At 37.7% G+C, this 142,199-nt stretch overlaps 9 protein-coding genes and 2 pseudogenes across 11 annotated transcripts in view; 3 read left to right on the top strand and 8 right to left on the bottom strand.

The window, feature by feature from the left end:
- Positions 1-47,658, bottom strand: part of LOC131771850 (dystonin-like) — a 97,640-nt gene extending 49,982 nt beyond the window's left edge. Inside the window, exons 1-44 of the mRNA XM_066162162.1 lie at positions 47,538-47,658; positions 47,144-47,255; positions 46,854-46,973; positions 46,047-46,142; positions 44,996-45,064; positions 44,243-44,307; positions 43,422-43,464; positions 42,206-42,256; positions 41,356-41,430; positions 41,052-41,140; positions 40,500-40,804; positions 39,871-39,998; positions 38,141-38,269; positions 37,792-37,854; positions 37,528-37,689; positions 37,130-37,234; positions 36,518-36,613; positions 36,054-36,179; positions 29,831-29,977; positions 29,554-29,616; positions 28,901-28,992; positions 28,461-28,587; positions 27,443-27,628; positions 26,887-27,012; positions 26,171-26,325; positions 25,504-25,642; positions 24,649-24,951; positions 23,795-23,878; positions 23,164-23,388; positions 21,962-22,102; positions 18,555-18,800; positions 17,606-17,698; positions 16,539-16,622; positions 15,771-15,916; positions 14,875-15,064; positions 14,084-14,398; positions 13,393-13,671; positions 12,311-12,637; positions 11,552-11,890; positions 11,035-11,145; positions 10,423-10,629; positions 9,742-9,936; positions 2,488-6,357; positions 645-971 (exon numbers count right to left, since the gene is read on the bottom strand). Coding sequence (XP_066018259.1) covers positions 645-971; positions 2,488-6,357; positions 9,742-9,936; positions 10,423-10,629; positions 11,035-11,145; positions 11,552-11,890; positions 12,311-12,637; positions 13,393-13,671; positions 14,084-14,398; positions 14,875-15,064; positions 15,771-15,916; positions 16,539-16,622; positions 17,606-17,698; positions 18,555-18,800; positions 21,962-22,102; positions 23,164-23,388; positions 23,795-23,878; positions 24,649-24,951; positions 25,504-25,642; positions 26,171-26,325; positions 26,887-27,012; positions 27,443-27,628; positions 28,461-28,587; positions 28,901-28,992; positions 29,554-29,616; positions 29,831-29,977; positions 36,054-36,179; positions 36,518-36,613; positions 37,130-37,234; positions 37,528-37,689; positions 37,792-37,854; positions 38,141-38,269; positions 39,871-39,998; positions 40,500-40,804; positions 41,052-41,140; positions 41,356-41,430; positions 42,206-42,256; positions 43,422-43,464; positions 44,243-44,307; positions 44,996-45,064; positions 46,047-46,142; positions 46,854-46,973; positions 47,144-47,230 — 10,326 coding nt within the window. The 5' untranslated portion in view covers positions 47,231-47,255; positions 47,538-47,658. The remainder of the gene's footprint in view (positions 1-644; positions 972-2,487; positions 6,358-9,741; positions 9,937-10,422; positions 10,630-11,034; positions 11,146-11,551; positions 11,891-12,310; positions 12,638-13,392; positions 13,672-14,083; positions 14,399-14,874; positions 15,065-15,770; positions 15,917-16,538; positions 16,623-17,605; positions 17,699-18,554; positions 18,801-21,961; positions 22,103-23,163; positions 23,389-23,794; positions 23,879-24,648; positions 24,952-25,503; positions 25,643-26,170; positions 26,326-26,886; positions 27,013-27,442; positions 27,629-28,460; positions 28,588-28,900; positions 28,993-29,553; positions 29,617-29,830; positions 29,978-36,053; positions 36,180-36,517; positions 36,614-37,129; positions 37,235-37,527; positions 37,690-37,791; positions 37,855-38,140; positions 38,270-39,870; positions 39,999-40,499; positions 40,805-41,051; positions 41,141-41,355; positions 41,431-42,205; positions 42,257-43,421; positions 43,465-44,242; positions 44,308-44,995; positions 45,065-46,046; positions 46,143-46,853; positions 46,974-47,143; positions 47,256-47,537) is intronic.
- Positions 47,659-47,789: 131 nt separating this feature from the next.
- On the bottom strand, positions 47,790-55,781 carry LOC136279232 (alpha-actinin-4-like; annotated as a pseudogene).
- Positions 55,782-57,540: 1,759 nt separating this feature from the next.
- LOC131771844 (huntingtin-interacting protein 1) lies at positions 57,541-85,859 on the bottom strand. The gene is made up of 44 exons (XM_059087707.2): positions 85,655-85,859; positions 84,278-84,339; positions 83,663-83,807; positions 83,093-83,149; positions 82,320-82,403; positions 81,667-81,743; positions 80,874-80,935; positions 80,008-80,093; positions 79,820-79,874; positions 79,069-79,126; positions 78,564-78,639; positions 77,745-77,915; positions 77,118-77,176; positions 76,547-76,619; positions 75,492-75,533; positions 75,319-75,369; positions 75,171-75,222; positions 74,929-75,017; positions 73,584-73,631; positions 73,292-73,339; positions 72,585-72,641; positions 71,053-71,100; positions 70,406-70,522; positions 69,737-69,853; positions 68,491-68,607; positions 68,291-68,407; positions 67,683-67,743; positions 67,070-67,159; positions 66,671-66,757; positions 66,315-66,422; positions 65,765-65,839; positions 65,222-65,292; positions 64,929-65,006; positions 64,500-64,529; positions 64,011-64,069; positions 63,813-63,843; positions 63,180-63,242; positions 62,741-62,841; positions 61,986-62,076; positions 61,465-61,537; positions 60,840-60,905; positions 59,723-59,787; positions 58,427-58,544; positions 57,541-58,343 (listed from the first exon to the last, which is right to left on the bottom strand). The coding sequence occupies exons 1-43, from the start codon at positions 85,727-85,729 to the stop codon at positions 58,431-58,433; spliced, it is 3,306 nt and encodes a 1,101-aa protein (XP_058943690.2). The 5' UTR covers positions 85,730-85,859; the 3' UTR covers positions 57,541-58,343; positions 58,427-58,430.
- A 3,776-nt stretch (positions 85,860-89,635) lies between these two features.
- On the top strand, positions 89,636-96,747 carry LOC131771840 (transmembrane protein 120B). Its single transcript, XM_059087700.2, has 12 exons — positions 89,636-89,856; positions 90,433-90,554; positions 91,072-91,191; positions 91,694-91,747; positions 91,868-91,963; positions 92,904-92,993; positions 93,371-93,436; positions 93,552-93,613; positions 93,801-93,893; positions 94,140-94,204; positions 94,999-95,067; positions 95,438-96,747. The coding sequence occupies exons 1-12, from the start codon at positions 89,773-89,775 to the stop codon at positions 95,555-95,557; spliced, it is 1,041 nt and encodes a 346-aa protein (XP_058943683.1). The 5' UTR covers positions 89,636-89,772; the 3' UTR covers positions 95,558-96,747.
- An 880-nt stretch (positions 96,748-97,627) lies between these two features.
- On the bottom strand, positions 97,628-102,877 carry LOC131771843 (mitochondrial fission process protein 1). The gene is made up of 3 exons (XM_059087705.2): positions 102,727-102,877; positions 98,508-98,877; positions 97,628-98,014 (listed from the first exon to the last, which is right to left on the bottom strand). Exons 1-3 carry the CDS (start codon positions 102,809-102,811, stop codon positions 97,927-97,929), a joined length of 543 nt encoding a protein of 180 aa, XP_058943688.2. The 5' UTR covers positions 102,812-102,877; the 3' UTR covers positions 97,628-97,926.
- Positions 100,642-106,928, top strand: LOC131771842 (uncharacterized). 2 transcript variants are annotated; one of them, XM_059087704.2, is made up of 4 exons: positions 100,642-100,848; positions 104,748-105,047; positions 105,459-105,944; positions 106,294-106,928. In XM_059087704.2, the coding sequence occupies exons 1-4, from the start codon at positions 100,843-100,845 to the stop codon at positions 106,558-106,560; spliced, it is 1,059 nt and encodes a 352-aa protein (XP_058943687.2). In that variant the 5' UTR covers positions 100,642-100,842; the 3' UTR covers positions 106,561-106,928. The 2 variants fall into 2 exon arrangements, with proteins under 2 accessions (XP_058943687.2, XP_058943685.2); XM_059087702.2 differs by lacking the exon at positions 100,642-100,848 and adding an exon at positions 102,980-103,155.
- Positions 106,929-108,172: 1,244 nt separating this feature from the next.
- On the bottom strand, positions 108,173-111,270 carry LOC131771841 (G patch domain-containing protein 3). The gene is made up of 3 exons (XM_059087701.2): positions 110,850-111,270; positions 109,525-110,244; positions 108,173-108,707 (listed from the first exon to the last, which is right to left on the bottom strand). Exons 1-3 carry the CDS (start codon positions 111,220-111,222, stop codon positions 108,316-108,318), a joined length of 1,485 nt encoding a protein of 494 aa, XP_058943684.2. The 5' UTR covers positions 111,223-111,270; the 3' UTR covers positions 108,173-108,315.
- Positions 111,271-111,342: 72 nt separating this feature from the next.
- On the top strand, positions 111,343-115,029 carry LOC131771846 (MORN repeat-containing protein 3-like). The gene is made up of 5 exons (XM_059087709.2): positions 111,343-111,534; positions 112,221-112,372; positions 112,956-113,115; positions 113,681-113,865; positions 114,890-115,029. Exons 1-5 carry the CDS (start codon positions 111,390-111,392, stop codon positions 114,959-114,961), a joined length of 714 nt encoding a protein of 237 aa, XP_058943692.1. The 5' UTR covers positions 111,343-111,389; the 3' UTR covers positions 114,962-115,029.
- Positions 115,030-115,651: 622 nt separating this feature from the next.
- On the bottom strand, positions 115,652-118,884 carry LOC131771847 (calcium release-activated calcium channel protein 1-like). 2 transcript variants are annotated; one of them, XM_059087711.2, is made up of 3 exons: positions 118,661-118,785; positions 117,879-117,962; positions 115,652-117,157 (listed from the first exon to the last, which is right to left on the bottom strand). In XM_059087711.2, the coding sequence occupies exon 3, from the start codon at positions 117,149-117,151 to the stop codon at positions 116,633-116,635; it is 519 nt and encodes a 172-aa protein (XP_058943694.2). In that variant the 5' UTR covers positions 117,152-117,157; positions 117,879-117,962; positions 118,661-118,785; the 3' UTR covers positions 115,652-116,632. The 2 variants fall into 2 exon arrangements, with proteins under 2 accessions (XP_058943694.2, XP_058943693.2); XM_059087710.2 differs by lacking the exon at positions 117,879-117,962 and having other exon boundaries at positions 118,661-118,884.
- Positions 118,885-121,439: 2,555 nt separating this feature from the next.
- On the bottom strand, positions 121,440-125,661 carry LOC131771845 (E3 ubiquitin-protein ligase TRIM71-like). The gene has a single exon (XM_059087708.2). It carries the CDS (start codon positions 125,628-125,630, stop codon positions 123,384-123,386), a length of 2,247 nt encoding a protein of 748 aa, XP_058943691.2. The 5' UTR covers positions 125,631-125,661; the 3' UTR covers positions 121,440-123,383.
- A 7,512-nt stretch (positions 125,662-133,173) lies between these two features.
- LOC131779190 (uncharacterized) lies at positions 133,174-140,989 on the bottom strand (annotated as a pseudogene).
- Between the last annotated feature and the right edge of the window lie 1,210 nt (positions 140,990-142,199).

Raw genomic sequence — 142,199 nt, 5'->3', positions numbered from 1 at the left:
TGTAATGATGATAATGATAATGAAAATAAGAACAATAATAATAATGGCAATAATAATAATAATAATAATAATAATGATAATATCTCTCCTCTCCTCTCCACACTTTAATATACTATTTATTGTATAATTTCTTTTTATTTCTCATAATACAACTGACGATGGATGATATTTCATCCGAAACATGTTTTGTTTTCATTAAAAAATTTTAAAAATGAACTTCAAAAGCGTCGTGTGGTTCATCAAAGCATTAATAATAATAATAATAAAATAATAATAATAATAATAATAATAATAAAATAATAATAATAATGATACTAATGACTATGATATAATGAAGTTGCAAAGTTTCACGCGGAAATGGAGTAATAACGTGAAAGAATATTTTAAAGGCACTACATTACAGTTTGTTTATCCTTAAAATTCAGCTTAGCTTATTTTCACGCTCGTCAATTTCCATTTGCAATCCGTTTCAATCTTCTCCATCTTCAGCTTACCTACTTCTTTCATGGTGTACTGCTGTCTCTTCTTTGATCCTTATCTAACTGAACTAATACTTTGAAGTCAATGTAACGGCGCAAAAAATGTCCCATAGAATCTTACTTACAGAGGCCCCTTAGACTTCTAACTTTCTGTGAAAGCCTCACCTTTATCTTCTCAATCTCCTCCTGGATCTTTTCAGGCTCCGCTCCGAATGCACGCTGGGTATTCAGTTTGTCTTCGATTTTAGAAATCACTTCTGACAGGTTTTGTAAGGCATCATGGAAATCGTCCGCCAGAGGCGCAACATTTTCCAAGCTTCTCCGTCGGTCCGCGGTCCTATCCACGATGCTGCTCAAGGCTTCGGTCACGTGATTCACCTCTCTGGAAAGTTCCTCTTTGTCGCCAGGTTGCGCAGTTTCAACCAGGACCTCGCTGACTTTGGTGAAGTTTTCAATGATTGGTGCTCGATCAGCGATTTCGTTTTCAATGTCCTACGAGAAAAAGGGAGGGATCTTTTTAAAAACTTGTGGTGTTTTTCTCACCTTAAAAATGTTAGAAATTTTACATATGGAAATAAAAGGAATGAAAGTATTTTATGCAGTTATCATTTCCCACGTAAGTGATTTAAGGATTCAGTGAAGTTAGACGCTAACAGGTAGAATTTTTATGAACAGATTAGAATCAAATGATCAATAACTGTGCATTTTGTTATTGCTCGTCCTAAAAGTTGTTTGTAATGAAAATATCAGATTGTAATCCTCATACTCGAAAAGGAATCCCGTTTTATGAACTTTTAAAAAGTTTAATTTTATCGTTGGTTATGTCTGTTACCCTCGTGAACGCGTTTAAAAATAAACACTCAGCCGAGTATCAGTCATTTAAACGCTGCTATTAGATTCTCTCGTTAACAACGACTGTATTTAATTCAGCTGCAAACAAATGAGGAAAGAAGTCGAAAAATAAATGAAATCTTGAAAATCACAGGTTCATATGAGATTTACAAAACTTTTACGAGTATGAGTTGGCTCAATAAGAAGATCAAGAAATGAATGATATTAGCTACGGTTAAAGCATATATGTAAAAAGGAAACTGATATAAACATGACAAACAAAATGTAACAGTAATAGAAAGGGATGTAAAGTGAAAATAATTTGTGATGTGAGAACAAAGTAAAAGATGAAGGTTGCACGAATACAAGCTGAAATCAAGTAAAAGAAATAATTAGCTGCAAGGAAAAAAGTAAACATAGACGAAGCGAATACATGAAATGAGTAACTGAATTGAAAGTACGTGTAGCAGCAAGATCATAAACACGACTGCTAGAATTGGCCAGAAGTACGCGAGTAAGATGTGGAGGCTTCCTTAGAAGTGCACAGTGGAGGTATGATTCATCAGAAAACAATCACTACATAGCCGACATACACTGATAACGGACAAAACAACAAGGTTATTCCATATACATAAAACACCAGTATTAGATATGTGGTGCTAACATAACATGCAAATTGTGTAGTACATTAATCAATTTTTGATCATCAATGGAATAGGACGCGTCAAATCACATTGCAGATGCCTCAGAGTGAACTTTGAACTAACGCAACTACAGTGATAGATGGTGCGATAAGCAAAAGGCATAGATGAACCAAGATAGCTTCAAATGAAGCCACAATTTACTTGCTACTAATTTCATTTTTATCAAACGTCCATGCAAATTTTATTTTATTAGCAATAAATAGGTTTTTATTACAGTCTATCTTGTTTACAGATTATCACATTTAGGATCGCATCTCAGTGTAGTTCCAAGTTTTTCCAAGGTTGACTTTCTCGTTACGCATGCAAGCAATGACAACAAATCTTGTTTAAAGAGGTTTAGCAGAGGTAGAGAGAAAAGAGCCAGAAATGGCCTCATGGCCGATATCCACAAGCACCGTGCAAATTACTCGGCATACAATGTTCATGCAATTCCCATCATGCAAATCAACAAATATTCTGCGTGAGAGGAATACCTTGATTTCTTGCAATTGCGTCTTGATTTCATCCACTTTCCACGAAACGGCCCTCATCCAGCTCAACTTTTTCAAAGTTGTGAGCATCCACTGCAGGAAATTCTCCAGAACAAAATTAAACCGCATGTGTCTTGAGCTGTAGATGAAGATCAACGATTTGTGCTCCAATACATATTGATAAAGTGTTTCAATAACGACAAGGTAACGTTGTACGACGGTTGTTTGGTATGGAATGGACACTCGCCGGGAAGATGTAAGCTCAGCTTGATTAAAGACAGCGGATTCAGGTGTGATTGTTTCCACAGTTTCAGTTTCCTCATATGGAACCACTTCCTCTACTGGCCTTTGCATTCCGATCGTCCCTTCAACACTTCCATGATGCACAGTTCTTGTTACTGTTCGTGTCACTACTCTTCTGATCCGTACACCGTGTTCGTCAACATACTCTTCAAATTCTTCTGGCGCGTCATGTTCTGTGTGGGATACAGGTAGCTCTATTGTTGTTGGTGCAACATCTTCTGTCTCGAGATAAACAGGTGCCGCCGACTCAAATACCTTTGTACCCAGATCTTTTTTCTGTTCGTCGCCAGATTTACGTATTATACTTGTGGTTGTGACGGTGCGTCTCACACGAACACCATTTTCATCAACATATTCTTCCACTTCTTCTGGTGATTCACCTCCTGTTTGCGGTAAAGTAAATCCAACCTCTATAGGTTCAATCTGTTGGCCTTCTCTTTTTATACTGGTTGTAGTGACAACACGTCTCACACTTCTCCTTACACGAACTCCATTTTCATCAATATACTCTTCAACTTCTTCTGGTGATTCATCTCCTGTTTGCGGTAAAGTAAGTCCAACCTCTTCAGGTTTAATCTGCTGGCCTTCTCTTTTTATACTGGTTGTAGTGACAACACGTCTCACACTTCTCCTTACACGAACTCCATTTTCATCAATATACTCTTCAACTTCTTCTGGTGATTCATCTCCTGTTTGCGGTAAAGTAAGTCCAACCTCTTCAGGTTCAATCTGCTGGCCTTCTCTTTTTATACTGGTTGTAGTGACAACACGTCTCACACTTCTCCTTACACGAACTCCATTTTCATTGATATACTCTTCAACTTCTTCTGGTGATTCATCTCCTGTTTGCGGTAAAGTAAGTCCAACCTCTTCAGGTTCAATCTGCTGGCCTTCTCTTTTTATACTGGTTGTAGTGACAACACGTCTCACACTTCTCCTTACACGAACTCCATTTTCATCGATATACTCTTCCACTTCTTCTGGTGATTCATCTCCTGTTTGCGGTAAAGTAAGTCCAACCTCTTCAGGTTCAATCTGCTGGCCTTCTCTTTTTATACTGGTTGTAGTGACAACACGTCTCATACTTCTCCTTACGCGAACTCCATTTTCATCGATATACTCTTCAACTTCTTCTGGTGATTCATCTCCTGTTTGCGGTAAAGTAAGTCCAACCTCTTCAGGTTCAATCTGCTGGCCTTCTCTTTTTATACTGGTTGTAGTGACAACACGTCTCACACTTTTCCTTACACGAACTCCATTTTCATCGATATACTCTTCCACTTCTTCTGGTGATTCATCTCCTGTTTGCGGTAAAGTAAGTCCAACCTCTTCAGGTTCAATCTGCTGGCCTTCTCTTTTTATACCGGTTGTAGTGACAACACGTCTCATACTTCTCCTTACGCGAACTCCACTTTCATCGATATACTCTTCCACTTCTTCTGGTGATTCATCTCCTGTTTGCGGTAAAGTAAGTCCAACCTCTTCAGGTTCAATCTGCTGGCCTTCTCTTTTTATACTGGTTGTAGTGACAACACGTCTCACACTTTTCCTTACACGAACTCCATTTTCATCGATATATTCTTCGACTTGTTCCGGTGATCCATCTCCTGTTTGCGCTACAGAAAACTCAACTTTCTCTGGTTCAATTTGCTGTCTCCTAATACTGGTCGTGGTGACATCACGTCTCACAGTTCTCCTTACACGAACTCCATTTTCATCGATATGTTCTTCGACTTGTTCCGGTGATCCATCTCCTGTTTGTGCTATAGAAAACTCGACTTTCTCTGGTTCCGTCTTCTGTTTCCTAATACTGGTTGTGGTGACATCACGTCTCACAGTTCTCCTTACACGAACTCCATTTTCATCGATATATTCTTCGACTTGTTCCGGTGATCCATCTCCTGTTTGCGCTACAGAAAACTCAACTTTCTCTGGTTCAATTTGCTGTCTCCTAATACTGGTCGTGGTGACATCACGTCTCACAGTTCTCCTTACACGAACTCCATTTTCATCGATATGTTCTTCGACTTGTTCCGGTGAACCATCTCCTGTTTGTGCTATAGAAAACTCGACTTTCTCTGGTTCCATCTTCTGTTTCATAATACTGGTTGTAGTGACATCACGTCTCACAGTTCTCCTTACACGAACTCCATTTTCATCGATATATTCTTCGACTTGTTCCGGTGATCCATCTCCTGTTTGCGCTATAGAAAACTCAACTTTCTCTGGTTCAATCTGCTGTCTCCTTATACCAGTTGTAGTAACATAACGTCTCACAATTCTCCTAACACGAACACCATTTTCATCGAGATATTCTTCAACCTCCTCTGGTGACTCTTCCTCCGTTCTATCATCTGGTGAAGGGACCAAATCGTGATAGACAGGTGCCGCTGATTCAAACACTTGGGGTCCTCTGTCATCTTTATTTTCGTCAATCGCCTTTGGTGACTGGTCATCTGTTTTCGTTGGCAGTAAATTGGATTGTGGAATCTCCTCAAACGATGAACTCAACTCAGGAATTATCACTTTTTTCTCGAAGTGCACAGAAAACACGTTTTCTTTAACTTCTGGCCTTTCTTCTGGCTCGCCTCTTTCATCCTCGTCTCCAACTTCCATTCCAGACTCCGCAGGTAGTTTGGGTGACGGCATATCGGATTCTTCTTCCGACGGGAACGCAACGGTAACAGGTTGTAATGTTCCTTTCAACTGAGTCGTGAAAACTGATTTTCTGAGCTTCTGTGTGCGACGACCAGCATCGGAGGCAATCATCACTATCTGTTCTCCTTCCTCGGGATCTTCTCTAAGCTTGGAATCATCGACATCATCAGGTTTCAGGACAACCTTCATTGATCCATCTCGCAGCACTGTTTTCATTGTAGTGGTATGAGAAGTGCGCATTACTCTTGTTATCCGTTGTCCGTGCTCGTCTGTGTACTCCTGTACCTCTTCTTTTGGCTCAGGAGGGATATCGACATCCATTTCCAAGTCGGGCATCTGACGTTCTACTCGTAGTATTGTCTTGGTGGTCGTTAATTTAGCAATTCTCTTTACCTGACGTCCGTCTTCATCAACGTATTCCTCGATGACTTCTTCATCAGGATCATCACTTTTATCTACCGAACTCTGCAATGAAATACTTACCTCGCCTGGTTCCTCTTCCAAGTAAACAGGTTGTGCTGATTCAAACACGACCGTCTCCCCATCGTTGTCCTCGTAATCTTCTTCGTCAGAAGAGGCGCCAAGAAGGGGCCTTCCCCATTCAAATTCTTCCTGTTTAGTCTCTGGTCTAGATTTACTTGGGACTTCAAAGTTTAAACTTTCAACGGTGCCCATTTCGACGGCTGTTACTCCAAAGGGAGACTTATCTTCCACTCTCCCATCACTATCAGAACTTTTTGCCACTGGTTTCCCTAATTCAAACGGTCTGGGTGAAAGGAGTACGTTAGTTCTTTCAGCAGCACGTTCCGTTTTCCCAGATTTGGGAACTTCAAATGTATCAAGGAGATTCTTTTTGACTGTGGTGACCTTAAAGGGACGGGAAGAATCGCTGTCTGTTGGAGATTCATCATCCTAAAGATACAATGAAATACCGCGCGGGTCAATTAACTCCAAAGATGATAAAGCTACTTCGCTCAACTGATGGAGATATCTCTTTAATGACCGGCTAGTCAGGTGACCTAATGGTCACATCCAATTAATTGATGATGGTGTAAATTCTCACTGCCTGGCTGTTTGACAAACTATCAAACTTGTGAAGAGAATTTATGCCTCACTGATCACTTCAAGTCGTGAAAAGTCGATAAATTGTGAAGAAACTCTTCTACATCCAATATTTTTATACTTTTTCCAATGTATCCTTTAATTTCCGTCGCGATAGGTAAATAAAATTGCCTCTTCAGATTTAATTTGCATACAAAACTGAATACAAATTAGCCCCACCACAACCTAGAAAAATTTCGCAAAGTTTAATAATAGGCCATTCAAATATGTGGATAAGCTGTTGATTGCTAAAAATTAAGTCTCATTAAGGTTTCAATTGTCCTCAAATACTGCATCTCAGATCAGTCCTCACAAGCAATTAGAATACAGCCGCGGGGCCAAAGCGGCGCGTAGCAAACACATGGAAGTGATAATTGTCCACATCTTTTCGCAGTTTTTCATGGGCAATACAGACGGAGTTGATTTGATGCTGTACATAAATTACCTAACTATCAATATTACACTACAAAATATTACTACCATCAACATATTAAAAATTGGAAGTTCTCAGATATGTATCGCTTCTAAAAGACCGAACAATATAGTTTTTCGAACAGTCTACTCGCAACTACAGAGGTGATGGTAAATCAGTCGTAATAAATAGAATACTGGCAATTAAGAGACAGAAACTAGTACACTTTTCCTGAATACGACATCACCTGATCCCTGCCGCACTATAATTTGTGCATTGTTTGGGTTAGTGATGTTAGCATTCGCACATACAAATTTCATTAACTCGCGTGTTCAAAATACAAACCAAGAATTCAACCCACAAAACATCTTCTAAAAACAGGCCGAAAAACTAACCAGCCCCCTGATTTTCATCAGTCGATGTGCCAAGACACTAACTACATTTATGCTAAACATTCCAAGATAAACCATCCGTGTCTCAGGGTGTTAACATATCTGTCTCTTTAGGAATAAGTTTAGAGATCAACTCACATCTTGTTTGCGCCGTCTAAACAAGCCAAAAACTCGTCCCACAGCAGTCACAACGGGATTCATTTGGACTGTGGCTAAGAAGCTGAATTCAGCGACCGATCATGCTTGTCAATAACGAATAATTACCCCAAGAGATTCGTGCTAAATTGTTCAACCAGAACTGTTCCCGCACAATATTGCGGAGCGAGTGTTTACCGACACAAAGTGATTGGGCGTTTAAAAAAACAACAGAAATAAAATATTCGTCAATGTTCAGAAAAGTGTTCAAGGAAACGGACGATAAATGAACAAGCAGCTGACGGGCCTTAAATAACTTTACAGTAACCTCGTAACACAAATTTATGCATTCCTTCTACACGTTCTTAAGACACCTTAAGAACAATAACAGCCAAAAAAACATTGTCAATTGTACTTTCTAATCACGTTCATCTTTTCTCTCAATGACTAAAAATAGTCTAGATCCTTCCTTTTCGCGGAATACACGCAGAATACTAAGCAACCATGATCCTTTCCAGGCTCGTACCTAAGGGTTACTTCCCACCTTCAGAGGCCGAAAAAATCGATTTTTCTTCTATTTGACTAAACTGAAATTCAAACATTCAACCTAACGTTCCCGTAAAAAAAGTATCTGAAATCTATCTGAAAGCACCCAAGTTATTTATAAAAACGTATTTTCAAATCAGTTAATAAATCAGGAAGATGTCATAACCTGGGCGAGTGCCCTGGGGGAATTTTCGCGGCAACCGCTCATGTTGGGGCTCGATTTTCATCTTATTTCCATATATTGTTTACATCACGCACTTTACAAAATTCATACGTGGAAGCTCTTTGTTTATGGGAAAATCTTTGCTCGTGGAAAAATAAAAATCGGAAGAAAGTCCTTGGGAAAAAAAGAGAAAAAAAACAGGCCCCAAGAAGAAAGAAAGGGTACCATTCTGTCAAGAAAAGAAAAAAAATCCTTTGTTAAAGTGACTGGGGGAACATCACGCTAGCGTCCAGATTTCGAACAAAGAAGTCGCCGCCAAACCAAAATTTGCCTTACATGAGGGTCATTATTGTGTCGTCCTCCTCAACGCTTCCCTGAGCGATCGAGAAAAAAAAAGGGGGGCTTGAATGGGTTACTTTTCCCACGAAATCTTTATCATCGTCATTGACGCCAGGAGGTCTCGTTGTCCTATTAGTTTGCGGTTTCAGGAGGCGAGATAATCTCCTAGCGTGGCGCGAGTTGTTGGCGAACCTTTAAAAGCTAAAATCTCGTATATGATGTTGGGAGGATAACAACCACTTTAAGCAAATTTATAGGGTATATAGATTTGACCCATTCTCGTAAAATTTCGCCGAAACATCCTAGGAGTAATGACAAACGAAAGAGTGTCGGAAAATTTTGATATTTGAAATATTTGTCCCGTAGCTTCCATTTACGCAAAACGAGTCGCATATTTTTAGCTACTCCAACTTTAGATGCCGATATCTACACAACCAATCAGAATATCGAAAAAGCCTGACACACTTTGTTGGTTGATGCCTTGTGAATGAGACTATGTAGCCATTTTGCTCGTGCTGCAACATCCGATACCCAATAAATTCAATAGAACCTTCGGTCGTTTCACGCCTTACCGGCTCCTAACGCTTCCTTAAGAGAAAAGTCGCTTAAATTATATTTTTATGGTAAACTGTTTTATTAAGCTTTCTCCTGATATATAGTTTGCTAGGATTTTAGTAAAACTAGCGTGCGTACGAATTTTTTCCCGAAGGACACCCGCGAAGGTGGGAAGTAACCCTAAACTTTTACCCAGTGCTTTTCGATTTCAGAGAGACAAATCTTTATTTATTCCTAGAACAAGAATACCATTCTCAAATTCCACTCGATCAGCTGATGCTACACACTAAGCACTATCAAATAGTGATCATACAGATCTGGGTAATGACACGATAAACTTAAGGGAGACACTCCTCCCTGGCACTTGGAAAGGAAGCTCACCTATGCCCGGCTCCACAAATTGGCATCAAACGTGACATTTCCAGCGTGACGTCCACTTCTCTTGGGCATCATTTCACTTCTCTATACGTTAATATGACAACTGCACTTACCTCGGCACGGTTGTTTTCGCTACAGGAACAAGTTTACGTGAAAACGATAGTGTGAAATGTGAGACGTGGAGCATGAAACGTGAATAGAATGAAACGCGATGCGTGAACTGTGATGTGTGAACCGTGACGAGCGACGCGCAAGGAATTTCTTTCCGGACTTACCTTGAATTCAAAACGATTTTTTAGCTCCAGCAACTGAGTTTGGAGTTGATCCCACTGGTTGTTAACTCCGGTCACCTTATCGACGACACTCCTTGGGTCCTGTTCTGTATCCTCCAGATGTCTTATCACTTCCTGCCCAGACTCATTGGTGTTGGCCAGCTGGTATTTCAGACTGGATATTTCGTGATTTAAGGCCTATTTAAACAAAACAAAACAAACAAAAATTGAGTTAAACAATTTTAAAATATGTTTGGGATAATAAAAAACAGTAAAATAATGAAAAGGTGCATAGGTGCATAGGTGCTTTAGACTGCGGAAAATGAGGAAAGATTTCTTTGAACACATCAGTCGAAAAGCTCTCAAAAGGACTAAGTCGATGACACAGATTACCATGAATGAGGTAGTTACAAATGTACTAGCCAATTAATCAGTTCTTAAAGCTAGTAACATAACGACGGCTAAGAAACTGTTTAAAGTTTAACCACGTTTCCCCGGGAATTCAAGTGCTCGCCACGTTTTTCACTTCCTTTGAGAAATAGTTCTTGAACCAATCTTGCTACTTCAAACCCTTCTTTTTGACCCTTTTTTACATAGTTCCATATTTCTTTTTTTTTTTTTAATTTTGATGACGAACGACTCGTTTAAACGGTTTAAAGACATCACAACATGCACGGGAGTTACCTTGACCCGTCTGCTAGGATTCTTGGGATCGTCTTCACTCAAGAGGGCCTCGATCTCCGAGCGGCGCTGTTTAATCTGAACCGTGAGAGACTGGACTGATTCGTCCAGGTTCTTGACCGTACTCCAGGTGCTTTCCAGCTCTTTTTGTCGATCATTTGAAGCTACCACGATGAACTCCATGCGGCTCCTCACGTTGGCAATTTCTTCCTGTAACGAACAGAGTAAGTCGTGTTGTTCATGGTCATGGTAACTCATCGAATACCTTTCTGCAAAGCACCATTTCTCGCCGGGGGGGGGGGGGGGGGTATAAGAAAGGGAGGATCACACGGTTATAGAGACCGGACCTCTAACAGTCAAAGGTAATAGTAACTCGTTTTCACTCACCCCATACGGTGAACTGAGACTTTCCACAATCAAAATTAATCATTTATATCCCAAGATCCGTTGCAAGTTTATAGGATGCTCTTTCAACCCCCTTCCCACCCCTCCTCGCGCGCAGTGCAAGGTTTACTCGTTTTGGGGCTGAAAATTTATCTGCCCACATTTACCCTACAGTTGCAGTAAACGACTGCGAGGAACCGCAGTAAAGAAACTTTAGCAGCTAAGTTTTACCTGGATTTCTTCACTTCCAGCAGCACCTTCTCGGTCCTCTAACAAATCATTTCCGGCTTTCAAGAGCAGTTCAACATCTCCTTTGTTCTGGGCAATCTCTTTTTGTAGATTCTGGCGAGGAAATCCAAAGCAAATCTGTCATGAACATATATTACAACGCTTTTCCAATGGCTGTTGTAAAATCAAAATTGAAGTGAACACCTCAGTTTATTAAAACAGCCTAGAATGCTAAATAAAGAGCCATGATCAGTTCATTGTGATACACATATTTTCACTACCTTCGATTTGCTGAGCGTGTTCTTTCTCACCAACTTTGAAGTCTTCATATCACGTCAATTAGCTTATTATGTGATAAAAAAAAGCGCTATGTCTTCGAATTGTGGTCAAACTTTCAGCACATTGACAAGAAAAGCGTGACAAACAGAGAGTAATTCTACTTCGGGCTTTCTTAGGTGTCCAAAAAGTCACGCAATATTAAGGTCATGCACATAGCGTGACAGGGGTCTTCAGATCTTACCTTGTGATCAGATATTTGACGTCTAATGGTATCAGTGTCTCCCGCCACGGGTTCTAGTTTGCCTAACCTCTTCTCCGTCCTTCCCAGAAAAATTGTAATATTCCGCACCAGTCTCCTGTATTTTTCCATCTGCAACACGGTCGTCTCCAACGTGACATTTCTCGTTTCCAGTTGTTTCCACACGTCATCGTAACGCGTGCGCACTGATGTCAAGTCCCCCTCAAGCGGAGTCTGAGGTGTTTCACCAGGGTGCTGAGATGTAATACTGATGATAACTTTCCCCAGGCCAACCAACAGATCGATTTGAGCCTTGTAATTCACGGCTTCGTTTTGCAATGCCTACAAAATGAATTCAAAAGAGATTTGATAACTCCATAACGTCCTGAAAACCCTTGGAGTGACCAGCATCTTATTTCTCCTTACATCAATACCGCCGAATTATTTATGAAGATCGTAATAATTAAAGAAATGATCGCCAGCGTAAGGAGCTTTGATTGTCATTCTTTTTCTCCTTGTTAATGCCAAAGGAAATGTAAAGAGAACAGTATGGAGATTATCAAAACTGATGTTAGGGTACGAAGGACTTACGAACCATATTTGCCAGAGAACATAACTTTTTCTTTACTTAATAAGATGATAGCAGACAGGTGTCTTAAGGAGGAAAATTCGGCGGCTTCATTCAGTTTTATTCAGTCCTTTTTGCTTCCTGGAGCCTTATCTACAAGTCAGATTTTCATTTTCTCTTCTAACCCAAATTACCTTCTGTTCTTTCATCTGCGCACTGAGTACATCTGGGTCCAGACCCACGGGAGGTATGGAGACAAGCCTCACTTCTATGGTGTCCAACCACACAGTGACGGTTTTGTACACAGTGTAAAACTTTTCAGACTGTTCCTGTAACTCGTCAAACTTTGCCGTGGTATTGAGCAGTTTAATCGCAAGAGTCTGCCAGTTCTTGTTCACGCGGTCCAGTGTTTCTAGGATGATGGACTGTTGCTTATTTTTTTCCAGATTAATCAGTTCGTGTCCTCCCTGGTTCACGGATTGGAAGGCAGGCCGCATCTTTTCGACTTCGTCTTGGAAATGCTAAAAAACGAAAACAGGTGAAGTTGAGTATATATGAATAGAGTGAAAATCGTTGATTGCCCATTCTTATCTGAGGCGAAAGTAGGGGTATTTGTACAAGATCAGCAGCAAAGCCATCTTACCTTCCCGGAGTATCTGGTAAATTCAAATTAGGATTTCGAGCTGCTAAGATGTAGATTTCATTTATCGTAAAAATAAAAGTTTCGAGTAGAACAGCATAGCGTGTATCCAGGAGTTTCACCAAGTTTTTCCACAAGCGGCTACTAAAGGTGTAACAGGAGGGGGCTGTGCCCGGAAAATGGCCACAAGCAAAACCCATGCATGAGAACCTAATAGCAAGCTCAACAGACGGCGGTAGACCGCTTTTAACGAAGCCTCTGGTGTACCACTCTGTCTTTAAATAAGGATTACAGCGTAAAAACAGATCATACGACAGTGAGAGGCACACCAGTCAGGGTTGTCGAAAAGCTTTAGGGCAACCGGAATGTGATAAAAAGTATTTTGGTTTTATCAATTGAGTTGAAAGTGTAAATCAGCAAGCGCTGGGAGTTTCCAAAGCTGACATTTCGCTCAGACAAAGGGTTAACTCTTGAAATGTCAGCTTTAAAATTCTTGAACGATGGCAAATTTACATCATTGACTAATTTGATAAAACCAAATTACCTTGTAGTACCTAAGCCGACGTAGTGCCACAGTTTCTTAAGCAACTTAGCCCAATTGTTCATTTGTGTTACAAAGTATCACACGTATCCCACCTGTAACTTCTCCTCAAACACCAGGATATCACTAGTCACCAGTTCGCCGGCGTCGAGCCTCTTGATCATACCAAGTTCCCAGCGTTCAAAGTCTTTTGCGATCATGATAAACACACTCTTGAGTTCTTCCTTACGATTGTCAGATCTTTCCAACACTTCAACCCAGAGTTTGTTGAGCTGTTTCAATTTGGATTCTTTCTGCTTCTTCTTCTGCGAGTTAAACATTTCGTTCAGAGCTTCCACAGAGGTTCCGTTTCGGTTGACTTCCACTTGAAGAATCTGCAAAAAATTAAAGTTTAGGGTTAATGTTAGGTTAGGGTGAGGGTAGATGCGCTGTTGCTCATATACTGACATTAATCCGTTTATAACACGACGTTTGCGGCTAAGATTCAAAACATTACCTCTTGAATTCTCAACTAAGTTTCAGAGTTAACAAAAATAAACAAACTCATCTGCTATAAAACCAAGTTTTCTAACTCAACCTACATAGCTATGTAAAGTAGATATAATTAAGAGTTTCTTATTATATCTTGTGGGTTCATGGATTAAGAGGCAAAGTCGTAACGGCATGTATACGTTGTTTCTCGAATTGGATTCTTCAAACCTTAGAAACAATGCTAAAAGAATGAAAATTGTGTCCAGCAAAAGTATTTTCTGGAAGCATAAGTTCTTGTTCTGTTAGTCGCGTTACCTTAAACCGCTGCGCCTGGTTCCTGAGTTCAATCAGATTGCGTGACACGGGTGTAACTTTGTCAAGTTGTTTCTTAAGTTCAGTCAGAGCCTTGATCGCAACATCTAATCCATCCTTGAAGTTCTGTGAGGTGGTGAGCGCTGCCTGCAACTTTTCCTGGTAGACACTGATGTTCGCACACAGCTCGTCATATCGTTGGCTTATCGTCTTCCCTCGCTCAAACTCGGGCGTTCGAATCAATCCTTGGACACTGTGGCCAAGTACCCCAACAGCTACGATCTCCGCCTGATGTAAATTCACCTCTGTCTGCAGAACCTGACGAAAGACAAATCAGAACGAGGAAAACAACCTGTGAGGCGTGCTAACACTTCAATTACCCCACCCACTTCGTTATCCACGTGGTCGAGAGGTTTTTAAAAGCTTGACGCGCAAAGAATATGTCTGGAAATGTGGCGTTGAGATTGGTCTGACTCGAGACACTCTCCGAGCCAGTGGGATGGAAATAGTATGCGGGGACACAGCCAATCAAAAAAAATCAAATCGCCATCTTCGCGATTCATATGCAAAGCCGGACATATGATTGGTTTATTTTTACTACGTGGTACAAAATAGTCTTCTCTGATTGGCTATGTTCTATAGCGCCCCTTCTACCACGGAGCGACTTTGTTCCTTGCGTTATCCCGCGCTTAAGATAGCATCTTTATACTGTACGCTCCCATTGAGTCGTATTGGTATTTCATCTTTGTTCTGATAGCTGCATTGCAACGCTTTCTGTAATCATTTCCAGTTACCTTCAGTTCAGTGATTTGCTGTTTAATAGCTGTTGGATCTGACTTCACAGGCTGCGCCATGTACCGGGCTAATGTGTCCTCTGCTTTGTTCAACCAGGGTAACACCTGTGTGGCTTGACTGTCATACTCACGCAATTGCCGCCATGATCGGTCTAAGATAGTTCCTTGTTCACTAATCAGCAAAAGAAGCCTGCGAAGGGGAGAAAATGTCTTAGTCGCAAAATATTCATCTTTTTACCCCTAAGAGTGCTAGCATCTAATTTTTCCTGACAATTTCACCACTGAATCAAATCGTCTGGACACGAGAATGAAGGAAATGATCATTAACTAAAGAAGCTATTGGTTTTTTAAAAAATTCTCCTTATCAGCATCTTGGGAATGTATAGAGAACAGTATGGAGAATTTGCGTACTGATGATGGGGTGTAAAGGGCGAACTGTTTCGAGCCTGGTGGGTCGTAACTTCCGGGGTTATCCTAGCCTCACTGGCATGTGGTGACAGAGAGAATTGCCTCCTTCGGTACATTAGACTATCGAATGTAATCACCGCAGTTTCTCAAGTTCCCCCTGGGGCAGAAGGCTAGGGTGTTACAAAAGAACACAACGCAGGGGACCGGCCCAATATTGAACTGTCATACCGATTCAAGCGTCAACAACTGGGCCGTAAAATGACTCTACTTACTGCGAAATGCGACATGAAATGCAACACGTGGAATTGTAAAGAGATCTTGCAATCAGTAATGCCTCAAAAGCAATCAAGATTTGACTTGCGTAAATTTCTAAAAGGTTGTGCGATTTGTAATATTTTTTTTTATAGAGGATAAACTGAGATGCCAAAAAAAAAAACACCAAAGAAATCAAAAGAAAACAAAAAAATGTGAAAGGAATTACTCTTTACCTGCTGTAGCGCTCGTTAATATCAGCAAGCTTGTTCTCTAGTACCCAGGACTTTTCATTAGGGACCGCTATACTAACTTGCGCCGGCGATGCAACATCTGTGGATTCTAATGTGGCAACAGAACGCTCGAGCTCTGCGTGGAAAACCTAAAACAAATAAAACAGAGCTAACACGTTGAAACCGGCTCACACATTTCTTACAACTGCAAATGCATGAGGACGACAAGTAGGCCCCTTCATTAACTGCTATGAAAATATAATCCCACAAAGTACATTCCCAATGAGTGTCCATAGGCAAACTTTAGTCAAACGCGCTCATCCAAGAGACTGCAGACGTTCATTTAGGTACTGAAAAGTTGGGGTGTACAGAATGAACAGAATCCTCCACGAATCCTTCTAACTCAACAATTCCGACTTTGAATAATGTCATGAATAGTTATTATCGGATGGGAAGTGCAATGAACACAATGCAATAAAAAACTATAATACCGTTGCCAAGTCATGAACATTAAACTGGGTTGACAAATACTGGTGGCTAGGCTTGATAAAGACTCACATCTAAAAAGGTTAAGACCGATGCCACCCTTAAAAACTCTTAAACACCACCGAAGATAGTACTCAAATAACGCATAAATTTAAATGTTTGGGTTTCTAAGTCAATTTCACTCACGGCAAACCGGCCAATGAGTCACTGTAACACACAGGTCTGCAATCAATGGTCACACTTCCTAGCAGTCAATTGTTACAAAATATAAAGAAAAATGGTCACCTTTGCTTCGTGTAGGAAGTCCTCCCCACTTTGGTTTACCTCCTTTAAGTCTTTCTCGTGATCCTTCACGTCGTCGACAAAATGCTACATTGAAACGAAAGCATTTTTAAAAACATGATTGTATTGCGAATATTAAGTTACCTTTTTCCAAGGTCAGCCTATTGTTCACTGTAATTTAGTTTGGCCTTTAAGAAACGTGGATCAAACGATAAAAAGATACAAACCCAAATTAATCCCTTTATGTGTGACTCGTCCAAAAAAAGCTTTCTTCGGTAAATATTTGCATTATAAAAATGTCAAACGCGCCAAAACGCATACAAAAATTATCAATTCAAAAGAAAATAAAAAAAGATGGAAAAATTCCTTATTCAAAACTTTCAAGTGTCGCTTTGAACGTCAGTCAAGAGGGAAAATGAAGAATTACTCTTCGCCCTAGTTTTATTGGTAGCGAAAATATTGGCGGGTGAAAAACACCTCGTGAAAGATGCATCTCTATGCGGAATATCTGAAAGCGGAAAAACGGCTGTAATATTTCTGATGAATTTTTGAATTAATCTTTAAATCCGCGTGAAAATCTCTAAATTCCACCCGAGTGAGGCATTCTTTTCTGAGAATAATCCTTATGAAAATAAAAATTGTTTGACCTCTTACGCATCAATAGTTATTGGTGCGGTACTGAGGAAGTACTTTCTTCTTAATTTTGAAATGACTTTTTTACCTCATCCATTAAGAAGAATGAATAGGTTCTTAATATTTGATTGAACATTTACGTGTTTCACGCCGCTTGGTTGAAGGAAAATATCGAAACACATATTTGATACAATGTTTTACTGGTGTTGCGTGACTAAGAAAATTGTTACGTGACATACCCAGCGGAATGAAGAGAGGACAAACTCTTATCTCTCATTTACGGGTAAAGATCGAAGGTTACAATCACAAAGTATAGACAATGAATCCGGAAACTGGATAAAATGGAAAATGAAGCTTAACATTATTTCATTGTTCCGTTATCTTGATGGAAAGCCATGTTCAATGAACTAAATCTCTTTACATAGGAGCACACAAACCTTGTGAATGAGAAGTTTGTCCTGGGCTCTTTGGATATTTTTGGCATCCAGGAGAATCGCACTGGCCTGATCCTCTGCTTTCTTGAGCCACGCCTGAAAACAGATTACGAAATTCACTCAAATGAACAAATACAGCAAGAACTGAAACTGTGAGAGGATCGCCCTTAACGCCCAAATCTTGTTCCGGGTTTTGTTTTACTGCAGCCAGATCATGATGCTTTAAATCAATTTTTGCCGCATTGCAGCTATCATACACTATAAGTAATTCGCTTGATAAGAAAGGAATATCACCAAAAAAGACAACGATAAACCAAAAGTAAACACAAATGGAAATATTTAATAAGGATTAAAGTTGACAGCCCTGAGAAATATCTGCGAAATGGTTTAAGATACACAAAATGGTGACGGGGCATACATTCACATTTTAAACCTAAATTTTCAAAATACTATAGAGCTATTATCATCAAAAGGGCATCTTTTAAAGATCTCTACTTTCTTTGCTTTACAAGCAAAGGGATGTGTGTGATAAAGCAAGAAAAAGCATGCACGAAATTCCATTTTGCGACTGAAGAACAAAGAGTACGATTGCAAAGAGGCTGATAAGTCATCCCGCTGTCCTCTTTGTTTTCCATGCGTTAGGTGTCAAATGTTATCTCAAATCCATTTATCTTTGGCTCCACCATGCAAATTTTGTCTCCTTCTTTAGTGCCCTACTTGGTAAGGAGCCAACATCACTGGCTGATTGCAAAAAAATCTAAAATCATTGAAGCCAAAGCTTAGGCACTCGCCGACCACAAACGGATTAAAACATTGAGGACCGTTCGTGAGGTAAAAAAATAAGTTGAAAACATTTTTTGGAAATATTCCATTTTTTGATGCAATTTTTTAAATAAAAATAAAAATAATAAATAATAATAATAATAATTTTAAAAAATAACACAAACCATACCAAGAAAGGATGCAACAGTTCTTCAAAATTCGTTAGCTTTTCGTGGATCCTCACAAGTCTCATGTACCGATTGTCGAGCTCAGCTTGCAGTCGTCCCCACCTCGCTTCCAATATGCTCATCTTCGAGTCAAGTTCGGCTTTCTTCGTGGGCGATAGAAGCTGACCGCTGCCTTTCAAGAACTGCTTGCTCTGCTCGAGCATAACTTCCACCGGTTTCTTCCTCTCATAGACTGCTTTGGTAAATCGCTGGATGAGGAAAAGAACAATATTTAATTAATTTCACTCTCTAACTCCTCAGGTCTCAAGATCTCATAAGTAATTCTCCTGACTGTCTGCATTACCATTCGTATGATGTTAGTTTGGAGAATTTGGTATTGGATCAACTAAAAATCCCCTTATTCTCATTGCTTGTCTGCTCTATATTGTACTGATATTGTAAAGAGAAATTTTGTCTGGTCATGGGAGTTGAAGGTTAAGAACTGACTAAATCACCGCCTCTGAACGCTTAAGTGCCAAAGAAAACTTTTATCTTAGGAGCTCCTTCGGTAGTGAATTGTAAAGTAGGTTTTGAATGATTTTGGTAGTTAGTTATTTCGCTTGTTGCACAATTAGGTCTTCAAGTACTTATTAAAGCGGTTAGCACGAAGATGTTGGCATGACGTGCTGCTCAATAAATTCGAGAAAAAATAAAGGTCTTACGTGTTGGTATGTTCACGATATCGTTAAGTAATGTTTCCTGACGTGCAAAATAACTTTAAACTTGAAGGAAACTAGAAAATATTAGCTCTGAAGTACAGGAAAATACAAAAGGAGACAGTAAATACTATGACAGTACAGGAATGACTACGGATGAAAAAGATTGAAAGGGATTTAAGTAAGGAACTGCGAAATTTGGCGGATTTTTTCAAGATCCACACAACAAATGATAAACATCTTTAACAATAACAATCTAACCCTCGGAAGTGATCGATAGTGCTCAAAAGTAATTGGATTATCTAATTAGTACTAATGGAATGTGGATACGGGATGAAAAACGTAATAAAAATAATAGCCAATTTCTCAAGGCCCCTCTTACGTCAATGCACTGTTCTGAAGGACTAGTTAAAAGGCACCCTAGAGGCAAAAGGTCGCTAGATCAAAAATTGTGTCAATGCTACTGTTCTTATTTCATTGATATGCAAATAAATTTCAAAACTTCAAGTTAATTCATAGTGGATTTAGCGTGAAATTGCAGCGATTTAGAGATTAAATACGATGCTCAAAGGGAACTTATCGAAGTTAATGTCTAATGTAGACATAAGTCTCGCGAAAAGTTAAACAAAGTTTTTTGCAGTTCAAGAGTAAAGCAAGCAGCACCCTAATGACGTGAAACAGCCCTTGAGTTCTCCTGTAATGCAAACAAGCGTCTGATGAACATATTTTAACTTGATTTGCTTGCGCATTTACGCTACTGTTCGAAAGAAGAGTGCGACCTCACCATGTCACACAAAGAGACGGCTTAGATAATAAATTCATCAACTTCGCTGATCTGAATTTCGTACTCAGCGATGTACTAAACAGACCAGTGTAGAGAACGTCTCCGAACAATCGAGCAAGTACACTTAGGCTGAACGAGGTCTATTCCGCGGTTGCAGCGATCAAAATTACCAATTACGGAACAATTCACACCAACTTAGAGCCGTTAAATAGGAAGGAACACAGAAGTTGTCGAACCTGGGTTTCAAGTTACAAAACATCGCGTCCTTCTCTCCACTGGAATCTTCAACACCAACGAATCGAATAATCGACGTTGTTTAAAATCCTGAAGAACATTTCTCGACGTAATTTCTGTGGTTGAGAGCTGACTAAACGAGTTCAGTCTTCACAACCGCGTTTTCGCGTCTGTTCACTAGCTCTCTGAGAACAAGGAACCTTCCTTGTGCTAAACTTCAATCATGATTACGACAGGCGACGTGTTTGTTTTCCGTGATTATTAAAATCACCAGAAACGACTGTTTGCTGATTACATGCAGATTAGTGCGAAAACGTTTGGCTTTCTTAAGGAACTGGTCTCAAGGGACCATTGACCGAAAATAAATTTATTTTAAAAACTTCCTTGGATGTAAGATTCCAACCTATGAATGAACTGTGGCAGAAAGAATAATTACAAAAAGCCTTCTCGTCAAAAGAACTAAAAAAAATTCACAAAACAAACGGTTAGTTAAGACTCTTACTAATTAATTCCTCAGCCTTTATTCCAGACTCAAATCTCTAAGAATGTAAAGTAAATCTCAGTTTTCAGCCTATGGATTACACCCCACTGAGCGACTGGACGGTTCTTCTAATTTTGTTTATTCCGTCGATCCACTTCGTAATTCTCCATTCTGGTTGCTAACTTCTGGAAACTAACTTCTCTATCAAGATCCCGCTTCTCGCTGACAAACCATGGAGAAGTCACATGTTGTCAAAGAGTCGAGTAATACATGCACTGCCATGCGGAAAGATGGGTATACCTTAAATTGTCACTCTAACTCTGTGGTTGATAATGAAAAGTAGGATATGCGATGATTCTTAGGAGACTTTTTCAACCAAAACCTTTCACGTAGGCAAGAACTCTCACATTGTTGTGCAGCCAATCAAATGAAAGCAAGCCAAGTACAATGCGCAGTGTAGCACTATGGGACCAGTCCATTTACCGCCAAATTCGACTCTGACCTTCGGCCCAGTGGCTCTCAAAACAGGGGCAAAGTCCCACGCCAAAGGTGCAAATAAATCTGTAAGACTTCCACTGTTCAAAAGCTGATGGCGAAAATCTAAGAGCACTTGAGTTTTGGCGTAATTACCCTTTCATCTAGCGAGAGTATTTTGAAAATGAGATCTTCCCCGTTAAAAATTGATTCTATAATTTACGTCGTTTAAGAAACTATTCTCAAAAGAGACACTCATTAAGCGCTGGGGTAAAAAACCCGTCATCACGTCACTGTCACTAGATGCTAGAACTTGTCCTGGACCTCGCTATTACGCAAATCAAGTGACAGTCCTTCGCGTAAATTGTTCAGTGTAGTACTATGCCAAGGCGGTCTTTCCGAAGTCCAAAATCCAGGATTTTTCCATTAAACAAGAGCGCTATTCAACGTTTTACACTCAGACTGTTAGCTCTTTCATAAGCCTTTTCATACCCCATCAAATTCAATCACTAAGTAAGTAAGACAGGAAAACAAAGGAAAGGCAATGATAAACCAATTGGAACAAGGAGAGTCAAACTAGCGACGGACACATATTGACCAGAGCCGAGGATCATAACCAAGAGACTTCTCTCTATCTTACACTTACGAGAGTTAACTTAAGAAAGTTTTAAATTTATTGCCACTTATCCTCTTTAAAGGACACGATTTCCCTGTGATCTATCATTATCATGTTGATCTTACCTTCTGTTCTTCAATTTGCTCTTCTAATTGTTTGACATCTGCGGGGGAGGCTGATTGCGTCAGCAGGATTTTCTCTGTGTCGGATAGCCAGTCAAGTAAGTGCTGTATCGAGGTGCACCACTGTAAGCAGGCCTCTTCAACCTGAACAAGTACAAAGCGAACGTCACAAAAAGGTATGACTGAACGTCACGCCAATGTTGGGTGACCTTCGCACAGTGAACCTAACAATGCCAGTTGTCACGACAATGTGCGATTTTGATTTAATCCAAAACGCCATTCACATTAAAACAATACGAAAAATAAATGAGATTAATGCGCGCACAATGGTTAACCAGTATAGCAACGAAAAAATTTATAATCGCATTAAAAATTACCCTAATCATTTAAAAGGGTGATCACATGTCCAGGTTTATGTCATGTTTCGAATGACTAACTTTGTAAAATTCTGGATACCAATATGTTATTTAACAACGACGCTTTCTTTCAAGAAACTAAATACAGATGTACAGATATGTAACACTTACAAATGTGTTTCCCTTGTAAAAGATTACTTTTTGTTACCGAATATTTCAAAAACTGGAACGCATGGTGAGCTTATCCCATTACGATAATGGAAGAAGAGGAGACAGACAAAAAAAAAAAGTTCTAATACAAAAAAATCAGCAAAAGCTTGGACAAAGCAGAAAACGAAGGGTCTTTTTTAGATTCTTGGCAGCTCGAGCTTTCGTGAACCGCTCACAGTTAAGGCTAAATGTCGTATCCGATTTTTTGTGCGAGTCGACTTCTGCCACAAGTAGAGTGTCAAACAATGCCATAACTTTTAGAGAAAGAAACCTGCAATTTGGAGAAAAATTACAACTATGAAAGACCGCCTAAGGCTCTCGTTAGGCTAATCATAGCAAACCAAAGGTGTCGCCATGGATTAATCCAAACGCGGCATTTTAAACGCAGTCAAGCCGCATTTAAGAGAGGCGTTAAAAGAAACAAGTGGTTATGAACCATTAGCGGCGCAGTCTGTTGAGGTGTCAAAGATAAATACCTCCTGAAGAACAACCTCAACTTGTCACAATCTACTGACAGTACAGAGTTAGAGTAAATAAAGTAAATATTCGTTAAGATAATCGGGCAATAAAAGTCGTGCATTTTGTAAGGTCAATTGTGAGGTAAAGAGTAGGATTAATTTGCGAAAGGCACCGACTCACTTCTTTGTGTTCTTTTCCGTGTCTTTTCAAGGTCTCCACAAGGTTCTCCATGGCAAGCTGCACTTCATTCAAGAGTTTTTCGTATCGGGCGTTCATACTCATCAGGGATGATATTATTTCCTCTCGGCCCTTCTGCGCACTTTCCAGGAGGGGGTTGACAGCTTCTCGGGACTCTGGCAGGTGATGCAGGCTGTGACGATAGTCCTCAAGGTTCTTTTCCCACATCTAGCAAAAAACACCAAAAAGAGTTCAGTACTAAGCTATACTCCTCTAATTCTCACAAGTGATTAACATGTAATTTCTCCCTTTCACATCTATACATTAACGAGCAAACAGGCGATGAGAATATTCAAACTTATCAGGTGGAAGTTCTTATCTTGACCTAACACCAAATTCTTGTGACTAATTTACAAGGAAATGTGTAGCAACCAGAGGGGAGAATTAACAATCAGATCATAGGAATTAAAGAATTAAAGTAACTAGGAAGTAAAACTCCCTCTACAAACTTGTAATATTGAATTGAATTCGTGTTCAGATTTGATCATAGAGTGAAGACGGGCTTCGTATAATTCAAGCTAAATGAAAGAGGACTAGCCAGTCTCCTACTAATCTGACCCAAGTCCCCGCTCACCTGTGATTCATCTGTGTATTCATGTCCAACAGTACAGAGAGTTTTGATTGGTACTTGCTGGCTTCGGATATCCGTGTAGAGAGACTAAAACAACAAATTTGAAAATCTCGATTCAGTTTTCTGCTTTGTTTCCAGCCATAGCTTTGTAAGCAAAAAGAATTGCATCATGAACAAAAATTGCAAAGCCATTCATCCCTCAACAAAGATCTCCTAATTGACGGATATTGTGTTCATCTAACTTTTTTACACCAGGAATTGATAAAATGTAAATTCTCCTCGATAGTCCGATAGATCATCCAGCAAACAAGCGATGTTAAAACGAACTGCTATCAGCTAGGGGTGTTATTTTGATGATCACCTACAAAGGAGAATTACTTGTCTGATCAGATCTTGGAAGGTTAAGTGTTGAAAAGTTACTCAGTTGCTGGAATATATGGCGACAAGTCTTCTTGCAAATCGTACGAAGGAAGATTGAAAGTTTTTCAAAACGATAATGAATTCTTCATATGAACTAAAAGACAATTGCAATTGAGTGTCGAAAGTGTTCCAGGATTGCTATGATTTTACTTCCCTTCACTCTGTGATTGGTTCAGAAAGAAACTCGCACTACTCTCTCGACCAATCAGATGGAAAACTAAAACCAATCCCACCGTTGCTTAGGGTTTTCCCGCGCTTCAAGCAGGTTGCCTGTGTTTACTTTGAGTTCCCATTGGTTAATGAAGATGTTAACCCTTTTTATTGATTGGTAGTGACAACTTTGGTTTTGGCTCTTCGAAGCTCAATTGAAATCTGCTCTACCTTGTAACTTAATTATTTTCATGCCTTCAGGCGCATAATAAGCATTTTAGACTCACTGTGAATTCCTCCATAACACTTTCAGCATTACTAGGGTCGGTATTCCAGCCCCGGTCTTGGACTTTTTCCTCGACTCTCTTCAACCAGTCCAATTCATTTTGCAACCCAGCTTGAAACTGCTCCAGTTTGTGTTCAGCTTTCACCAGGCCCCCAAGACGATTATCAATCTCGTTCCGAGCTGCTTCCCATCTCTCGAGAACAGCCTGGACTCTAGCCTTATCAAATTCCTTGAGGTCGGGCAGCGATCTTCGAATGTCGTCCGTTTTGTCCTTCCTCGGTTCTATTTCGGTCTGGAGTATTTCCTATAGATCAAGAAATAAAAAAGGAAAAGAAGAGTTTAAACATTTATCAATTTATTAATTAATTAATTAATTTATTCATTCATTCATTCACTTTTCAGTAAACGAACCTGCGAGCCGCACTGGCGCACTGGGGAATATTGGCGCGAAGTCGTGGTAGTGCATACCAGGCGCAGCAAAGTGCGAGCAGAAACAACTGAGGGCCGATATTCCTCAGTACAACTCAAGCAAGCAAGGTTAGTTGGTAGTTTATTGTATGGCACTCGGACCAAACTGGTTATGTTGGATTTTCCAGCTTTCGAGAAAAAAAATAGGCGGCTTATGACCGTTTCCGTGGATACGCTTCGTATGACAAAATTTTGACGAAGTAAAAACCAATCAGAATGACTGGATTTACCTAAAGACTACCTTGCCACGAAATAATTGAAGTTACGTTAAGTTTTCTTAACTCCTTTTTCTCAAAAAAAAAAAAAAAAAGAAAGAAAAGAGGGAGAGAGAAAAAAACAAAAATGAAAATAAAAAGCTAGAAATTACAGTCTAGTTATTTCTGGTTACCTGTATCACTTTTGTCTGATGCTGAATGTCTTTCAAGTTAGCAGTAAGTCCCGGCTGTTGAATGAGGATCACTTCAACACGTCGCAAACTGTTTTCAAGATCTGTTACCAGTTCAGCAATGTTCAGCAAAAACACAAGCCTATCGATTGGAAAAGAGTGCGATCGCACAAATAGGTAATATAAGTTCTACTAGGGCAACTCGACGGCTAAGCTCGTTCAGTGGAGGCTTAGGAGAGCTCAGACGTGACAATTTAGTTTTGCATCTGATTGGTTGAGAGAGAGGCGCGGGTTCTCTGGACTAATCACGGACCAAATTATAGAAAAAAAAAAAAAAAAAAAAAGAAGCAATCCTGAATTACTTTCGACACTATTGAGAATTGCCCCAAGGATGAACGTTATTACGGGATTGACAGAACTCGAGAGATCCAAAGTAAAAGAACACCAGGCAACAGGAAGGCCATGGTATGGATTCACAGAAGTACTTATTTTTCTGTATAGAAATCCCTCATCAATATGTTATCGTTATTTTGGAGTCAACCCTGAATTAGTGTCAATAGGATTTTGAGCAACTCGTTTCAGGGTCCAAACGCTTCCTGGAACATGCATTAGCATAAAGGAATTTCGCCAGAAGAGTACGCGTTTAAGAATTGATTCAGCCTCAACTCACATTTTGTGCCAACCGTTAGCTTCTTTCTTAACATTTCTCCATTTTTCTGACAGTAAACCTAATTTGCTCTGTAGTTGAGGATCCATCTGAGTCACCACGGATTGTGTGAGGGAGTCGTACTGCGGTGTTCTCTGTTTCTGCTCCTCTTGCAATTTCTAAAATGCAACAAAGTACACCATGATTGTCAGGGAGCGAAAAAAAATTACGTGTTGTAAAAGATGTCACATGATGAATAAACGTTCTAAAGTTTGCTTATCGATACAGACAATGAGGTTGAATGTCTTCGAGCTCATATACGTGCAGCTCATTGGTTCAGTGTGATTGATTGTAATTGATGCGTTTTGAAATCCATTACTTGTATTTATGATAATCAAAACGCACCAATGAATGTATACGGAAAAAAAAGTAGTGATAGTTTGCCGCTGCTCACATCTAACCATAAAAATTGTGAAACCTCATCTCACAGCAAATTATACCACGCAGGTTTTCTATAGAAAATTTTGGGATGTAGGGAGAACACTCCAAAAGTTTGAAAATCACGAGCCAGATTCACAAACTTTTCTCAAATTCTCTCAACATCCCGTGTGGGTTATTACACCAGTAAATCGATAGGAAGAGCGGTCTATTGCTTCAATAACTGGTAGATGATTTCGTGCATTTTCATCACATGTTTGCGTAACAATATATCCACACTGTACAAGTAAAGACTAAATCACCTCAACTTGCTGAAGTGTGCTGGAAAGGCTTCTTTGGTTTAGTGTCTCAAGTGACTTTGTTTTCAAGACCTCTTCAGATCTGTTCACCCACGCGAGAAGATCATTTAGTGTGCTCTGAGCACTTTGCTGAAAGGTAAAAAAATCCAAAATTTAAATAACTTTAATAAGTTGTGTGTAGTGTGTGTTTTTTTTGGTGAGTGATTTATGTGTTTTACTTGTTCAAAAGAAGTTTAGAGTGCTTTTCGATTGAGTGTCGTAAAACGAAGAGCAAAGTAATCTAAAAGGCCAATCACAAGAAGGAAATTACCCTGAAAAACCTATGCCAACTCAAAGTAAAACTGACCAAATTGCCTAAGGCGCGGGAAAACGCGACCAAGTCGTGATTGGTTTTAGTTTTGCATCTGATTGGTTGAGAGAGTGGAGCGAATTCTGTTGACCAATCACAGAACGAAAAAAAGCCAATCGAAAGACAATCTCGGATTTCTCTCCACATAGTATTGAAATTGCTCCAAGAAGAACTTCTGAAAGTGAAAAATTATTGTTTCATTCACTTCACCTTGTCAAGCGTTGGCACCGTTTGTGTTTCAAACATGGTCTCGGGTTCTATAGCATGTTCATTCAATGACACAGAAGCTGGTTCTAGCCGTTCTGTGATGCCAGCTATTTCCTGGTCATCAGGCATTTGGATTTCTTTCCATAGTTGTTCCACATCTTTTGATCCAGTCAGAAGTGGTATCTTACCCTGAAAAGAATGAAATGATCACTGATTTTTACGCAAACACTTTTATCGAACACCTTCATATTCTGGTATCTGTTTGAAACCTGAGTTTTCAAGAAAATCTGACAAGACCCAAGTCATGTAGCACTTAGAAACAAAAGGTTCAGAACATACTTATAGTAAAAAGTGGAATCATCATGGGGAAAAAAACTGATGGCCAAGTAGTGCACCCAAAAAAAAAACATAATGATACTAACCCCGATTGTGTTACCAGCTCAGGTACAAACTTTATTTTTCAGTGCAATGAAAGGGAACCCAGCGTGATAGGCAAGCTAAACACCTAAATTTTTAACAAGCGATCTATGAATATTATCCATTCACACTGTAGCCGGAGTTTTACAAAATTTGATCAGCTTTGATACACGTTTTACTACCAAGGCAAGATTAAATTTTTGCGTGCAATTAACCCAGGATTGGTGTCAGTCCTTTAATTCCTAAAAGTGACCAGCATCTAATTTCTCCCTACAATATCAGCCCTGAATCAAACAATAGGGTCATGAGAATAAAGGAACTGATCACCGACTAAACAAGCTCTTGATTGTTAAACAAATTCTCTTTGTCATCACCTTCGCAAATGTACAGAGAACAATATGGAGAATATGCATATTGATGTGACTATGTAAAGGGGCTAATAGGGAAAATGTCAACTCAGCCCTAAGTAGGGTGAAGTTCCATGAGAGTGGATCATCGCTACCCATCATCCTTAGAGCCTAGGTCCCAGTCTCCTATCCTTCACTGCTCATGATACCTGCACCAACTTTGTTATCCCTTCTAGCAAGAAACTGTACCAACTAACCTTCTCAGGAGAAGTGGATTTTATGATCTTCACTTGCGTAAAAACTTGTTCTTTGCTTAGGGCTTGCTTTAAATTCCAGTGTCTTGTTCTCCACAATGTCAGTAAATGTTTATACTGAATTTCTAACCTGGTGAAATAGAAAAAAAATAATACTGTAACAATACTGGAGAAAAACCTATCTTTAAAGGTTGCCAAAAGTGATAAATGAGATTGAATTATTGATATCTTATTTGTCTGTTTTAATTAAATTGTGATATATTTTTTTATAATTTCTTTTCAGACGATATTTCTTTCTACAGGTCAAATGCTTGGTTAGTCAGAAGGTAATATTTTCTGATCTGACACAAAGAGTCCACTCACAAGACGTTCTTCCTTACCAAAAAGAGCACATGCAAAATCCAAGTTTTTTTATGTTGAAGGTTAAAATATGTGACCATTACCTGGTGGAAAATTCTGTAGCTTCCACATCTGGAGCAGGAATAACAAAACATACGGATGGAACTTCACACTGTCTACTGCTGGCATTTGTAATCTGTCAAAGAGTACAACAATTTTCATTAAAAAAAGAACAGATATGGTGATCCATCTGTTTTTATCTACATGCCTTATTTTTTCTTGTCTGTCTGTCTGTTCAGGGTAGTCATTAGAAAATGTAAAAGATGCACAATCTGAACTTAGTAGACAGCTGAATTGAATTCTGCTTGCCAAGCATTTGCAGTGCACCTTTCTTTGAGGGGTTGAGGGGCATGCTCCACATTTTTTAGCCAGACAGTGATGTTGCAATCAGTTAAATTTACTTCTTTTCTGTTTTGAGCAAAATTCACAAGGTAGACAGCAGGTTTTTGCCTCTGACCGCCTTCTAATGACAATCCTGCTGCCTGTACATCTGTCTGTGAACAATGTGTCCTTCTTGTTTATTTACCTGTTGATCATTGATTGTTTGTTGGTTTCTCTTTCTGTCTACGTACTTTGATTGTTGATTAGTCAGCCACACAGCTTGTCTGTGTTTTACTGTTTGTATGTTGGTTCTCAGAACATCTTGATCACTGCTTTAGATTTAACTCAAAGTAGTTATTTCAGCAATAATACATACTTTCCAAGAATGATGTTCAGAATTATCCAGGAGTAGACATTCTTCACCTTTGTTGACAACATTCTGAAAAGCAAATTAAATAGCACACCATGTGTTTATAATAGGCCATCTAATGGCACAAGAAATCCCAAATTTCTGACAAAATCAAGTTTATCACCAAATAGTAAGTGTTTGAGAAAAATTCTTAATAACTCAGCTGTGTAGAACTTAGGTTAGGAACTTCAAACAGAAGTCACAAATTCCAATCACTGCATCAAAAAGTGCCCACCATTCTTACCTGCATATTCTTGTAACTGCACACTGGATCAACCAAAACTTTGCCCTTCAATTTGGATTTTCTTTGTGGCAGGGGAACTACCTTTTTACTCAGAAGTTGCAATGAGCTAACGACATCTTTGAAGTCAACAAGTTCTTGCTTCATTTCCTACAAGAAATTTTAAAAATACATCAAAAAATTAACAAAATGTTTCTCAACATCCTGAAAGAACAGATTGAGATTGTGTAACCTCTTCCAATAACTGTATATTTAATAAAGACCTAAGGAAACCCTGAAGAAAATAAAAAAAATTGAAGGATCTTAGCCCAATCAATTTGCATGGTAACTTGTTGCATAAAACATGACAATACTGTCACATTTTGGAACATGCTATAGAATCCTGTGATCAATGAGTTGTCAAAGTTGACTGAAGAGGTATACCACTGCTTTGAGTAGGATTTTCCAGTTGAGACACCTGTTTTAAATTAACACCTTACATTTAAGGGCACACCAGGTTATTTTGTCATTAAGATTGTCACTATGTCTGGACAACTGAGAAGGTTACAGACTTAGAACCCTCTTAGCAGGACCCCTTCGCGAGTAGTAGTAGTAGCTTGTCAAAATACAACCAACATGTAAAATATTCTGCAATACCATACACCAAAATGTCTAATGAGTTTTTCTTTTTTAATCATTCAATTAATTTACTTTGTATGCATTTCTCCTAAGATAGGAAGAGCAAAGCAATAGAGAAGTGATTTGTAGTCCGGATATTTGTACTTGATTTGCACATTCTTTGTACTCTTAATTAAACAGTTGGCTAATAAAAGCTTATCGTAAAAATAGGCTAAACAGTGTAGATATCTTTAGGTGGAATTTAATTCTCAGAACCAGCATTACAAGTGAAAAGATGAAAGGTAAAATCACTCAGGATCAGATAAAACTGCAAGGAAAAATACTAACTAAGAAATACTGAGATGAATGTGCAAGATTAAGGCAAGAAAAGCAATAAATCAGTTCTTGACAGACAACAAACTAGGGCCAGTAATAAGGGGACTGGATTATATTGCTGATTGTCATCTATGGCACTCCACCCCCTCAGTCATTAATCTGACATGATCAAATATACTTATATGATCAAACATTCTTGTATGATCAAATATTCTGGAGTGATCAAATACTCTGGTATGATCAAATATTCTGATGAAATCTAACATGTGGAAAGAAATCTGATAAAACTTGGTTGTGTTAAAAGTGCAAAAGGAAAAGCTGTTCTTCTACTTATAAGATAACATAACATTCTTTAAGGAATTATCTTCAAAATGACAATAGGTAATATAATAATTGAGCAGAACTTTCTTATTGCAGAACTTTCTTGTTGCAGAACTTTCCTACCACAGAACTTTCCTTTTGAAGTCATGCCTGATTAACTTTTGATATACAGAGGAAACATATGCCTGATGAAACATGAACAGAAGGTAGGAGGAGGGAATGACTGAGATGCTGACACTCTTGTTCAAGTCTGACACCATCTGTAATCCACTATTATCATAATTGTCAGTGATCATGCATATTGTGCACAGTTAACCCTTTAAGAGTGACTAGTATTTAATTTAGCCCCACAATATTTTTCTGCATCACACGTTAAAGTCAAAAGAGTAAACAAGATGATCAACACTGGAGGAAGCTCTTCATTGTTGAACAAACTCTCCTAAACAGCACCTCAGGAAATGCTAAGAGAAAAGTTCCTGAGGAGAAGTATATTGATGTAAGGATGTAAAGGGTCAAATGGCTGAGTGATTGCCATTAAAGGCTCTATCTGTAAGTATATGGTCTAAAGCATCATTAAAGAACCAGTAATATTATGTGCAGAATTCATTGTCTAAAGAAATGATTCAGAATCAACCTAACAGTAGTCTACACAAATTGTTGGCGAGAAATTATAAAAAAAATGTAAATTTGTGTGTTAACTATCACAGTTTGATTAAAACAAACAAATAAGATATCAATACCAACCCTCTCCATTATGTTGATTTTCAAAAAGATATGCTATAAAAATATCAAATGCATAGCAGTGCACTTTGAAAGAAAGATTTACTAACAGTGTCCACCTTAGGAAAACTTAGGCAGTAATTTTAGTGGATGACAGTGAAGTATTGAGACCATCATATTCAAAAATATCACCTGGGCTTGTGTTTCCTTATCATTATGAATAGAAATTTTGTTGTGGTTAAACCTAGTATTAGCTTGGTAAATTTCCAAACCAGTTATATTTATAATACTTCCACAACTTTGTAATAGTAATATATTTAACTCATGCTGACATCTGATGCAAAACTTTTATGTGATGTGTACAAAAAAGTCAACAGCTACAGCATAGTAAACAGATGATAGCACAAGCCATGCCAAAACAACTCTTTAAAAAGTTTCCTTGTGAATTTGAAGTTTACTTTGTTTTCATCTATATTTTCAATTTATTTTGATACAGCAAACAAGGGAAATTTTATTCATACTGGTGGCATGTCTAAACATTTCACACCAGAAATATGCATTTAAACTGAAATATATTTATTCCTTGGAAATTTCTTTAACCAACTGTAAACATTCAGGAAAGAAGAGGCATGATATTTATAACAAAATTTTTGCTTACCAACAGCACAAGTTTTGAGCTTAATTTTATTTTGCCATAATTAAATAATTTGAATAGACATACACTATAATCCTCTGTGAAGGTCAAATTTTCTCAAAGAATATAGCTGTAAGTTAATCGGAGAGTGAAATAACGAAAGAAATAAAACTTAAAGATCTGTAAACAAGACAGAGAAGTGAAGCGCATGATTCTCCCTTGAACTAGGCTTAAAAAAATGAAAGCTTCTTCGTGAGTATGACTCTTGCCAAATATTGACACAAATTCAACGTTTATTTGACTTGTAACTTAATACCGCTTGCGGCTCTAGTAACGTCGACCTCGATCCCCTGAAGCTTCACCGTATGAAATTAACAACAGGCGAAAATTGATCACGCGAGACACGTCGGGGTTTTTTTTGTTTAAAAATAACCAGCTGTGGAAAACTACCAAACACAACTCCATAAATTTGTCTTGCAAATGGGCCAATTTACTTTCAGAACACTTCGTCCGACCGATATCAAGTATTTAAAAATTCCACTCGAACAACATTTTCGAGTTAAAAGATCGAGAGATAAAAAAGAAAAAAAAAAAAAGCTGTCGGAAACTGGAGTCAGACATAAGCACACTATTCTAGAATGCAAATTAAGCACAGTGTTTGTCGCTAATATTAGTTCATTCGCCACGTTTCGACCTGTTCAAAACACTTAAAACAGTCTTTTTGGATGAACATCTTGGAAAACTGTTTACCTGCTTAAGTTGAAGCATGTCCGTAACGACGTCTTTAAACTTTGGCTCTAGATCCTTCTCACTTTCCGTCTTTGGTCCGCGCAGAAGCAACAAATAACGTTCTCTGGGTGCAGAAACACTTCTTTCTTCGATCTTTCGATCGAAAATATCGCGAATATATTCCAAAGAGTATGCGATAATCGTTCCCATTTGTGACTGTCTGACAACCGGGAAGTTTTCCAATGGAATTCCCGCCTGGACTGCCTGCTCCGAGGCAGGGAGAACTCTTTCTCTTAAAAACCTTTGCCAGCGAGAGTCGTGAATTAATTGATCGTGATCGAAGATCGGCTGCTGTGAAGTTCGCCATCTCACTACAGTAGCCGCGCTGTGTAATGCTCGTCTGAATGCAAAATAAACACGAGTGCAAGGGCCCTTTATCATTTGAGTTACGAAAGAGACTGGATGAAGAAGATTATGGAAAGATGCTCGCGACAAGCGCGCTGTTCTTATGGGAACCGCTGCAGATCTTCGTCCATGTAATTTGTTTTCGTTCCTTGATCGGTAAATGAAGTACAAAAGTGAAATTAACGCCACGAAAGCGACAGCCGCCGATGTAAATAAAATGAACAGGAGAAGTGGTATGGGATTCCAATGCAAAACTACGCACATTTCTTAACTTTCGCGAAGGCTAGCTTGCCAGGACTGTTTTGATAAAGAAATTAAGCCGTCTAGCACTTTCGGCATCTGTTTCGTCTAAAGCTTCGTCGTTGTCGTTTGCATATAAGTCATTGTTCGGAAAGACGGCTGGATCTGACGTTTGAGAAGTGTGCCTTTGCACGTGTAAACTGAACCTGCGTGGATCCAATTCATCAGTCACGAGTTCTCACTCCACAAATCAATCCGTCAGTTGCACTAATTAACTTTAAAAAAATCAGTGAACAAGTGTTCCCAGTGATAGACGTCAATTCCCTCTGTACAATCAATACGCTTCCTGTTCTGGTTATGCAAGTGGACCTTGGAGCAATAACTTCCAAACAACTATTTCCACACTCGACAGGAAATCCGATACGCGCGCGTAAAGTTCGAAACCAGACACTCACAAAGAGAGGCAAATTTTGAATTTTAATTATCGAAATTAAATATTAATAACTTTAATGCTAAACTACTCGCAATTTGTTTTTAATATCAGATTTCAATAATAGAGACCGGAAAGGGTGTAAATAAACACCGAGAGCATTTTAAAATACCGCGAAGTAACGTCAGAGTAAGCAAGAATTACCGTGATATTGCGTGAAAATCATCTGGTCGACTTGCAAAAGTTTTTGGAAATAAAATATATTTTCTAAAAAGCCTATTATGCAATTTCTCGTAAATCGAATATACATGAGCAGCAAACAGCTAAGAAATGCACCACAGTTAAAATGGAAAAAGATAAAGGCTTTGTTTATCATGCAAATAGATAGTTCACAGTAGTTACTAAGAATACTAACCAACAATCAAATTTCGTAAGTCACTTGTTTAAACACCAGTGGACCTTTACGAAGACAAAAGCTATTCTAATGCAACAGTTTTGTCCTTCTGTTACCGCCACGTAAGATGTGACCAACAGCACTTAAGCTAGAGACTTCTAGGTATTGTTAACCACCTGTCAACTTATAAATTCCAGACCAGCAAATCATCTTTTTCCAATAATAGAGTGTATTCTAGAGGGTTTTTGTTTTTCCATCTATGCCCACGTTCTTCGCGGGATATACTATTCTTTCAACTGGTGCCGGAAATTATATGCAAATACTACGATATCAAAAATATAACCAATGAGTTCCCTTTTACGATCATTTTGTGATTACAGATACTATAAGCATTCGCACAGAGCATGCTGGATGCAAGATACTACGATAGCGGTTTTAACGTGCGCGCTCTCTTTGGTGGATATGCGTGTTTGAAAGAAAGTAGTTGAGCACGGTTTACCGCTGTCACAGGTTCTCCCAGCCCACCTCGTGTTTAGATGGCGCTATATAAACACGGGAAAAATCCCCTTTACTCTGATAATTCGCTTGCTAAAGAAATCAGAGGAAGGTTTATAAAACCAACTATAGAAAATAATTAATGCAAAATGCAATCTGCATAATTGTCTGTGAAGATGGGTGGAAGGCGGACTCAGGGTGTAATAATTTTAATTGCCGTCTTGGAACAAAAAGTTGCGGTTGACCATCGTGATGAACACATTTATTAGTGAAGTATGATCGTTTTTCTCACGAGCCACTCATTTTGATTCTATGAACTTTTTACTGGTAACAGAAAATCAACTGACCATTTTATTTCCTCACTGATTCTTTGCACACCCCACGATTGTCAAGATCCCATTCAGACAATCAATTTCCTTATCAACTTGATTATTTTACCCCTCCATAGCTTCTTTAACAATTTTAAAAAAACCTGAAGGTCTCCTGTTTTCGTAGCTTCCAGATTGTAACTAGAGTACGGGAGAGTATTACAGGATTTATTTCTTGATGAATCGTCAGTCAGGACTAAGTTGTAAGACAGATGGAGCGTCTCCCGTCAAGCGAGACTACACCCCAGTTGCTTTAGTCGCTGCTCGCGGTTAGAATGCCCAGAAAAAGAGACGAACGCAAATCGAATTGTTGTTTCTTTTTCTCGCCTAGCATGCCAGGTAAGAGAAAATTCGAGTCAGGAACGCGGAGGAAAGATACAGGCCGAATCCAAATGCAACATTTTTTTGATGTAGATATAGCTGACTCCGCCTCTGGGCATAGAGAGAATTACGTGTTCTGATTAGCTACCCAAGCGAGGCATGCGAATATCTTGCTATATTCACCACACGCCGAGTCAATAACACATAGAAACCTGGGCTGTTTATTAACAACTCACCGTCAGATTATTCAGAGCTTGCTCGGCTGCGTCACGTGACGATATGTTTTGTACGTCATATTCACTGTTCAGTCGATCGATCAACTGAATCATCTTTTTCTCTGTGGTATGTGCGTCTTGGAAATACTAAACGCAATCAAGTAAAAGGAAAAGCAGGAAACTTAAGATGCATTTAAACCGTTTCAAAACTGATCCATGTCAGTATCTGATTAACTGCGCACCTACCGCTCCCTTATTCCCAAAATAATCAACTGATAACAAGTCAGGGTTCTTGTTGGGTTAGGGGAGGGGTAGGTGCGCAGTTGCAGAGATACTGAACCGAAAGAATATAGATCAAGCAAAACGTGAGGAAAAGTAACGGAATGTTGTCAGTTTACTCTCGATAAGAATGCAAGATCTCACAAGGCTGGAAGAAACTAACATCAGAGGTTGAACAGATTATTATGGTACAGAATAAACCACACCTGTTGGTACATCTCTGCATTTCTCACGTGCTGCTGGAAGGCGACGAGAAGTTGAGTAAGCCACCACCACTGACTGCGCATGGCATTCAGGTACGCCTGCATGGAAAAGATATCAGCCGAACACTCTCGTTACTAGACTTTTAAGCCGTTGTTTAGTTCTCGTGATTAATTTCCTCTGAATTGAAAACAACACAATGGCGAACGTGCTGGATTCCGGATCGAGAGGTCTGGGTGTACGAAATAGTCGGGTCACTGCCTTATGTTCTTAGGCAAGACCCTTTGCATCCAAAGCAGGGAGCTCCTTCCGGGAATATGAGGTGTCTACGAATAAACTCAGAGAAAGCTGACGAAATTTTTGGGGGTAACCAGGGAAAAGACCATCATTCCATTCGGGGAAGAAGCAAACTCCGGCAGGGATAAGTAGCTCCGTTCATGTTCGAACCTTCTCACAAAGATTTGCCCTCACACCTCTCCACCTCATCACCCTAAAACGCTGAATTGTAAATTGCTAAACATTCAATTCTCTAGAAAAAAGTACGCTAATCACCGCTATTCTTTCACGTCACAGGGCCACCAGTGACGATCCCCGTCTTTTCTCTTAATGAATCTCACCTCTATTGGTTCTGGCGCAGGGTGCCCACTCTGCACCAGGTTCTCTCCTTTAGTAAGCAGCATATTGTAGTGAGGTTCTCTGTCTCGAACATCAAATTCAAGATTCTAAGGGCATGAAAAATTTTACAAGTTTAACCCTTGAACTCCCAAGATCTGATTATTTTCATCCCCTCTAGCTGTTACACATTTCCTGGTAAATTAGTTAGGAGAATTTGGCATTAGATCAAGATAAGAACCTCTCAGTGATAAGTTTGAGTATTCTCATTACTTTTTTGCTGGATGATGCATGATTACTATAAGGAGAAGTTACAAGTTAATCACTTCCGGGAGTTAAAGGGTTAAGCAACAGCGTCATTCCCTACTCTGCCCCAATCCCGCTCCTCTCATAATTACAATACCTCTCCGTGTGCTTGAAGATCTTCAATGTCGTGATCTGTGATGGACCAGTCACGAGAGACCTCGGGCTCTTCCCGTTGGTTCATCCAGATCAATTCTTTGGTGGCTTCGCTCATAAACTCCACAAGACTCTTTAGATAATTAATGCGATTCACAGAACTTTTCTGTAAGATAAGAGTTCATAATGTATCAATACACAATTCGAATTTGGACGCACTGATCAACAACAAAAGAGAAAGAAGACATGTAAGATCAAAGTGTCGCACCACAAGAGCGGCGTATTCTTCGTGGATTTCAATGATCTTCTCACTAAGACTTCTGTCTTCAGCCTGCGTCAAAACAGAATGATATGTCAATAGATATCTACTGGATACACATGAGACATTTCATCCTCTCATCATCTAATCATCATATCAATACTCCTTGACCAAGACAACGCTCAAAGGCACTCCTCGACCCCAGATCCCTTCCGACCTAGCTCCTTCAGGTATCGGAACTACAAGTGCACTGGTTTTCCACGACACGTAACGATTTTCCTCATAGTTACGACGCCCTTAATTTATCAGTATTCTTACAACATTTTCCGCCCGGTTAGTAACACAAAACAAATCTCACCTCCAGTTGTTTAAGTTTATCCAGTTCGTCTTTAAAGGCAAGCACAGCATCGTGTTGAGCATGGTGGTTTTGTTGGTGTCTCTGTGCAGATGGTAAATCCAGACCAAAGTCTTCCTTTTCGATGGTGTCCTGTGCAAAAAAAGACATCGAGATTGGAGGTCAATGGCTATCTACGTATAGGCTGTAAAAACAAGGGATGTGTAACTTAATATCTGTAGCAGAAGCCACTAGCAACGTTAATACTATTATTGAAAGTATTGTTTCAGTTTCTGACTCTTCCATCAGAGTCCACAGTGGAAAGTCGAACAGAAAGAAGATTGTAATGACAAGAACACTACACTTTCAAACTACAAGCGCGTTTGACTCAGAGCCTCCTAATTCAAGAGAAAAAGACATAGTTTGAAACATGGGTGCGAATTCACAGTTTCTAGACCTGCAAGTCAGAGGTAAATAATAACGAGCATAAATTGGCAAAAACAGCCAGAATTGAGTGCAGGTCCACAAGAACATTAATGCAACGTCTTCTTGGATGAAGTTAAAGACCTGTCATAAATCATTCAAGCAACTAGAAGGAAAGTCCTTGACATTTTGACATCTAATTTACCTAATTTTAAGAAGACAGCAGAGAGCTCAATGTAAAGAAATGATCTTCTAGAAAACATTGCTCGTATTTTTGGAAAATATTATTATGGGGGAGGTTAAATAACACCAAAAAATGTCTTTCTGACATTTTACATGAGGGAGAACATTTTGAAAACGCAATATTTTAAATACCTGATATTTACGAAACAACATTTTTCTATCCAATCGAGCCATATTTTAGGAGCGTTGTTCCACGTATCAGTTTTCTGACGAAGTTAATTTTTTGTCGCAAAAAAAGACAACTGCGTAACGCTTCATATCAGCGAGAGCTTATTGCAAAAATTTATGCCTGCCTCTGAATGTGCCAGAACGGCAAATAAACATCAACAAATAAATGCAAAACGGAAAAATAATGTGAAGTTTCTGGTTACCACCTGCTAGATACGTGTTATTTAATGAAGATAAACAACCTACTGAGGGTTACCACAAAGAGGTGAAATATCTATTTCTACTTTGCTCGAGTTTATCAATAAATTATGCCATGTCTCATTTTGAAATTTTGCCCATATGATGACAAAAACAAGAAACACTTCTCACAATCACAAAACTATGAAAACAAAAACATTTTCTCACAGTTTAAGTTATGATCGGGGAAGAAACAAAGTTTCTAAATTTATCACTGAATTCTATTCCTGGTTTGTTCCAATCGAATCTATGGCAGTCTGCTAAAACTCAAAATGAGTTTTATACCTAAGTCAACGAAAACCCTCTCCTTAAGTTTTGCTTTTGGTCTATACATGATGGTGAAACTGATTCACAATAAATTCCACGACAATTTAAACTTAGACAAGATGTCTAAAAATAACAGTGCATAGGGAAGTCGAAACTCAATACCGGTAATGAAAACATGGTGCAAGAGGCAGGATTCCACACGCTAAGAACTGATTGAGCCTGTGTTTAAAATTCTTTGGCCAGCAGTCGGACTGCATAAATCACAATGACGTCACGCTAAAAATGATATATGATTAAAATAGCCGAGGAGATATGAACTTCATTTAAAACCAAAACTCAAAAGTAACGTTATTATCAATTGCTTGCTAATCCTGTTCACGATTCAGTTTTCGACCAAAGTTAGTTTTTGAACGAACCTTTGTTTCTCTTATCCAAGTTAACATTGCATCCAATCGCTGTGATTTATCCCCAGCTCCATCCAGTTCTGCAAACTTCATTCTCATTCGTGTGCGGCCCTGGGTCGAGGTTGTACTGTCGCTTCCGTCTGGGATAAATTAAAATTTATAGGTAGAATCAAACTCAAAACAAATATTTACTCCATAGCTTAGGCGCCAAAAGACCACTTCTTTGCGCTGATAATCAATTGCAAGGAGATTTTTTAATTGACTGTTGTCATGCCAGATCAAAAGTAAACCCAACGGTCGATTAACCCAATTTGCACCCTGCTATCAGTATGCATATTCTCCATACTTTTATCAATACATTCCATGTGGAACTAACAAGGAGAATTTTTCAAACAATCAAGAGCTTCTTAAGCTAGCGATCATTTCCCTTATTCTCTTGACTTTGACGTTTGATTCGGGGGCGATACCGGAAGGAGAAATAAAATGGCAGTCACTCTTTGGCGTCCAAGGGTATAAATCGAGAAGAATCAATCAGAATCAAAAGAAATGGAAATAATTTTAAGTGTGGAAAACATCTGATTGAAAAATCAGGACAGCAAAAGTTTTTAAAGACAAACCACATAGTTCTGTTTCTTTCTTACCGTCACTCAAACCCTCTGCGGACATGATCCGAGCAACAGTTGTCCTTGTTTCTGTGGGGGTGCCCCCTGAGGAACGGTAGGTCCTCTTTGTGATGGTTATGACCTTTCTTCTTGTCGTGACCTCTTCCAAGTCTTCTAGGCCGGGCGTTGTTTCCTCCGTTGACACCACAGTTTTCTCCACAGGTAATTCCAGTTTCATTTTCTTGCCGTCAGTCGTGCTATAAGTCTGGTAAGTGAGTACTTTTGTGGAACGAGCTTCCAATCGATCCTTCATCTCAGACCAGCGCCTTTCAATGGACAGAACTCTAAAAAGGAAGGAAAAACATGTTCGTGAAGTGGCCTACACGGCTGGAGCCTTTTTAACCGGTTTCTTCAGCATCAAAAGCCAGGAATGCTGCCACTTCTGTGGTCAGCTTGTATCCGTGAAAATATTTTAACATTAATTGAGGTAAAAGTTGGCCATAATTTGTATAATTTCCTCTTAACAAACTGTAGGTAATTAATCTTCTTATGAATGTGCGAATCGCTCAGTAAAAAGTCTCCCAGACTCACTTAATTCTTATTTCATCCGCTCTGGAGTAGCGGCCGGCGACAAGAATGTCCACGCCAGATAACATGTGCTTGATACTCGTCTCAAACATCTGCAGGAATGAAAAAAATATTATCAATCCAGACTATATCAAAATAATGCAGGGAAATTGCAAATTATTTTATATTAAATACATCAAAATCTCTTCCTCCTGGAACAATTATGACCCCGCTATCCAAACGTCCACCCTCTGTTTCCTAAAATTAGCCAAATGCAGCCTGTGTGAGTGCCTGTGTGGCAAAAAGACAACTTAAGGATGGCGCTTACCACAAGAGACTTTTCAATTTGGTAGAAGTGCTTTCGGCGTGTCTCGCTATCAATGGTATTACCGACTTCCTCTTCCTGCAAGGGACAAAATAAACATGATACACGTTTCAATTAATAAAATATTCTTATAGCCCGCCAACCAGTCATGTGAAGGAGAACAAAAACTTGGAGTGAACTATTTAAGTAATAGTCCGCCTTTTTTGCCAGTTTACCACCGGCGTAATAACCAATACGGATGTTAGGAGAACGCAAGAAAAGTTTGTAAATCACGTGACGAAGGCTATAGGTTTACCAGTGCACTAAATGATAGGTTTTGGACCAATCAGGACGCTCCTAGTATCTCAATTATTTCATATTTGTAAAAGTAATAGGACCGAGTGGAGTCCAGTTCGGTCTGTAATCAGACGGGTGATGAACAAAAATCGGACTACCGCGATACGCGAGTCCGATTTGTTAATCACGAATATGATTACAGACCGAATTGGACGACATGATATCCTGTTACCAATTCATCAAATCTATGACAGAATTTGAGAACGAAACTTAACATCAGATATACGTTTTCATAAAAAAACCAGTTAACTCGGCGAAATGCGAGGCAACAGCGCGCGCAAATGACGCGTTCTGTCCACTTACACCGGCATGACGTGTTAACTGTCCCTTTAACTGTCCTGTTATACTGTCCAATTACATACATGACGCGTAAACTGTCCTGTTACACAATCCAATTACAAGCATGACGCGTACACTGTCCTATCAGTGTTCAAATCGGGCTGGTGATAACCAATCACGTTCGAGAATTTTGTTGTAGTTTTGATTAAACATAGATAGCTGTTACTTCTGTACTTACTGATTTGATTCTTTCTTCAATGTCATCGAGTGAAGCGTCGACAAGAGTTGCCTGGTGATAGAGAGGAACACGTAAAATATTGATTTCTATATTTTAAATTTTAAAATTGATCCTATGATTCAGAAAGCAAAGGAAGCATAAAAATGCATGTTTTCAAATATAATAGTTCAGAACGCGAAGTTAACAAACACGCCATCAGAGTAGCTTACCACGACTCCGTAATCTCCTTTTATTGAACCTGTTCATTGAACCCAGGGGTAACATGCGATAGTGCAGTCTGATTGTCCAGGCGAGTGTAGTCCTGAGAAGTACTGTTGTTGGTAGTGGTGACTGAGCGAAAGTCATCATCAGAGTCACTTGACTATGATGAGGACTTCCGCTCAGGTTGTCGAAGCGTCAGTCACCACTATCGACAACAGTCTTTCTTAGGACTATACTCACCCGGATGATCAGACTTCACCATCTCCTTTTATAATCACCTAAAATTGCTTGGATTTCTTGAAAATTCAACAGGTAAAAGGATTGCGCTACCGTTTGAAAATTGATTTTTACCTGTCGTGTTTAAAATAAGGGAGAACGATGAATTTGCTCTTCGATCAGTCGATAGTCGCGTATAATCGCTCAAATAAAGTTTTCAACACGTTGTTTACAAACATAACAGACAGTTCCAATCTGTATGGAGTTGCAAAGAAACTTAACCCTTTAATGCCGAGAGCGACATTACATAATAAATATTTAATCACTTATTCTGAAATTTTCATCACCAAAACGCCAGTAAAAGATCTGCATATTGAAGACATAAAATCATGGCCCCCTCCAATATAACTTGATTTACCACCCCTACAACTTTTGGAACTTTTTGTCTTTGTACATATACTGTTTTGGTCCAGGTGATATCTCACCACAATCAACGTTCTGAGAGCTGCAATTTACGCTATAGTTTAGTGGTATACCCTTGATTAAGGAGGCAAACGAAAAATTTCAACGTTTTTCCTTTTTCACTTTGGACTCGTTTCAGTCCTTTCAGTTAGCTCCTCACACTTTTTGGTGTCATTTATATCATACCCCAGAAAACACTTTTAAAATTAAATATTAGACGTAGTCTGATGATTCATCGTTCTAATTTTTGAAAAAATTTGGCATTTCCTTCGGGCAGTCAAAGGTTAAGGGCAGCTTTTCCTTTATAAAGAAAGTATCTGCTATGTTTGATACCGACCTCCTTCTGGATTTTTTCTGCCACTTGATGCATCTGTTCAAGCCTGTAAAATATTTGGATTCAAGCAGAGGCATAAGATCCTAAATTAAACCAGGTATTCGAGACTCGATCTTTTGACTTTCACACGTAATCAGCGACTACCTTCTCCCAATAATTTACATACATTATCATGCAGACAGGTGATAAGTTCAAAGTGGATTATCAGTTAGCGCGTGTTATCTTGATGTCAGCCCAAATTCCTTTGTCTGGGGGATTAGGCGGGATTAATGGTGAAATTTATATATGGGAACATTTCATCTGTCGATTTAGATCCTCTGAGATTGAACTGAAAACTTTCTACACGGATTTCATAGTTTGCCCAGAAGCTGTCTGTGATTGGTGGAGGCATTTGGAAAGAATATATGACAGCTGATCACAAGCACTTTCGTGGAGATGCGTATCAAGAGACTTTGTAATCCTCTTAATCGTAAACTTTACCCTTTGATTCTCAAGGCCCCGCTAATGAAAAAGACAACACGATGGTCGTTCAAGACAGATTTAAATCATTCTGGATTCTTGTGGGCGACATCTTCTTTTCAAATCATCACATTTTGCACTTTCATGAATACGATTTACAGAGTATCGCTTGAGCTGTGCTCTAGAAGAGCCCGAGTGCCACTGGCGACCAATTTTTGAACTTTGGCCCTTGTCTTTCAAAAGTTGGCACCAAAACAACGCCTTCAGTGACCTGTTGATTGTTCTAAGAGCACTGCTTTGGACGCATATCATCTTAACTAAATTCAGTCAGATTAACAGCTGAAGAGTGAAAACACATATCTAACCTGGTAAGCTCAATTCTTAGTGACTTGTTGTAGTTGTCTTGGGTCTCTACAAGCTTTGTCCATGACTGTAAGGAAAATGATGTAAGTCGCGACTTTGAATTTTGAGAAGAAACACTCCCCACCCACCGCCCTGTACAAGCGAGAGTCCGAAATAGTGACAGTCCCCTTCGCATCCGTTTAAAATAGAGAGAGAGCACGTTGCGTGACGAGACCAAACAAAAGCTGCGAAGGAAATCTTCAATACCGAGAGATGATTAAAATGACCCAGGTTTTAATTAAATAAAAAATAAAAATATTTAGCGCACAAAGAACACTGAGAGACTCTTTCAAGATGTTCAGTTTCTTTTCATAAGTAGAAAACACGTAAACATACTGAATGGTCGAAATATCGTAAAAATGCAAACATTCCGCAACAACAGAAGACAACTTTGTAATTGAATACGCCCAATTAATTCGTTGGAAAAAAATAGAACAATAAAAATGTTAGTTTAGAACCAGATGAAGTGTAGACGATTCCGAAATAGCATGAGCTGTTTCATGGCATTTCCCCGTGGTTTTACCCGTCATTCAGCGCGGCTTGACTCTAAATATTTCTTATAGGAAGGCGAATTTAACTAGTTACTATTCAAGGGGTTTTCAATGAGAAAAACGCACAAGTTGCGTTATTAACCGCTGAGAATCATGTCACATTTAATCTGTGTAAGCAACAGAGAAATCTCTATCAGTTAACGTTACAAAATAAACATTTCTTACCACTTCTAATTCCCTGGGACTACATTCATAAGGAAACTCCAACCAGGTTGCCATAGGGCCATACAGTGCCTGGAAGATAAATAACAAAGTTACTTAGCTCTTTAGTTGGCTTATTGCAAGTTTTCATAATTTTAAAGCTCAAAACTATCTTAGTTTGAGGCCAGCAGATTTTAGCAGCAGGTAAACAACTTTCTCACGTAAATTTTTTTTTTTAAAGAACGTCGCGATCTCATTTTGAGGCTGAAGCCGAACGCCCTTATTTCGTCTCGCGATTGACGCCAGGAAACGTTCTTAAAATGCTCTTATAGTTATGTAGTACAGTATTCCAATGATTACCTCTGACGTGATATAATTGTCCTGCTAGACAACATTTTTACATTTATTTTACCATTATTTACTCTTCGCAGAAAAAAAAAAAACGAGCGAAGTGACTCTCTCTGACTCTCAGTCTGAGTATGTTCTTCGTACGTTCTTAAAATTTTTGTTAATCTCAGCCTAAACGTTCTTATAAAAAAAGGTTACTATAAAAGAAAGAAGAATTCTTGCCAATTTGTCAAAGTTCAAGACAAGCCCGAGGTCACTTTCCTTCCAAAGAAGATTCCAGATTTTTCCCTTGCTTTAGTTAAATTGTCTGAATTTCTTTCAAGCTGCATGCTATTTTCATCTTTCTAAGATTCTCCGTAATGTTTGCCATATACTCCTATGATTCTAGCTGTCAGAATTTTAAAGCCACATGAAACAATGTGGCTCTGTCTTTCTTCTCCGCATCTTTCTGCTTGACAACATGTTGATATCGTAAGGAGACAAATTACTTCTTGGTGATAGAACCTGTGAAAACTCTGCCAGTGACAAAAATTACTTCCGGTGATAGAAGTTGTGCAAACTCTGACAGTAGGCGCCCATGGGAGTTTGGTACTGACTTTACTTTTTCATTACCTGTTTTGATTTGTGTGACTGACAACACTCTACAACGGGGATTGCCTGTAATCTAATCCAATATTTACAGAAAGAACTATTCTCCATAAAAATTCAGAAACACATTTAACTGTACCTGTAGTTCACGAAACACCATTTTTAAGGAATGTCTTGAGGCTTCCATCTCAGGAAATTCACTTATACGGTAGCGGTTATACTCAACAATGAGCTCCTGAAAGTTAAAGAATAAATTCAAGATGTGTTCATTTTCAAAGGATTATTTCAAGCAGAGGTGCTGCAGAATACATAAATCCATCGAATTTGTAAATCAAAATTTGGATCAATTACTGATAATTTCCTAGGACACTCTTCATAATCATACCCGTATCCCTTCCCCCCTTTGCACCCTCTATCCTTGCCAAAACAACCAACAACTTTACGCATTTTGTTAACTTTACCATTCAACTTTAGGGACGCTTTAGGAAATTAATGTTCACACAATTTTTGTCACCGGTTGTAGCAGGTGTAAGCCTCTCGTGGCTTGCTCTATATCAAGGGAAAAATCTAGGAAGTTTGGAATAACAGGATTCCTATGTTGAAGGGGTGTCAATATTGTACTACGGAGGTAAAGCCACAGAGCGAGAGGAATTGTATTCAAGCTGGCAGACAGTTTAACTATTGAACGTGAATTTAAACATTTGTCTAAGCAAAATCTGGGGGGAAACATTTCATTCTCCTAAACTCCTACTACTTTGCTGCACATCATAACAAAAAAAAATGTCTCTTCAGCAAAGTCGTGAACAAAAACATACAAATGCTGAGTTTTGTTCTCCTCTATTTCCTTTGTGTTATTATTTACCTTTTTCCGCTAACATAAATGGTTGTAAATAAAAGGAAAGATGCTTAGTTGATAGTAAATGCACAAATTAACTTTTCCTCCAACCTTTATTCCATGGATAGTCTTTGGGAATCTCTGTTTCTCCATTTTTTGCTCCACTTTGTTGATCTCCACAACTAGAGCTTTTGCCAAGTTACAATATTCTTCAAACTTGAAAAGCTTTTCCTGAATATGGAGAAATCACAGGAAATTAAATTTGATTCAAATAAAGAATAGATTAAAGCAAAAATACTTAACTGGTCAGCTTCGTTCATTTTTTTGGTTTCAAATCCCATTAAAAAAAATTAATAAGAAATTGATAGAGAACTCGACATCTTATTAACAAGGATGCTTACATTATCCTGCAATGACTCTTGCACTGTTGGCTCTTTTGGAAATACTTCATACAAGGAAGATACATATGTCCATGATAGATTTTTCATCTGGTTTGTTCGGTATTTGCGAGATCTAGAACAGAAATCATAACAGGTTCAAGGTCATGCATACAGAAATTTACTTACAATGCATTCATATCCATATTGAACGTAAAAGTTTAAGTAATTCCCTTGCCCAGGAAAATACCCATTTGCTGATCACTAGTTACCACAATCCATTCTGACGATTTGACAAGCAATTGCCACCAATTCATCCAACAAATTTCTCCAGAAACTGGTGCATAACAAAACCAACCCTGAGTGGTTGACTGTCCTGATAGCAAATTGAACCTGTAAATTTAGTGATTTATTTTACCTTCCACATCTAAGAGTCTCGGAACACCAAGTTCTTTCTCAGCCACATGAAATGAATACTCCAGGTTTTGATCAGGGCTTGCTTTATTCAACTTGGAGAAGTCCCACAAGATCTGGCCTGTTGTTGGAAAAAACAATCACAAGTCCATGATATTTCAATTAAAGACCAGAAATTCACAAATCACATTATGACTGAAATATATGTGCCAGACAAAAATCAAACTTAACCCTCTTTGTTACACAAATTAAACATTTAAGATACCTGTATCTGTTGAATAATTGCATTGAAAGCCAGCCCGTCTCTCCATGAAGTTGTAAAGTTTCCAACATCAACTGAAGGATAACTGAAAACAGAAAGAAACACAATATGTTCTTTTCACTTTGCCTCAGTTAACAGCATGTTAAGCTCAGCATCAGAGAAAATGTTTTAGGGAAAGTTACATGTTTTATAACTTCTGGGAGTTAAAGGATTAAGTAAAAGCAAGCAATTTGTATGATGCACAGAATCACAATGGAAACTGAATGGCAGTTGCTCTTTTTTTCAGCTCATGATAACTAACTAGTTGGAAAAGGAATTCGTGTTTTAAGGAACAATAATGGAGCATAGTAAAGCCAAATCAGTCTGTGAAATCCCACTTTGGACACTTAACCCTTTAACTCCCAGAAGTGATTCACATGCAATTTCTCCCTTCAATATCCATCCACTATTCAGGAAACAAGTAATGAGAGTAATCAAATGTATCAGATAGAAGTTGTTATCTTGATCTAACACCAAATTCTTGCAACTAATTGACAATGAAACAGGAAGCAGCTAGAGGGGAGAATTAATAATCAGATCTTGGGAGTTAAAGGGTTAATTGCAAACTGCTCTTATCATCTCAGCACTTACCCCTGAGTTACTTTCTTTGCCCATAGAAGACAGAGCATCTTTAGCTGTCATCTGCTCCTGTTTTCCCACAACTTCCACCTCTGAAATCTGTAATTATAACCATTACATAACAATAATTGTAAGAAACATGGACATACATGCATTTAGTCTGGAACTGGACTAAAATATAATTTTCTGCTAAGATGTTCAAAAGAATCCTACAAGCTATCAACAAAGTAAGGGAAGCTTACTTTTCAAGAGGCAGTGGAACAGTTTTTATTTTGAAACTAGTCAGAATTATTCAGCAGTAAATTTATTTACCTATTAGAGAATCAACAGACATAAAATGAATACATGGTTATTGTCTGACCTGGTAGTGTAAGATAATTGTCCATATCAGACCCAGGGTAAGCTTGGGATTACCATCCACTATGTCCTCACTACGAATGTTTACCAGTTTCACCTGAAAAAAATATTCATTAGCTTAAGCTTTTTAGGACATGAGGGGTAACATTGGGTAAAGAATCTTTCAAACCTGTTACTCCCTAACATCAGTATGCATATTCTCTATACTGTTTCTCTATCAATTCCTAAGGTTCTGACAAGGAGAATTTGTTTAACTATCACAAGCTTCTTTTTTCCGGGTGATCATTCCCTTTATTCTAATGAACTTGATGTGCGATTCAGGGGTGATATTATAAAGAGAACCTACAATAGATTCTTGCTACTCTTCAGGATCAAAGGGTTAGGAAACTTGCAGGAAATTGACGTGTTCAAGAAAACTGTGGTTTAGTTGGAGCTCAGTTTCAAACTAAGCAGGCAGATGCAGATCCATGCAATGTAGTTGAACAAACACACATCTTGTTTTAAGGATACATAGGCTGATTTACAGGGAGAAAATCATCCTCAAGACTTATGATTATAATTAATCCTCAAGACCTATAAATACAATTTATCATTTCATGTGCTTTAAATTGGTAATTCAGTTCAGTACAACACAGATCCTAACATTTCTCTATCAAATACACCCTTGAGTGTCCCATGGTTTTTAATTTCTACACTATGTGATTGAAACTTAGGATACCTGCTGTGACTGAAGAAATTCTAAAGCAGTCTGAACATTCTGAAGTCTGTGAAATCTTAACTGTCCTCTTTCTCTTGGCTAAATAGTAAATATCAAAAAAAATAATGAGAAAATTATGAAAGATCATCTCATTACAAAAAACATTAAGTTTACATTCATGTAAAACTTGCAGTTTAGGAAAAGAAGAAATCCCATAAAAACTTTACAAGACAAAAACATCTACAGTTGCAGAGAGATGGTAACAACTACAGATATGCGAAACTAACTCGCATATCTGCCATAGCTCATCCTCACTAAATAATATGAAGTAACCAAGATTATTATCAATTCATCCGGATGCCATGCTACATTTAGTCAATAATGGGTTTACAACTGCATTAGAGAAAGTTTCTTGGACAATTTTCTGAAACTTAGTTTACACTTTCCTGTGAAAGATGACTCCGTAAAAGTCGTGCACTATCCCTAACCAGACCTTTCCACCATCAGTTTAGCTTGCTAAGTATGTAGGCTACTAAATTAGCCACAAAGAAATTCAAAATGTTACTTCAGTTACTATTTGTTTCAAGGGCTGGTGATTTACAAACTTCTCCTGTGTTCTCACCACACCCAAACGGGTGATTGCAGCATTATACCATAGAAAGTGTCATTTACTAGTGCAATAAATGATAGGTTTTTGGACCAAACAGGATGCTCATGGTATCTATGTAAGTAATTTTATATCACACATTAGTGCAGTATTCCAAAACATCAAACACCAAACTTAGCCAGTGCTGAAATACAGAAATCTGGTCTATCCAAGGTCTACTACATACATTTTCTCAAACCACAACTTTTTACAAAATTAATATACTTACCAAGTTGATCTTACAAAGAAGCTCTAGCAGTAATAACAGATTGGTTCCATCTCTTAGTTCCTCATATAGATCCAAAATCCGTACATTAACCTGAGAAGGAAACCATTTCAGTAGGTTAGGGCAAGATTCAAGTTAACAAAGGCAACAGTTATCAAGTTATCTTGTCAAAAAGAGTCTTACTTAGTGGATAATGGATAGGTAATTTATAAATAGGCAGCAAGAGGGCTAAATTGCATATTTACAGATATATAATATTACTTATAAAGTTTTAATCCCAAAAAAATACATATTATAACGGATAATAAAATACTAAAATTAATTTAACACTGTGAAATTGGTAAAACAAATTCAATCTGTAAAAAACATGTCAAAATACCTTTTCTCTAAAAACAAGCCTAATAAAAATGTGTTTCTCTAGCAATCTTTTTTCCATTTTGGGACTCAAAAATGCCTATTGCATCTGAGTGAGTCTACTGATTTATGTGCTGTAAGCAAAAGCTTATGCTTATGAAAGTGGTTATCCTCATCAGTCTGATTTTATTCAGATCCTACTCATTCCTAATCTTTCAATGACCAATTATAGCATTATTGAAATATTAGCAAACGTCCTGAACAAGCTCCTAATACTGTATTAATCACATCAAGTTAAAGAGGCATGGCTTACATTATTTTGCTCTGAAGGATGATTCACCTTTTTAACTCCCTGATCATGAAATGATTAATTTGTAACCTCTCTTTACAACATCAATACATTATCCAGTAAACTGGTAACGAGAATTCTCAAACTTATCCCATAGAGGTTGTTATCTTGATCTAACAACAAATTTTTTAATTGTACAACTAATTTACATTCAGAACTTGGGAGTTTCAAGGGACAACTTTAGGAATAAGCTCCAGGTTTGTATATCATTTTTCTTGCAGGTGTAAAGCTTTGTAAGCTGGTGTTAAGATAACTTTTTCTGTGTTTACCTTGCAGTTTTATAAATCATACAAATCATTAGCCCTTATATACTGTTTTTGAAAAAAAAAATAAAAACCAACTTTTTAAATATTATCCTAGAAATGAATAAACTGCCTTTTGGACATGCGGCCCCTGATAGCGTTAGTAGTAGTTTTGTTAATGTGATTATTACTTCAGAATATAATCTCTCAGTTTAAAGCTGTTCTGTTTGAGAGATAGAAGGGTAAAAACACACTGTGTAAACTTGGCATCGTTATATGGCCAGCCTGAAATTAACTTATTCAAACTGCAAAAAAAATTGAATTGCATGCCTGATGAAAAAAATATCAAAGGGAACTCCTTTTTAAAAACAAAAGGTCAAACCTCTAGTTCCTGTTTAGTCACTAAATGCTAACCATGAATTCTACACCATTTCAATTTTTTTTATTAGCTAACTGAGATACACGTACACCTTGTAAAAGATAAACATTTAAATTTTAATGTAAAATTTGTAAAAAGTCGGCAAAATTTCCTATCCATACATGATGGTCTCTTAAGACCCTTTGAGGTAATGTATCTTTTCAGCTCACTCCAACATGCCCGAGAAGGCAAGAGAAGTAAATTAACTTAATCCTCTTGAGCACACCTTCTACTTTATAACCATTGCACTGTAAAGTGAATTCCAATACAAACTACGGACTCAAGTAATCATTAGATGCAATAGGCCTCTAATGATCGATGAGACGGAAATCCGTATTTAACTTAGGGACAGCAGAGGAAAAAACTTTGCACCATGTATTACACTGACAAAAAAAATTAATGAAACCGCACATAAATTTCGTAACCTATATCTTACAGATAAGGCTTATGTTCTATTATTAGTAGCAACTAAACACACAGTTGAACCGCAATCGAGAACGAATGAAATTGACAAGCTTACTTTCTGAAGATGTGGTTAACCCACTTTGTGAAAGTTTTCTTCTGAACTGCATCTCTGTGATCTGTAACATAGACGAAATGTAGCAAAGGTTAGCGCAGATCTTAGTGGTAAGCTTACAATGAAGTTTTAATAAAACTAACTATCCATCCAAGTTGTTATCTTTGAATGAAAACAGTAATAACACGGACTAATTTACTGCATAAATATACCTGCCTGAACACCGCAGTGTAGCAATGATGGAAGAAAAAACTCTAAAGAATTCGCTTTCACCTTTCTGTCGTTATATTGGTCAACTTCAGCGAAGCAAGCTTCTCGACCGACCGAGAAGGAGGTAGTTTAAGTGTTAAATCGACCACTATACTAAGTCGAGTACATAAAATATTCACAATAAGGCTACTAAAACAAGAAGCCAAGATTTTGCACGAACCCCTTCTTCTTCAGTAGCGAAACACATGGTGTGGTTTAATTACCTGGCTCGCTCCGCCTTAACTCGATCATTAACTCATAAACATTGTCGTCTTCCTCATCCAATTCTTCCAACTCGTGGTCCGCCATTTAAAAAATCTGTTGTCTCCAATCTTTAGGCCCTATTCATTAACCTTGACAAGTACGATTACTCCCAAGAGACTCGCTGCTTCACTCGAAGTCATTTCACAGTCAAACTCGTTTCTCGATCGTCAAATTTTGTGTCACAGAGCGATTGATGACATTTACACTGGCAAGAAAGGCAAGATGCGAGCTCTACCACAGCCGCGAAGTACCATTTGTACTGGACGTTTCTCCGATGAGCAAGAATGCTGATAATTTTCATGCAAGACCTTGTTATCTTTAAATCCCGCCTTCTCAAAATATATTATCAAAATGAAGCCTGCACGCCTCGTCTTAATAATGGCTGAGATGAATGCGTGATGCGATTAAAAGTTTCACAGTCGTGTCGGTCACTTCTTGCATTTATGCCAACTGGAAGTCCAAATAATTTGTGAAATATGAGAGCGATTCTTGGGGTGTGGTGACAAACATTGTCTGATGTGACCTCCTCTCTGATAAGATGTAGTACAGCCCAATAAATTCTTAATTTTATGCAAATGTTGGGCCGGATGGGAAAGTGGCGAAGGACTTTTCTACGTGTATTAATCTTGTAATTTATCCGTGTCTTTTCTTCCAACAACTTTCACCTGATTTGGATTAATACTTTAGCCGACTGCGCAAGTTTGTTTTTGTTTTTCAGTGTTAATATTTTAATATCAAAGAAAATAAGCTTTCTAACTAACAATAAAATAAAAACAATGCATGTCTCGCAACTGCGACTGGAAATCATGTGCTCACTGACTGTGAAATAATGTGATACGATTCGAGAATTCGGCTGACCGTGCATTTGTTAATGAATAATTGCCAGTAGTACTATTTCTATTTGTATCCTCGAACAAAGACAAATAAAGCAATTGACAGACAGCTCTGTACCTTGTCCTATCTTTAGCTTTATGTCACTGGTTAAACGTCAAAAATTATTCCGCTAGCATAACTGTTGGCAAATTTTAAGTATAGCTGCCAGAAAGTTAATTCGAAACAGGTACTTTAGCGCTGCTTCGATCGTGAATTGAAGACATGGTAATATACCAATTTAGCTTTCCCATTGTTGAACAGCAGAGAAATTTCCACAAAAACATAACAAGCAGACAGTTAGCCAAGCACAAGGTCAATCAGTTCTAAATGAAAATCTACTTCTCGAGATTTCTGCACGTTAACGCAAAGTAAACAAGTATATGATTCAAGGTAACCAACTTCTTAAAATAATGATGAAATTATGCAAAAGAGCGCGCTTACCAGCAATTTTACACACGGCTCTGTCGGCAACGTTCGATGGGCTTCGAGTCCCAGAGCGAGACCTTGGTCTGCCGTGAATGGGAGTAGTTGGTCTAGACATAATAATTCGCAGTATCTTGTGACAACAAGTTCATCTTCTTCTCAGCCAAAAAGAGTCAGTTCTGCTCCACGGTCGAATCTTGGGTTTGGCATCACATCCGTAGACCAGAAATTTCCACATGCAAATAGAATTATTATAAGAACTTACGTTAGTCATTGCTGACACTCAAAAGCATAACAACAGGTATGTTCTCGCAGGGCGCTCTACTCTACCTTGCCGTAGCGATCCAACGGATTAAACAAAGCAACTCCAAGGTACTAAATTAAAATTCTGAAGAGATAGCACAATTTGCCTCTTCACAGACGAGCCACCATGTTTTCCTTTCTTTGAATATTCATTAAAGTTGCTTTTGTGCCGGTTTGTATCGTGATTGGCCGGGCGAGTATGAAAGCAAGTGATTAGGAGCCAAACGCAAAACGCGTGACACACTTTCTTTTTTGGCGCGTAATCCCTCCTTCGCGTTTGAGGTTGTCTCGTCAATTTTATTACTTAATCTTTAGCTGTTGATTTTGCATTTAACGGCACCTATTCCGGACTCGGACAGATTCACTTTAATAAAAACATGGGTGATATGAGAACGAGTGTAAATTTGATCCACTGAGCGATCACATTGAATATTTAAACTTCACGCTTGGCGACCAACCTGCACGAGAAAAATCGGACTGCCTGTAGCGCACCTATGTCGCGCCTTCAATGGGTCAAGAACGAGTGAAATATAATCTTAAGCAGATCTTTCTTCTCTTAAAGAGGTAACGACGGATTTGAACCGATCTTCGGCCACAGGTTCAAAGCCTTGCCAAGAATTAGGCTCGGTCATGCAAAGGAAATTTTTTAATGCATGGTTCCTGTCTTCTGCTATATCATTATATTTTCGAAATAATAGGTGTATTTTTATTGTAATTATGTTAAAAAGTTGCGTGTTGCGTGCGTAATGAGGCGGATACTAAGTAAACAGTGACGAGTACTAAAGGAAAGACTAAACATTTAATATAGGAAGACCGACTCTCATGTGAAGTCGAAGTCCTTTGCTGAAAAAACTTGAACTCATCAAAGTTCACAGGAATGTCCGCTTTCCTAAGATATTTTAGATGCGAAAGACCGCCATGTCGTCGAGTTTGAACTGCACCTAACTGTGACTATTTCCGGGATTACAAAGCTCGAAATTTGCTGCCTTGAATCTCTTTGATCAAGTTACAATTCCATCGCGTGACAACTTGAAAATATGTGCATTATTTGTAGAAACTTTGTAAACAAATGCATAAAACTATTCCGGGGTCTCTGGGTTAAAAACAGAAACGATAATTAACATATCCATTGTCGAATTGTTGCTGACGCGGAAAATCAAATATTCTTACTTTTGACAGTCTTTTTGAGGATCTAATTTACGAACCAGACATATAATATCATCAGATATGTCTTCATTCCGAAGTCCAGACAACGTTGCGACGAAGGATGTGTTCTAATCATTGCTGACATTCCGTTACCGCAAAAACGCACAATATCAGCAGACATAATTCGATACTGAGTTAAAATTAAGGAAACAGCTTGCCATGACCTTATGTATATATTGTTCGTTATTTCGCCGATTGTCTCACTGGAGTCTGTGACCGGAGGGATTTCCAAAATGAAGCCCATTTAGAGTTGTATTCTCATTTGATTAACGTGCTTCAGTTTCTGGTGAGACAGAGAGAAACAACGAAGAGGGCCCTCGATTTCCTTCCCTCCCCAGCTTCTTCATTTTAGTCTTCCCTCCCCCTACCCCTCCCCCCTCCTCGCCTCCACCGGATAGTTGATTAGGATGCTATGTTTCAGAGGCTGGAGGGGAAGACTATCGGCGATGTAGATAAATGCAGAATTCTATACTATAGTTTGATAAATAAAAATCACCGACCTATCTTTTCTTGATGTATTTATCGCGTGCAAGTCATCAGGCTCGTGTACCCTGCGGGTAGGAAAAGGAAACTTCGAGAAGGTTGGTTCCCACCCTCCACAAAGCTTCCTGTGAGCCACACCCTACTCCGTCTGAGGAATCCAAAAGCACATTCTGCGTTTTACACTAGCTGCACATTATGGCTGTCTAAAAGCGAGATAAACGGTGCGTCCCTCCTTGTCATTCTTGCCTATTCCATACTTAGATCTACAAATGAAAAAAAAAAAAATGGTTTCGGTGCTGTTGCTTCCGGGGGAGAAATAAAATTAGGCAAGAGTTCACTAGACGAATTGATGACCTCCCGCCGAGAGCGCGAGATCTCGCTAGAGTTTCTCTCCGAAGTTGAAACTTCACGAACCTGCGTGTTCTCCACGCAATTTCAGAGCAGTATATCACCTTGATTTAGGACGTAACCAACAAAAAACGTTTACTTCTAGCACTTAGGCAGGCGCACACTACCCCACGAGCTATTAAGCTTTAATCCCCATTGTGTGTTGATTAAGACTTTACTTATTTACTTAGTATTGCGTGCCTTGGCTTAGGGTTAAGTTGGAGGAAATTTTTTTTTTTTTTTTTTTTTTTTTTTTTTGCTCTTATAACAGTGTATTTCAAGAATTTTCGTTGGGAGAAAACATTTCCGTTACTTGTTTAATATTTCTAATGGCGTTCTACTTCGACTCTATTGCCGTTTCTCAGAAATAATTACCTGTATCTGACTAACACAATTCATAAAAGTCTGCAACACAGTTAGAAAAAAGAATTATGCAAATTGGCTGGCTGTACATTCAATATGCAGCCAGCAATTTGCATAAGTAATTCGAGCCAAGGTTTGACTCCTCTCGATGGCGTGAGGTGTTCGCTGAACATTCCAGGACATCCGATAATCGCCACAAAAAAGTTTTAAAAGCTCTCCTCATCCTTCAGTTTTTTCTAGAACATAGTTTCTTCTGTAGGAGCTGTGGGCGGAGCGTATAGATACGAATTGTTCTCGGGCGTCGTTGAACTTCACATAATTAGAAATTGCTGGAAAACTACATGCAGCTTTGAGCAGAGTCGTAAACTCCAATGTTGATCGCGGCGACAAACTGCAGTATGATCGGGCAGTAATGGCAACTAGTTTTGCGCTGTGTAATGTTACAAAGATAATCATTGCATGAATAAAGTGACCAAAAGCGCCTAGGTAAACAGGATCAATTTTTTTGTGTCGGCCACAAATATTAAAAAAAAAAAAATACCAAGGTTCAAGTTGAAAAAAAAAAGCAAGGTTCAAGTTAAAAAAAGGCTCAAATTAAAAATAGCAACCACGAGGTGAGACTATTTTGGAAGGGAACGGCTCGTGATGGGCAAAATTTTAGACATGGCCCCCAAGGTATTGTTGGCCTTCTAATCCTCATTCCAGTCAATTCTCAACACTTTCACCCCAGATTTACAACAGCTGAATTAACGACTCCTTTTTTATGCATAGACAGTCGACACTTTAATTGTTATATTGTGAACATTTTGTATATTATTTCCTTGCGTTTTCAGTTAAAACTACCATTTTCATAATCTTGATCACCAGAACGAACGCAAATTTGCTAAAAAGTGTCTTAAAAGTAGGGGTTTAACAGAATTTTCTGACGCATGATGGTAACGTATTAGCAGAGACCAAGAGATCATGATCTCTGGCTGGGACCTCTAAGTGTGAAAAATTTATCTAAGTTAAATGCATTTGAGAAAGAACTATATATGACCAAAGTACAGAGGTGAAAATAAAGTCGAGCTACTGACAGAATTTCGCTAGCGATACTAGAAATACAGGAAAAATGCCTTTTTATTCGATACTTGCGATTCATTGTGCTATTGAGTTAGTATATTAGCATGATCTGAGGTAGATATGCTTCTTTTAAAACTTACACTTATAATCACAATATGACTGAGTTTAAAAAATATCTTGTCATCAGCATCTTACGCGAAGCTACATTCACTTTAGATATACCCCCCACTGTACAAATAAAACCTCCTAAAACACCAACGTCAGCAAGAGTCAATCCAGTTAGCATTTGTTACGCAATCTTTCCAAAGATTGCGTGACCAATCAAAGGTTACGCCGTACACCATTTGCCAGCGAAGGATGTAGTGCAGGTAGACAAAGGTTCATTCCCAATTCAAGTGCCAAGCTTATTTCATTTTAACTTGCTTGTTTTTATTCCACTTTTTCTCTTCTTTCGCATGGTGCCTATGATTCGAGATGACTGGATCCCTCTTGCAGACGACCTTGCTTCGTCCTGGAGTAAAAAAATTCGATGTTAGTGAGATTATACACACTGTGCGTGTTATATGAGGAACATACAGAATTGGACGTTCTTACCTTATTACTCGGGGTCCAGGCCCTCCTCGACAGCAGCCAGTTGATAATGTGCTTTCCTCAGTTCTCCTAGTTTTTGACGTTCTTTAGTCAGCTGGCTTTCAAGCTCTAGAACCCGAACCTAGAAGAGAAGCAAACTTATGAAGTAACTGACACAAAGCTCTAGTGATAGTGTAGTCTGATCGTCGGGGTGAGTGAAGTCATGAGAAAGACTGTTGTCGGTAATGGTGACTGACGTTGCGAAAACCTGAGCGGAAGTCATCATCTGACTTAAAACAAGGATAAAAGAACGAAAATCCGCCCTGGAAGGTTAAATAGTACCTGCCTCTGTTAACAGTTTCTGTGGCGTCTTTTAGCTTCAAATGAGCGCAGGGGGGCGAGGGAAGGGGGTAATGCATTCACTACTACCGCCTTTGTTCGAGCTGATGTTACTGTGGAATGTTAAAACCGAACTGGTAAAGAGATTCAAGGCCTCTTTTCCCAATGTTGTCTACAGTTTGAAAGGTGGTCAGCTCGTTCCAATTTTTCGTAAGGTGGGTAAATGGAGTTTGCCACACGTGCAACACTTTGGGGAGAGTTTTGGAATAAGGATTGCTAACTCAAAACCAAACTGGTCACGACAGCGAATCAGAACAAAAGGAAAATATCACGAAGTGCAAATAAGAGCTCAAAGAAAATACAGGCAAATGCCAATTATGTAGTGAGTCGCGATTAGTTTGTATTTTAAACGTGATTGGCTGAAAGGGTGGAGCTGGTTGTATGGACCAATCACATAGCGAAGTTAATGCTGGGTTATTCTGACAAGTTACTTGAGAATTGTCCCATCAGATGTGTATCCTTAAGATAATAAATTGGCAGCAAAACAGACACCAACAAGGAAGGAATGAACAAAACATGATATCTTGTTCTAGGATTTAGTTAGTAAAACAGAATGGTAAACGGCGCAATGGTTGCGACAGAGAGAGGCTTGGTTCGAGTCTCCTACATTACGCAACTCGACCCGAGCCTCCCTCGTTTTTTCATTCTTCCGCTGCTATCGTGTTGTTTAATTTCACACTTCGTTCTACTGACCGAACTAGGAACAGGCAAAAATCATAAATAAAGATGGCTAAGATGAGAGAGATTAAAACAGATTGCTCATGGCGTACTAGAGAGATACAGCCTAGGCTTTTAAACATAAACGGGCCGTTCCGTAGCTCTTGAAAAACACGGGATTTGCATATAACAGTAATGATTAATTGCAAGAGATTATATCATTATATTATCATATTACTACATTCTCTTGACGGATGTAGATACCTGTGACTCCATTTCAAATCTCTTAGCCTGGGTGAGACTTAGCTTGGTGTAATCTGGTACGGCTTCTACGCAAATAAATCAAGAAAATGGAATTAACATATAAAACTTTTTTACTGGTTGTGTGTTACTGACAAGTAGGGGAGTAGGAATGGTTTAGAAATATCATACTACACTTTTAACCATTTAACCCCCAAGAGTGACCAGCCTCTTATTTCTCCTTACAATAACACCCCTAAATTCAACATTAAGGTCACGCGAATCAAGGAAATGATCACGAACTTATAAAGCTCTTGATTTTTAAATAAATTCTCCTTGTCAGCGCTTCAGGAAATTATAGAGAGCAGTATGGAGAATATGCATACTGATGTTAGGGTGTAAAGGGTTAACCCCTACGCTCTGGGTTAGAATCTTTCCCCCTACCAACTGATTGATTTTTGTCTATTAGCTCTAAATTCAACTCCTGGATCACATTAGTAATTCTCTTTACTGCCTGTTATACAATTCTTATCCTATTCGTTAGGAGAATTGGATTGACTAATAATCCCCTTATTGATATTTTCCTTTATTTTCATCACTCGTCTGCTTGATATTGTATTAATGTTGTGAGGAGAATTTCTGTCTTGGTCACTCATGGCTGTTACAGGGTAAATGATCGCAAAAAAATCAGCTTCAAAACAATTCATGGCTTGATGACTGGGTTTTCCTAACACAGTAGTGCTCATCGCCAATTTGTATTGTTAATATCTAGACTCTAATTCACGGATGACCACTAGCGGTATGCGTAAAGTCTACTTTGTGGAGCGTCGCAAAACCAAAACCAATGGAATTAAAAGAAGCAATCAGGAAAAAAAAAATGAAAATATAACGAGGAGCTTAGGAGAACTCAAATAGAACCAAGCTACCGTTTGACGTGCAGCAAAACAAGAGTAACAAGTCACGATCTGATTGGCTTGGAGGGTGAGGCGCAGGCCATGCGCACGCGTCAATGAAAGCCTACTCGCAGGCACACTCACAGGCTGGGTGCAGCAGAACGCAGAGAGGAAGAACCAGAAAAATCTGGGATTAAAATCTACGTTTAAAGGAAATGTAATCTGTTACAAGATTTCTATATGCTTACTACTGTCTTCTATCATTTCAGCTCCTGTTTTAGCAGATGCCACCACACCAGCCGCTGACTCAACCACTGAAACATATAAAAGTAATGAGTAATAATACAAAAAAGACTAAAAAGACATAACAACTGACGCAAGAGAAGTCGATTTAAAAGTTCTATGACACAACAATTATTTCAAGAGTATTTCAACGCTGACTACTACAAAATTACAAGACACGTGAAAGATTTGTCAGAGTCAAATGAGACTTTTCACAGTTTTCTACGTCATCACCCGCTAACTCGTTACCAGTCTGCGGGACACCTTTAAGACAAAATAAGTGCACTTTAGGGCCCAAAAAAAACGAGTTTTAATATTTTTGAAATTTTTCTTCCATCGGAATTGGTTTTTACATGTGATAAGCTAAATAAATACGCAAAACAGTTTCGTGTCGTAGGAACTTTAATTTTTGCCAACATGAAGACAGCTTTATTTCCTAGTACAAAAGTAACATAAATTTTGTAAAATGTTCCTATGGTATTCATGGAAGTATGATGCCAGATTGGCCTATCCATGCGAAAGGTGACACCCTCTCGATAAAGGTGCCGGAGGCAATCCTTGTTCCAGTGTGCGTTAACATAATCAACATACCATTTTTGGAGGCCCCTTGCAGAGCAGCTAAACCTGTGCTGGCTTGTCGAGCCTTTACTCTCGATGCAGCCACCTGAACATCAAATGAAAATTATTAATCATTAATTGTTTATTCCTGAAACAAAGGCAGGGGAGGAGGGGCGTTTTAAAGCATGGATGGTCATCTGCAGTCTTGAAAGTTGCTTGGTGAACTTGTGATCACTTTGTGACAATGCTTAAACCTTTAACTCCCAAGATCTCATTAGTAATTTTCCTTACTGTCTGCCATACAGTTCTTATGATATTATTTTGGAAAATCTGTTGTTGGATCAACTCATAATCCCCTTCTTGATTTTTTTTTTACTCTCGTCACTTGTCTGCTTGATATTGACCTGATATTGTAAGGAGCATATACCGTTCGCTACTTTTTACATAGTAATATGAAGCAGACTTTATGCTGAATGTTTCCCTCTGAGGTATGAAGTGTCCAAAAAGAAATAATATAAATAATACCAAAAAAGAAAATAATATCAATCGCTTACCAGCTGCACTGTACTTGCTGTAATTTCATTGGATGCTACAACTATTTCCTCAAACTTGCCTCCCCCCTGAACAACTTTGTCAGCGGAGTCACTGTGGAAACAAAAAAAGGGTAAGCCACGCTACAGTTGCTCATGTACTACGATGGTTTTGCTATTGAAAACCCTGGAATTATACTATACATAAAAAAGAGTTAGGAAATTAATTTTAAAATGGAAAACCTTGTTGCATTTCACCATGATATATCATCATTTCTCATGAGTTGGCTTCCTCAAAAAGTAATTTACAAGACTGTTAAGGTTATCACAAATAACAAGACGACACCATGAACAAGTGAATGTTTGAATTTAGAGCATAAAATTACCAACTCGGATCTCAGCATAACATCTGGTCGAACGTCGTAAGTTAACAAGACTTGCGCACCAATCGATACAATCCAGACCAGCGGTCTTTCCAAAAAATTTTAAAGGTGCTAGTAGACTTGTTCCAAATCAATACACCCGTAAGAACTGACTATATTCGGTAATACAGCCCGCTCCCTTTAGCTTGGAATTCAACCCTTTAGCCCCTAAGAGTCACTAGCATCTAATTTCTCCTTACTATATCACCCCTGAAACAAACACGAAAGTTATGAGAATATTGTGGATGATCAACTCTTGACTGTTACACATATTCTCTTAGTCAGCCTCTTTGGAAATGTATGCAGAACAGTATGGAGAGTATGCATACTGATGTTAGGGGGTAAAGGGTTACTTACACAAGCACTTTGGCTCCCCAACCAACAGCTTTCGCGGCGGAGATAAGCCCCTCCGTCCAGCGGTGGTGACGCTTGTAAAACTCTTTAGCTGTTGCTTGACCCTGAAAAGCAAGTGTCTTTGATCAGGCTATTTAAGTATTTAAAGTATACACGAAAACCTCCCTACGGTAAGCGGTCTTTGAATCAAAGATATGCTTAAAGGCTAAATCAGATATACTACGTATTCTACAAAAGGGAATTCATTCGAAGCTTGTGTCGGCGTATCGAAATGTATTTTTTTATATTCACAACTGTTTTATTATTATAGTGCGTTAAATATTCATCGTATAGTGGTAGATTTAATGTTGTCAAACCGTAACTAATATGACTTGACTTGAAATATCTCAAAAAACACTACTTGAAACTGAACAAATTATTTAAATTTCATTTTATTAAATACCTTGCCCTCGTCGACAATCTCCTTTTGCAATACTTTAGACTTCATTATCAATTTCTTGATTGCCTTAAAAGAAGCGCACACAAATTTGGCTCATTAGTTACAAGCAAAAGTATATTACTATCAATGCCTCAATTAAAAAACAGTTTATATAGAGATAGACAATTTCAATGACATTCTTTCGTCTGAAAGAATGTGTTCACTACTTTCCTACGAGGTAAAGGAGATGCACAATTTTAACAGTTCTTCTACTCTAATTTCATATATATATTATATTTATTTTGTTTTTGTAAGAAAGCTCCTTAGGGATTTGATTTCTCAAAGCAAACAAGAACGAAAAAAAGTCGTTACATCTACATTGCGGGTCTGAGTTCGACTTTAAGCAAACAGATAGGCTTTTTCGACGTTTCCTATCTCACGGTTTCTCGCAGTAAGAGATTGCAATGGCCAGTTTATTCTACCTTCCTTCCCCTCTCCCCACCCACCTCCCCTCAGACAAATTGAGGGTGGACTTGTCTTACCGGAGCTTCCCTCTCCCGATTCTCACTCTGCGTTTCGAATTCGAATGCAATAGGAATCTAGGCCAATTGTGAATTGCAACTCTCTCTCTCTCTCTCTCCCTCAAGGCAAACTTACCTCCATCAGTGCCGTGCAGGAATCTAAAATTCTGTGTATAAGCAAAGACAGGGTAAATCAGAATGACCAATGCTACGGATTTCAAGGTCTTATCGCCTTCTTGCATTTTAAAAACCTGACACATTCCGCCGACAAGGGGAAAAATGTAAAAAAAAGCCAAAACGAAGAAAACAATGTCTAAGTAAGTAGCTTTCTCACCTTCCGTTCACTTCAAGTTGTACACCACTGAATTTCTCCCTTGTTTGATTGATCATTTCCTGAGATCGTAAAAATGATGAGTCAGCCCAGACAAGTTTTAAAAAAATGTATGAGCAAACATAAAAGTTTGAAGTGAAGTTACACTGTATTCTGTAAAGTCTCTCAAAGAAAGAGTTGTTTTAAACTGGACATGAGTGAAAATAAGGAGTCGAGAACCTCAAGAGATCCAAGGATCCAGTAGCAAGTTCGAATCAAATACTTTTGATTATGTATCCAAGCGAACGACCAACAAGAATGTGCGTGTGCGTGCACATGCGTGCGTGTGCCAGTGCGTAAGCATGTCTATGTGTATGTGCCTGAGTGAGTGCGTATGCGTATGTGCACGTGCGCGTGTAGTGCGTGGTGTGGTATGCATTATTATTTTTAACCAAAGTGTAAAGAAGTTAATCGGTACGATAAACATGACTGAGAAAGAACAGGAATTGTTACCTGAATCCTGGCCGCTGAATCTGCGACAAGCTAAACAAAACACAATAACGAGGTCAAATATTTGATTCCTTTAATACAAGTATTCCATTCACTAACTGTTATTCGCGACTACTACTTTAAAACTTTACCATGCCAGGTACCAACGGAATTAATCAGTAAGATCGACCACAATTAAATCTTAATTTTGAAACGCTTCTTATCAAGGGCCCTGATTGAAGAAAATGCTCACATAACCGGTGGGATAATGTTGATAAAAACAAAGTGAAAAACAAACAGAACAACTCTATAATTAACTTGATCAAGATGGGAAGTCTCCGGCATCCTAGGGGTAGCCCCCCCCCCTTTCCTAAGCCCTTAGGGAGGGGGGAGGAGACGAAGATAAAGAAATTAAAAACAAAGTCAGAAACAAACAAAACAAGGTTATCTTACTTCTGCAGTAGCATTGATTTCATCGTCTACTTCTCCACCTATACTATCAACACCGTCTTTTTCTTTGGGCGCGAGAGCCTGTTGACACAATCGGTTGAGCCTGTCAGTTGGGTAACAGATTTAAATTGAACCGTTGGTTTCCTGTAAAAAGTTACCTCAGGACAGCAATTCGGCATGAAAAGGGTTTTGGGTTCAATGTTTTGATGTCTGGCTCCTAAAAAAATTAAGTTGACTTAAAAAAAACACACACACACAATTGATGACCGCATTCCATTATCCTCTGGTGAACTTACCTCAGCAACTTTGGTAATATCTGAGATGTATTTTTTTACGGCATTCAGCTTGTCGGCCAGAGCGTTTGGATCTGCAATGACGATAAAATTCATCAAAAAACTTCCTTCATCTTCTATTCTCGCACGTTCCAACTCGTAGCTGGCCAGAATACTGCGGCTCAAATCGCTTTTTGATTGAATTTCAAAACAAAGTTATCAAATGGACGATCAGAAAAATAGGAAAGTAACAAAAGTAGCGAATGACAAACCAACTCAATGTAAGTAACACGGCAAACTGCCTTGAACGTAAAAAAAAAAGGCGAGTGACAGGGTCGTAGACGCTTTTTTCTTTATGATCTAATTGGTTTAGGGTGCGGCGTGAGTTTTTTTGATCAATTAGAAGGCGTAGAAAGGAAAAACCAAACTGTCCTGAATAATTTGCGACACATGTATTGAGCTGTAGGAGACCAAACTAGGCAAGCCTAAGATCAAAAAGGAGGCAACTTCTTGATAACAAAACAAAGGCCATGAAAGGGTAGCATGGACTATAACTAAGACGCTCACCCGGATCACTTTGTTTGTAGAGTTGCAACAGTTCGAGAGAAGCTTTACCAGCAGATTCGCCGAGTGACCGAAGATCTAAAAGAAACAACAGCAATTAACTATAATTTACGGCTAGCCTGGGTGACTTCTCTTTGAGATAACTGTTCTTGGCTTCATGTATTTAGTTAGAGGGCAGTCCTCGTGTTACGACTAACTATGCAGTCAATCGAATAAAGGGGGTAAGTTTCTAAAGAAACTGTTGTGCTGCGTTGGTGGGAGAGTATAACAGGGTAAGTTAGTATTATCAACTGAGTTGATAACGTAAATTGGCCACCGTAAAGTGTTTAAAAGCTGATGTTTCGAGCGTCAGCCCTTTCCTCTAAACGTCAGCGTTGAAACTCTTTACGGTGGCCAATTTACGTTATCAACTCTCTTCATAATACTAAATTACCGAGTTATGCAGTTAATCACCGGCCGATTGATGGGCTATCACCCCAGTTTTATGAGCACGACTATTGATTTTAATAGTCCCACCGATGCCAAAAATGGCGGAGTCTCCTTAAGTTCCCACCTTCAGCTTCTTGAGTAGGTGCCATGTGGGAGGTAGCCTTGGCATTTAAGATACAATCACTGAGCTGATGTGAGAACGAACCAAGACAGCATATACAGGGAATGGCATCTGCAAAAGGAGAGAAACTCTTAAAGAAAAGATCAAACAATCATCGTTCCTTTCTCTCTTGGAATGATTGGATCAATGTTAGTATCTACCTACCCCTCCCCTAACCCAACATTAACCCTTGTTATCAGTTGACTGTTGGGTCAGGGGAGGGTTAGACACTGATCCGAATGATTTAAACATTCTGAGAAGAAATTTAACGAGCGTATTTTGTTCCTGATTTTTGGTTTGGTTCATCCATGGTCTCTAACCTTTGTGATCTTTTTTATAAGATGCAAACTTCGAATTAAGCTCGTCAACAACTCCTGGAAGGCTCTCGATTCTACTTAGCAAGTAATCTGAAAAGAACAAAGAAAACAACGGCGGATATCATTAGTGAAATATAAGTCAGGAAACCGCTGGTTTTACATTAGTCACAATATCAGTGAGTCAATCCATCAATCAACCAACAAACAAACCATTCAAAACATAAATAGTTAAATATATACATATCTAAGTTAAAGTAAATATATACAAACATAAATATAACTAAGCAATGGCAAATCAATGAACCGACGATGATGGCGATGGAAATATCAAAACAAGGACACTGACTTGAAGTCTCATTTGAAACTGCCCTCCAAACTAATTTAACCAGAAGGTGCTCGTACCTGCAGTACAAGTCGTAGAACTGTGCTTCGGATTTTGAAACTGATCTAAAGCATCTTGGATTGTTCTTTCTGCTGACTCTATCGCCGTACCTAATAAAATTCAAGAAGACTATTATGAAACAGGTCTGAGATCAAAGGATCTGGGATTTATATTTAGTTATCCTTATTTACAGTTAATATTAATGTACTCTGACTAACTTACTCAAAAGGGTCTCAGTTGAAGAACAGTAAACAGACACGACTCCTGCCTGAAACTGATAAAACCGCAAAAGGCTACCTACCCCCCCCTCCCTCACTCCTGCTCCCTTCCAGCCCTCTGTTTTCTTCGGGTCTAAATTCGCCAATGCAGGTTACATGAGAAAGGTAAAGCGAGAACTTCTAAAATTAGGTGAAAAAAGAATTCCGTTTTGTCTAGAAGGAGAAAATTGGTTTTAAAGAGGAGACAGACAACATAGAGAGCTTAGAGGACTTAAGAGAGCTGAGATGGAATTTACAGTTAGCTCGGTAAAGAAATATTTGATAGTGTTCCGAATGGTCTGAGACTCATTATAACATGCACGCCCTTACATTACAAGATTCCTTTTCCAATTAAGACAGTCCTGGTTTTTCTCACCTACTAAGTCGTACTTTTCTTTAGAGATATCTTCGAGTCTTTTTCTTTCAAGCTCATTTACCTGTGGAAAGAAAAGTCATCAGCTAATGTCACGTAAGTCTAACTCTGTCACAACAGTGCCAAGTGTAACGGTCGATCAAAACAGAGGGAAACATCAATTGGAGACAGCGAAGACTCAAACTATGAACTAACATATACTTATAGCATGGGAAAACACAAATGGTCAAGGGGTATGATTGCTTTCAGCGTTGCATCTGTTAGGTTGAATCAATCACCTTTCGATTGAGTGTCGTAAAACTAAAACCAAAGTAATTACAACAGCCAATCAGAAAGAAGGAAAATACCGTAGGAGCCAATGGCAACTACTCCACCTAAAAACAACCACTCTGCCTAAAGCGCGGGAAAACGCGGGCAACCAAGTCGCGAATGGTTTTGCATCTGATTGGTTGAGAGAGTTTTTGACGTGAGTTTTCTAGACCAACCACAAATCAAAATTTAAGTAAAACCAATGCAATCCTAAATTTCTTTCGACACTCAAACGAAAATTACTCTAAAACAAAACTAACACAAGATTACGTTCGACACTAAATTGTGGGAATCAAACTGACCATTTCTTCATGTCCCTTTCTTTCTTTCTCTATAGTTTCCTCGGCTGTTCGTTTCGCCTCCTCCTCAACTGTCCTACTCTTTTGAACATCTGAAAGCTCTCGGCTAAGCGTTGTAACCTACAAAATCACGAACCAATGTTCAGTGTTTGGAAAACATAACTTTGTGACAAACCAAAGGTAAACACTGAAGGGGAAATAACCTTTTCCTCGTGATCTTTTATCATTGCTTCTATTTGTTCTTCGGCGATTCTTCTGGCCTCATCTGTTTCACCTTTTTCTTTCTTCAAAGCCTCTATCTCTTCCGCAAGAGTCGAAATCTTCAAAAGGAAAGACATAAAAAAGAAACACAGTTCTTTGCAGTATTAAAAGGGTGCGACTGCTCATTTCATGCCTTACGCTAACAGCCATGCGCTAAGCGAAAGACACAAACGGGTTTCGATAATTTCCCTAACTTGACTCTGTTCTGTCCACCACGCAAATTGCACCAAAGCCTGTTGCAGGCGTTGGACGAATCATTGACAACCGGTGCAAAATGCGTGCGAAATACTAAACAGAGCGATAGTAGCAGCTGCGCGAAAAACCAGGGCGGTTTAAGTCAGTCGTTCCTTGCGCGACTCGACCCAAACTTCCCTCTTTTGTAATTCCTCCGCTACTATCGCGTTGCTTATTATTTTTACGAACTGAACGCCTACACCAGGCTAACTGTACGGGTACCACCGTGGGAATTAAATTTCGTTCACAATAAGAAGTGGATAAAGTTGCCTCTGATTCCATAAAAGCAAAACAGAGCATAACAGAGAAATTTACTTCAGTTTCGACCGTCGCTAATTCATATTCTTCTTGCAACACCAGTCTTTATGAAGCAGGGATAAAACCTTCCTTTCTCCATTACACTTAGGTATCAGAATTTGCTGCATGCCGAGTTTCCTTCGCGGTTTGATAAAATTAACCGCTCGTTAATTAATCAAACTGTCATCGGGCGTTCTTTTTTCGGGGGAGTGTAATAGTATAGCAGCACAAGGTCGGGATAGCGCCCGCCGAATTTTGCGCCGCTACACCATAGTGCTTCCCCGAAAAACTGAAAAACACCTGATCGCAAGTTAGTACATCAATGAAATACTTGTACAGACATTTAAAGCCGCTTCAAAAGGAACTCTGCCGAGGAACGCAAATGGTAAGAATTCTAAGAAAAATGTTTGCGCGCGGCATACACGTAACTGGGGAAATTGGGTGACAAAGACGATTTGGTTGTATCAACTGATTTGATGATCAATGTAAATTGGCCACCGCAGTAGAGAGTTACTAAAGCTGACGTTCCGAGCGTTAGCCCTTCGTGTGGGCGAATATGACAAAGATAACTTGATTGCTTGGTTACGATTTTTTTTTTGATCTGTCGCTTAAGTTTCTAAATGAATCACAAAGAATAAGGGGTTTGGATATACCGACCTTGTCTTTATGCTCCTGTCTTTCTCTTTGAATCGTTTCCTCAGCAGTTTTCTTTGCCAGCTCTTCATCTGTCCAGCTCTTCCGAAAACTTGATAAATCGCTGCTAAGTGTTCCAATCTAGGGGACGAAAAAGGCAGGATAGGGTTCATTACAACTGATTCTCGTGAAACCAAAACCTAGGCAATTACAACAGCCAGTCATAACAGCGTCATATATCACAAGGAGTCAATGAACTCATAATTAATATATGTAAACATCTTCAAGCGAGGAAACGTGAGTGAATACGTCGAGAGAGGTTAAATTTTGGCATCTGGATTGATGAGAGGGTATGGGCGACACGCGGGCAAAATGCTCCGCTACTCAAGCCATTTGAGCATTCAGGACTACAGAACTCGAAGGCAAAAAAACAAACTGCCTAAAGCGCGGGAAAACGCAGGCGACCAAGTTGTATTTGGTTTTAGCTTTGCACCTGATTGGTCGAGAAAGTGGCACGAGTTTTCTGGTCCAATGACGGAACGAAGTGAAGCAAAACCGATGCAATCCCGGATTCATTCTAGAAACCCATTTAAAATTGCTCTATCAGGTGACAGCAATTGCGGGAGTCCGCGATACCATCTCTCACCTTTCGCTTAGCAAAAGAGAAAGATGATTAATTAAATGGTAAAATACCTTTTCCTCGTGATCTTTTTTCATGGCTTCTATTTGTTCATCAGCAATTTTCTTCGCTTCTTCTGTTTCTCCTTTTTCTTTTCTTAACGCCTGGAGCTCGGCCATTAGTGTGGCCATCTTCAAAGAGAGAAAATAAGCTAATTGAGCTTAAATATATTGTCACAATCATCCACAGTTCTGCTCTTAACCCCTTACCTCCCAGAAGTGATCAAGTTGTAACTTCTCATCGCAATTCCAATACATTATCTTACAAACAGGTTATAGGAACAAAGAAGCTTGTCAACTAGTGGGTGTTTCGTTGATTTAAAATGAATTCTGTTATCTTATTTATATGGAAACGTATGGCAATCAGTCGGGAGAATAATTAAATGGATCTTGGGAGTTAAGGGGTTTTTCTGGGTTTTTTCAGTTTTAGCGACAAGTCAAAGGAATCAGAACAAAGGAAACACCGCAAAGTCAATAAAAACCCAGAGGAAAACCTAGTTTGTCTTATGATCGAGAAAACGAGAGTAAGCTATTCTCGATCGGTTCTCGTTTTGCATTTGATTAGTCTAAACGCAAGTATTTTAAACAACTCACTGTGTGAAGTGATTTGTAAAATCAAGAGAAGGACAGCACGACACAGAATCCTAGTTCTATTATTGTACCTTTTCATCGTGCTCTTTCGTCAGTCTTGCCATCTCATCACCCGCTCTCTGAAAACAGATGCAAAGTGTTACTTTAATAATATAGCATAAGAAAAAATTACGCGCTTCTGATTGGCTGAAAACGGGTGCATTCTCACGTAACATGAGTGCAAAGTTGTAAAACGTGTGCAAATTACAAATCGCGCGCGCAAGCTCTCAAAATTTCGTCTGTCTTGACTTCCTGTGATGTTTTTCCATGCACATTATTAACAAGTAATAACATAATTTATCTTGTAATTTGGTGTAATAAGCACTTGTAAAATTTTCAAAGACTGCAAATTGCACTTGCCCTAAGGGCTCGTGCAATTTTGTCGTCTTTGAAAAATTTACTTGTGCTTATTGACACCAAATTGCACTCGAAATAATGTTATTACCTCTACTAATTCTTCCTCTTCCATAAAAGAAAGCCTGTTGTGTTGTGTTCTTGTCGTGAAAAGTTTGCACGTGCTCATAAGAAAGTTTTCCTGTTTCGGTATATTTAGTAGTTGATTAAGTAAGCTATTATTTCTTGTCGCTAACATTGATTTGTGGAATGTCAAAGGAAGTATTAACCTGCATCGTGTGATCGAGCCTTCACAAATTAAACAATGGTGTATTTAATCAAATAGTCGCTAGTAAAACCGCATGCTTAGATTAACACTATGATTGTCGAGCAAGCCGATGTAACAGGAAATTAGTGGCCACGAATCATTGAAGAATGTGTAAAACAAAACTGGAACTTTGTCAAGTTAGCTTAAATTATCTTACCACTCCGGACTTACGTATCTGGGTGTGTGTATCCGTAGCTAATAAAACATAGCATTTTTGTAACTCAAAAAAGATGGGATTGAGTTAGGTCGAAAAACAGAACGTGTAATGTTGGATTGTGAAGAATAAAGTCAAGTTAACCGAAAGTATACAGTCTAAGTCTGTAGAACCAGCGTGTGCAGAGTTTCCTTCTAACGAAGTGAGAAATTATGCGAAAGTTCTTGGGCAAAAAAAAACTCTACTCTCACAGGGCTTCTCTCCAACCAGGGGTATAAATGGGCACCGGCCATTAGTCAGGGAAGTCTGACATCCCATCCAGGGGAGAGTAGTGATACTCCGAGTCGCTTCAGAAATCGGGATGAGCTCCCCCTGGATGGGTGGGCCACTTTGCTTGACTACAAACTGGTGAAGTGTCTAAAGAACGTTTGTGAAATTACCATTTTACCACACTGTAAAAGGGCGTGCCTCAAAAGAGTCGCATGAGGCATGTAAACCCCTCTCTTTGTCACAAAAACGTGTCAATTTATTTAGTTAAAAAACAACCTAGCCTATCCAATCCCGCAAACAAAAATGTAAGTAAGGCGCCAGTGATGATGCTCCCTCCCAACGCTAACTGGATAATCTTGCCAACGCCTTAAAAGTAGGCAGGTATCTTTGGTCGCACTCTAGAAAGTTATACAGGTCACCAGCTACGTGCAGACTTGCCAAGTTTTTCTAAAACTGTCAATTCAGTATGTTTCAGTTACCTTCCCATCCTCCTCAGCCATTTCCGCTTTCTGAAACACTTGTAAAAGTTCTGTGGACTGTACAAAGAACGTACACCTTCGTGAGATAACGACAGCAAACACAGGGAACGGCTTAGTGCATTTCTAGCGAATATCGGCAACTTTACTCATGTGTCACCTCACCTACATCGCGAAGAAGCCCAGGAGTTCAACCCCCGCCCCCAACCCCCTCCATTTCCTTCCTCTTCTCCCGACCAGAAATTTGTCATATCACAGTGGAAACCGGCTGACACTTAACCCTTTATACTCTAACATCAGTATGCATATTCTCTATACCGTTCTACATGCAATTCCTAAGGTCTTCACTCGGAGAATTTGAATTTGTCCAACAATTAAGAGTTTCTTTAGCTAATAATCATTTCCTTTACTGACTCTTGTGACCTCAATGATTGATTCAGGGGTGATATTGTGAGGAGAAATTAGATGCTTGTCATTCTTTAGGATCTAAGGGTTAATCACGTTCTTTGATGATCAGGAACTATAAGACATAAGTGCTTCGTCCCCGCACACAAATCAATCAGGCCACGCCTCAAATTATCACTCCTTCATCTCGCCTTACAATTTAACCACTAGGCTAACATAATGGGAAGCGATCTTTCAGAAGCGCAGTATTACGACTCGCTCATGAATTTTAATTATCACTGTTTATGTTCAAAGGATAATTGTACCTTATCATCTACTTCCTGTTGAAGTTTTTCGTTTACTTGACTTAATTCCTGACAACAAGAAGGGTAAAAAGTAAATCAACAAATAAACCACCAAGTAACAGTGAAATACCTTGGAGGGAAAAGCTTGAACATTGTGATTAACTCATCATGTATGCAATATAGGTCGTTACTGGAAATTTTGATACATCAATGTGATGACGTCATCTATGCGCATGTCTTCCCATAGATCATCGGTAAGAACCAATCAAACCCACATGCATAATTCAGCCTATCAAATAATTTTCTTTAATACCTCTTTGTCCTTTTCTGAAGCATTCAATTTTTGCTTCACTTCAGCGTTCTGGTGGAAAGACAAAGTAATAACAGTCTTAACACAATCAACTATTATGACCAACGTTAAGACAGTGGGTACGTGTTTTTAGAAAATGAATTGTGAATTGTGGGTGAATTTAAGACAACATTAAAGCCCATTAAATTGGATGATACATTTTGCACAAGTAAAATACAGTTCTTGGATTTGGAAAAATGTACACCCATTTAGGGTTCTCTCTAAAGTGACTGCATCAATGTTAAGATAACTTTTGTTTAATAACTCTTCACACTCTCTTATTGGTACTCGTATTCTCCCCAGCCTCTCTTTACATTTCCTATGGTACTGACAAGGAGAATTTGGCTGTTAATCAGGAGCTTCTGGAATTGGTGATCATTTCCTTTATTCTCATGACCTTTTATATTTGATTCAAGGGTGATAATGTAAGGAGAAATTAGAAGCCAAACACTCTTAGGGGTTAGAAGGTTACACTTTATGTTTGTTGCACAAGTTCTTTGTCATTACTTGATAAAATGTTCCATTTTCAAAACTGAAAAAAATTTTTTTCACTGAATAAAGAAAGAGGTCATTTGCTTTGTCCTGAACATGAGATGAAAGAAAAAATTCAAGATCCCCTCATGAAAATGATTCCCAAGACACCCAGATTCCTCAGCCTGATGCCCCACAGTTGAGTGATGGAGGACTCATTAATGAGCTTAGCCATGAACTACAGCATGGCAGGGTAATTTAGTTTTATCAACTGGGTTGATGACGTAAATTGGCCACCTTAAAGAGGTCAGAGTGATTGACGAAGGGCTTACACTTGCAACATCAGCTTTGTAACTCTTCAAGGTGGCTAATTTACATTATCAACTCAGTTGTTAAAACTAAATTACCCTGTTACACTCACCCACTGACGCAGCACTACAGTTTCTTTAGAAACTTACTATCCTTATTACAGGGTAGGTCCATCTGTGACAACCACCCTACATACCACCAGGATAAGTGGTGTAAAGATACTTTCTATGCAACTATATTAAAAATTATGGTACTCTTTTTAGCTGGGTTGTTAGAGATGGAATGATATTCCTTTTGTCATGTGTATGGCATTAAGAAAAACACTGAGCCCCCAACAATCAATCAAACCCAAGAACTTGAAATTTCGCTGTCTAGTTTACATGCAATACTTTCCACACTGCTGATCATTGCAGTATGAAGAGTGCTTCATATGTCCAAACATAGTGTATGGCCTGACTCATTGACAAGTTCTCTGTAGTTACATGTAAGTGGGACTCAGCCTTTTTTTTTTTAATCTCCATCAACATACAGTTCGCAAGAGCTGGATGTGTTCCTCTCTCAGTTTACTGTAAATTCCTTTGAGTTTGGTATATTTCTCTTCTGCTGGACCTTTCTGATCTGCAATGGATTGAAAAACAGCTTGCAATTTGGAATTATCCATTAATATTCAAGTAAAAAATTGAAATTATTTCTCTGTAAAAGCATCAGAAAATGCAAACTTAATTTATCCACAACAATGCATTGCTCCCTCAGAGTCAGTAACCACCTCACCTTTCTTGTCATCCTCTTTGCTTTCTAGGTCTTTCTTTAACGAAACATTCTCCTATAAAGGAAATGATGTCTCAAGATTATCCCAACCGCCAGAAAAATGCCAACACTTACAACAAAAGAATGAAAATAAACCACCTATTTTAAGTACCTCACAAGCTTTCTCTGCAATTGTCTTGTACTCATTTAGTTCTTCAGTAAGCTAAACACAAAAATTCAAAATCAATGTTATGCAATATTTAATGCTGTTAATCAAATCAATCATTTGAAATTAATTTTTTTTCAAATGCAACATAGAATCATTTTATTTTTTTTGTCCTTTACCCTTGCAATCTGGGAGCGTAGAGAATCTTCAAGTGATTTTGCCTAGAGACAAGTAAAGTACAAAAATATTAATTATCATGATAATGATAATCAGAAATGACAGGAAAACAGAGCAGGGTGAGCATCAAGCTAAACTCCTCCCCAAAATGCAGACCATGTGGTGCAAGACCAGGGATGGTACATCATACCATAGCAGTCTAAACTGCACTTTTGTGCTAGTGACGTACAGCTGTTTTGAGAAAGATTGTTGAAAAAAAAGCAAAAATTTAAAGTGTATGTACTATCCCAAAAGGTAATCTCCATATGTGGTAATCAATGAGTTTAAATAGTCAAATAATTGAGTAAATTCATCAAACTCACAATGATTTGCCCTTACTGTCTGTGGCATTTTGCAGATTTCCCTGAAATCCTGAGGTCAAGGAAACACAACCTGAAAGCTACCTACAATATGAACCGTAGGGGGTTGTCGTGTGCACTTTTGCACTTTTTTCCAACAACCTTTCTCAAAACAGCTGCATGAATGTGGAGAAATGGTACATTTGTTCAGGTTTTTTGCTGGGATGTCAGAGTTTTAGATTAAAACCAAACTCAGTCTGGTGCAATCCCAAGCCTGATTGATTAGCAAATCCATAAAGTACTAACAATGATGGGATTGCAAGATCCAAACTGATCACTACAAGGATCACAATGAGTCAGATAATCTGCTTCCGAAGTAGGAAGAGAGATCTTGCCTCATCCCAGATGAGTATCTTTGGCTCTAGGAGAAATCAACCCTGCACCATTATTCTGAACCAAGTGTAATGAACTTTCTTTTTGCATCCAACACTTTCTGCTTTGCCTAAGCTGATCCCATTCAGAGCAACAACAACCACAGACTGAAGTGAATAGTGCTTTTTACATACTTAAGCTAATTGGCAAGTTCAGAAATGATTAGCAAGTACTATTCACCTTCAACCAGCCAAAGAGACAAAAGCACACATCAAAAGTTTCATTTTCAACCATTATTATGAAGAAACCTGAAGTGCCTGGTCACGGAGTGCTTCAGAAATACTCACATCTTTCTGTTGACGCTCTAATACCAGCTTTAGTTGTGCAATCTCTTGTCGCAACTGATTGATTATCAGGTCCCTAGAAAGTAAAAGGCATTACAAATCATTGTCTTTTACCAAAATAACATCAATGTGTTAGCATTATTGAAACTTTCCAATTCTTCCTCTCTTTTCCTAAACCATTATTTTTAATTTTGAAGACTGGGGTTGTAAATAAAATCATAAGGCATACAGATTTATCAAATAGACCCAAGTTGTACTGTTAACATAAAGTAACCAAAATGAATGTGATTTGTTCAAAGTTTTTCTTTGCTTCATAAGTTTTCAAAACAGGTTGATTTTTATCACTCTTTTCATTTCAGGGTAAGATAATGACATAAACTAAAGGAAGAATAAAACCCAAACTTGATTATAAATAAATGATTCAGAAATTAATTTAAAGAAACAATTTCAGAGTTCTTTTTGAAGAGAGATCATGGTAGTAAATTTCCAAAATTTCTTGCAAATTTTTGACTCAGTACAGACCTTCAACTTGTAAAACATATGGTTGAATGAGATTTTAAAAGTAGAAACAAACCTGTTGTCAGGTGCAGGGCCATTTGAAGAGTCAATTCCTAACATATTAGCCTCTGGAGTCTACAAGAAAAAATTATGCTCTTCATAATATGGTCAATGAAAAGATTTCTTGATCAGCAATTGCATGAGCACACTATTTTCAGCAAAAGAATTACAACAGTATTACATTATCAACTGGTATGTCATGAAACAAAGAAGACATGAGTATATGACAGTGAATGAAAATAGATATTTTACTCTGTAAATATTAAGAGGTGAAATTCAACTAGATTGGCTATAAAGCTCCATTCCTTGCTCAATGAATAAGTGCCTATTTGTACACAAAATAGGCACAGATATAAAGTCAAAAGATCTGAAACAGTGAGCGTGCTCCTTTACTGAGTCTATGAAGCACTTGCATGATCAACGTTCAACTTCTCCCAATAATATCCATACATTACTGGTATCCAGCAAACAGGTAATGAGAATACTTAAACTTATCAGGGAGAAGTTGTTATCTAAGCCAAATTTGCGTAACTACTTTCCAAGGAAATGTAGCAGCTAGAGGGGAGAATAAACAATCAGATCTTAGGAGCTAAATGGTTAAAATCTTCCTATAAGAGTGAATGCAGACTAAATACTTGTTTACCTGAGGAGTTGTCTGAAGTAATGGCTCCATTGTAACAGGTATATTAAGTGGCTCCATAAGGCTCTGGCGCTTGAAATCTTCAGCTGGAGTTGACTTACGCCTTGGCACTTCCTCACTAGTGGATCTCACCAAAGTTGGCTTGGGATCAGATAATGTGAAAGAGGGAGGATTCTGTGGAATGAAACAAAGTTCAGAGCAAATTCTGTGAACCCTTTTACTCCAAGAGGTGACCAAAAAGGATTGCATCCTTAAAACATCAGCATGTTTCAACCCTATTAGGCCTTTAACCCCATAAGCAATCAAGACAGAATTTCTCTGTAAAATATCAATCCAGACAAGTGACAAGAATAGAGAAAAATATAACTTAGGGGACTATTAGTTGATAGAGTACCAAATTCTCTGAACTAACATCATGAAAATTGTATGGCAGACAGTAATAAAAGAGAATTACTGAAGAGATCTTGAGAGTGAAAGGGTTAAAGGATTAAAGAGTAAATACAATAAAGTAAATTGTAAGAAAAATAAAAAAAAAATATTCTCAGAGTTCACCTCACAAGAAATACGAGAGACAGGGGAGAGAATCAAAATTTAGCTTGCAGAAGGGGGGTGGGGTGAGTGGAATGAGAGGATTAATGTCAGTAATGTTTGAAAAGTTATGATCTTAAATTTTGCTGTCATTTAATAATATCCTAATGAGTCTGCTTACATACCAAGCCTTAACTCTGACAAAAAACATAGGCTTGGAAATTTCTACTGATTATTCAAAGTGACAGTTGCTTCCTACAGGACAAACAACATAAAAGAAAATACTTATCGAACCTGAGGTAGCACTGGAATAGGAACCAAAGCTTTTACATAAGCCATGTTTCCGGCATCAAAGAAGAATTTCTTCAATCTACAAGTTAGACAAAAATAATTGTACAAACATTGCAATTAACCTAATAAAACTGGCAAATTAATATGCACATCAGTAACTTTCCCAGGAACTATTAAATATGGTTAAAAAAGTTATAAGTAAGAAACTGGTTGGATAATGAAAAAAAAATTATTTTAACCCTTTACCTCCAAGATCTGATTTTCAATTCTCCCCTCTAGCTGCTAAATATTCCCTGGTAAATTAGTTATAAGAATTTGGTGTTAAGTCAAGGTAACAACTTCTACCTGATAAGTTTGAGTATTCTCATTACCTATTAGTGCGATAATGTATGGATATGTTAGGGAGAAGTTACATGTTAATCACTTCTGGGAGTTAAAGGGTTGGACAATAGTAGAATAGAAATTATACATGTAGTACATATAGAATAGAATATGACAGAACACCTACTCAGCAAAGTGAGAGTAAAACCTCTCTCTGTGGCCAGTCAGAGTGTCTGCTGGTAGGCCTAAAAGTAACAATTATCAAAATAAGAAAAACAAATTATCACACACTAAATACCAGCACATCATGTTCTTAGTAATTGCAAGTTTCTTGCACTCAGTTATTGACAAAACTTTTCATGATGGGAGTTTGTATTTTATAATTCAAGGATAATCACACTTGGAACTTCAAACCAACTTCACACCTTAAAGCTTGATCAGTTTGAAACTCTAAGCGATGAAAGTTTTCTCCTTGTACATTTCACCCCATTTACCCATCACTGATAGGTATTAACCCTTTCCACCCTAACATCAGTTTGCATTTTCTCCATACTGTTCCCTATATATTCCCTAAGGTCCTGATGAGGAGAATTTGTTTCATAATCCAGAGCTTCTTTACTTGGTGACCATTTCCTTTATTCTCAATATATTAATGTGTGATTTGGGGGTGATATTGTAAGGAGAAATTAGATGCTAGTCACTCTTAGGAGCCAAAGGGTTAAGTCTCACAACAATATCAGTGAATAACCTGAGTACGGAGTATAGTGACTATACTAAGCCAAGAATTTCATTGCACACAAGGTAGTGTAATCTTCTGGCCAAACATGAGTAAAAATAAACCCTTATAACATAAATATGTTGCAGATAATTAATCAAATCTACAGCAGTACTAAACTGGGAAAAGAACAACAGATCAGAGATAAATTGACGCAACTTACTTGCATGTAGTTTATACATTAAATCCACCACAATGTCATAAAGGCCACCACACTCCTGACAATTGAAAAATGAGACAATACCATCAAATAATCTCTTAAGCAAAGTCAATCACTGAACGAAAAATTAGACTACACCATCAACTCTTACTCTTGGGTTCCAGCCATTTCCAGTCTGTATTATTACTTACCTGAATGACAACAGGGAATGGACAAATCCTACACTGCACAGCCTGGAGTTGAGAATTAGCACGGAATGGATCAAGAGTGCTGAAGACTAAAAATTAGAGACAACAACATCAATAAAGGAAAGACAACAAATCAGATGGCCATATATAACAAGAGGACTATGCTTTCTTAAAGAAGCAGTTTCTGCAATGTTTGTTGAGCTCTTTCTTACACAGTATTATGATAAAGAGGGTTAGTTTCTGAAGAAACTGTGTTGCTGAATCAATAGGGGGATCACAAGATAATTTGGTTCTATCTTGACTGACTTAACCCTTTAACTCCCAAGATCTGATTGTTAATTCTCCCCTCTAGCTGCTACATATTTCCCTGTAACTTAGTTATGAAAATTTGGTGTTAGATCAAGACAACAACCTGTACCTGATAAGTTTGACATTTCTCCTTATCTCTTTGCTGGATAAGGAATGGATATTATAGGGAGAAGTTACATGTTAATCACTCCTGGGAGTTAAAGGGTTAATTAAATGTAAATCGACCACCTCAGAGAGTTTTGAAAGCTGATGTTTTCAGCATTAGCCGTTCATCACAGCAAAGGATGAAGAGCTAATGCTTAAAATGAAAGCTTGGGAAACTCCTCATATTACAGCTTACTATCAGGGAAACTTTTCCTCTGTTTGTTTTTTCTTCATTTGTTGCTCAAACCACTAAATCAGCACTAAATGACACTTAGAATAGAATTACAACTTACTGTATACGTCACTTTACCTATAAGTAAATAATGATGAATTACAAAATGTGTTATATTGCAAGAAGACCTCTAGAAAATGATTAATACATGTATGACAATGCCATTAAAAATAAGATGACTTACTTTTTTTCTCAAGATCCACTAATGTGTCCATATAATCAAAGATATCTATTGACAACTCAAAACTAAAAGTAAAAGTAAACAAAAAAGAATTATCTAAATTTCCACAGTTACTCTACAAAATAGATGATCATTTCTGATTTGGATAGTACAGATAAATATGTTCTGCATCTTTGTGGCCAGCAGAACAACAGACCTCATTCAAATTTGCATACAATGAGAGGACTCAGAGTACCACTTCTCTGGCTGGTGTCTATCTCAATCATTGGTTAACTCCTTCCTTCTTCTCCTCCTCTACTTCCTCCCCTGCCCAACATTAATTTTCCAAACAGTTTACAAGTATCCCTTCATACTGCTGAGTAGAATGAGTTACGCTTTTGATCAAGGTAGAGTACAAGGTTTGTACCCTTTTTCAGAAAAAATTTCAAAGGACTTTTCCAGGACTCAAGATTGTTTTTTCCAGGACTCCAAATTTTACCTTATGCCCTTTCATTCCCAAGACTTCAAAGTCAGTTCTCCTTAAGGTCTACATACATTTCTCATAATGTAAACTCTAAAAACTTCATTGCTTGTTTGAGTAAAGTAGATTTCCAGGACTTTCCAGATTTTCCAGGACCCATACAAAACCTGAAGATATCTTACCTAGGAACACAACACAAAGAACCCTTACAGGACTCAAACCTAAGCCACTTAACCAGGAGTCAGGGGTACCAGCCACTCCACAAATGCCTATTTCATGATTGAAAATTGTTCAACAAAATCTTTCATGAAAAATCCACTATAACTATGCACTTACTAGGCATTTACATCTGTCCCAGTGTAGACAAGTGGTCCACCATCACTATTTCGAAGTGTACCAGGGACAGCTTCATTCTACAAAAATGCAATCACATGATAATAATTTATAATGAACTGTCAAGTGCCACTGTGTTACAAGGCAACCCTACAATCAAACTACCAAAAACATTTGAAAGTTTGATTTGCTCTCAAGATTTGGCTAAGCATCACTCAAAATTTCATGCTCTTTCAGACACTGGGGGTGACTGAAAAGTATGCAACTATGCACAATGCATATAAATTCAAAAAATTAAATTTACACTACCCCAATGGGGCTTTACAGTGCCAATACAATCAAATTGGAAACAAACATTGTAAATAAACATAATGTTAAAAAATCCAAAATGGCAGGAGGCAGACCAGTTTGCCACATACAAAGTGCAGCCAAGGAGTTGAACTCATGACAACTGAGAACAAATCCAGAGAATTACAAGTCCAGCACTTTAACCACTCAGCCAAACTAAAAGACGTACAACCACACTTTCACACTTCTAATGTACAAACAGGACTTAAAAAACAAATCTCCTTGTCACAGACAACTGAAAAACCTGTTTTTTAACTCCATGTGACACTAATACAATACTTAAAATTAAAATTAATATAAGATTCAACCTTCTGATGGAACTCCAGTTTTGCTATCAAGATTGAAAGGTAACTGTGAATTAACCAGCCATATCCACCCTTTGTTGAATGTTTCTGTGTAAGAAATTCATGAAGACATTTTCTATTAATTTTGAAGAGTATCAAGTCACACTCATTTATCTTTAAATAACCCTATCCCCAAGATCTTATTAGTAATTCTCCTTACTCTCTGCCCTTCAATTCTTATAACCATGTTAGTTTGGAGAGTTGGTATTGGATCAACTAATAATCCCCTAACTGATATTTTTCTTAATTCTCATCACTTGTCTGCTTGATATTGTGTTGATATTGTAAGGAGAAATTCTGTCTTGGTCACTCTTGAGAGTGAAAAGGTAAACATTTCTTTTTTGTCCCATTGTTATCTTTTTAGAACCTTTTATACCTCATGTGTAATTTAAGCACTGTTGTTGAGACAGTTGAAGTCAAAAAGCATAATTTTTAAATATTCTTAAAATAATTCTAAGTTAAAAATTTTCAAATCACAGTAGATCCATCAAAATTTGAGACTCAGTTGGTTAACTGTGACTACTAGCCCTGAAACATTTCATAGATCCCAAATTATGCTTCAAAGAGTTTAGGGTGAACTGAATCTGATCATTATAGATGAGCCACAGTTATAAAAAAGACTCAAGTTGTAACCAAAAAACTTTGATCATTTTGTGGTTGACTAAGTTTTTAAAAGATTTTCATTATAGCAAAATTAAATATAGATAAGGTGTCATGAAAATTGTTAGCAAAAGTACCCAAAAATCTCTCATGTCCTTCAGCATCTGCTTGTATTTAAGGGATTCCTTCAAAGCCTGTTTGCAAAAAATGAATACATAATTAAGATTATAATTATCTTTAAATCTTTCAAGCAAGGAAATAAATATAAGGGAAGGTGGAGATACAGAATTTCTCTTTGAGCATTTAAATCAACACATAAACATGCATGATTGTTGACTAACCACTCTCTCAAGTGTATAATTATCAAACAATGTTAAATTAGGCTTGTAAAATATCACAGTTTAAGATAAATGAATGTTTAATTATTTTTCTCACAATATTGAGTCAGGCTAAGCAATCGTGTACTGTTCACTGTGTTTTGATGGCGATACTGCTAGTCTTCTTCAGGCAACAAAGTCAAAATGTTGCTATCTATACATTTGATGGCCTGATTCTACAATCTGAGACAAACAATTTAACGCTCATTTATCTATAAAACCACAACGAACACCAGCACTTTCTGTAACATGACAGTTTTAGTAATAAATGCACAATCTATTTTATGATTGGCATCTTGTAACACATACACAAGGCTGTACAATACCTACATTTGGGTGTCCTTCTCTTAGCAGTTTGTGTATCACCAGCATTGCCTTCCAACACATTATAACTTGGGATGGGAGGGGCATCCTTCCCAATGAGTTCCAAAAAATAGAGGCTCCTTTCTCGTGCCATGTTCCAATAATTGCACTTAAACAAGGTTAAGAAATTTTTTTAACACTTTCCCAGTCCAAGGTATTTATAAGGTGGATAATGCTAAACAAAGGATCAATCAATATCCAGTAGGTAGTAAAGTGGAAAACCTATCTATTGATAGAAATTAAACTAGTGGATGGGGTTTCATGTTTAGGTGAGTGGTATGTGAGTTATTGCAGGTGTCCATAGTTTTCAAAATGAAGGAACATGAAAATCATTTTATCTTTAAATTCTGTTTGTCTTGAATCCATTTTTTCATTTATATCTCACAACATGATAATTTATAGACTAGATGTACAGTACTGTAGCTAATGCACTTAGGCCATAGATCTGAGCAGAAAAAAAGTTGGTTCATAACTTAAAGTACCTACCTTGAACTCAGTTAGTAGAGGTATTTATTAAGCATTTATTGATCCAGTTAATCCCCTTTGATCTAAACCTCATTATTGTTCATTAAAAGGATATTTCTGATGTGTTTCTCTTTGACTGCAGATTCAACATTGTTGACAGCTTTTCCTATAGCTTCTTGCTGCATAGGCAAAACAAGTGACAAAAATTTATTGTAGAACTTAAGGATTGGGAAACTAATAACCCCTAAGTGATAAGAATTGCAACCAGTAAGTCTTTCTACCTAAACTTATAGAACACTTTGGTATTATTGCAACTGAGTTGATAGTATCATTTGGCCACCCTAGAGAGTTCTTAAGGCAGATGTTTCAAGTATTAGTCCTACATCAGAGGAAACAGAGGGATTATGGATTAATAGTGATTTATATAAAGAAAAATGGACCAACGCTATTGGTGAGAACATGGTAACATAAAAAATACAATAATTAATTATTGGATTAGAAGCTTTCATTGATAATGTGGGGATTAAGAGTGCTAATCTTGAAAATAAATTTTTGTTCCAGAGTTCTAAAAAGCCACAAAACTCTAGACTAAAAATTTATCTCTCAACCCTGCACTCTCAATCACCATGGTATCCAGGAACACTTTTCATTTAACAAATTTATCCCCTAATCAGGTGACTTGAGTCACAATAAATACTAATTCCTATTTGACCTCATCTCATCAGTTAAATTAAGTAAAAGCTGTGAAAAGACCCTCAGAGTTTTTGGCAAGACACCAGCTACATGTAGCTTCATTGAAAAGCTCAAAATCTGCAAATAAATTGATGCCTGTTTAACTGAGTCAAGGGCAATATCTGCAAACTAAGAGCGTAGGTTTTTTCGGTGAAGTTTTCCATACTATGATATCTCTAATTCCTTCGGAAATGTTTGTAGTGAAGGTTCTTTGCGTGTTATAAATAGCGTCAGATTATTTCAGTTTTTCATGTTTAATGAGTTCGACATGTTTCTTTATGCCCTCAATCAAAAGGCGATGACTGTACAAATGTTTACAAATGCGATAGGAACTTGACAGCTTTTTAAAAACGTCACCGTTCCCACTTAAGTCTCAACTCAATGGCGAGCGTCAATTCTGTTAACTGTTCAGTCTGCTGTGAACATTTAGCTTTCAAAAAAATAAAAGAGCCACGTGCAACACTTGAATTACACTGAATGTATATCTCGTTACAATCTAAAGCCCGTCATTTTACTTAGATAAATTTTCAAGAGGAAATCATTCATTCTGCATTGTTTTTGTATGAGGCTAATTTTACGAATGACTTCCTCACATCGCTACGAACGAAACTTTTCGAGTAAAATTTGGTTGGTAAAACGGTTAAAGAAACATAAGAGATTTTTTCAGTTATAAATCAGTATTTCACTATACTATCGTGCCTCCCAAATGGAATTACTTTCGATAAAAAACCAATATATTTTTCTTTCGAGTTGAGATTTTACCTGGTCTTTCTGGAGTTTCTCTCGATCTTGAGTTAAACTTGGTCTTTTACTCAGTCCAAGCGCTGGGGTGGTCATGATTTACCCAACTAACATGTCAAATAAAAGATCAATTCACGTAAAAGCACGTTCTCACGCAATAAGTACTTTCAAATTGTATGCATCGCGATATCTCGTTCGGAGAACTCAATCAGGCCGCCAATTTCTTCAGAACGGTCAGGGCACTGGAAACAGAATAACTCTTTACCAGGACGCCCACCAAACGCGGTTAGACCGCGGTCGCACGCATACATACATATATACATACATACACTTTATTGATGCTCCCTAAGTGGGCTTTTCAGCTCAATAGAAAAAAAAAAAATACAAATATATAAATTAATTGAGAATGTAAATACAATAATATTATAATTACAAAATATATATCAATAATATAATATATCAACTTAATAAAACGTTTGCAAGATGACGTCTAAAATTCCTGGGGCATTTTAAAGACTTAATGTTATCATTCAAGGAGTTCCAGAGTTTGGCTCCTCTGAAAACAAAGGAGCGCTGCCCTGTTGACAGGCGACATAAAGGTATATCCAAAGCACCAGATGATCGAGTTTGTCTATTATGGACTTGAGAACGTGATTTAAACATATCAGCAAGATAGTCTGGAACAAGCTTGTTAATACATTTGTGCATCATAGTAGCGTCATTTAGAATGAGTTTCTCTCTAATAGGAAGCCATTTCAACGATCGCAACCCATCCGAAATATGGTCATACTTTCTTAGTCCCAGAATAATTCGCCCGGCAAAGTTTTGGACTTTTTGTAGCTTGTCAATATTGCTGCTGCTGGTATTACTCCAGACAGTTGAACAATATTGGAGTTTACTAAAGACAAAAGAATTTATTACTAACAGAAGTGTTTTCCTATCCAGGAGGTGTTTGATTCTGTTAATTTGGTACAATTTAAAAAGGCATTTAGAGGCAATCTCAGTGATATGTTGGTTATAACTGAGGTGTGTGTCGAGAAGAACACCCAAGTCCTTAACGACAGGCACAGGTGTTATTTCCTTGTCAAAAAGTGTTATACTGAATGATGACAGTTTCTTTAAAAGTTGTGGTAATCCAACAGCTAGAACCTTAGTTTTGTCCGGATTAATCAAAAGAGAGTTTTTACAGCACCATTGAGATATTCTCGTAAGATCTTCGTTTAAGGCGAGGATGGACGTGGGTAATTCGGCAGGTGAAAAGGACAAGTACAATTTATAGTCATCAACATAGGAGGCAGATAGACAACGTTTAGGAACAGAAAGGAGGTCGTTAACATAGATTGTAAACAAAACCGGACCTAAAATAGAGCCTTGCGGAACTCCGAACTCAAGTGGGAGTACTTTAGAAACTGCGTCACCTATTCGAACGCACTGTTATCGGTTAGAAAGGTAACTCTGAAACCAATTCAACGCACCCTGGGAAAAATCGAGATTTTGTAGCTTGGATAACAAGATGTCGTGTCGAATACTATCAAATGCTTTAGACATGTCTAATAAGACCATGATGGAAACTTTCTTGTTATCCATAGCCTGGAGCAACTGATCTGTAACGTACAACAGAGCTGTTTCTGTCGAGTGAAGCTTTCTATTTCCGCTCTGATGTGCTGCCAGTTTATTATTTCTAATTAGATGCTCCATAAGTTGTCCATGTACCAACCTTTCAGTGACTTTTGAGACTATTGGTAATAATGAGATGGGGCGATAGTTGTTAGGGACATCTGGATTACCGCATTTGAGAATAGGTGTAACCTCTGCTGTTTTCCATGCACGTGCAAATGTGTTGGTAACAAAGGAGTTATTCACAAGGTGGGTAATTGTTGTTAGCGTACTGGGTAAACTGTCTTTAAGAATTCTGGAGGATATCTTGTCCATTCCAGGAGCTTTGTTAGATGGTAGGCTTCTAATCACCCTTTCTACCTGATTTTCCGTGACTTGATGGAGAACGAATAATTCGGGGCTAAAGCGTTGTTTTCAAACACTTTAAATCTCAAGATCTGATTGTTAATTCTTCCCCCAAGCCGTTAAACATTTCCTTAAAAATAAGTTACGAGAATCTGGTTTTACATTTAGATAACATCTTCCACCTGATGAGTTTGAGTATTTTCATTACCTGTTTTCTGTATAATGTATGGCTTTCAGGGGGAGAATTTACCTGTTAATCACTTCCGAGAGTTTAAAGTTGAGATTTTGATTTTATTTAGTTGAAAGAGTTTCAGATTTAGGACTTTCAACTAAATGGCACCACTGTTGAATGATTTTGTTGACCGAAAACATTTTCAAGAAATAACAGACGTATAATTTTGAGCAGAATAAGAACTAATTGATCGCACAGCCGGTAACTACAGGCGAATGAATATGTTGCGAGTGCATTCGAAGTAAATGAGAAAGCCTGTGCTTTTAAGGGAAAAGAGAGCATTGGATGCACCCTATATGCAATCTGTAGTTTAAAAAAAGCGTTTCAGGAGACTTTTCAACCCAAACCTCGCAAAAAAATGATGTGGGTACTCGTTAAAATTAAATTACTCTTAAAAGATTCAACTTGCCGTACTTTTTGGGATTGTTTGATACACTATCTACAAATGACCGTGCTGAACTTCTGGCATGTATGTAATTATTACGCTGAAAAGCTTTTTGGAGTGCGTTTCTGGAGTCTTCTCTCCAATTGTAATGAAATTGATATAGGGGTAAGTTAATAGAGAACCGTGGTGCTTCATCAGTGGCCGGGTATTCCAAAATGATGTGATTTTGTCAGTTGAGTTGAAATAGTAAAAATAAGCCACCGAAGAGAGTCTCTAAATCTGACGTTATGAGCATTACCCTTTGCTCTGACGAAGTCTAGTGTTGTCGGCCCTACTCAGGGCTGAGTAGAAATCAACTGACAGCCCTTTGATCTCCGAGAATGTAACGCAGAAATAATGTAAACCTAATCTAACGAAAAATGATTAACCGAGCCAAAACATACAAAATACAAACTAAAACCTAAAATGGGGAACAACAGAAGTACATCACATAAGACTAATTAACAAAAGCTACAAGGACGCGAAAACTAAACTAAGCAAAAACCGAAATTAAAAGCACGAACAAAGACTACCTTATTATAGGAAATTAACGATGCACTTTATTCATGCCATTTTGAAAAAATCACGTTAATTGAATGCATCTTAACTTACGTCTATGTAAATTTAAATCATACTGTTTTACATCATTAACGTTTTACAGCACTTTTATTCTGATAAAAAAAACCTCATCTGCTCCTTGCCCAACTATCAATGCCTCCGAGGCACTATTTAACAATTTTTCTTTCAACTGGTCTTCGTATCGATGCGTTTCCCCGTGGGGATAGCTAACTTCTTCAGCCTTTCTTCTTAAAATTTTTCGAAAATTTGGCGTTAATTCAATTTATGTTAACCTAACTTTTGGAAAATTCGCGTTTATTTTGTTTAACGTAAATTTTCTTCGCGTTGTCATATCGTTAAAATCCTATAATGGGATATTATAAATCCAGGTGCCTACAATACCGTTGCAAACAAAGTTTCTTTTGTGCACTTAGATCCCTCTCGGGAAATGATAAAACCAACAATGGATGCTTCAATCGAAAAATTCTGACTTGTGACAACTTTGACGAGATGTTATATGGCAATATGAAAATTTTGGAGGGCACAAGAAAGAACTTTGGAAACATAAAAAAAATCTGAAAAATAACAACAAAAATAACAAGTGCGTACGGTAGCGATAAAGAGGGTTCATTTCCGGGATTAAAACTTCATCGAAGTGTTGAAGACCAAAGGTCAAAGTCCTGGTTGAGGAGCTCGTGACAAAGTTGCTTGGTCCAGAGTCAAGTCCAGAGTCCAGTCCACGTTCCAGAAGGAAACCAGATCATATGAAAGATTTATATCAAACTTATTAACAAACACTGACTGTTTGGGTTATAACTAAAAAAGATAACAGAAACTGTTACTTTTGAAGTACTTCTTGAAATATCTTCGCCCGCAGCAAGCACCAGTGCAACTGGATTTTTCATTTTTCAACTTGTAAGAAAAAGACTGGGGCGAGGTAGTATTTCTTCGGGTCTTGTCAATATGGCGGCTATTGCACAAATTTCAAGTCTTCAAGAATGGGAAGAAGAATGGCAGCACTTGGAAGAGGAGACGCGAACGTTCAAGGTTTATTCTATGTTCTTTTTTTTATCTAAGTTGACATCTTGGTTAGCGTGATGCCATGATAGCGGCGCCCGCGAGAGCACTTAATGATCAATGAAATAACTCGTGCATAAGTGATTTTTTTTATTTCATGAGCAAACCCGTGTTTACTAATTATTTGAATTTGCCTCTTAATGCTTGGAAATTTTTATCAGTTTCGATGTCGAGTGATTACTCACGAAAAAGACTTCTCTAGGAAACCTAATGCAATAATAAATGATTGATCACAATTTGGTTATCGATCTTCCAGCTTTTCACTCAACACCAAATCACTAAAATTTCAGCCTCTTTCCATTTTTAATGCATGATTTCCTCGACAGTAACGATAACCCTTCGTAGAAAACAGCTAGTAATTCCAATATAGATCGAAAGAAATCTTAGCTATGAATTGATAGCTTGTTCGATCTGAAAATATTTGTTTTTCATAGTGAAAGTGACAACGAATAAGACAAGGCATGTAACATAATTTTTCCAGGAAGAACATTACCTTGTTTCAAACGTCCGTTTAAAACAAAAACAATTTTTCTCGGTGATCTTTAGCAAACGAAGTTCCAAGACTATCAGCAGAAATTGGACGAGTTTCATTCGAGTCAGAAATCCTGTGCGTCTGCCGTTAATCAGCAAAAACGGAAACTGAGGGATTTTCAGGAGTCTCTGCAGCGGTAAGCCTTTTCTGTTTTGATAGCGATTAAAGATAACGCTTTGATTCCTTAGAGTGACAAGCATTTAATTTCTCCAAACAATATCACCTCTTAATCACACATTAAGGTCCTGAGAGTAACAGAACTAATCACCAACTAAATAAGCTCTTGATTGTTAAACAAATTCTCCTTATCAGCACCTAAGGAAATGTATAGAGAACAGTATGGAGAATATGCATACTCAGGGGGTTGATCCATGTAATCCTTATCATTGATGCACCTTTATAACTCATTTTACATTCTTCCTTCCACTTGAATGTGCTTTTCTTTATAACCAAAAATGACTCTATTAAAGATTATGAGATACTCATAGTTTTATTTAAGTTAAGCTCAAATGGAGATTGATCATTTTCCAGAATGCATGTTTTAATAAATATTTCACAATGTAAATTATAAATATTTTCAACAACTGGAAAATACATATGAGCAAGGTATTAGAACTTTACTTTATAACCGTTGCCTTTTTGATTGCTTGTAGGTTTAAAGATGGACCCCTCTCTGGTGACCAAAAAGCTCATTTTGTGAAACTTCAGACAAAAATCTCAGACCTTGAAAGAAAAATAAAAGATTTTGAGTTAAGCCTTCCTTCTCAAGCAGGGTAATTATTTTTATTTATTCAATCATTTATGGCAGCCAGATGGTTTATCATTGGAAAAGAAAAGTGATTCAGCATATTTAATTGATGGCTGAAAAACTGTAAACTTATTAATTAAACATATTTTAAACATATTAATTTTATTCAGTTCCCAACTGCTAATAATTACCAACTTCATATAAGGCCCAACCTGTTGGTAGGAAATGTTTCTCAATGCCCAGCCTCAAATAAGTGCTCACTCCCTCTTCCATCTCCAAACCTCCCCCTCACCCCCTCCCCCCCAAAAAAAATACTGTGAGGATGGGATGGGGAAGGGTTTGGCTTCAAGACAGTAGTTCACAATAACCTGATCAGGGTTTCCATATAGACCTTTTCAACAGGGTCCCAGCCAACTAAACTACAGCTTAACTGGGCTCCTATTATAAATTGCCTGTAATCTGTATATTCTCATTTTTAACAATGAATGTTATTGCTTAATTCTTGGACATGCTTTTCCTCTCCACAGGTTATTCCTAAAGCTATGCCTGGGAAACATCAATGTCTCACTTTACAATTCAAAGTGAGTTATTTTTCTATGAGTATAATGTTGAGCTCTAAGGACAGTTTTCAATACAATTTACTTTCCATGATAACTCTTTTGGAGTATATGATAGCCAATAATTTTTGTGTTTCTTTTTAGGATGGCATACAAAGATGACTACGAGAAGTTTAAATTAAAGATGACAGTGATAAGCATGGTTTTTACCATATTAAACTTGTACATCTTTAACTACAGGTATACAAATGGCTATAACCTTTATAAATCAAAACACATTCTTTGTTTCAGTGCCAGCAGCTACAAATGAGAATCACCCTTGCTCTTCTATGCTTAAAAGTTCACTGTTACATATATTTGAATATGTATAGTTCTATATTAATTTCCAGCTTCAGAGTGATTTAGGGGATCTGATGTTAAATACTTTGGAAAAATTTGTTTGAGTTCTCACATAATAAATGTCAACTAACAGTATATTTTATTTTGGGATATCAAGCCTAAAGTACTACTATTTGAGTACTTGCATGTAGGATGATAAAACTAGATGGAAGAGGTAATCCACTGGTCAGAGTACTCTTTTCCATTACTATCACAGTATGGCTGCCATTTCTGGGATCACCCTTAAAAAAAAAACTTGAACACTCTCATCTCAATTCCTAGTCACATTTGTTTCCTTTGCACCTAAACACTGATAAGCCAGCTTGAATGATCAATTTAAATCAGATTTGGTTTCCCATAATGTTACTGGTTTACTTTGTAAAATTAACCCTGTCAAGAGTAGAAGCAGTCAAACATGCACATACTTTCCCATTATAAAAAGGTCAAGTCTGCACAGGAACTGGCACCATCTCAAGTGTTCATGATTTCTTTTCACTGAAAAAATGACCATGAGTACTCTAGATCTCTTTGCTAGAGGGGGGGTTTAAATTGTTGACCCCCTCCCCTGACAAATTTTGCCAATTTTATCTTCTTAGTGTACATGGTCCATTCATTTGGACACATATCGTGATTGTGTACTATGAGTCTTGGTAAAAAAGGAAACACAAGGCCTAAAATAAATTTCTCTGATCTGAAATCCTCCAGAAATTCAGTAATTCATAAGTGCCTAAACTAAAGCACTTTAGAAGATTAAATGAATATTAATATTATTAATGATATTACCGTAATATGATTGTTGTAGGATAGCAGATGCCTTGTTCCATGCGATGTTATTGTGGTATTATAGTACACTAACCCTTCAAGAACACATTCTTATGGCTAATGGCTCACGGTATGAACCAAACTAAGTTATTTATAAGTACTTAGTTTGTCTTTTTTTTTTATTAATTCATTTAATTTGTCACACCTCTCTAGTGTTGATTTTTTCACTGACATTGTGAGTATCAAATAATTTGAAAAAATGACTTCAAAGGAATAAATCAACCCTTTAACCCCTTTTGTATCTAATTTCTCCTTACAATATCAACCCTGATTCAAACATTAAGGTCATGAGAATAAAGGAAATGATAACTAACTGAAGAAGCTCTTGACTGTTAAACAAATTCTCCTTACCAGCACACTAGGAAATGTATAGAGAACAGTAGGGAGTATATGCATACTGATGTTAGGGTGGAAAGGGTTTTAATACATTTATTTTTCTTTACACAGGATAAAAGGTTGGTGGGTTATGCATCATTATCTGTCCATCATTTTATCTGGGTTTCTTCTTATATGGTGAGTCATTTCACTTTTTCCATTCAAAGTAATTTATTACACTAAAACAAACAAAGATGGTTATTTAAATTTTGAGTTCAATGATCTATATCAACAAATGTTTTTTTCTATTCAGGCCAGATGGAAGGGTTTACCAACTTTTTAGGGGACAGTTTTTCTACTTTTCTTTATATCTTAGTAAGTATTACATTGTAAATTTTTCATTCTGTTAAACAACTAGACAGAGTCTCATAATTTGAGAAAGGTACTAAAGAAAAATCATATCCCCAGTCTCCCTCCCTCTGCTATTTTACCCTGATCATCTTCTATTTTTTCATTTTAAACAAACAAGCAGAACACTCATCATTTTATCATTGTGTTTCAGGTTTCGTTCAACTTCTGCAGTTTAGATATCAGTCAAGAGCTCTGTACCGATTAAGATCACTGGGTGTCAGCAAAAACATGGATGTCACTCGAGGTTTGTGTCAATTTGGACCCCTAACCTTTCTGCTAGTATTGGCTGTCTATCACATTTAAAATTTAACTTCCAGAAGTGATAAACATGTAACTTCTTCCCATCATATCCAGACATTATCCTGCAAACAGGTAATGAGAATACTCAAACTTATCAGATAGTAGTTGTTACAAAGTAAGTGTAGTGTATTCAGGTCAACTGGTTGCATTGGCTTACCAATTATTGACTGAGAAACAAATTGTTTTGCAGAGGGTTTCCATTCATGGATGTGGAGGGGACTAGGATTCATTATTCCTTTTCTTATTGTTGGCTATGTGAGTAGGATATTTCAATATAATTTATGTGGCAAATGATTTGTGTTTTAATGCAAATTAGCAAATGTGTGTTATTCTAAATAAATGACTGTAAATATATGAAATTCATTTATGTAAACTGAGATTAAAGAAACGAATATGGAAGCAATCGTCACAGTTATGAGCACTACTTAAGTAGTAGTGAAAGTAAGGCCTGAAAGAAATGCAGTGAACTGTGATTGAAGAAACCTATATGATTTTCATATATTTACAGTCATTTATTAACCACTTTGAGGGTTTATTTGGAACCAACATAATGACCAATTCCCAGTTGGCTTGTTGGCTCAGTTGGTAGAGTGCTGCACCAGTATTGCATTGGGCCTGGGTCCAAATCTTGTACAGGCCTGAATTTTTTTCAGGTCTTATTTTCACTACCACTGAAGTAGTGTTCACAACTGCAAGGATGGCTTCCATCTATGTGTTAAGTGTTCTATTCTTGGAAGATTTATCTTGCCAGTGTACAATATTAGCAAACAGATTCCATGTTGTTGTGTATCTGTTCAGAAATTGATCAAGGTGATATCATACACACATACGGCACAGCCAAGTGTGTTATTTAATATGTTCTTACCAAAATTTGATGTCTTCTGTGATCTTTTACTGGACACACCCATAGCAACAATGAATCCATTTTTTTCCTGTAATAAAGAGCAAAAAACTGGTAATGCTGACGTCATCTGTCCTCTGATAGAGCATAAGAACTAATCAAAATGTATGTGGAATTCAGCTTATTACACATGATTTTATTTCCACAGTTATTCCAGTTGTTCAATGCTTACACACTCTACCGACTGTCTTTCCACCCTTACTGCAGTGAGTGGCAGGTAAGGTTCCTGTGCCAATTTGTTGGAAGATGAATCACTAGTTTAGGGCAAAATAATACATAGATACATTTCTATTTATGCACCAGCAAATTTTTCTAGTTCAAAGGAGCTATTTCATGGTCTGTGTATGCTTATCTCCTCATACAAAACTACCTTTGCTTCTTTTCTAGTGCTCTTACATGTAAGAAAGCTAAAGGAATTCCTTCTACAAATTAGAATAATCAGGACTATCTCATGTCATAACAGAAAACCCTCCTGAGGCTCATGAAGTGCAAGAAAATTAAAATAAAGATTTAGGCATAGCCTTGTTGATAGTATTGCAGTACCATTTTGCTTGTATAAATGTTAATTGACATTAATATATTTTCAGGTTCTTGGCCTCAGTGTGGTATTTTTTACCTTGTTTGCTGGAAACATGACAACCCTCCTGTTTGTTGTGAGGCAGAAATTTATCAAGACAGTTTCAGTTCCACAATTACCTTGTAGTTAAATACCTCCCCCCAATGCAATTTAATAGAGGTGCCAAGGAGGCCTCTCTACAGCTTAAGATTCAAGTCTTGTTGCTAATACTGCAAATGCAACAAGAAGTGTGACCTTGATGTAACATCAAAGGGGGCTCACCATAAATTAAAATTGACTAATCAGACAGGTTAATTTGGGTCTAGAGTAGACCTTTTTAAGAGGAGCTTCTTGGAGACTTTTCATCAGTCATAAACTTTCTAGACCATGCAGTGATTCTCTCATATGAACAGAAATCTTGTTACTAGTAACCCTTAATTTATCTACTTTGTGACTCATGTCACATAAGACCTTCACAGATCGTCTCCAGCTCTTGCTTTCCACAACTCACTGCAGAATATTCATTACTTTTCTCTCTTTCAATGCCTTGCCTTGTGTTAGGTTTTGGTCTCCTCCTTTTTCTCTTTCCTTTCAGTGCTCATGCAATATTGCAACATAGTGCAATGTTGCAGTGAGTTTATAGATCGTCATTATGTGCTTAATCAACTCCATCTTTATCTCTCTATCACTTCATTAAGCAGCACCATTTCCATTCTTTTCAGAAAATCCTCCTTTATCATAATCACTGCAATTTTAGTAGAAAGAGAATTGTATTTATTTTTAGACTGACTTGGCAGGCCAGTTTTGACCTATGTTAAGCATCTTATGTTGGGGTTAAGAAATTGTATGCGGGTTATGACATGTTCTGTTCAATGTAAGGAAGGGCAGCCAAGAATGACCAATCAAAATATTTTATACACAGACGTTTTGGTTTTAGGAGGCCCAATGCTTTTGATTTGTTAGAGATTGGGCAACCAATGCAAAGATTATGAATTTACTAAGAACCTGCAAATGGCATTAAGTTATTTGAAGTACCTTTTAGCCAAGTTTCCTTATTATTATTTTTATTACCGATATTGTGACTTTTTATCATTAACAGACACTGTAACTTGGTTTTACAAAAATTTATGACTATTGTTTGGTGAAAGAGATCAGCATTCAACTTTTACATTTTATATTATCATGATAAATTAATGTAAAATAGTGATATCTTATAATGTACATGTTTCAGTATAGAGAGGATAGAAAAAGTGATGATTTTTGTGTTAATTTTAGAATTTGTATAGCTTGGAATTCTTTTAAATCAATTAAAATTTTTTTTCCTGTCATGACAAAAATCACAAAAGCAATTTATTCTACTAGAGATAAGCACCTTTCTACAGTGTCAGCTGTGTGCATATGGCACATGGATAATTAAAGGGAAATAGACTGCTATCTACTATGTGCCTCATGTGAAGTAAGGCCTTCACAGATGTCCACAACTCACTACAGAATATTCATCTATTTTCTCCCTTTTGACACCATGCCATCTTGTGTCTGTAACATGATCCAAAGACCAAGTGTTGGGGGTCACACATACTTCATAACAACCACTCATAAATTATCTGGTGAGCTGTAAATTGTCGAGAGAGAAAAACACTAGAAATTGTAGAATGACAGCTCTTTTCATATAATGATATGTCTTCCCTCAACTTCTCAAATTCAACAAAAAGGCAGTCTGCTGAAATTCTTACTTTGACTGGACCCTGATTAGTGGGAAAACTGTGTCCCTTCCTCAGTATTTTTCTTCCTTACTTACCTTCTAAACATTTCAAACTTTACCTTGACATCCTAGATACCAAGCATCACAAACTACCTATCACATTCTTAATTAAAGTAACGATTTCTAAACCTCAAACAAGCCAAAAAAAGAAAAACAAAACCCCAGTACCAAAGAAGCCCAGAAGTGCAACACCTGTAGAACCCTTTGACCCCTAAGGGTGTCTAACAACTAAGTTCTCCTTACATTATCTCCCCTGAATCACACATTCAGGTCAGGAGAATAAAGCAAATGATCACTGACTAAAAAAGCTCTTGATATGTTATATAACTTCTCCTTGCCAGCACCATAGGAAATGTGCATACTGATGGAGGGGGTTAATGGTCCACATCAACTTGTGCAGAATTAAGGACACCAATGATATAGCTTCAAAAACAAACTGACATCAAGTTTATTGAAGAGTCTGGTTACAGAAAATTGCCTTTATTTATTATTTAATATATTAAATATTGCATAATTTTTCACCCAAAAAAATATGTTGCAATTTTTATGTACATCAATGTCCTTGCCTAAGATTCAAAGTGAGACTGAAAGTTAAGACAGAAAAGGAATTCAAGATACACTTTAAATAAGTTCATTATTGACAAAAGGAAAACCGATGTGAAGTACCAGTGGTCACCATTACAGAGCTAGAGGAAACAAGTTAAGGCTGAAAGTAATTTGTCCATAAAAATTTGTTTTCATGTGGAATTTCTCAGTTTTTATTTCTTGTGGCTGTGATCCAGTTGATGAGAGATACCAAGTTGTCGTGAAACATGGATTAATCCATCCATTACACCATCCACCAGTCTGAATGACAGAAAGAAAGCTATTGTGAAAAAGTTGAAATGTTTGACACTATTTCCTCGAGTATTATAGTTTCATAGGTAAGTACATAGTGTGAATAACTAAACATATAATTTTTCTAGGGTAGACAAACAAGGTCAGGAAAAAGTCATACTTGAGAAACAGGGATGGGTAACCCTTTAACTACCAGAAGTGATTAACATTTAACTTCTCCCTATAATATCCATACATTATTGAGCAAACAGGTGACAAGAATACACAGTATTCGGTAGAATTTGTTATCTTGATCTAGCTCTAAATTCTTGTAACTTATTTACAAAAAAATGTGTAGCAGCTATAGGGGAGAGTTAACAATCAGATCTTGGGAGTTAAAGAATTGTGGAAGATCAACACAGACTGATTTTGACAGACTAGGCTTAATTTTTCAAGGAGAAACAATAAAATGGTTACCTCACTCTTTAACAAACTTAATAAGTTATCTACTGACGTCACCCACCTGTCTATAGGTTTGATAATAAAGGGTATTGCACTTAGTCCCACAATAGTTGTCATCCACATTTGGGCATTAGGAGGCACTCCTCTTGCATATCTGCTAAGAGTGAACCTAGATGCTGCACAAATCCTGTTGATTGTAAACCCTGGGATGATCACTGAAGCCAACCCCTGCCAGATGGCTGCCTCTACCATGGTTTCAACTGCTTTGCGTTTCTGAAGGTAGCTGGACAGATGGGTACTTTCCTGGTAGCATTGCCTCCCTTTGTCAATGGAGTCTGCCAGGCAGTAGGTGGAGGCAACTCCATAGCTACCAAGGTACATGAACCGAGGAATGTGGGAACGGAATGCCTCACCAAATTCATTGGCATATCCTGATGGGTATCAACAAATCTTAATGAAAAATGTTGAACTAAGCAATGATTATTAGTGGCTGGGGTCACATTTGGCATAGAATAAGTCATGTTGGTCAGTAGTCTTCACCCTTTCCATCCTAACATGAGCATTCATATTTTCTATATTACTCTCTTATGGTGATGACAAGGAGAGAGTGAAGGGAGACAATTATGCACCTGGTTAAAATGGGAACTTTCACTAAAATGTTTAGTCTTACGGCTAATAACATCGTTTTTTTTTTTTTTGGGGGGGGGGGGAAGCCTGAGTTGCAGATACAAGGCAGGAAGGGAAATGAAAATGCAAGGAGAAAACTAGGCTTACAAATGAATGGCAGAAAAATGTTGGCAGTGGTTAGTTCTAATATATCGAGAGCCTTGTAACAAACTTGTGACCAAATTTTCACAGAAAACACAATTTGGAGATACAAATAAATAGTTCCTATGAATTTGTAGTCTTCAGCTAAATTAAACAAATTTTTTGTTACTTTCATTTTGTTTCAACTTTAAAATAAACTAGGTCTGAGAAACTTTAAACTGAAGTAAAATTTAAACCACAATCCAGACAATCAAAATTATAGCTTGTTTGAAAACAAGCCTGGCAAAGGTTTTCATACAAGTCAAGCATATTTGGCATATACAATTTATAGGGCTTTTTAACAGAATTTCACCCTTTATTGTTTCAATACAGATCTTACCCAGATCAAAAAAAGCAGGGTAATATCACATTGACAACAGAAAAACATGATTAGTTCAGCCAGGTTTATGTTCAGAGAGAGTAAAAATTGGCGACAGAAAAGGAAATACATTGATTTTACATACTTTAGGGTTAAATTAGGCACTAACCTACATTTTCGTTGTTCTAGATTTGAAAGGTGACAAACATCAATCTTAAAAACTTCTGTGAAGAAAACAATTTCAAACCAGGTTTAACAAAAAATTTAAGCTTTTGTGTTTAAATTATATGGGGTTTAAATCCAGTGGAAAATCAATTCAACCTTCTTTTAAGATCTCCGAGACTTGACTGTTGACTAATTAATTACTTTTAACTTCTGACAAACACCATCTCAAGAGGCTGCCTTCTGGTGATTTCTTGAGGTCAATCCTATTTTACAACCTAATGAGTTCAAAAGCTGCAATTATGATAATGGAAGGTGAAAATATCACTTGTCTGATTCAAATCTATCTAAGTCACTCAAAACACAAGAATTGAACCTTGTGTCATTTCACGCTCTAGTTAGCTTACTCACTGATAGAGAAGGAAGTGGGTTAATGGTTCACTAATTTTGCAGGTATTTTAAGATAAGTCCTCTGACACATTGAGCTATTAGATAAACTAAATGCAATTTAAGTAAACTTTCATTGCAAACAAGATGTACACAATTTAAAGCTTTGTGCTAAGTTAGTGGAAGACAGAAAAACAACAGTTAGAGCAAATACTCAAAATCAAACAAATTTAGTGATGGCTGTCAGTTTCAGAGAACAGTAGAGTTTAAAAGGTAAAATACTTGTTTTAAAAACAATGAATTTTTAATAAAGGAACACTATTTATTATTAATAGCTCAAGGAACCAGGTTTTTCTGTCATTTGGTAAAAGTTCAACACTTAGCATTCTGTTTGCATTTTAATGAATAGAAACTGTTTACTGATGAAAATGAACACCTGCTGAAGACTTGTTTCAAACACTGGACTTGCTTTTAAGTACAGCCCCTTAAAACCTAAGATAAACAAATTGTTTTGAAAGGAGTAGTGCTCCTGCTGTGGTCCATGATCACAGACACAGAAAACCAGTGAACAACACTGTAAACCAGTCTTACTTGATAACACAGGAATGAAAACAAAATTTTAGCCCCAGGAAGCTGCCAGAGTTTGCTGCTTTGTTAGTGTCCAACTGAAACAGCTTCTTTTAAGTCAAAAGTTGGAACCAAATGGCTTGCAATTTTTAACATGAAGGTATGTGAAGTTCTTTACTTTGTTTTACACAAGTTTCACTCTAGAATCAGAACTAGTAAACTTATACAGTTGATTAACTTGCACGCAATTTATTTACATGGAGATTCCATCCTTCACTGCTTCTAACTAGAAAAAGTCGTCATACATGACTGGATGAGAGGAAAGAGACAAAGCATGAAAACTCCCTTAGAACGCTCTGCTACACAAATATAACTGTATTCACCAGCAAAATTCAACCATCAAAATCCTATTAATATCCTTTGATTTGACTAAAACTCTGCTTTAACAGAAGTTTAAGAAAGTTATGCAACCAGTAAGGATCCAGTAGAAAGGGTTGACCAACAAGGCCTTGGAGTAAATTCAAATCACAAGGTTTTCCTTTTTTCAAATTTAGAAGTGCTGGAAACCTTACATTCTCACACGTGCAAAAATGACTTCAAATATATTGCTTCTCTAAACAGAAAGCCTCCATAGATTCCAGGTGTCCTATATTTCAAACAGGTACCTTGCTTAAATCGCAATCAATTTAATTCACACATATTGATACAGAATATTCCTAGAAGCATCAGCTGCCAGTGTGTTTGCTTGCTACTCATTTCTGAAGCACAAGCTTCTTTCAGTAGACAAGGAAGTCAAACATTCAGCTAGTATTTATTGTCGATTGGCTTCTAGACTACCATTGGAGAATACTGGATATCCACTGTTTAACTCACAAAGAAACAAGAAAAAAAGCTGAGATTTTAAGAAACTGATAAGAAGTAGATTTCTTTACTTCAAAATCACATGACAAGAAGTGAAAATGTATTCTTGTTGATTAACAGCTCACTATTTTTTGCACATGTTGTGGAACAAGATCAAAGCTACAGCTAGTAAAGCTGTGAAGTTGTATTGCCAATATTAATCTGAAGTCATTTTTACAAGAAATAGGTAAATTTCATGGGTCACATTACGTAACAGTTTACAACTACCTCAGAGCTTATCCTGAATAAGGGTGTACATGAAGCAAGTTAGCATCCAATAGAGATAGCCCTTAGCCTTTTGAAACCAAGGTTGTCCCTTATAAAATTGTCAGGTTCAAAAAATGTAACACAAATAGAGGACAAGAGAAATGAGAACTATACATTATCACCAATAAAGATTGCTACTTCTCAAATTAAACTTCATTTGCATAAATCCGAAATTAGTCTACAGCACTTTGACCAAAAAGATCTCTTTCTAAAGGATAGAGTGAAACATCAAATCCTTAAAAATTTTGTCAAAACAAGATGGAAGAACAAAAAGAGTACCTACAACACATGTTGAGGACAAGAGACCCTGTCCCTAGGAAAATGGGATTTTGCACAAAGTTCCAAACAGTTTGTTAAAGTCCACTGATACCTCTTTCTATGGGTGTCTTGGTATTTTTGTCAAAAAAATCGTGCATAGAGCACGTTAACCACCATGCCACACGATGACAACGTTTGAACTTGGTTAAGAATCTCCCAAAAAGAAATCACTGTAATTTCATTTCACCACTAATGTAGGTACGAAATGTATACTTTCTATAAGCTATGTTATTTCCAGAAGATCTTGAAAACAGTCAATAAAAGAGGTACCTAAAATGCAGTCATCCCAAGAGGATCTAGCAACTTCTCATGTAAACCAGCTCCTGACGTGTTTTGAGAAAATTAGAGAATTTTTCGATGAAATAGTATAATTCTCCGAAACGGTAATGTTCGGATAAATTGATGAACAGCCTAAACAGCCATTTGTAAGTGTAAGAGCAAACAGCTGTGCATTCTGCTTTAATTAATGATGTCTAAAAGGGCTGTCGAGACGAAATAAGAAGCTGTTGACTTTCTTCTCCAGTGACCATCTTAAAATAAATTCAGAGCTTACCTAGATATCTTAACGATGTATCCCTGAAAACATCAACGTCAGAAACCTCGATATCGGAAACATCTTGCAGCTTTTCCACCATCATTCGTCCGCCAACATGACTTTTTTAAAATTTATTGTCTCTCACACAAGCCTCGTCTCCACGAACGTGGTAACTTCGTTTCCAGGATCATCTCCAGGGATAATGCTCGGCATTCCAACCAGCCAATCAGATTACAACATCGAATGTAAACATCACAACGAGTCAATTTGTTTTGGACACAACAAAAATTTTGTTAAATACCTAACGTTTCTAATGCATGCAAAGAGTTATCTAGCCTAATATTAAGAGGACTGGCGAACTGTTATTTAGCGTCCTGAATCAGTAACCGTGAAGTGAAAACTATTAGCGAAATGAATCAACGAAGATCGATGGAGACTTACTTCGAGGTTAGTCTTACAATTTTATCGCTACCTTAGAATTTTGAGACTTCTCTAGAGAAAACCAGAGCTCTAGGCAGTTTGCAAGAAAAATATCTCATTTTGGCAGACAGAGGTATGATTTTCTCCTGAAAGCTTGTGGATTCTAAAGAATCATTGATCCAATCGCGCAAAGTTACGGCATTTTAGTCTCCAGACCTGACGTATGCATACTTTCCTCGCCACAAACGTAAGTTTGCAGATTTGTGCCGTGAAAGTTACGCAAAATAAAACTCTCTCATTTGGCGTGTCTGCAATTAAAAACGCTTTTTCTAGCAGTACTTTTGATCAGATCGATTAAAAAACGAAATCAGTTTTCTACATACTTCGATCCGTTTATTCAGCAAGCACTGCAAAAAACACGGACCTATTATTAAAAATGACTAATATATGAATGAATTATGAATTTGGCCTAACAAATGCCTTGGAAACTCGAACATTTCTTCTATCTACCAGAAAGTGGGGAGATGGTGAGCTTATAATGAATTAGCATTCCTGCTTAAGAAAGAAAAAATTCACAACTGTTGAAGTCGCTTCCTATCAAAGGTGTCTGGCCCTAATTTAATACCGTTACAAATGTGTTAATATATTCATTATTTGACTTGAGTCATCCTTCACTGCTGGACAGCAGAAACATAATTTGCCCTTGAAATGCCTGTTAAATTATCAAAATGTGCACCTGTCGTATTTCCCTTGAAGTGACTGGTGGACTCAATGTATACCTGTCCCAACCTTGGGAGAAAATTCAGATAAGTAATAACATGATTTCGAGTTCAATTTGGTGTTAATAGGCAAGAGTAAATTTTTCAAAGACAACAAAATTGCATGAACTTGTAGGGCCAGTGCAATTTGTAGTCTTTGAGAAATCTACAACTGCTTATTACACCAAATTGCACAAAAAATCATGTTACTTGTTAGTAATTTACATGAAAAAAGCATCACAGAAAGTAAAGGCAGACAAAACTTTAACAGCAGGCATGCTATCTGTTAGTTGCACCTGTGTTGAAAAATGCACTTGTTTTCAGCCAATCAGATGTGCATAATTATTTCATTATATTATTAATTAGAAAATATTCTTATATGTTGAATGACTCTCACACAATGAGCCTTCCTGTCTATAAAGCCTTACTCTCTCTCTTTCTCTCTCTCTCTCTCTGGTGTCTAAAAGCTTCCTCTCTGATAAGTCTTCCTCCATCTCCATCCCTCCCTCAAATGAAAAAATAAAAGTTTAATTATTGTGATTTTGGGTGGTATTTGAAAGTCTCTATCATTGGTTTTCAACAAAAGAAATGAACATTATTTATTATGATACTCATAAAATCTGAGCCACTATTTAATTAGGAAAAAGAGATAAATTACTGGGATAATTTATATCTAATTGTTAATTCTCCCCTCTAGATTGTAAGCATTTCCTTTCAATTAGTTACAAGAATTTGGTATTCAATCAAGATAGACAATTACTAAGGCCCTAAAGGTGCTTATAAATGCAACTATGGTTGCTACCTCGGCATAATTTAACCCAATATCAATATTCTGTACACTAAAATACAAAAATTTTTCAGAATGGGAATAACAAGCAGGAAGAGACATCAATGCAAGATACTTTTCAAAACAGCAAGCAGTCAACTGAGGATGACACTAAAGGGATAGGAGTAGATTCTCAGACTGGTGATATTTCAAATAGCTGTAGAAAAGTATTAACATCAAGCAGGGCTACCAATGCTGTTGCCTTCCACATTCCCACAGGGCAACCAGTTTGTAGGCCACCACCAAAGCGTTTTTGTGACCAAACTACAGAAAGAGAAAACATAAGCCTTGAGAGACTCACAGAGAAACAAATAATGGCTGAAAGACGGAAGCAAGTGAGTTGATTAAATTGAAACATTCCTATGGTATAAAAAGAGTTGGATTCAGTAGATTCATTGCTTTAATCTAAAACTTTTGGATGTGGAAATTCATTAATTCAAGGTTTAATTCAAATCCCACAAATTTATAGTAAAATCGTAATCATAATAGTAGTTCTTAGGATGCTTTTGACAAGTTTCCATGCATTTCAATTGAAAAATTCAGTTCCCTTCAGGAACTGGCCAGTGGCCTGACAAATGACCTTGTCTTTCAGGAAAAATCATTCCTTGCTCTGTCTGTAAAAAGAAGATCTATTTCTCATAGTGATATGTGGAACAATTTAGATTGAAAAATTTGATTTTTTTTGCCTTTTAACTCACTAAATTAGGTAGTTTGAAATGTCTTCACATTTTATTTTATCTTCACAGCAACAAGTGGAACAGAGACTGAAAAGAATCCATGATCGACAAGAAGCTGCTCGAAAGCTTGCACACAATGTTGAACTCCTCCTACAACAGAAGTCTCTCATAAGGGCTGGGAGAGGCACCAGTCATGAGACACCCAAAATGACGTCTTCTGAACTTCTTGCTACAGCTCGTCATGTTGCAAAAGATTTTAGAACTTTGACATGTCAAACGACAAAAGATCTTGCTGTAGATGACAAAAACAACAACTTGTCAAAAGAACACCCACCTAAAGTCAAACCCAAAAATCAGAAGGAAAAACATACAAGCTTGAAAAAATCATCTGTTCATGACAACAGGAGCATTGCATTTACTGTTGGATTTGATGAAGAAAAGCAGCCTCTATCTCCAGTGCCCAAAGCTTTACAGAAGACATGCGCGAAGGACAGAAGTAAACTGACTGCTCAAGAACTAGACGAAAAACAGAGAAAGGCTATGGAAAGACGAAAAGTAAGTGAATGCAATTAACCATTTAACTCCTGAGATGTTATTGTTAATTTCCCCTTTCGCTGCTAAACTTTTCTTTGTAAATTATTTACAAGAACTTGGTGTTAAATCAAGATAACAATTTCTACCTGCTGAGTTTCTGTATTTAAATCACAATTTACATGTAAATCAATTCTGGGAGTAAAGGGTTGGAGGAATTTTTAGAAAGCATACCAAAGAAAATTGGCCCTACTATACCCAACAAATGACTCAAAATATTGCGTAGGAGTTAACACCTAAAAACCTTTGCACAAGCTAAAAGATGTCTTACCTTTGAAAATCAAATCTTGAAATTGGTTTTGTTTACTTCTAGAAAAGACAAGAGGAAAGAGTTAAGAGGGTTGTGGCAAACCGTGAAGCACTGTTCAAGTTGGCCTCTGACCTGGAGACATTCATGATATGGAATGATGCTGAAAGAAATGAATTGAGAACGTGTAATGAAGGAGAACAAACACATGAGGCTGCTCAATTAGCAAGTGAAATTGCTGATAGCTTTGATAGATTGAGTCAAAGGTATTCAAGAGATCTGAAGCAGGCTGAGGGTTTTCCAAGTGGTTTGTGGGGAATTAAGCAATACTAATTAATTAGTTTCTGAGTGGATTGAAAAGGTTTCTATACATTGATTTGCGCTGTGGGCTCGTCAGATTTTTGGAATTGTGTGAATGATTTCAGACCAAATTGCACTCCGATCAGTTCAATTACAATTAAATATTCTGCTAAACAACTAAGATCAGTAAGATTTTAGGATTAAGTTTTGACAGTGGTCAAATTAACTGACCTTGTAACATTATAAAACAGAAAAAAAAAAAGTGTGTAGTGAGTGTGCAGTTAAAATGTTATGAATTCACACATTTTCCCAAAATTTTTCATGCATGCAAAAAATTTTTACTGTACAACTCTAAAAAAGTGACCCCTTAAACCATTTAAGGAATGTTTATTATATCATGTTGGAGATCAGGTAACACACATTACCCCAGAGAAATTACTATTAATAATGACCACTGACAGTTCAGTGTTCACACAACTGATTGGCTGATTCAACCGCATAACTAATTTCAAAAATATTTTTCAAAGAGTGTTCACGGTTTTCTGAGCTTCATAATAAATAAACTATACAGAATAGTGTTCAATATAATGGTGGAGACTGTGTTGCTTAATCATCTCTATTGGTGTCTAGCTCACTTCAGGATTGAGTTTTTGACAATGGTCAAATCAACCAAGCTTGTTTTGTTCAAAAAGAGAGGTGTGTAAAGAAATGTGTGGATATTTACTCTAGAAGTTTCAGTCCTGCATGCATGCAAGAATATTCAATTCAATTAACATTACATTGTTCAAATTTTTAAAGTCTTAAGTTCCATTCCTTTCAGGCCTTTGATAGAACTAGGAAACATGTTACTTACAATATGTTATAAATGTAAAAATGTGAATATGGTCTTGCTAAACCTTGCAGTTAAACAGTTCTTTGTAAGTGGAGTTTCCCACTGGTAAGTCACTTGAGACAAGTGTTGAAATTTTCAACCAAAAAAAAAAGTCAATAAAATTTTATTCTCAAGTTTTTGTGGAAGTTCTCCTTCGAAAGCCTAAATATGTACTAATAGGAGAAGTATATCCCAGAAACCAGGTAACTTGTATCACCAGTATTCTAAAGAATACCTAATAACTTTGTTTGCATTCTGGGACTCTTCAGAGTGACCAACTCTTCTTAAATTGGCTTCAAACATACTTAAGTTTCAACTACACAGGTGCAATTACACCCAAAAAAAACTCAGTAACATAGCTGCACATGCAAACCACTAAGTGCAATTCACAAACAGCTACTGGTCTGATTATTGCCACAAAAGCATAATCATTTAAGTCAAGAATACCTTCATCTATAGCTCCCAATGGTTAAAAAAGATTGCCAAAAGATAAACAGAAGAGGAGTAAGACTTCACAGTTGGTGGCTTAATTTCCATGGATGTTTCAAAATCACAGCATCAACAGAGAAGTCCAGTTTTTAGAACGTTTGAAAACAATTTTCAAAAGGTTAGGTTACTCTTGAGAGCTCAAAATGAATAAGTGGTAAGTATCATAAATTCCTATATTCAATTTTTATAAGGTTTAGATAAATAAATTATTTTCTGGGCATTTTAACCTACTGCAGGAGGTTAAAACCTACTGACAATAAGTGGCAATAGTCTTGGCACACACCATGACTTTCTTATTTTATTTTCTTTTAACACCTTCCATACAACTTCCACTCTCCCCCAATTCAATTTCACCCAGTTTTAACAAAATGGTCACTAAAGGTTGTCGACCACCTACTAAGGGGAGGCATGCCAACTACTTTTGCTGCTCATTCATTTGCCACTCGATTCTTTAGTTTATCAGGTCCCCAAGATTCAAACAGTTTCTCTTCATTGCTATCCAGTTCATCGTAAACAGTTGATATAATTCTTTCAACTTTTGTTCGTTTTACATGTCGCTGTAACTTCTCACCATAGTAACCCAAGCCTCTCTTACACTTTGGTAATTGTCCTTCAGCAAAAACAGGTTCTGTGATTCCTTTCTGAGATGAACCAAGACATCCACCCTCTTTCCAGCCTTGCTTTCTCATCATTTGGCCTCCAAATCCTTTAGTGTGTTTCTCAAACCCTCCTATTTGATTTAAGTCAATATCATTTCCTTTCCTCCATTGCTTTTCTATACGCATCTGAAGAAGGTCTCTGGAATCTTTGTCACCTCCACCTACAAGCAAAATAATATTTTGTTCTTCCATGAGCTGTATAGTCACCTTTGCAACTTGAAAAAGTTTGGCTAAATCTCTTTAGATCATTCTTTCTTAGCCTAAAGCAGACTGTCATTGTTTGCACTGACACAAGTGTTTCTTACCAGCAAGAAAGTTAGTGTCTTTTGAATTCAGCTGAGAAAAGGTCTGCTAAGAGTCAAGCACTAAAAATGGCACACTCCTAACAAATGTCCCCCTGACTGCAGGTGGAAAAACAAGTGTCCTAGAGCACGAAAAATGAGTGCCTGCTCACAGGCTAATTCTTTCATATTGACGTTTATCTTCTCCATTCTTAGCCAACATTGACCCCTTTTGATTGAATTTCAACCATTGTATTTTCTTTCTCAAAGAAAAAATAATTCTTGCTTGAAGATCTCCTTTCAATCAACAACAGTATCCCAAACTCCAACATTAAGTAAAGCAATGCAACTTCTTTAATGTGAGAAAACTAAACTTTTTGCAGTAAAAATTTAATGTGGTTTCAAGTTGGCAAGCATTAGAGACTAAAAAACATTGAACTTATTCCAGATATAATAATAGTGTAGCAGCTTTTAAGTACATCTTATACATTGCTATTCTTTCCTCTGTAAGTCTTACAAATAGTGACATCTAAAGAGACACAAAAGTATACCAAAGCATATTAATAGTAATACTTGCAGTATTCCCAGTAAATACTGCATGCTTAAGAAGTCAATGTTTATTAATATCTTTTTTTTTTCCTAGCCATTAATTTCCTACTAATGCTTTTTAAGGGGAAAATTGTAATGACATTCATACCTGGATTTTCATAAATTTCCATATCCACATCCCAATCATCTGCAGTTTCCTCATCAAAGTCTGCTTCTTCATGTTGTTTCCAAAATGCTGCATCAGTGTAAAAGACAAGCCCACTACCACCTTTCTCCCACTTAAGTTCAATATCCTCTTCAAATAATCTCTCTTTTGTGCGTTCCTGACTTGTGACATCATTGTGCAATGATTCATGTCTCTCCCATTCCTCTTCATCGCTCTCACCATTACCACCACTGGCATAAACCACATCATTATCTTCTCTCTCAGAAACATTTTCATCATTATCCTGTTTGGAACTTTGAGTTTCTGGTCTATCAGTAGTTAACAAAGAACTCTCCCTCAGTAAATCACTTTGTTTTGCATTCACTCCCAAGTGGTGTTCTCTGTCATTTGGTGCTGATTTCAAAAGAACCCTTCCTTTTTCCAGGCTTGTGTAATCCAGTGGAACATTGCTGTACTTCTTTTTGGACTTTCCCATAGAAAAATTAAGATCTAGTTTTTTGATCACATGAGGAGGTAGCTTGCAAGTTCTTATCAATTCCCTAAATATAGACAAGGATGTTCCAACATTTCCATTGGGCATCAAAGCAGGAGGGTGAAGCTCTATCATTTCCCTAAGGTCATGTTGTGAAAACTCTAAGTTTGTCCTTGGAGAAAGATTTTGTTTTTTTTCTTGTTTTGTTCTATAAAGGTCTTCTGAAGAACCTAAGAAAAAGAAGGAAAATTTGTAACACATGAGCTTAAGTGTTCTGTATAAGTTAAGAAATAATACTTATTTTATTCAAGGATATGCTAGAAAAGTTTAAGGAGGGAGAGGATCTTATTTAAATTCACAGATTTTTTGAAGCATGACATTTTCATGGCTAAATATTTGACATTGTATTAATAGTGAAATTTCAAGTATCACACAACACACATCTCTCCCCAATGAACCTCATTCTTTGGGAAATTTAGCAACTACTCTATTTCATCTGGCAGACAAAAACCATTAAATTTTTTTTATTTTCTGATTTCTTTGCACAGAAAAGACTGAAGCTAGCTCTCACTTTGAAGATGCAAACAATGGCTGTGCTATAGTGTGTATATTTATCTATTTAAATTGTTAAGCGCAACAAATTTTAATAAAGGTTGGAATAAAGAGGTCTGAGTTTACAAGACACCCAGGGCTCTGAGTTTTTCACGGGTCAGGGAGCCGAGTTTTTGTGACACTCTTAATGATGAGCCAAAATATCTACCTATGAGTTCTAACAAAAAGGTTACAGTAACCAATCTCTCAATCTAATTATGTTAAGGGTGACATCAACACCAACCTTCTCCTTCTTTAACTCTGATTTTTGATATAAATGCCTTAGAAGGGAAATATTTTCCATGTCGGTCAACCCAGTTCTTGCCATGATAACAATTGATTAGGTCTTGAAGATTTGTCTTTAGGATAAATATGACACAGCACGTGGTCGAGGACGTCTTAATTTCTTTATCTTCGCCACTCGATCCCGCCTCATGTCTGAACTCAGGACGATGACGGAAATGGAAACACTTAAAACCCTTTGATTCATCGTTGATGAAATTAGAGAACATTGCTCGCAAATCAGAAGAGTGAAATTCTTTTGGAATGTTACCCACGATTGCATAGCAGTCCTCCTCTTCCTTTTCAGTTACATTTTTCCCGCTTAAGTCTTCCATAGCTAGAAATTTATCGACAAGACGAAACAGAAGGTTCGTTTATGCGCGCTGCCATCTTGTTTACAGTTACCGAAAGGGGTTATGGGTATTTATCTGTTGGTAGCCAGGCCTGCCCTTAGTTACAGAGGGTAAATAATTATCTAATTCGCATTGAAGACAGATACAAAATGCCGATCACTAAACATCCGAAGAAAAGTGAACCGTTGTGGAAGGAATGGGATTATAAGGCACAGAAGAAGGGTGTTCATCATACGGTGTATTCCGTGAACGGCGATCGGTACACTGGTGACTGGGACAAAAATCAAAAGAATGGTAAGTGGCTATGGAATCGAAGTCTACCCATGCATCTTACAAATTTGCTCGTGCAGAAAGCATTCGTATTCGATAGCTTGATATTTACCTTTTCAACATTACACTCATCAACTGGCTGAGGGAAAAGGCATATGAGCTCGAATTATATGATGTTTTACAACATTCTTACATGGTAGTTTTCGAATGTTTAGCCCAGTTGAAGTCCCAAACATCCTGACCCACATTTGCATTACCGTTTAGTACAACAGTTTACAGCTATTTATAGGTTTGAAAAACAAAATAAAGTAATCACTGCATGCAGTTAGCCACAGGTAGTCGAGGCGAGCAGTGGTTTGACGCATAACAGAATATCTAGCAATAATACAGCAATACAAAATGAAAGGTGCATTTCAGTAGCAGACAAGTATCTTAGCTGCATAATGTAAAAGGTCTTATTTAACAGAACAATAAATCATTTCCATCGATTATAACAGATAAGTGAGGAAGAAAAACATGTATGTGACCAACTATACACCTTTAGAAGAGAAGCAACCAAAAAAAATTTGAATAAAAAAAGAGGAAAGTATTACTTTAAAATTCATTTCATATATTTCATATTCAAATGAGAGATATTTGGCAAATATGGAGAGATCTACTCCTTCAGATTATGTTGGCAATCACAGCATACAATGTTTTTATTTCAAAAGGAAAGGGAACTATGACATGGAAGAAGTCAGGTGCTATTTATGACGGAGACTGGAAGGATGATCATCGTTGTGGATTTGGTACATACAGTGTTCCTGAAGGAGGAGGATACAGGAAAGTTTACTCCGGTGGATGGAAAAATGATAAGAGACATGTATGTATCCATGGCATTTATAGAAATATTCAGTTACTCTCAGCTACAATTTTGATAGAGTTTCTAAGAAAACAATGAAAAAATCTTATTTTTATTCCTGACAAGTATTTAACAGTAGGTTTTGGCATCCCTATTCCCTAGAAAGGTCATGTGGGAAAAAGGTAATGGTCTGGTGTTGAAAATGGCAGTGCAAGAGCTTACATGTAAAGGGCTTTTTTTCTTTTGGCAGGGGGGGAAGGGGAGTGTAATCAAAGTAATAAAAAATGAAAGTATGTTAGTAGACCAAGGTTCGACATGATAGGAATATCTACTTCCCAAGAAGGGTGACATGGTTTAATGACTTCACTGTGGGAATTTTATTTGTTTGTTTATTTTTTTTTAGTTTTGATTACCACCTGTAGATTGCAAAGTGCAGAAATCTTGCTACTTTTAGTAACATGTGAATATTAGTATTGCTGTCATATCAAGAAGGGTGCTATTGGAGTTTCTAAACTGATGTAAAAGATACTAGTAAATCATGTTTTTTTCCTGTATGCAACTGATGTGTCCATTCATAATAAATTGTTTATTGTTTCTTTTGCAGGGTTATGGAACAAATTTCTACTCATATAATGAATACTTTGAAGGAGAGTGGTATGCTGATAAACGAAGTGGGTGGGGAAGAATGTACTTTTCTGATGGTTCAGTTTATGAGGGAGAGTGGTACAACAACATGAGAAATGGTGAAGGAATGCTCAGACTAGGTAAGCTTGTTATTCATTGGTGCCTTGTAACAGGTGAACCCGCATGAAGTGCGATATCATTTTTCTTATTTTTTGTGATTGGTTATGTATCAGTATTAGTTGACATGAACTTCCTGTAGGTCATCAATTTACTATCATAATGATATATCAGTTTAAATTTTTGGCATGGTTTGAATGGAAATTTTTGCTGGTTTTCCATTTCTGGTTTTTCCATTTCTATGGAAGTTTATTGGCCATTATCTCTTTGCTGGTTCCTTTCACCCACTGGAGTGACCAACAAGGAATTTTTATACAATATCTTTACATTTTCAAGCAGAAAGGCAAAAGGCAGTCAGAAAAAGATCAATAAAGAGATATTTCTCAATTTAACAACAAATTCTCAGAACTAGAATCCTATGCAACATAAGGGGCACAGTACAGAGAACTTATTTTTAGATCTTAGGTGTGAAAGGGTTAAGAAAAGTGGCTGCTACTGATCTGAAGAAGAGCATCACAACAACCTGGACTCTCAATTCATTCTTGTGTCACATTAAGTAAGTTATGGTACTTGTTGCTTGTTCAACAGCAAATGAAAATCGATATGAAGGTCAATGGAAAGACGACAAAAAACATGGCAAGGGAAAATTCTTCTATCTTGATCGAGGGCAGATGTACACTGGGGTATGGTGTGACGACATTCCAAAATGTGGCACTGTGGAAGATTTTGGTCGACATGAGGCTCCAAACCCAACAACATACCCATTACCTGAGGTTTGTGTCTTATTCGTGAAAGCAAATAGTGTTGAAACATAATGTACAATGTAAGGTTCTTTTTACAAGTGGGATGCCAACATGATTTATTTATGAATATTGTTAAGATTTGAATCTTGCATTTGAATGCTCAACCAATTGACCTTCTGAGAAATCGTTGTTGAGCCAGGCCATATAGGTTCTTTCAGAGCTCTCAAGTCTCACACATTGAGTGTGAGACTCACACAAACAAATTCAATCTTATGCTCTTAGGCGGAAATTGTTTTTACTCATGCATTTAAGGTTTCTGATTTAAACTATTGATTTTGAGATAGTAAACTGCTGCTTAACAGTTAGATACCTAACAAATAACTGTAATAATTTTAAATATGATGTAATCTTTGTTCCCTTTGTACTGGCTTCAAACACTTTCCAGCAGCTGAAACTCTTGCTTAGAGCAAAGGAATGCATGTCTTAGCTACTCTATTTTGTCACAATTTTCCAAGGGAGTATGCCTCCATTCTCCCTCTGGAGGGTGATGCCCACACTGTCACAATCAAATGCTAGGAAGTCAAGAATCTTACTCTTTGCCAGCAAAATCAACTTAAAAGCTCTGTTCGTGATATACAAAAAAAGTTTTGTGTGCTGTCAAGATCAGCAATGTCAAAGGTGTCCAGTGAGAATAAAAAGTCTATCCTAAACAAAGTGCAACAACATAAATTTGGACTTAAACTTACTGAGCAACTCTTCACACCCTTAAACATCAGTATGCATTCTCCAAACTGTTCTCTACATGTTACCTAAGGTGCTGACAAGGAGAATTTGTTTAACAATAAAGAGAAAGACAGAACTTCTTCAGTTGATGATCATTTCCTTTATTCTCATGACCTTAATGTTTGATTCAGGGGTGATATTGTAAGGAGATATTAGATGCCAGTTACACCTAGGGGTTAAAAGGTTAAACTATTTTCACGAGTGTGGGAAAAATATTGAGTCCTGAATAAAAATTTTTTTTGCATAATTTTTCTTTTTTTTTCACATACAGTGCAAACTACAAGACACAAGAGGAGTAATAAAAGAGGCAGAAGATACATTTCTTGATGAACAACAGTCTTAGTAGATTTATTATCATTTTATTGAGTTGTCCCTATATTTTTGCACTGTACATAACAACAAAAGCCAGAGGTGTAGGAATTTTGTAACAGATAAAGCCTGATCTATGAATATGTGTCCTTAAAAGAAGAAAATCAGCATAGCTAAATATCCATACCAAAATTTTAGCTTAGACTAAAACTTTTTAACTAATCATGAAGAAATACTAGAACATGGAAATACCTAGGGTAGGATTGAGTACAAGTTGTTCAAAGACGCCTGACTAGTGTATAGATTTGTACTGTAGAAATCAACCAATTGTAATCTGGAGAATCTTCTGGATTCATTTTAAAAGACTTGCCCAATGTCTTTCAAGAATCAACTTGATCAATTTTCTCACCAAGAAAATCCCCTCTGCTTTATGCAGATTACAATAATATTTACAAATGTTAGCAGATTGTTTACTCTGGTTTAGATTTGTTTCTGTAATGTACAATGCATCTGCATCATGTAAATAGATATAACGTAAGATAACTTAACAAATTTTGTACAGCAGCCTACTTGATACTCTAGTAATCATTACCAATTCAGTAAAGTATTCTGTTGATGCTGGTTCTGAATACAGTAAAAATAAATAATACCAATTCCTTTGTAAGATGTAAAATTATAGTCAAAAGAAGGAGAAATACAGCTAAACGGAATGGACAGGACCTCAATTCCCAACCTGTTTCAATCAATTTTTTATCATACAAATACTGCCAATGTCCATGCCTATACCACTTTGATTCAATAGGCTGAAGTTAAATTATTACTTAACTGATGGAAACAAATAAACCAAATCACGGTAAATTTGCAAAATCAGCAGCAGAAGTACTAGCCATCATAAACAACTACAAAAACCCTTCCCCTGATTTGGAAAATTTCCTAAGAATGAAATCACATGTGGTTATTCTTAAACAATGTTACATAATGTTTAAGAATTTTTCAGAGTTCTTTGCTCAGTATCAAAGGAATTTTGCATTACCATGCTTAAGTGTTAAATGGAAGCCCCTTAGTCTAAAAAAAAATCACTGTTGCATTTTACAATTATTTATAACTATTCCATATTTAATTTTATACAAAGAAAAGTACCCCACAGAAAAGTCAGCAAATGAGATCACAATGCACTTATGACCAACAATGATGACACCCTGAAAATACCAGTGGTGGTTTAACCCTTTAACTCCCAATATCTCATTGCTAGTTCTCCCCTCTACCTGCTACACATTTCCTTGCAATCTTTTGTGGGTTTTTGACAATAGACCATGATGACAACTTCTTCTTGATAAGTCTGAGTATTCTCATTACCTACTTGCTGGATAATGCGTGGATATTATAAGGTAAAGTTATATGTTCATCACCTCTGGGAGTTTCTATTGTTTTACACCAATTTGTATCTTATCCCTCCAAAAATGATTATCATATCCTGTCCCTTTACAGTTTTGATAGATTATTCAGAAAAAAGGTTATAAGGAAACACAACATATGAGCTAGAGGGTATTATCTTCAGTTGGGATAAAAATTATTTTATCAATTTACAAGGAAAATAGAAGCAGCAAAGGGGAGGATTGCAAGTTAGATTTTGGGAGGTGCAGTAAGAACCAGGAGCATGGCAATAAAAAGCATAACGCACTGGGTGTGTGCTGTTAAAACTATCTCAAACCCGGTGATTAGGAAATGGACTGGCTGCTGGTGAGCTTGGTGCTGTCCCTGTATCTGTGTGCAGTTGGTTTGCAATCTGTTGAAGTTCTTCAATTCTCTGAAATGATCTTTCATACTTGTGTTGGACAAGAGACCGGTAAAAGTGCACTGCAAACCATACAAACACAATGCATACAGGTACTAATACCACAGAAGCAGCCACTGCCGCAGGCTTACTGTAATTGTAAAACTTCACCCAACAGAGTATAGCAATCTCAGCTAAAAAGAGAAGTGTTCCAAGACCAGTTGAGAAAATCCATGCAATTTCAATGTGAGTGTGAAGTCTTTCATGAGGAGAATCATGTACAACTTGGGTGCCTTGTTGGTGAATATTTGCCACGCCATCAATGTTTGGCAAAATACAGACAGATATCATAAGTGCAAAGACATGAACTGAGATCAGAATGGTAGTCATCACACTGAATGCTATCAAAAGTCCTTCTGGTATACCTGGTTCTAACTGAATTTCCACCATGGCTACCTAGAAATGAAACAGGGAAAAGGTCCTTCACTGAAGGGTTCTGTGCAATTAATGGAAGGATAGTACAGCAACAATAGTAAACAGATGCATTTTGAGATAATAAATTAAGTTTTGCATGTACATGCAGATACTCTGCCTTATGGTCAAAACCCTTTCCTCTTTCAATTCCTTTTTCCTGAAAAGGTGCAGCATTAAACACCGAAAGAAAATGCAACTGCTAGAATACACCTTCCTTTAAGTAACTCTCCATGAAAAGTCTAGTCATAAAGTACAGCAGTTACATTTTCTCACTGATATGTGGTTGTTCCACCCAAGAACTTTCCACCCAAACTTCGAAGTCATTTCCCCCAATGTGTATGTCGTCCTATCTATGCATTGTGTAGAGTTCTTTAACATGGTATCTTAAATAAAACTAATGTTTTATGAGTTTTTGTAACAAAACACAACATGAATGGTTTAATATTTTTGCTGAGTTGTATACTGACATTCCGCAGAAGTTCTGCAGAAGTTAAATATTCCAGCAGTTGAATGAGCTGTTGTTTTGATAGCATGGTCAACAAATATCTACAAACATTACTAAAAGAAATCAAAAGAATGGAATAACAACATAATCTTTGTAATTTGTAATTTGTTTGTTTGCCAGGCCGATCGACTTTCATTCTCAGGCAGATTGACTTCAAGTGGATTGTCTTTCAGGCGGAACAACTGCAATTCTTCTCACCACTTTCTCTTCAAGGGCACCAGATGACCATTACACATGATAGAATATGGAAATAAACTCCCTACTCCCCTCTCTATGTCTGACCTAAAAAATATTGTATCTCCATCAGACAGAGTATACCTTCATGTAGCTCAAGATGAGTTGCGTCCCCTATCCAGGCTCCATTTAAGCAAGAGACAGCACCTTCTGTCAGTTAACCAACATGATGGTCCATGCAGGCCATGCAGGATGTTGTAAGAGGACAAGAAAAGTTCGTAAATCACTCGCCCCCAGCTCGTGATTTACAAACTTCTCGAGTATTCTTCCACCATCCCAAGTGGGTTATTGCACCAGTAAATAACCGAAAGTACAGTCTACTGCTTTTAAAAAAATAAACTTAAATTTTTTAATGGGTTTACAGGTGCTGGGTGATCATTGTATCTCAGTTATATTTTAAGGCTGAATTTTCAACTTCCACATGACTCAAAGATCATGCAAAGATCTTATAACTTGTCCAAATACAATTAACCTATCCGCAACGGATGAAACAGAAAAAACGCTGTGCAAATGTAGAAAAGATAAAATTCTCAAAACAACAAAGACTCGCTTTTAACAATCAGAATTAACATATAAGAGTAATTTAAATTCATAACAAAACGCATTTGTAAACAAAAAAATTCCATAAAAAAGCAGTATAATTAAAGATCCACACGCTAATTTTTCTCTGTTAAACATCACAAAATTTGAATAAAGTCGTATTCTGTTTCCTAAAGTTAGAAAATTTAAAACATTAAAACACTTACCATGGCAAAACCGGACATCAAAGCCGATGTGCGACTTGATGCTTTCAGTTTTCCACGGGTGAGAAAGAGTCTTTTCACCGTTAATTTTTGAACACACTCTTCTTCAGCGTGCTTCATGTTAGCTTATCTCATTTGTGAAGACCACCTGGATGTCTTTCTCCGTTTAAGGGCGACTTTTATACAGTACAAACACTAAGTTTTTCCTAAACTGACATGGCAGTAATTTATTATATTTGGAGTAATACCCGCTGACCAATGGACATGAATGTTTCTCGTTAGGAGGTGATTGCGTGACAGGTGTTGTCACGCCTTCTAATACTATGGACGTTTCAAACACACAAAAAAAAGTGAAGACATCATTCATTTTTCAAAGGTGTCGAAAACAAATACACGCAATCAGACATCTTCTTTGAAAAACTCTTTTATTCATAAAACATAGGACATGCTGCTCTGAAAGACCAGCACCACTATCATTTGAAAATTTCGTGTGGAATGCCGCTAATATTAAAAGAAACGAGAAAAGTTCCAATCAACGTGATGTGCTTTCTTGTAAGAGAATAATTACCTATTATTTACTTGTTTTGACCGGAAATCGGTTGAAGAGTAACTGCAGCCTGAAAAATAATTTGGGCTTTGATGGGGCTTGCACCTGCTCTCGAGTCTGAAAACCAAATCATCATAGGCGAAACTTAAAATGTCATTATTTTGATTTCAGCCCACAAGTCAATAAGTTAAATTTAGGCCGTCCAGTTTTCACATGAATTGATACTGAACTTACAGGTCATTTAACTTAATCATGATTACGTGCAAAAGCTAACATCATTGCAGGCATAAACAAGAATATTTGCCTAAGAGAGATGCTGAAAAAACGAAAGAGATGTTTTTAACCTGTTACAGTGCAGGTGACAGAACCGCCATTCATGTCGTAGGAAAGTGACGACAGAATGACCAACCCTTCAGCTTTATAGGATTTTCCACTCAGATGTGACCTGTATAGTACTGACCACCCGGGTAAAAGCAGGAATGACGACATGCATTACTGTCAAAATACAGTCATATCGATATTCAGCTCTATATATTATCTAACTCTGATGCAGGGAAAATTCGGACATATCTAGATATACTGGATAGTCATTGGGCTTCGAACTGAAGTTGGTTAGACTTAGATTTAACTCTTAGATTTAAATATTCCAATTTAGCTGATTGCTCATCAACTCAGCGAAACAGGAAATGAAAGACGCTGATTTCGAACGTTCTGTAAGCGCCAATGTTTTTACGTTTTACCATTGCACTCTTTGGGAAATGACACAATAATTCAATCACTGCAGCAACACAAGTTCTCAAACCCAAATTTGTAATCCATTACACTGCATTTTCTCAGGATTGTTCAGCCCCTCTTTCCATGATCGATGGAATAGGCGAAGCAGTCAAAGAAGCTAAATGTATTTGTAACAACATCGTAAACGTTACGGTGCTAACCGCTAAATTTAAACAATGGTAATTGAACTGAGTGGAGTGCAATTTGGGCTGAAATGATACGCGTGATCTCAAAATTGCACGACACGAAATTGAAATCGCCCAAATACAGGACTTGGTCAGTTCAAATATTTTATTGATGCAGTACTAAGCCGGTTTGAATTTAAATTCATCCATTTCTTTTCTTTTTTTTTTTTTTGGGGGGGGGGGGGGAAGGAACAGTTTTGGAAACAAAAGTTGCAAAATTTGCCACACGATACTCTTTGTCTTTTATTTTCCTGCAATTTGATTGGTTACTTTAAACAAGCCTTGAAATTTGATTGGTTGTTTGGTTTTTAGTGTAGCCTCCTCATTGGCTCTAAAAGACCAGCACTACTATCATTTGAAAATTTCGTGTGGAATGTGTGTGTGTTCCTTATTCGCTTTTATTCCATTGTGAAGACTGATGCAGTTAGCCTCGCACCAGAAAGCACAACATTGAAAGCAGTAAAAGCTTTGGGAGCTGCTCTCTTTGCAATTTCCACACTTAACTCCAGTAGCACTGCACTCTTTGATGGCCAACACGTCAAGGAGGCTGTTGATGCGAAAGTTAGTTGGAAGATCCTCTGTCACTTTTTGAGACAATAGTGATCGTTTGGTTTGAGGGCAATTTTTGTTTACTCCTTGTCACCAAATCTAAATGGTTTCGGCTAAAATACATTTGCGAACTCTCGAATTATCTAAGTCACGTTAAAAAACTTGAGAAATGCCAGGTTGATTAGATTAGATTAGATTAGAGTGAAGGGAACATGAAATGAACGCGAAATACCTATCTTTGATCGGGCTTCCACCTGCTTCCCCAAAAACCAAATCATCTCGGTGCGAAACCTTCTGCTTTCGTAAAATGCCCTTTTAAAATGTCATCATTTTGACTCTTAGCCCACAAGTCAATCGAGTACGTAAGTTAAATTTAGGCCGTCCAGTTTCACATGAATCGATTCTGAACTTACAGGTCACGTACCTTTATCATGATTGCGTGCAATAGCTAACATCCTTGCAGGCATGAAGAAGATGCTGAAACAACGAAAGAGATGTTTTTGACCTGTTAGAGTGCAGCTGACAGAACCACTATTCATGTCGTAGAAAAGTGACGAAAGAGTGACCAACCCTTCAGCTTTATATGATTTTCCGCTCAGAATGTGACCTGTATGACAGGCTTTCACCCCCGCTCGGGTTAAAACAGGAATGACGATATGTATTACTAGTAAAACACAATCAGATCGATTTTCAGCTGTGTATATTATCTAACACTGGCGCGGGGAAATACAGACATGTCTACATATATCGGATACCCATTGGGCCTCAAACTTAAGTTGGTTAGACTAAGCTTTAAGTCATAGATTTAAATATTCCGACTCAGCGATACAGGAAATGAAAGGCGCTGATTTCGAACGTTTTTCAAGCCCTAACAATATGTTTTGACAGTTTACTTTTGCACTCAGCCTTGGGAAATGACACACACTAATCCAATCACTGCGGCAACACAAGATCTCTGAAAAGATCTCTGAATTTGAAATCCATTAAACTTCGTTTTCTCTGGATTGTTCAGCCCCGCCTTTCGTGATAGATGAAACATATACGAAGCAATTAAAGAGGCCAAATTTATTGGTAACAGTGTCATAAACGTTATAGTGGTGACCGCTAAATATAAATCTTAAAAAAGAGCTGCATTTGTTTCACATGCGCGAACTTGATCATCCCATCATAACTACAATCAGGTCTGAGAAATGACAATTAGTCATTTAGCTGAAAGGATTGTGTACATAAAAACTTCCTTTTAGACTTTTGCTGGTGACTAAGCAATCTTTGTAATTCAAAAATTACAAAAGTAGTAGATATCATGATAAAACATGCTAGAATAAAAACAAGAAATGCTCTCAATAAATTTATATTACACTAATCCTATCTAAGTATTGTAAAAGAAATTCAAATCTAATTAAGCACAAATTATTTAAAACAAGGTCTGATACCTGGGAACAACGTTCTCCGGCAATTTGCAGTCTTGATATTATGGAAAGAAGTTTTTGAGTTAGTTTATCCGAAACTCAAAGAGTTTCATTCAAATACAAGAAAATTCAATAGCACTGCATACGATGCCTACGTGCAGCGAGAAAATTTTCCAGTAGTCTTTGATTCACTACCTGACTTTTTCAGTTTTTCCTTTTTTTTTTCTATTATATTCACGTTACTGAAAATTAAAAATATGGTGGAATTCTTATTTGTTGACTCTCCTAAGTAGAGAGACAATTCCGCGCTACCTTTTATTAAATCTCAAAAGCCTATAACCAAAAACGACTAACACAACAACAAAATCAGAAAAAATCCATTCCCTAACCACTACCTTCTATCTTGGAGTTCAACAGTCAGTCTCAAAGTGTACATAATGAATCACCAAATCGAGTCTTGTAAACATCCTTTTACAAATTATCAAGTGAATTCTTTTTCAGAAAAAAAGCTAATATAGTTAACAAACCTTTATGATATTAATAACGGAGCTCGCAGAGCATAGCCCCATAATTATGCAAAATAGTAGTAACCCATCAAGCCGAAAAAATTTGGATGTACGACCGTACGACTGTACAAGGTGCTACTTTTAGCATGCACCGCCAACTGTACCACTGGCACTATCTTATAATCAGTCCTCTACACAGACACGGAGAAGTCGCGAATGAAAATCCATTAATATTACCATGCACTTTATCCTTAGTAAGGGCTTTAGTTTTGTTAAGAGACGTGCAGGAAAAAAAAATGCGAGCTCCGCTTTTAGGCTTGCCTAAATCTATATATTACTCAACTCGCTGGATACAGAGCTATGTCCATTGAATAAAGTGGGTAAGTTTATAAAGAACCTGTGGTGTTGCGTTGGTGGGAGATTATAACAGTTAATTTAGTGTTTACATCTGAGTTGAAAACGTAAATTGACTGCCGTAAGGAGTTAAAAGGCTGACGTTTCGAGCGTTAGCCCTTCGTCAGGGCGATCGCTCTGACGAAGGGCTATGTTTACCTGTTATGTCCATTGAAACTCGTTTGCGCGAGTAATCTTCTTGGCTACAATTGGAGGGCAAGTTGTAAAACGTAACATTGTTAAAAAATTCAAGTTTAAAACTACAAATGTAACAAGAAGATTTCATATGAAGTCAATAAAATGTTTAAAGAATGTGAAAAATTAATCATGGATATTACTATTATAACACTTCATAACATACGGCTACTCAAATATCTGCACCCGATGATTGTAAAATTCAGTAACAACTATCCTACCATCACTGAGGACTGCTGAAGAAAGTGGTCTAGAAAATCGTCCTATCTTTTTTCCTTTTGAGCCAAATTTTCCAATAAAATTTCCGTTTACCTCAAACAGCTGAATTCTATGATTGTTTTCATCACAGACCATCAGGTGCTCAGCTTTGTTAATTGACAAATGATAAGGTCCATTGAACTCCCCGTCCCCTGTTCCACGCTTTCCAAATTTGTACAGAAAATGTCCAGCTTTGTCAAAAACTTTGATACAGTCTTCCTTAAAGTCTGATGCTATAAGATATTCCTCATACTGGATACAGTAAAAGGGAAAGGTGAAAGAACCCTCAGAGCCTATACTACGTTGAAACTGGCCGGTACGGGAAAATAACTTAATTTTATTATTTCCGCTATCACCCACAATGCAATTTCCGTCACTACCGATAGATAACCCGTAAGGAAAGCTGAGTTGGTGATCAAGATTTCCCTCTACACCAAACTTGTTCAGAAACTCCCCCTGCTCACTGAAAAGTTGAATTCGGTGATTAGCTGTATCTGCTATGAAGATGATTCCACTTTCATTATCGATTGCAATCCCTTTAGGCGAGTTAAACTCTCCCTCTTTATTCCCCTTAGACCCAAATGATCTTAAGTAAGTTCCATCACTACTGAATACCTGGACCCAGTTGTTACAACTGTCAGTGATTACAATTTCATCGCGTTCGTTCACTGCTGCTGCCCAGGGATATGTAAAATCTTCCTTGGCCGACCCATGTTTTCCGAAGGATAACACGGGTCTGAACTGTCTGGGTTTTACTTCAACAGCAAAGGGACTGTTACGAATGTGCTCTCCATTGACCTTCACAGACACACCGTATTTTCCGGTTTCTTTCGCAAAATAGCCGATCTTGTAGCTACCATCTTTGTTATCCTGGACTCGTGTCTCTGTTGCACAGTCATGGCCATCCTGATTTTTTATCTCCACTGTTACATAGTCACGCTTTTCATAACACTGTTCCCCTTTAGCATTTCTTGTTGTCAACATTATGTTTGCTTCTAGTCCAGTGGTCGGCTTACTGATTCCTTCTCCGGAGGCGCTCGACTCAGTTGGACTAGTAGGAAGAACTTTCACAAAGCCAATTCTGTCAGTCCGTGCATGATCAAACAATCTTTGATTTCTCACAAATTCAAAATCTGCAATGCTTTGATTGCCAATGGGAGGATGGGCTGACTCAACTTGACCCTGAAATGTTACTTCTCGAATTTTGTTTGACTGCATGATTTCAGCGCTAATGTTCCGTTGCAGAATTACCTCAGTAGCTTCGATGCCTGTTTCAGTTATTTTCACTTGCTTTTCAATCTCACTTCTTTGTATCTTCAGGCGATGTATGGACTCTGCAGCTCTGTTGTCTAAGTCATCAAAGGTTTCTTGCTTTTGTGCCTCGATAACAGCCATCAGGCTGTCAACAAACTGTTGCACGCTTTTCTTTACACTGGCGACATGTTCTTGAATTTTGGCGCAGTCCGAGTCAAGTCGAGTAATTTCTCGCCTATACTCCAATGCTGTTTTCTTCTGATTCTCGATCGCAGACTTCGCAAGTAATTTTCGATCATTTGCAGCTTCTTCCAAAAGCATCTTGGCGTGACCGTCATGAGTAGTGGCAACACACGAATGGCAAATTGCAACACAGCAATCTTTGCAGAAAAACTCCAATTCCTTACCCTCGTGGCCACGGCTGCGACAAAATACCGGTCGCTTCAAAACATTCTCAAAATCTTGGTCTTTAAAGTCTTTGAGCGCTAATACACGGTGTTCCTTATTCGCTTTTATTCCATTGTGATGAATGATGCAGTTAGCCTCGCACCAGAATGCACAACATTGGAAGCAGTAAAAGCTTTGGGAGCTGCTCTCTTCGCAATTTCCACACCTGACTTCAGTAGCATTGCACTCTTTGATGGCCAACACGTCAAGGAGACTGTTGATGCGAAAGTTGGTTGGAAGATCCTCAAGATTTCCACTTTTAGGAACTTGAATCACTTTCCGACATTCAGGGCATACGATGATATCGTGGCGGCCACTCGTTCTAAGAATCCCGTTCAAACAATGCAGGCAAAAGACATGTAAACACGGCAGCGTTTTCGGATCAGTGAATGTGTTCATACACACAGAACAGGAGACCTCTTCATGAAGATTGTTTAATAGGGTTTTGATATCCATGGCAAGATTCGGGGATAGAGAAAAATTACGATAGAGGGAAAGGTTAAAAGCGAAACCACCTCAAGCCACCTCAAGCGGAAGAGAATCTTAAGATCACTCATAAAATCTGACCAATGAGGTGGCGTTATTGGGCATGTTTTGACGTACTTCTGACTTCTTAGGGCTTTAGTGACAGGATCAGTATTTCCTACACAGGAAAAAAAAACATTGATGACTGTCTCCTTAAATTACTAATCATGTGCGGTTCGCCATACTTTCGTATCCAGACATCTTTTAAGGCACTGCGCCAGGTAATCAGCTGATTGTGGCCCGTAAACGGTCCGATGATGTTACAAGGCGGCAAGAGATTGTAAACTGAAAGAAGGTTATTAATAACTTGCGATCAATGAGCAGTAATGAAAGGTATTAAGTAAACACTTGATGAAGTTTACGGTAGATGGAACCTGTGATAATGACCCGTGATAATAACCCATATAATAATTTCTTTTTTCGGTTGTTTCAATGGAAGATCACTTCACAAGGTGTGATGCATATGTTCAGGTTTTCAATTCAATTGATAAATGTCTATACAATTCTTTAGATTCTCTTAGATCAGAAAAGAGGCTAGAGGTGTACAATACTAAGCTACGGCGAACCTGTGCGCATAAGTGCAGAGGCAAGACCGTAATTTATGGGCAGAAAGCTGCCTGAAAGGAAAGACTTTAAACGGTCTTGTTTACCTGGAGGTAAACAGTAAGCAGATTTCTGTTCCTCCTTAAAGGTGAGTGTAATCATGATCGGCCTCCAAAGGTATAGTACATGCAGGTTTTGTCGTTTCTCAGATGAATGAAAAAAAACAAAACAAACAAACATACACACACACACACACACACACGCAAACCACACGCCCCAAATTTGCTCCAATGAATAGCGAACGTTCGAAACGCTAGAAACGGCGCAGGTGGCAGTAAAATACTAAATCGAGCACCATGCTGAAAAGAGCTCAACGCATAAGTTATGATTAGAAAGTTACCCAATGTTTGTCACGAAAGATCACCCTTCAGCCATATCAACAAGTGTTACTTTTGACCTAAACACAGATTGCGGCTGGAGCTTCATAGCACCCAGTGGTTGAACACGATAATTGAGCAGAAATTCGTCTTCCTTAAATTAGACTGAGCTGTTTTTCGTCCCCCCTTCCCTCACTTTTTGAGTGGATTTTTTTATTTACTCCTTGTTACCCAAATCTAAATGGTTTCGGCTAAAATACATTTGGGAACTTTCGAATTGTCTCGGTCACGTTAAAAAAACCTAGGAAATGCCAGGTTGTGAAATTGATTGGAATAAAGGCAAGATGAAATGAACGCAAAATACCTATCTTTACTACGTAATCACACGGTTATCTATACTCCATTTAACCAAAAGCGATTACGAAAATATCTACGTACTGAATTATGAAACAGTGCATATGAGCACTTTCCGTGACTTTTTACCAAAGTTGCAAAATCCTACGCTGTTTCCCGGCTATATAAAGAAGACAAAATCTTACTCTAAAACTAAATAAGATAAGAGTGTCTGAAAGAAACCATTTGAAAAGTAAACTCTAAACGTGTCACGTCATGTCAAGCATCGCAGCTTCCAGGCAAGCAGACGTACAACTCGTAGCAGATTTTTTAAGAAGAGTACGAATATCCCCATGTGGAGTCAGGTGCAACCATGATAGTATTGGTTCTTCGCAAAGAGAATGTTAATTGAAGAGAAAATCTTCAACATTTCGGTCTGTGCCAAATGGAGCGCAAGAAAGAATAGAACGTTAGTGTTTATTCTAACCTTGAAGAGAGTTTATTTGCAAGTTTTCTGTGCGTGCCAAAAAGAGTGCTGCGAGATGTAGTGCTAGACTTAAAGCAAGTATTACGTTACATAATTTTAACAGGAAAAAGTCTTTATCTGCAAATTTTCTCTCCGTGCCGAATAGAGTACAAGAAAGAATAAGGCAGTAATAGTCACTCCAACTTACAAAGATGTTATCTGCAGAATTTCTGTGCGAGTACGAGAATTGAGGAAAATGTTACGTGGCATAATTCTACAGGAAAAGGAGTTCATATGCAGGTTTGCTATCCGCGCCGAATAGAGTGCGAGAAAGGAAAGAGAGTGGAAGTCATTCTTATTTGAAAAGCAAAATTACATAGAGGCTTTTTGTGAATGCCAAATAGAGATGAATTGTAAGACTTGAGACAAGTCTTCATGATATAAACATTAGGAGAAGAGGAGATTATATGCAGGTTTTCTGTGCGTGCTAAATAGAGTGCGAGAAAGAAAAAAAATGGTTGTAGTCATTTTCATCTGCAAAGATTTTACATGCATATTTTCTCTCCATGTCGAATAGAGCGCCAGAAAGAATAAGAAATTAGTAGTCATTCCTACTAGAAAGATTTTATATACATATTTTCTCTCCATGTCGAATAGAGTGCCAGAAAGAATAAGAAATTAGTAGTCATTCCTACTAGAAAAGACTTGCATATTTTCTCTTATGCCGAACAGAGTGCCACAGAGAATAAGAAAGTAGTTACCTGATAAAATGTTACAAGCAGGTTTATTATGCGTACCGAATAGAGTGCGAAAAGCAAATATCACGTGACATAACGTTAACAAAAAAAGAAGAAGATTTATATACAGACTTTCCGTGCGTGCTGAATAGGATGCCAGAAAGAGTAGGAGAGTAATAGTCACTCTATCATGAAGAGTGCTTCCATCCATGCAATGTTGGGGTCTGCAGGACTCTTGCAGAAAAAAAATACAACAGGGAGAGAGATATGTGTGCGCTACACCTGGAGAAATGAACTTTTGGTTAAACCGATACTATATATGAATTTTCTTTCCACAGATACATTTTGGAGTTGCTTGCTGAGGAAGTGATGACATTCCTAATCATCGATAGGGAAAGCTGTGATTATAGTTGAGCGACGGGGAAGAACAGCAAACTATTGTTTTCAAGGTTATAACTTTTTGACAGTTGTCATGTAGACATGGGAATAAAATGGCGGGATTTTACTAAGGCAAATCACTCTAAGCTGACATCGCTGCTGGCATTGGTGCTTTCTTCTACAATACATTTCTTTTAATTTACACCAATTTTCTTTGCGTGCATTTCAGTTTGATTGTAGGTGGTACGTAATGTATTTACAGTTTGTATTTATATAAGTTAGTCAACCTCTCTCCCTCGAGGTATTACATCTCATCCCTTGACAGTTTCCATAGATTATCCAGAAAAAAGGTTACAAGAAAACACAACGTATAAGCTAAAGGGTATAATCTTGGGGGAAAAAATTCTCTTAACAATTTACAAGGAACGGAGAAGCAGTAAAAAGGCAGGATTGCAAGTTAGAGTTTGAGAGGTGCAGTAAGAACAAGGGGCATGCCAATAAAAAGCATAACACACTGGGTTTGTGCCATACAAACTACCTCAAACCCTGTGATAAGGACATGGACTGGCTGCTGGTGAGCTTAGTGCTGTCCCTGTATCTGTGTAGAGTTGGTTTGCAATCTATTGAAGTTCTTTAATTCTCTGAAATGATATTTCATACTTGTGTTGGACAAGAGATCGGTTAAAATGCACAACAAACCATACCAACACAATGCATACAGGTACTAATACCACAGAAGCAGCCACTGCCGCAGGCTCACGGTGATTGTAAAACTTCACCCAACAGAGTATTGCAATCTCAGCTAAAAAGAGAAGTGTTCCAAGACCAGTTGAGAAAATCCATACAATTTCTAACATTATGGATGTTTCAAAACGAAAAGAAGTAAAGACAACGTTCATTTTCCATAGATGTCTCAAACAAATAAACATAATCAGACATCTCCTTTGAAAGATTCTCTTATTAATAAAACATAGGATATGCTGCTCTTAAAGACAAGCACCACTACTATTTTAAAATTTCGTGTTGAATACCACTAATATTAAAAGAAACGAGAAAAGTTCCAATCAACAGGATGTGCTTTCTTGTAGGAGAACAATTTCCCATGATTTGCTTGCTTTGAAGAGAAAACGGATGAAGTTACTGCGATATCAGCCTGAAAAAACAATTTAATCTTTGATGGGGCTTGAACCTACTTTCGAGTCATTTGTAATCGAAGCCTTTTGATTTCGTAAAATGCAGCTTTAAAATGTCATTTTTACTTTCAGTCCACAAGTCAATCGATTATATAAGCTAAATTTAGGCCGTCCAGTTTTTACATGAAATGATTCTGAACTAACAGATCATCTAACTTTATCATGATTGTGTGCAATAGCTAACGTCCTTGCAGGCATGAACTAGAATATTATTAGAATATTAGTCCAGCTGACTAAACCACACTTCATGTCGTAGAAAAGTGACGAAAGAGTGACCAACCCTTCAGCTTTATAGGATTTTCCGTTCAGAATGTGACCTGTATAGTATTGACCGCTCGGGAAAAAGCAGGAATGACGACATGCATTACCATCAAAATACAATCATATCGATTTTTAACTCTATATATTATCTAACGCTGACGCGGGGAAAATCCGGACATGTCTATATATATTGGATACTCACTTGGGCTTCGAACCGCAGTTGGTTAAACTTAGCTTTAAGTCTTAAATTTAAATAGTCCAGTTTTGGCCGATGGCTCATCAACTCGGTGATACAGGAAATGAAAGGCGCTGATGTCGAACGTTTCTTGAACGCTACCAAATGTTTACTTTTGCACTCAGACTTGGGAAATGACACACGGTAATCCAATCAATGTAGCAACACAAGATCTCTAACCCAAATTTTTAATCCATTAAACTTCGTTTTCTCAGGATTGTTCAGACCCCCTTCCGTGATTCGATGAAACAGGCGAAGCAATTAAAGAGGCCAAATTTATTGGTAACAACATTATAAATGTTACAGTGCTAACAGCTAAATTTAAATCTTCAAAAGAGCTACATATGTTTCACATGTGCGAACTTGATCATCCCATTATGATTAAAATTAGGTCTAAGAAACGACAATTGGTCATTTAGGTGAAAGGACTGTGTACATAAAAAGTTCCTTTTAGACTTTAGCCGGTGATTAAGCAATATTAAAAAATTAAAAAAGCACAAAAGTAATAGATACAAAATATGTTAGAATAATAACAGGAAGTGCTCTTAATAAACTAATATTACACTAATCTTATGTTAGTATTGTAAAGAAATTGAGATCTAACTAAGCACAAATTATTTAAAACAAGGTCTGATACCTTGGTACAACGTTCTCAGGCAATTTACAGTCTTAGTATAATGGAAAGAAGTTTTGAGTTTGTAAAGTTAAATTATCCCAAACTTAAAGAGTTTTATACAAATATAAACAAATCCAGTAGCACTGCATAAGATGCCTACGTGCAGCTAGAAAGTTTTCAATATTGATTGATTTTGATTCACTACCTGACTTTTTCAGTTTTTCTGTTTTCTTTTCTATTCACGTTACTGAAAATTATAAATGATAGAATTATTACTCGTTGACTCAAACTCTCCTAAGTAGAGAAACAATTCCGTGCTACTCTCGATTAAATGTCAAAAGCCTGTTGGCAAAAACGACTAACACAGCAACAAAATCAGAAAAAATCCATTCCCTAACCACTACCTTTTACCTTGGAGTTCAACAGTCAATCTCAAAGAATACATAATGAATCACCAAATCGAGTCTTGTAAACATCCTTTTACAAATTATCAAACTGAATTCTTCTTTTCAAGAAAAATAACTAATGTAGTCAACAAACCTTTATGATATTAATACTGAACTCTGTGGATACAAAGCTATGTCCATAGAAAACCGTTTGTGCGTGTAATCTTCTTAGCTACAATTAGAGCGCACGTTGTAAAACATTGTTAAAAATTCAAGGAGCAAACAAATGTAATGGGCCCACGGCTAGCCTATTCAAAATTATTTTAAACGCGGCTCTCTGTAAGCTGATCCAATGCGACTCGTTGCCTATCAGTTTGTACGTTTGCTGAACTCGTTCTGTTGACTAGGACACCTGTTCCCCTTTATATCCCAATTTTTCCCTCCTATAGAAAAGGATTTATTGAGAGCGATATTTGTTCAGGTTGGATTTTGTTCACGTTGGTTTGCGCAATGTTTTTCCATTAAGTGGCGAAACAATGCAATTCAGTTCAGGTGTTTTGATATTTTGGCTATAACGTGAATGAAACCACATAATGTTTCTTGAGCTTTATTCTGATAGTTCCATTGTTCTGGTTTTTAACGTTTCAGATAGTTTTACTACATTCGCTGAACCTCAGGACACCATTGTCTGATTGTCACAGTTTTTTTTAAGGTTGATTTGGGCCGCAATAAGGTCTAGACTCTTAAACTTTCAGGGGCTGAAATGTTGTTATGGAAGGGAGTTCAAATTCAGCTTTGATGTACAACAGGTTGTAACTTTCATTTTTGTAAATTCAACTTTTGAGTGGCCTTTCTGCTAAGGGTTTTTCTCGACCTCGCAACCCAAAAAAAGTTTCCTTTATTTTTCTCCTCGGCGGGAAAAGTGTTTAGGAAACATGTTTCAAAATGGTTTGATTGTTTCTCAATTCTCTTTTCTGTGTTGCCACAACCTAAATCATGCATGTTTTAATTAAACCGCCTGAAAGAACAGCGATCCAAGACGTAAATTTGAGATTTGCCAATTTCAAGCCCGTTACCAGTTGAACAAATTAAAAGCTCTCAGAATTCTAATTCTTAATTCACGGACAAAATCTGGAAAGTCCAATCGGAATCCTTTTCATACTTATACCAGCGTGATCAGATCATATCCTTGTCTTCAACCTTCGCTTGCAAAAATTCACCAAATTAAAGGTGCGATTTTTCAAAACTAGTCAGGACCAATTCCGGCTGAAAATGCACATAAGGGCAAAACCTTGCTTTTTTTAGATGCAAATCAATGTGTTTCCCTGCACATTACTCTTGTGGAAGTTCATCTGCATAATTCACAAAAGATTGAGGAAAATCTCTCTTTCGCCTTTTGGGTTGCATTAGTTGTTTGTTGATCCTCTACTCAAAGAATTTTATTTAAGTTCCTCTAATGACCAAATGCAAAAAATACAGTTTGTGCTGTGATTAGTCGTCTTTAACACAGGTCATGAACATAAAAAATGCATGTTATTAAGAAAATCAAAATTAACGGACAAAACCTAGCAATTTGGTTATTGTAGACATAATTTGAAGCCTTAAAGGACACTCTCCCCTCAACACCCCCCTAACGATAAAAAACGTATTTTTTAAATTCATACATCTAGCGGCCTCGATTGAGAAAGTTCTGTACTTTTTTATAGAAGAGGAGTGAGGATTATATGCCAGGGTGGTCTTGGGCAGACCATCCGACTTATCAGGCTATAAGAGACGGTTTACTATTCGCTCAAGCGAAAGGCTAACGCTCGAAACGTCAGCCCATAAACTCTTTAAGGTGGCCAATTTACGATATCAACTCAGTAGATAATACTAAATTAGCCTGTCTCACTCTCCCACCGACGCAGCACCACAGTTTTTTTTAGAAACTTACCCAATTTAATCATTTTAGTACATGTAGTTTATTTGATTACCAGAGAATATACGATTACAACTATTTTACTAGTGTTACTAAAAATATAGCGAGGTGAATTTTTTTTTTTTACTCAAAGGCAAACCGGTGGGCCAAGAAATTCGATGGTCACAGAAATCTTCTTCGGTAAAATCTCCCACATTAGTTTCATTCTCCTGAGAGACAGCTCGGACAAGATCACAGTTTGATTTATTCATGGCTTGGTTGTTTTCCATACCACACCACACCAACGAAAAAATTAATCACTGTTCAAATTTCAGGTATTTCTTTGCTCGAAAACCTGTGAAATTTCCGCAGCTGCGGACTAAAAAAACTCCCCTCTCCACAGCGGATCGAACGCCTTCCAACATCTTTGAGTATAAGTCGCTGACAATGAGAGAACATTCGTCTTTGGTCATTCATTTTCACAGTGACTAAATAGGAGTCTCAAAGGACAAACTATGTGGTAAGAAAAATGATCCGACGTAAATTATGTTGACAATGTTAACGTGGCTGATCTTTAGCCGATTTACCACAGTCCTGTTAGTTATATAAAAAAAGGTGTCCTAGTTATATAAAAATAGATGTAGTTTTGTTTCTAATCTGTGCCTACACTTTATAAACAACACTGTCGGTGACAGAAACTATTTGTTTTGCTTTCAATTTTTTTTGGTTGTTTGTATGATTTGGACATTTTTTTTTCGTTTTAATCTCCCACAGTTTACGAGAGTAAAGTTTGCGGTAACTTGTTCACGTTACTTACTCTTCAAAACAAGTATGTCATGTGATCTTCGGAGGCTCACACGTTGACGCCTCTCCTCCCTTTTTTTAAAACAAACATAGGGTTATACTGATTATAAAACGTCAAGGAACACCTTCCCTGACGATTACAAAGATCCACTGAGTTGGAAGGTATCCTTCTCAAAACACCCAGACGAAACCAAATGCGTAGCGCCAGTCCCTTGTCTGATAAGTAGCTGGTTAATGTGGTATTCATAAGCCATTTGGTAATTCTCAATTGTAAAAAATGGCCTGTTTTTCTCATCAATCAATCAGTCAATCAATCAAGCAAACAATTGAAAAAGATAAAACTTGCATAGTGCGAGTGTATAGTCTTAAACTTCAATACGTTGCAAATAATTTTGAGCACAGAAATTAATCCTAACATTAGGGCCTCTAATAGTTAATAGGACCTAAACTACCAAAATTGTATCACTTTTTGAACGTTTCTATCAGAGTAGTATAAAGACCAACCATAATATGGGTACTATCTGATCTGACCGGTAATTACAAGTTAGTTTATGAACGGAGCACTCTGGCTGTCTTCTTCTGGAAAATGCTAAGAGCCGTTTGTAATTGTGTTTCTTTACAGTAAATCAGCCAAACGTGGGAATTCACAGTCCACCAATCTATCATACAGATCTCCCACATTCTGTATCAACTGCTGTTTTCGAGCATGCACAAGGGCAGCGTCACATGGATTCAAAACTCGCTTGTCGAGGAATTTGATTTCTGCTGGAGTTAAACCCAGTTTCTCCGCAAGGAACATCCACTCCTCTCCACCTAAAAACGCAAAAAATGTTGAGTCCTGGCAATAACATTTTTTTAAATCATTAGACCTTGAAAATTCCTCAAAGAATCTAAATGATTATTTGCCAAAATCGTTCTGCGTCGCTCCAGTGCGATCACGCTTCGGAATATTACGTCAGTGGGATAATGATAACGATCGCCTTAGTGCTCTTCTCTGTCCAGCCTATTTCCGTGGAAGGTTTAAATTAATTCATTTCCAAGGAATTTCGAGGAGACAGTCTTCAGGTGCATGTAACAGCCGCTTAATAAGAGGGTTTGTATATTGCTGACCTAAAAAAATATATCAGACAGAAGGGAAGGATGGGGTCACAAGCACCGAAGAATTCCCTCTACTTGTACCCTTGATGTGGTTCTGGTGGACTACTCGTGAGAGTACTAGAGAGAAATTGTGACGATAGACTTTTCACACTAACTGGACTTTTGCGGGGAACGCAACAATAACAGGGGAAAATAGCTCGGTAGAGACCACTTGCAGCGGGAACGGAAACTCGTCGCGGTTTACTGGTACACGGAGACCTGCTTCAAGCGAACTTGTTACGGAAGTCAAGGATTAGACAGCGTTTGGTTCCACAATAACTTCATTCTAGTTCATGTCGAGAACCGACATGACCTCAAGCGTACTCAACTTCGCAATCAATGTAATCCAAAAAGCTTTCCAGTGTAGCTTGTTCCTTGACTAATATCGAGCGCGTGCTTCTGTTGTTCTCTAAATCTACAATATTTGAATAGTATCGCAAAAGAAGCGGAAAATGTCTCTTTGTATTTAATAGATTTCACTTAAATGATTCCATCGGTTCGGAAAGAATTTAAAAACTAAGAAATGGATACAATAGACTCTAAGCCATTGAAAAGAGCAAACTTAAGACAAATTTCACAGTTTCAATATTAAAAACACCTATCTTGATTGCGGTAGAACAGCTTAGGAAATGAAATTGAGAAGTAGTAATAATTTCTGCTTATCTATGTACTGTGCATGTGATGTTGGTGTTAAGTTCTGAAAGCATCAACGTCAGAAATTATCCTATGAGAAGAAAGCGAACTTCCATGAGAACCAATTTTCCCGTAACAAAATTGTTATTGAATCCTCGTTGAAAAATAAAGTTAGACTGCTGTCATAACCCATACCTAGATAATGTAAGGATCGGCACACACGAGGGGACAGTAGTTGGGACTTGTTTCTGTAACTAGTCCAATGATTGACTAAGACAGAATATCCCCTTACAATATCAATACAATATCAAGCAGACAACTGATGGGAATAAAGAAAAATATCAAGTAGGGGATTATAAGTTGATCCAATACCAATTTCTCCAAACTAACATCACAAGAACTGTATGACAGACAGTAAGGAGGATTACTAATGAGGTCTTGGGAGTTAAAGGATTAATAGCAAAATTTAGAGCGCCTTCACTGAAATTCAGGGAAGCGTACAGGCGAAAAAGGAGCGGCCCTAAACACTGAAACTGAATTTACCTTAGAGCTGCAAAACATTGAAGTACACGTTCACATCCATGAAAAGCATATTGGCGATCTACGAAATTGGTCAGTCATTTACAATTTTGAAAGCTTTTTCTTCAGTATTTTCTTCCCCTTGGGTTCGGTATAAAATTAGATTAGCATTCTTGTATTGCTAACACTCCATGCTCTATCTTCCACTTCTGTCAACTTTACTTGTTCAACCAAACCGGTGGCCGCTATCTTGAATTAAACGGAGTTCGAAAGGGGTTATGCGATCTTAAAACACTAATCAGTGATTGGATTATTTTCATTTGGTCGCACGGAATTGTTTCAGTAACAGTTTACACGCAGGGACCTGGATAATTCGTGGTAAAAGTCCCGGGAACTCGTCGCATGAATTTCAACCAAATTCAAAATTCAAATTCGTGGGACAAGTCTCGGGGACCATCTTTTAGTCCTTGTGACAAGAAGCTTTGATGAAGATGAGTAGCTCACACGAAGCGTCTCTTTCCTCATGTTATCCTAGGGGGTTCGTTTTTACGCCTTTTGAGATAGAGAACTTACAGCTATTACTACAATCAAGCAATAACTAGGAAATTACTTGACAAATATCCCTATGGAGTAATAAGTCTAAACAAAGTGTTTCGTCTCACCGCTAAGGTTTATCGTTAATTCTCTTCTCAGAGGCAAAGGAATCATGGCAACATCACACTTTTCAGGCAACAAAGGACCTACCGGAAGAAAGATTTCTTGATGAAAGTAAACTTGAACAACTGAGGGCATGGTTAGGGTGGTATTTTTTCATATAAGATAAATACAAGACGCATACTTTTTTATCATTTTCTTTTCTGGTAGACACCATTGTCACATCTAGTGCGCATTCTATGGCTGCAACATACTACTTTCACCATGTCATCACTTTGTCGACTCAACGAAATCACAAAAGTGTACCATGCCCATCAAATGACCGCATCACTATACCTGGTTATGCACGATCAGACTGGATGAGCAATGTGACTGAACCGTTGCTGACCCTAACATAAAACTAGTGTTACATACGAACAAGACGTAAGGCCTAATTTTACCCTCTCTGTGACACGTGTTAAGGCAGCAAATGATAATGACCAGTGCACCTTAATAAATATAAGCCGAACCCAAAAATGAGACCCTCTCTAAGAAGTAAACCCCGACATCCCTCTGACATCAGTAAAGGTGTATTTCAATTCACCTGTTGTACCCGCGGGAGTAATTTCTCTCAATTTTTCGACAACTTCCGGCTTGTTCGCAGCCTTAGCCCTCAAACAAAGGTAGCGGATCCTCTTCTTAGTGCCAGGGTCTGGTTGTTCCAATAACAAGTTCCTCAAGGAGAGACTTTGCTGAAATTGGGCCACAACCCTCACTTGCATCACATGTCTGTGACGTCAGGGCCTCAAGCACCCCACTGCACAGAACAATTGCTTGTCAAAACATACAATGAATACAAAAGTGGAAAAGAATGAAACAAGGAAACATCAAAGGATACATAATTTGTTTGTATCATTAATTATTTTTTTTCATCACACAAATGAAATACGAAAATCGTTTAGATCTGAAACTGACTACCGAAGAATTTTTTAAAACTAAACAGCTACATAAAATAAGCTTACCATCTCCACTGCTTGGCAAAGGGCTCTTTTCGTCGCATCCGTCTGTGGCTTGCTATATGAAGAAAAACAAATCACGAAATTATCACTTTTAAGTACTTTCAATTATCACTGATTTAATCAAGAAATCTAAGGATTCGTTAGAGCATCAAGGCGTCCTGGGTTTTGAGTTACACGACTGCCGGCACCGCAAATCCCTATTTTAAGCTGTAAAATCATTTGCTTTTGAAAATAACAGTGGAGGTAATTGAGGGAATGACGAGTAATATTTTATCCTGCAGACTAAAATTCAAAATTCCATGCACTGTCTTAACATCGGGTAACTTGAGCTAAAGAGATTCAATTCCACAGATACCTCTCCTTTTTTGGGTGCTAAGAATGAACTCGTAATTGACAAGAAAAACCCATGAGTAATGGGTATAGATTCATTAGTACATTACCCGTTCCTCTAGAGATCCAAACCAGAATCCAACACAATCGACAGGAACCTTGCAATTTACGGCAACAACCGACCGTGTGCATAAAATAAACTCACTGCCAGTGAGGAGCTGAGACTCTGACCACAGGTGTAAGCACTGCTCCTTCTTACAACCACGTACATTATGGTTGCAGCAGTGATTCACAGAACGACTTGCACAACACACTGGACAGCATACTAAGAGATCATATGCCATGTTCTTTAGCCAGGGAAATCTTTTCGTATGCACTCGAGAATCAATCCTAGTCGTCGACAGACTGCACGAGCAAAATTCACCTGAAAGGCGTCGAATGTGGATTTTGATGGCAAATTCACCTCTGATTCTACATCCGATGAGAGTCCAGCGGCACATCTTTCTTTGTGAACAACTACCTCAATGAAGGAAGAATGGCATTGGAGAATTATAGAACAACCTTCAGCAGGATGTGTGTAAAATCTAGCAAAGTTTTGATGCAACTGAGGTTGCGCTTGACTGGAAAACTCCTTTGTGCACCACTGAAAGACCATTAAGACCACACGAGGAAAAAGGCAAGACGGCACTTGACTGGACTTAAACTTGAGATAAAGTGGCGGGATCCCTGCAAAGGCTATCAGCTTCCTTACATCCTCCATCGGTGGGAACTTCAACATGGAAGGTACAAGATATTCAGTAGGTGAATCAGTCGCGACTGATGACGGCAAGGGACATAACAAGCAGAATTTCTCCATCAAGGCAATGAGAGTGTGACAAGTTATTCGGTCGTCAAACAAGGGGCCCCATACCATGTTGCAAGAGCTCTTCTTCCAAGATTCCTGTTCTCTCAAGCTTCAGCCACAGCCGCTCGTATTTCTCTCTTGGCTTGGTATGGCCTTATGGTAATCACCTCCTTGAAGACATCTACCAGCCATTGAGGGTCCAGATCACCATTCTGTTTAACTGTTGAGTGCAATCAAAATGGACTAAAATTCTCTGATCGTGCAAGAAGTTCAACATTGTCACAAATTGTTCAGTGATGGAAATACCACATTTTTCGGTTGCAATAGTTTGGCTTCATTGAGAGTAATCCACTTATGGCCGTCTTGATTCTTCTCCTTCATTTCCTTTTCAAACTTCCAACCACCTGATCGGAATTGCCTCTTGTCATTTGTGGTAATTCATTGGCAACAGTTTCTACCTCCTTTCTCAGACGATCGACTTCTGGACATTTTTCTGCACTTCCAGATTTAGTGTTGTCTACAACAAAGACATCAACTAGATGTATTCCCATAAACCTGCGTCTTCAGTGAGCCAAATATCTTGCGGGCCAACGCATGAGGATCTAAACCATGAAAAGGTTTATCAGCGTGAGTGCAAACACGGAAAACTGGGGGAAGCCTCTCCGGGAATATTTCAGATGAAAGCTTTTCCTGAGATCCCCGTCTTCCAGAACCAAACCAGATACAGAGGACATCCATAAGTCAAGATAATCCATGTTATTCCTTCACAGAAAACATCCTCCGATATCCTCGTAGAATCCGCGTTTCAATTGAGGGCTGACTTTGCCATCTGGATCGCGACTTAAGTCGTTAGCTAACAGGTAAATCGCTCTTGTTGTGAGAAATATAGGATGGGTGGCGTAAATAGACAGATTTTCCACCAAAATCCCACAAAATTGAGTACAGATCCTCTTTACCTTGGGCACTTTCGGCTTCGTCTAGTTGAAAAAAATTTCAACCAAAGTAGCTATTTCAAATGCCGGTACCCTCTTTTTAAACGTTTAAGTACCAAATTACCGGGTCCAGCCTCCGACTTCCACCCAATTCCGTACCCTGTAATTTCACCCTTTATCTCCCTCTAACTTATGGTTGTCGTTCTTCATCTGAAATTTGGTTGGCTTCATGTTTTTCCATTCCACTTTCAAGAGTTGTGACGCCCATCCAGCAACTTTTTTCGGTCCCCTCTTTGTTGAATTGATGCCCTTCTTTAAGGCTCCCGTGGGCAAAAATACACTGAGGCTTGTTACATGTTCATAGGGGCACCAATGGGTTTTGGCTGGATCTGAAAAATTTATTGTCCTGCCTTCCATCTCCCCCTCCCCTTTTTCCCCTCCTAGTTGGTGTTCCAAAACCTCCCCTTTTGGGGGGAAATTTTTTTGGGCAGTAGGGATTGGGGGTTTCCAACTCTCTATGCCTATGGTGGTGGTTTCTTTCCTCCGTGGGTGTTGCACAACGCTTTCTCCTTTTTTAATTGATTCTTCTTTTAAGCTTTGTTGGTTTGTCCCGACTGAACCTTGTCCAATGACATGAGGGAACTCCTTTTTTTACCATTGGTTTTCCCCTCCAATTGAGTGCCGGAGTTTTGATTAGGCTAAAAATGCTGAAGGACCTCGGGAAATAATCTCCGTTGGGGCTGTGTGGGTAAATAAAGGAAACGTCACGTAATAAGAAAAATTCGATCTCATAAATGAAACGCACTAAATAAAGGAATCAAACTGAAGAAGGAAGGGATAAATAAGGCTTTACAAAGAGTATGTGGCATTAACCTCTTTTATTTATCGTAAAGATGTAGCGACCTTTTTCGGCTTGAAAAATAAAGTTGGGTTTTATTATAATATGGTTACCACGGTAGGCATTTTTAAAAAAAATAATTCATGCGAGTGTTTACTGCGTTTCAGTTTTGTTACCATACTTGAGCTTATGACAATCTTAAAACGTGAAACCTTCAAAAGCTCGGACGATCCATTTCGTTTATTCTTTAGTAATTTTTGTCTCTGCTCACGTTATAATTTCCTTAATTTAGGCTTTGGCATGTTCACAAACCCTTGTTTGTTTCTTTTGTTGCTATCTGCCGGTATCACAGCGGCTATGGATCCCCTCTCGCTGATTTAGGCCCCCTACAAAACTTCCGCTTTTCAGTCTTTTCTCCATCATGAATTTATCTTTTTAGTAATGTAAACTTTTTGAAGACGTTCTTTGGATTCTGGACACAGAATTCCTAAATACTCATATGAGCCATCAATACAAACTCCTACATTAGTTTATTAGCGGCTTTAAAAATGGGAGAAAACACAATAAAGTACGTACTAGAAATTTCGGTATGAAAGTGAGTGCTAACGATAGGAAAAGGGTCGGGAGGGGGGTTACGTACAGGGGTACATAGAGGAATAATTGGGCGATTCTTTAGGCAGTGATCATTTTGGTATTTTATTCCAATAAGTGTTATTGGTTCACAAAGGATTACATGAATAGCTTGACAATACTCTAAGAACATTATTAGGTTGCCTTTGCAGTCTTGAGCACACTATCTCACATGATGGAGGAAAAACTAAACAAAATAAGTTTTATAGGGGGGTATAAAGGGGTCCCATATCCGCTGGCTTTGGACCAGGAGGTCCAAATCTAAGGGAGTCCACATCCGCTAGGACACCGGGTAAGTGTTTTAATGTACTGAAATGTCACTTTCGAGCTCTAAATGTCACTCTTCTAGTTCTCGACGTAGAGCTGAACAGAGGAAAACTGTGGATATACCCGTGTTTGGGCTATAGGCCTATTATATTATATATAGTAATTTAAGCTGTTACCTACAGGTTGTTCTGTATTAATTGAAGCCAAGACGCTCGTTTTCATATACGTTTTACAGTTCATGTAAGACATGCAGGTAAAAAAAACAAAACAAAACAAAACAAAACAAAAAAATTCGAGAGAGAGTTGCCTGGAAAATGTTCGGTAATTATAGAAATCATGTTGATCGATGGCGTTACACCGTTACTCCGTGCATCTCTACTTTGATAAAGCACGCTGTTTCAGCCAATCAGAACGTGCGTTAGATAAAAACTTTAAAATTCGCATTCACAAGAGCCAAAATGGCGCCTTCATTTTCCCCTTTGCCTGGAAAGT

Source organism: Pocillopora verrucosa, chromosome 2 (assembly GCF_036669915.1).
Source record: "Pocillopora verrucosa isolate sample1 chromosome 2, ASM3666991v2, whole genome shotgun sequence".
In the NCBI taxonomy this organism is placed as follows: domain Eukaryota; kingdom Metazoa; phylum Cnidaria; class Anthozoa; order Scleractinia; family Pocilloporidae; genus Pocillopora; species Pocillopora verrucosa.
Note: the sequence above shows the minus strand (reverse complement) of the source record. Positions and strands in the feature narration are given on the sequence as shown.

What these genes read in the sequence shown, in the direction of transcription:
- LOC131771844 (XM_059087707.2), bottom strand. Translation starts at nt 85,729, where the DNA reads ATGACCACCCCAGCGCTTGGACTGAGTAAAAGACCAAGTTTAACTCAA. An exon ending in AGGACATGAGAGATTTTTGG is followed by an intron (nt 82,404 to 83,092) that starts GTACTTTTGCTA and finishes TTTCTTACACAG; the next exon opens with AAACATTCAACAAAGGGTGG. An exon ending in CTACAAACAAAGTGATCCGG is followed by an intron (nt 65,293 to 65,764) that starts GTGAGCGTCTTA and finishes TCGTCATTGCAG; the next exon opens with ATCCAAACGCTCTGGCCGAC.
- LOC131771840 (XM_059087700.2), top strand. Translation starts at nt 89,773, where the DNA reads ATGGCGGCTATTGCACAAATTTCAAGTCTTCAAGAATGGGAAGAAGAA. An exon ending in AGCCTTCCTTCTCAAGCAGG is followed by an intron (nt 91,192 to 91,693) that starts GTAATTATTTTT and finishes TCCTCTCCACAG; the next exon opens with GTTATTCCTAAAGCTATGCC. An exon ending in CTTTTCTTATTGTTGGCTAT is followed by an intron (nt 94,205 to 94,998) that starts GTGAGTAGGATA and finishes TTATTTCCACAG; the next exon opens with TTATTCCAGTTGTTCAATGC.
- LOC131771843 (XM_059087705.2), bottom strand. Translation starts at nt 102,811, where the DNA reads ATGATGGTGGAAAAGCTGCAAGATGTTTCCGATATCGAGGTTTCTGAC. An exon ending in TACATCGTTAAGATATCTAG is followed by an intron (nt 98,878 to 102,726) that starts GTAAGCTCTGAA and finishes GATACCCATCAG; the next exon opens with GATATGCCAATGAATTTGGT. An exon ending in ATTATCAAACCTATAGACAG is followed by an intron (nt 98,015 to 98,507) that starts GTGGGTGACGTC and finishes TCTGTCATTCAG; the next exon opens with ACTGGTGGATGGTGTAATGG.
- LOC131771842 (XM_059087702.2), top strand. Translation starts at nt 103,120, where the DNA reads ATGAATCAACGAAGATCGATGGAGACTTACTTCGAG. An exon ending in TGGCTGAAAGACGGAAGCAA is followed by an intron (nt 105,048 to 105,458) that starts GTGAGTTGATTA and finishes TTATCTTCACAG; the next exon opens with CAACAAGTGGAACAGAGACT. An exon ending in AGGCTATGGAAAGACGAAAA is followed by an intron (nt 105,945 to 106,293) that starts GTAAGTGAATGC and finishes GTTTACTTCTAG; the next exon opens with AAAAGACAAGAGGAAAGAGT.
- LOC131771841 (XM_059087701.2), bottom strand. Translation starts at nt 111,222, where the DNA reads ATGGAAGACTTAAGCGGGAAAAATGTAACTGAAAAGGAAGAGGAGGAC. An exon ending in CAGAGTTAAAGAAGGAGAAG is followed by an intron (nt 110,245 to 110,849) that starts GTTGGTGTTGAT and finishes TCTTTTTCTTAG; the next exon opens with GTTCTTCAGAAGACCTTTAT. An exon ending in GGAAATTTATGAAAATCCAG is followed by an intron (nt 108,708 to 109,524) that starts GTATGAATGTCA and finishes TTTTGCTTGTAG; the next exon opens with GTGGAGGTGACAAAGATTCC.
- LOC131771846 (XM_059087709.2), top strand. Translation starts at nt 111,390, where the DNA reads ATGCCGATCACTAAACATCCGAAGAAAAGTGAACCGTTGTGGAAGGAA. An exon ending in TGAAGGAATGCTCAGACTAG is followed by an intron (nt 113,116 to 113,680) that starts GTAAGCTTGTTA and finishes CTTGTTCAACAG; the next exon opens with CAAATGAAAATCGATATGAA. An exon ending in CAACATACCCATTACCTGAG is followed by an intron (nt 113,866 to 114,889) that starts GTTTGTGTCTTA and finishes TTTCACATACAG; the next exon opens with TGCAAACTACAAGACACAAG.
- LOC131771847 (XM_059087710.2), bottom strand. Translation starts at nt 118,777, where the DNA reads ATGAAGCACGCTGAAGAAGAGTGTGTTCAAAAATTAACGGTGAAAAGA. An exon ending in TGATGTCCGGTTTTGCCATG is followed by an intron (nt 117,158 to 118,660) that starts GTAAGTGTTTTA and finishes TTTCATTTCTAG; the next exon opens with GTAGCCATGGTGGAAATTCA.
- LOC131771845 (XM_059087708.2), bottom strand. Translation starts at nt 125,630, where the DNA reads ATGGATATCAAAACCCTATTAAACAATCTTCATGAAGAGGTCTCCTGT.